This window comes from Coenobita brevimanus, chromosome 84 (assembly GCF_032717465.1).
Source record: "Coenobita brevimanus isolate Jiangsu-jjx chromosome 84, ASM3271746v2, whole genome shotgun sequence".
Lineage (NCBI taxonomy): Eukaryota > Metazoa > Arthropoda > Malacostraca > Decapoda > Coenobitidae > Coenobita > Coenobita brevimanus.
Window position 1 is genome coordinate 43,520,167 of NC_137037.1, and position 144,179 is coordinate 43,664,345.

The 144,179-nt window shown below is 41.5% G+C and overlaps 2 protein-coding genes across 2 annotated transcripts in view; both read right to left on the minus strand.

Annotated features, from left to right (window-relative positions):
* Nucleotides 1–5,850: 5,850 nt before the first annotated feature.
* fal (SAM and HD domain containing deoxynucleoside triphosphate triphosphohydrolase falten) lies at nt 5,851–103,464 on the minus strand. The gene is made up of 13 exons (XM_080280262.1): nt 103,440–103,464; nt 93,987–94,122; nt 77,846–77,920; nt 73,252–73,326; nt 65,684–65,867; nt 53,075–53,266; nt 32,326–32,406; nt 30,730–30,908; nt 30,349–30,405; nt 23,969–24,164; nt 16,764–16,972; nt 12,091–12,205; nt 5,851–6,613 (listed from the first exon to the last, which is right to left on the minus strand). Exons 2-13 carry the CDS (start codon nt 94,100–94,102, stop codon nt 6,485–6,487), a joined length of 1,608 nt encoding a protein of 535 aa, XP_080136388.1. The 5' UTR covers nt 94,103–94,122; nt 103,440–103,464; the 3' UTR covers nt 5,851–6,484.
* A 34,087-nt stretch (nt 103,465–137,551) lies between these two features.
* The window catches only part of LOC145410038 (uncharacterized), a 20,871-nt gene continuing 14,243 nt past the window's right edge, over nt 137,552–144,179 (minus strand). Inside the window, exon 4 of the mRNA XM_080280254.1 lies at nt 137,552–138,714. Within this exon, the coding sequence (XP_080136380.1) occupies nt 138,600–138,714 (115 nt within the window). The 3' untranslated portion in view covers nt 137,552–138,599. The remainder of the gene's footprint in view (nt 138,715–144,179) is intronic.

Below are 144,179 nucleotides of genomic sequence, written 5' to 3' on the forward strand. Positions count from 1 at the left end.
TTTTTTTGTCATTTTCATGTCAATCCTTTATTTCATATGTGATTATGCAATGAAAATCAAATCAATCAAACCATGACTAACTACATACCGGTAATATAAAATCTCTCTCTCTCTCTCTCTCTCTCTATAAGGAAGGGGGGGTTGAAATTTGCACTTTCATTTTCCTGTCTGGTAAAAACCCAAACTTGACTGGATGGCTAATTCACACTCTCATAATATTCTTTTATGTCAGAACATGAAATAGTTCAGTGTTATGTTTCATAATTTCGTAATGGAGAGTGAGAGGCTGGCGAAGAGTGTATGTGAGTGAAGTGGAGGGGGAGAGAGGGAAGGGAAGGCCAAGGGTGAGATGGAGGGATGGAGTGGAGAGGTAAATAAGAGAGGAGGATGTGAGCTGAGGGAGGGCAATGAAATGGCAGGGGACAGGGCAACATGGAGGTGATTTGTTTGTGGCCACCCCTGACGAGATTAAGACGAGTGGCAAGACAAATAGACAGGAATTCTGTTATCTCTCATCTCCACCCCAAATGCTGAGCTCAGAAACAAAGAAACAGTTGCTACTATGAACCAATTTACCATGGCATTAGCACCTGAGGAAGGCTCAAACTTGTCTTGACAAACCAGTTCTTGATGTTAAAATTGAATGCAGGGCTGACAGTGGCTAAAGGAAGAAAGGGAAATATATCACTGAAAGCAGCAAGTCATGGTCAGCTTAAGGTTTACTGAACTAACTGGCAACTCACTCTGACTCTGATAGGTATGAATCCTGCTTCTAGTTGCTGGCTTCCCACCAACTGGGAAATTTCTTACCACAATAACTCTAACTATGGTGATCTAAGCAAAAATATTTTATGGGTAGATGCTGATTTCTGCTTACTCAGGAATCAGAATAGGAGTTGAAGATTTTGACTTAGTATCACAGTAATTTGCCGAGAAGTTAAGTACAACTTCTGCCCATCACAGTTCTTTTATTTCCCGAAACTGCATCTCTCTGGAACTCACCTCCCCAAAGTTGTTCCCCCCAAACTTCAGCCTACAGCTGTTCAAGTCCAACTGTTACAGATATTCTATGAATGGAGAATGCCAGTAATCTAGTGTATGGATTATTATTTTTTTTTATTCATTTATTTTTCCTTCCTCTGTTATTAAAAAAAAAAAAAAAAAAAAAAAAAAAATCACCATATTCACTAAGAAAGCCCCTCTGTGGTTGAAAATTCCTTAGTTGGTGTATGCAGAGGTCCACTGTTGATGTTTATACCATCGCTTACTCTCCTCTTGTGAACGTTTCCCTACTCCTTAAAAAAATCCAAGACCATAAGCAGATTATTTACACGGTTGTGATGAATTCAGTGTTAGGAGCAGTTAACAAACTTCTTCAGTAACTCTAACCTTCGTTCACAAATTTGTAAATGGTTCACTCCTTGCGATCTCACAAAGCCCCTTGTGAATAGTCACAACTAATGATAATTATGGGCCCAGAGCAGATCAATTACCAATTTGTGTGTCCCTAAAGGGGATCCAAATGTGGTGGTGCTGTACACACTCGATGGAACAGCTATGCCATCCACCTGGGAGCCAAACCTCTCCATATTTCCCTCCACCTCACCATGGGAAGGATCATAGTCCAACCCTGGTGAAGCACTGTCCACTACACAGGGGTGTGGCAGACTGCCTAGGGAACAACTACTACTACTACTACACAGGGGTGTCAGACCCTAACATCATGTATGTACAGCAAGCTTTCATTTTACAATGAGGATGCATCTGAAACTCCAAGGCATAATGATTTATCATATATCACATGGCATCTGGCAATAGACAGATAGACAGACAGATAGATCAATTATAACATGGGTTCAATGGGGATAAAATTTGATCATGGGTCACCCACCCAACAAAGTCTAAAAAGTTTCCAGCTCACCTAAACTGGTAGTTCTTTCACTTTACTGCATCTCAATTGCTGCTCACCATCAAAAATTATCCAAAAAACAAGTTTCCAACTCACCTAAACTACGGTAGTAGTTATTTCTCTTCCGTGACCTTCATTCACTGCCTGAACTTTAATACCACACTACTTTTCCATCACTGATACAAAAACACCCAACAGAGATGAGTGCAAATGTTATCTTGGAACAAACAAATAACAAATGACTACAGACTTGCATGAGAGCGATCATTTATCAACCAGTGAGGCTCCACGTGAGATTATAATCATCGTATATGTGAAAATTCTATCATAAATCGAAAAAAAGGTCCTAACATTTTCACCATTATATAAGCAATTCATTGTATAACGGGAGTCTGCAGTACCATACTGTATCTGTAGGGCAGCTGCACAAAACCAGTCGCTTACCTGTCAATGGGTTTGCTTGGCCAGACAGACCGAGGTTAATCACCAGCAATAACAACTGCATGAAGACATGTTTTCACTGCTGTTATTTAACCCACACAAAGCTGGGCAAAAAAAGAAAGACTGATATCTCTCTATGCTGGCCAATTTGGGGTTTTCTTTTTTCTGGCTACATGGGCTTAATAAATCAATATAAGATTTCTGGCACTAACAAAAGTAATCACTAAAGTCAGATAGCTGGCTGAATTGAGTCAGGTTGGTGCCACTCTACCTCTAAAATTTTTGAGGTTACTGAGGGAACAGAGAAGCTGAGAGCTTGTGAACCAATTTTGGATATTTTTTTTCTGGCTAAATTGGCTTAATACATCAATATAAGATCCCAGGCACTAATAAAAGTAATCGCCAAAGCCAGAAAGTTGGTTGAATCGAGTCAAGTTGGTGACACTCACCTCTGAAATCTTCGAGGTTACTGAGACAGAAGAGCAATTGTGAGCTTGTGAACTGATTTTGGATTTTTTTTAAAGGGTAAATGGGCTTAATACATCAATATAAGATCCCTGGTACTAATATAAGTAATCACCAAAGCCAGAAAGTAAGCCGAATCGAGTCAAGTTGGTGCCACTCAACCTCTGATAACTTCAAGGTTACAGACACTGCAGAGCTGCTGTGAGCCTGCTAAGACTCACTCACCTCCAGTGATCCTAAATCAGTGTTGTAAGCGTAGCGGAGAAATGTTTGAAGTTAGCGAGATACGATGTTACCTTCCATTTTACTTTGGTTGCTTGCAATGACTTCTCAATGCTCCAGGACGTACAGTAGGGCCCTGCAACTAACGTTTTTTTGACTAGCGATTTCAAGTCTAGCAATAGGATAGAAACTGTCTTCAGCTTCATAGCTAGCCACAAAAACCTCAAAACTAGCGACTCTGTGACAAACATCATCTAGCGAGCGAGCTGCGGGGCACATTTTGACTCGTTTTCCTAGTGAGTGAGTCTCTTCTAGCGAGTGAGCTGCACCTAGCGAGCGAGTCATATGGCGTGTTTCGATTCACTGTCGTCCTGCCCATCGCTACGCTAGTGTGACCTTGCCCTTTTTTTGTACCTGGCTACCCCCATTGTTCACTGTTTTTGCTAGCCTCTTGGCTTCTGTGGCTGGTGGTGGAAATGGTGGTGAACCTAACGACTATGAAGGGTTTGAAAGTGATAAGATACTACAGAAGATGCAGAGAAAGGCTTGTGCTTGAAAGGGTGGCACTGGTGGAGAGGAGGGTGGCGATGGTGGTGGTGGCACTTACTCCCAGTATGCATGTGCACTCCCAACTCCAAACTTTTTCTTTCAATAAACTGCATTCTGAGCATTTAATGGTGAATTTTCGTTGCTTTGTTCTATATATTATAATAAATATATTAAAATGTGACTATTTAGTGCATAAAAGTAGACAAAAATGGAAAAATATTCGAACTGTCTAAATGTTTCAGTCTATTCTTATTTTTTGCTATACAGTATAAAGTTTGCCTCCAAACAAGTGGTTTCACAACTAGCGAGGTTTCATCAGTCTCTTAAGGTTGCTAGTTGCGAGGCCCTACTGTGTATCTACATCACCGGCGTTTTTGAAAGGGATGTAGATCTATGTCGTTAGCATGGTACAGGTTAAAACTTAACCTGGTGTGCTTACTGCTTGAGTGGAAGAACTATAGAATTGTGTTATGGAAAATCATTTTCACATTAATGACTAGTGTGTCATATTCTTTTTTTATTCGTAACTCAAGCTACCAGAAGCAGATACGATACTACTGTGCTGGTAGAATTAGGTTAGTGGTTTACTGGACATCTGGAGATGCGAGGAACAACCTAGAAATTAAGTTGTGCCACTGGACTAGGTTAGTGATTTATATCTGGAGATATGATGAACATACTAGAAATTAAAAGTTATGCCACAGGATTAGGTTAATGTTTTATATCTGAAAATGCAAGGTACATCCTAGAAATGCCAACAGGTTTGTCTGATTTTCTTTTTCTCTTATCTTAGGAAATTGTTCTTGTCATTCTTGTTATTGTGTACTGTTAATTTAAGTGCATTACTGTGTGGGAATATGTGAGCTCTCTCCTAGGCTCTAGAATCTTCTGGGCTGCACTGGTGGAAGAGTGTTGAAGGGGGGATTTAAAGGGACCATTCCACATCCAAGACAGTTTTAGTTAGTAACAGGCAGTCAAACAGTGCGAGTCAGTGAGCCAGTGGCAGCTAGTTTGTGTGCGGCAGCCAGTCAGAGAGGAGTGAGCGACAGTCAGTCTGTCAGTGAACGGACACTGAGTAAAGGACGGAGGTAAAGTGCCTAGAAGGAACAAAATCCCAAAGTGTTTAGCGACCTTTGATTAGAATCCTGGCTTGTCCACACGTTGTTCTTGATCTATCAATGAACCCTATGGTGTAACAATATCATGTGACTCAGTAAAGACACACGAACACCAAAAAAGGAGTTACAATGTAGCTTTGACACCTTGAATCCACGTAACGTCCTCTATAGTTTGCTGTTACCATGCAATTCTATTCAACTTAGTTACAGCCACTCATATTCAAACGTTTATCGTAAGCTGAATAAAAGCATCACATGATGGCAAGAGTAAAATAAAGCAGACATCCCCAGGCTCAATGGGATCACTCTCAAACATTAACTAGAGTAACAAAAATACACTAGTTATCGATGGTAAGTACATTTACCTGAAGAACATAAAAATATAAGTAAAATTAGGTAGGAAGAGAGAGAGAGAGAGAGAGAGAGAGAGAGAGAGAGAGAGAGACTGATTTAATCACCTTCAATTCCATGACATATTTTCTGTATCTATTCTTACTACCTCCAGCTGATTTTATCAATTTACAACAGACCTCTACTATGCTCTTTTTAATTTAACTTGGCCCAGATTTTAATCTTTTAGAGAAATTTCATGCAGGTCAGTGACAAAAACACAGTGCTAAGGCTCTTCATCCTTTCTGTAGCTCTTCTTCATGACTAGCATCATATTCTAGTGTTCATCTTTTGCAACAGCTCGGCATTCAAAATGATGAGAAAGCAGTTTTTGATCAAGTTAGCATAGAATGAGTAAAGTGACGGGAATAGTGGAAACTATATTTAGCCCCTCCCATTAAAGAAGAGTCCCCTGTGCTAAAAGGTCATCTGGAGGTAGCAATAACAGAACAAAAACAGATCCACTGGAATAATAAGGGTTCCAAAAATTATGCATAACAACTCTTCACAAATCATATAGTGCATTAAAATACTGGCAAGTTGCATCCGTTAACCCCTAAAGGTCTGTCCTTCTTCTGGAACATGTCTCTGTTCCAGAACATTTAGCACTGCACACCATAAATATAAACACAAGCACCATTGTATGAATCATGACGTTGACTAGGGAATCTGCCATGTCATTCTGAAGCTAAAGGTTAGCACTTTCTTATATGTCAACATTATTTTGACAGATCTAACAGTTTTTAAATAATGGTTTTTGAAAATGGCCTATTTTCAGCATCCGAGAGTGGGGGAAAAAAAAGCCTCTCCTCAAATACTATTATGTTCTCAGCCACTGCTCTACAATAAATAATCATAGGACATTGGAACACCACTCACTTTAAAGCTAAAATGTTGGACTTTGCTGGGTAAAAAGATTTCTATGACAGATTTAATAGTTTTCATGGGAGCGATTTTTACATCACCTATTTTTGGCGAAAAATGCCCGCTCCTAACAGTCAATTCTATGAACAATGCCAGACCCCAAGAGGTTAAAATACTGACAATAGCACATCTGTTCTAACCTGATAAAGATCCCTAATCCCTTTACCACAGATGATGCATGGACTCAGATTCCCAGGTCGATTTGACAAGTAACAAAGGAGACTTATTCTTACCCAAAATCTAAGGCTGAATGAATTTCATGCAACCAAGATTCAAAATTACAGTAGTGGTTGTGGTCCAGTCCTATTAGGTTAAAACAAACTGTTCCAGTAATCAAATACAGTACTCATTCCTACCTCATAACTAAGGCTCATCAAATCTGATGCAATCATGACTTAGCATTAAAGATGTGGATGCACTCTAGTACCATTAGACAGAAATAGTCGAGACTAATTAATGCTTGTTTTCAGGTTGAAAGACAATCGAAGTTGAGCTTTTGAGCTGCTGTCAAGGTAGGCTGAGTGGAACTGGGGCACAATGAGGAAACGGAAGAATTGTGCTTCACTGGTGTAAGGATGCTCGGCCAGGAGTCAATCTGTTAACCAAGGTATATAACTGTAATTATTTACTAAAAGTTCATATGTTAACCAGGACAAACATCTATAATTCTTGTTTATATGTTGATCTGCTAACCTAGGCCAACATCCATACAGGTTATACAGGTAATAAATGTATTACAAGTACAGTATAAGTAAATCTGTAAACTATGGCAAACATCCATAAAACATCTTAATTATCTGTGAAATGTTAAGGTGGATATCTATAACACTCGTATATCTTCAGTAAAAGTACAATCAGAGCTTGTTGTATATTATACAACTAATATTGTAAATTAGACAAAACATGTGTGTGTGTGTGTGTGTGTGTGTGTGTGTGGATAAAACACTGCCTGAAGTGAAGCAGTTTTAAATCAGACATGGTTTTTGGTCTATGATCAAGGGGCTAAAAGTACACACACACACACACACACACACACACACACACACACACACAGCAGACCAGCCAGATCAAACGGACGTGTCTCAACCACCTCTGCAAACCATGAGTAGTTTTCAGGAATTATGTTTGTCCTGTCTTCTATAGTCTTGTCTGAAGTTTACAGTACTGTATGTTAATACAGTCTGCCAGAAATATAATAAGCTAGTGTCAGTGAGTATACATGAATGTTCACAGGAATTTTGGTAACAAATGTTAGTACTGTAACCAACCATCAAACATGGCAGACAACATAAACATCAAGGGACCCGAATATCCAGGATTTGACAGTGAAACAAGTGTGATGGATTTAGTTAAAACATTGATTATGAGAATTAGCAAACTAGTAAAGAAAGTAGAGGATCTAGTAGCAACAAACATGCCTGAAAATACTGAAAACACTAAACAGAGTCTGATACAGGCCATTGAGACGGCGAACCAAAAGATCGAGAATTTGAAACGAGAAAATATCAAAATATAGAGAAAATTAGAAGAATGCAGTAACAAAACAGTAAAGGTGAGTAGTGTGTTAGAAGAGCAAAAGGCAAAGTGAGCACATGTGGAAGAAGAACTGAAAGAAGTGGTCAGCTTAAGGGAAATCATTCAGGAAGAATGGGAAATGGACAAGAAAGAAATGGAAGAAAATGTAGTGAATATATTGAAGAAAGAAAAATAACGAGAGAAACAATGGAAAGGAATAGATGTGTGGTAATATTTGGAAACAGGGAGGAGGCAGAAAAGGTTAGATCTGTGAGACTCGAGAAAGACTCGAATCATATGAGAAAAATATTGGGGAAGATCGATCCTGAAGGAAACAAGTGGGGAAAAGAAACTGAGGAAGTAAGGAGGATAGGGACGCATAAGAAAGGGGAAGACCAACAAGGGTTAAGCTGTCATCAAAAAGCGTAGTAAACGACATACTTCAAGTGACCTGGAAACAAAGTAAAAAGGAAGGGATGGAAAATCTTATTGTAAGAAAAGATCTGAATGAAGAAGAAAGAGACATTCTGGAGGAACAAGTAATGGAAAAAAATGACAGGAGGACAGAGGAAGAATGTAAAACTTTTGTTTGGAGAGTGATGGATATGAATGTAAGGAAGTGGTATGTGAGGAACTAGAAGTGAAGGAAACAAGGGGGATGGTAATGAATATGAAAAAGGGAAGAATGAGTAAAGATATTACTAGGGCAGTAAGTCTAAGTATCATGTATAGTAATGTAGATGGATTAATATCTAAGAAAGGGGAAACTGGAGACTACATAAATTAAAAGAAACCTGAAATTGTTTGCTTGGTGGAGACTAAATTGCCCCAAGATGTTGATACAAAATTATTTGGATGGAACAGTTATAATATTTGGAGGAAGGATAGAGAAAGTATGTTTGCAGGATGTGTAATGATTTTATCCCATACCAACTTGGACAAAAAAAAAAAATAAATTAAAAAAAAACTGAAAATACCACGGCTGAACTTTTGCGAATGGAAATAGAGGACTGTTATGGAGAAAAAATTGATGTAGTAGTATTTTATATGCCCCCCCCCAAACTATGGCATGGACAAAAGATTATGAGCAGTTAATAAGAGAATCCATTATTAAGGTAAAGATGGTAACTTAACAAAGAAACAGAATAATAATTATGGGGGATTCTAATTGTAGAGAAGTTGACTGGGAATGCAGGGATGCTGGGAAGAATGAGGAAGTATGGGGAAATAAATTAATGGAAAAATAGATGTAATAGTATTTTTTACGCCCCCTCAAACTAGGGCATGGACAAAAAAATATTATGAGCAGTAAATTAGAGAATCCATTATCAGGATTTAAATTGTAGAGAAGTTGACTGGGAAAGTAGGGATGCTGGGAACAATGAGGAATCATGGGGAAATAAATTAATGGAAAAATAGATGTAATGGTATTTTATATGCCCCCTCAAACTAGGGCATGGACTAAAAAAGATTATGAGCAATTAATAAAAGAATCCATTAAAAAATAGATGTAATAGTATTTTATATGCCCCCTCAAACTAGGGCATGGACTAAAAAAGATTATGAGCAATTAATAAAAGAATCCATTATTATGCTAAAGATGGTAACTTACAAAGAAATAGAATAATAAATATGGGGAATCTTAATTGTAGAGAAGTTGATTGGGAAAGTGTGGATGCTGGGAACAATGAGGAATCATGGGGAAATAAATTAATGGAACTGGTGATGGAAAACATATTAACTCAATTAATTAAAGAAAATACAAGAATTAGAGATAACGAACCATCAAGGCTGGACTTGGTATTAACAAAGGACCAAAATGATGTGAAGAACATAACCTACCAATGCCCCTTTGATAAAAGTGATCATCTGGTTATTGAGATGGAAGTGGTGGGAGTTACAGAAGGAGAGAGAGAGATGAAAAACACAGAGGGAACAGATACAATTATTGGAAGGCAGACTTTGCTTCCCTGAGGAACTTTTTCCAAAATGTAGATTGGGGAAAAATGAATGCGATCACAAATGTTGAGGAGAAATATGAGTTTCTGACAGAAGCACTTAAAACAGGAGCTAGTATGTCCCAAAATTCTCTGCAGCAGTGGAAAGGAAGAAAGAATGGTTTAACAACAGGTGTAGAATGGCACGTGAGGCAAGGAAAAGAGCACTGAATAAAGTGAGAAGGTATAGTGAAAGGGCTTGGAAGGAGTATAAGAAGGTAAGAAATGAATACGTAAGGGTGCAGAGGGAGCAGGAAAGGAAATATGAAAAAGATATTGTAACTAAATGTAAGAAAGAGCTTAAACTATTTTATAGGTTTGTAAATGGTAAAATGAAAGTTAAGGAAAGTATAATATGACTGAGGGACGGGTGTAACTTATGAAAGAGAAGAAGAATTGTGCAAAATAATGAACAACAAGCTGCAGTCAGTCTGTATGTTGGAGGAGGAGTTTAGAGAACCTGAAATGGAACCCAGGATGATGGGAATGACAGAAACTGCAGTTGACATAAATGAGGTGGTACAACTGATGCGGGACTTGGATGTGTGAAAAGCAATGGGACCAGATGGTGTGGCTGGATGGATCGGAATGTGCAGACCAATTAGTGTGGCCGGTTTATGTGATCATCAAGAGCTCTCTGGAAAACGGAGTTACCTAAAGACTGGAAAAGAGCAAATATTGTGCCAATCTTCAAGGGAGAAGATAGGGAAGATCCACTAAACTATACTGTAGACCTGTATCATTTACTAGTGCTGTATGCAAGATTAAACTGTGAAAATTATTAGAAAAAGATGAACAAAGTATTTAGAAGAAAATGAAGTGATAACACCAAGACAATTTGGTTTTAGGGAAGGAAGATCTTGCTTTACCAACCTATTAAGTTTCTATAGTAGGGTAACAGATGTTATACAAGAAAGAGTGGGATGGGTGGATTGTGTCTATCTTGATCTCAAGAAAGCATTTGACAGGGTGCCCTATAAGAGACTGCTGTGGAAGTTGAAGACCTTTGCAGGAGTGCATGGAAACCTATTGAAGTGAATGGGAGATTATCTGATAGGAAGGCAGATGAGAACAGTTAAAAGAGACAAGTTTGCATAATGGAGAAATGTGACTAGTGGAGTGCCCCAGGGCTCCGTCTTAGCTCCAGTAATATTTTTGATATATATAAATGATCTGCCAGAAGGTCTGAATAGTTACATGAGTATGTTCACAGATGATGCTAAAATCATGAAACATATTAAATGTATTGACAGTTGTAAAAAACTGCAGGCCTTGGATTAACTCCACAGCTGGAGCCAGACTTGGAGAATGGATTTTAATGCCAAACAATGTCATGTATTACGCATGAAAAAAAAATAAAAAAGACTGCACTGGACATATTAAAATGGGCAATGAGATAATTAGTAATGAAAAGATGAGAAGAGCTTGGGAGTGATTATTCAGGATGACTTGTCACCAAAAAAGCATATAAACAGAATCATTGGAGACACTTATGGATTACTGACCAACATGAGTGGCTTTTAATTATATGAACGAGGAAATGCCGAGGAGGTTGATAGTGACCACGATAAGACCAAGAGCAGAGTCTGCAGCTGTGGTATGATCACCTCATTTGGAGAAGCATATTGATAAACTGGAGAGGGCTCAACAGATGGCAACAAGGATGATACCATGCCTAAGGGAACTGACCTACGAGGAGATTGGAAAAACTGAAGTTACCAACACACAAGAGAGAAGGGAAAGAGGTGACTTGATCACGATGTTTAGAAATGTAAGAGAACTGGAAAGGGTCGACAGAGGATCTTTTTTGTTGGATGATGGAAGAACAAGAGGTCATGACTTCAAGTCAAGGAAAAGTAGATGTCTTAATGATCTTAAAAGGTTCACTTTCCCTTAGAGAAGCATAGGAATTTGGAATGACTTAGATGAAGAGGTGGTGCAGGCATAAAACATTCATGTATTTAAAACTAGACTGGATAAATGTAGATATGAAGACAGGACAACACAAGCTTAGCTCAATTCCTGTATACTACAAATAGGTAAAATACTGTACACACACACACACACAAACTAACTTCTGACATCAAAACAACTTTATGGTGAACTATGGGCAACTTTAAGTGAAAGAGCAGATACTGATTCATCAGTAACCTCTCATTTCTCTTACCTCACTGCCACCACTCTGTATTAATTTCTTCTTTCAACCAAGTTTTTCATTACAACAAATGGTCATAAACCAACATGGCTAAAATTACGGGGTGTGAAATGGTCTGCTAATACTTGATCAGCTCCTATTTCCCCCCCCCCCTGCCATTTACCACCAACATGTTAGTGGCAGGGTGGCGACCATCATCCACTCACTTGGTGCAGTGTTGCCTACTTATTTTCCCTTTCTCATTCTCTCTCTCTCTCTCTCTTTGTATCTGCCCTCCTCTCTTCCAACCTTTCCCTTTCCCCTTCGGTCATCTTCACTACTCTTTCTTCTTCAGGTGGCTCTACACTGAGTGACAAGCCTACAGGTTTCCTGAAACCCGGTACACAAAGCATTTAAGATTCTAACCGCTGGATCCTTTAGCTTAAGTTCCTTGCAGGCTGCAGCAAAAGTAATGCGAGCATCTTTAAAGGCCTGTTCCTCATCAGTCTTGCACACTAGTCGGAACACAATCTCTTGGAACCTGAGAAACAGGATAAAAAGAAATTATTCACTTAGACAAATCAGGAGTTAACACTGCAAGATATCAAACTCTAAACTTGCAAAGAGTTATCAAACTTCCCCAGGTTACTGAAGTAAATAGTGCCATCTTAACCCAAGGCGTTCCGTCGATGTATGGGTATGTTGCAACATTTTGCATTTGCAAGTCCCGTCGACGTACTGGTACAATGCGCAACTGCAAGGAGCAACGTTGGGTCTGGTTAGTACTTGGATGGGTGACCGCCTGGGAACACCAGATGCTGTTGGCATCCCTACGTGTCAAGTGGGGTTGGTGGAGGATTAGTGCCCCTTCCTGTAAAACAATGGGGTGCTTTGTGGGTGGAAGACAATTGACAATCGTCATGGTCGAGCCTGCCACAAACGTCGTAGGACACGCATGCTCATGAATCATATGCTGCATTTGTTTGTGTGCACTTGTGATAGGATTAATGCCATTCCTACTTACAAAACCACTTACACTCTCCAATGAATACACACAACAAGAGCTTATTCATTTGTATGAGTCATACAAAAAGGTAAAAATATTCTAATCTGGCAAGTCTAGCAACTAGTCAGCTCATTCATCCCTTATAATTTAATGTTTTCTATGTTAATTCTTTAGAAATGAGTAGATTTGTATCTCTTAATATATGATTTCAATGAGGAAAGTCATATTTTCCTCCTCTGAGACGATTTACTAACTTAAATTTATTAATGCCTAAATTCGCCTTCAGTCAACGATTTCGACAAACCGTCCCAAATCCAGGAACGGTCAACAGTCATTTTTTGCCTGCTCGTGAGAGAGGTCGGAAGGCTGGACTGAAGTCGAGAGGACGCACGCTGAGAATCAGGATCGTACTGTTGTGTTCCCCTGTGCATTAATAGGGGTGGCCATCAATTTCCTCAGATTATGAATGATGAAATTACAAAATAAACAATTTGGATAATATAGTGTCATACAGTATGTATATATTTCTCAAAGTGGCTAATCAATCCAGAATAGAATATATTCTCTATAATAAGTATATATAGAAAACTATATGTATATATATATATATATATATATATATATATATATAAATGTGCTTTTCACTTTCACTCACAAAGTACACACTGTTTCCTACCCAGATGACTTAACACTCCCACACACACTTCATGACTGGTGTACTACAAAAAGACTCAGAATGGCCTCTTTTATGGTAGAACACAGTCATAACTCACACCTCACTATCAACAACATCCCTCTTCTCCCACATGCACACAAAATCTTTGGTGAAATGAAGGCACAGTAACAGAAGAATTTGGTAATATCTTGCAGGTGAAATGAAAGCACAGTAACAGAAGAATTTGGTAATATCTTGCAGCATAGAGCAGTTAGTTAGAAGCTGATCTGTAAAAATATTTATCTAAGACAGCCTTTCTGAAATTATATTGATGTCCTCAAATGTGAATATTACAAAATCTTGGGTGCCGCAATATTAGTAAACAAAAGCAGAGTCTATCTTGTCCCTGAGACTGTACCTTCAATGCGCATGCGCCACTTGGATATTAGGGATGTTACGAGCGTCGTACCGATTTTTTACTTATATTGGCTTGTAATCGACTTGAAGAGGGCAATTACAAAGTATTTCGTTCCAGCCAATAGTGAGTAATGTAACTCCACCTCTTTCAGTACAATAAAAGACTACTAATGCAAAATAAATGAGGATCTTGGAGTTCATTTGATGCTAATCTAGCTGGATAAATATTTTTTACGTATTACTATGAAAATAATAAGTAGTTTCCCTTCATTTCTTCTCAATTATTTGAGAAAAAAATAATTCCTCTACACATTACAAACATTAATTTGAATCATAAGTCCACACAAAGATATATTATTAATGATTCATGAGAGTGCGACTGTTCACTGTCAGTGGCAGGCTCGACCACTTCAATGGCGGCCCCAAAGCACCCCATTAACTCTAAGCCCTTGGCCACCCCGTTTGGGATACATGGCATCTGGCAATGAATGAATGAATAATTTGCACAATTTTCAGTTTTCATGCTTGATTTTTCATACGTATACACAGGACACCTTCCTCTATTCCTCTACAAAATGCCAAGCAGGGACAATGCCTTACACCGCATAACCTCCCCCCCCCTGCACACCATTGTCTCTGCAATTCACCTGTTACCAGTGACCTGGACAATAAAGACATTCAGGGCCAGAGTGATTCCCTAATCGATGACAATGTGGAGGACAAAGTTTACATGGCATTAGAGGAAGAAACAGTCAGAAATGATGATCAGGTAATGTGGCAAAAAAAGGTCAGGTATGGTGATGAGTAAGTGAGTGAAACAATGCTTATAATGCCTATATTACTGTTTGAAAACCAATATACTCTCGTACTACATATAAATTCGTACCAAGTAAATAAATAAATACTGTTTATGAGTGGTGTGAAATAGTTACCCTCCCAAAGAACTCGTTTTCTTTGGTGCCAGCCTGTTAGAAAACCCAGTAAGGTAAGGAGGTACTGCTACCTGGATCGAGTATTTTAAACCTCAGGTGAGCGATTTCTCTATGAATTTTCGATGTTTCTCACAAAAAGCGGAGGTTTTAGCCAAAAAAAATTTTTTTCGAAAATACCTCGGGATTGGGGGGTGTCGGAGGTGCGAAATTGCTCGGGAAGTGACGGGTTAAAGTAAACAATACCATCTGCTGGGAAAAGCTATCAGCATGAGAAAAGGCACTGTGCTGAGAATAATCTCCTGACAGAAATCAATAAAAACTCAATCAAATCTGTATCTTGATTAACTTTGCATAACATATCAGACTTATCACTTCTACCCCTTTAATCCAATTATGCATTTTTTATTTTATCCAAGCTAACTTTAATAAATACAGCATATGATTTACCCCAGGAGAGACTTTTGGAACTGAAGAAGTCAATAACAGAGTGCTTTCAACCCTTCAGTACAAAAGGTCTGTTCTAAGTTGGAAAACCATGAACAGACTAAAAATATGGTACTTCACTGAACTGAAGGAATAAAATTTGTCCACTGTAAATGTTAAGATGATGATAGCTGTACTGTACATGTACACTGTATATATGCTCTAACCTTATTCTCCAAAACTTTGCCGTACGTTCCAAGGAATCAAATAATACATCGTAACATTTACATACATCACAATAACTATCCCAATATCCCAATCCTCAACCCCAGCTTTCTCACTACTCAATTTAATACTTCCATGAGGACTCTGCCAATACAATATTAATCAATGAAATACTGTATTTTATTAGTAGAATCAGCCACTTCAATACCTCCTTCCTTCAAACTGTAGAAGCTCAAGACTAGGCAGTGCACAATGTTTAACTCCTTGAATCTGGATAAATTATTTCTTGTTTTATTGTTGTTACTTCCAATGTCATGTACCTTAAAAGAGATTTTTCAAATTGGAGGGCAGTCCTTCATAATATGAATAAAATTTCTTAGTGGTAGCAAGAAATGAAAAGATTTCCTCATACTGAGGTGTTAAGGGTAAGAGACTGACCTATATACCTGGTGGCAATACATGATACTGTACACTGCGCTGAAATTTTCTTGCATAATTTTTTTTTATTTAAGTAGGCCATTCTTGGCACTTTTCATCTCACAATATATGTTCTTACATGAATAAGATAATTTTGCAGTACCAAGAAAATAAACGAAATGTTATCCTCATTATGGTGGTAGGTGGGGGTGCTCACCATCCACTCACTCAATGTAGTGCTGCTTTGGGTGTCTGCCCTGTTCTCCCTTCCTTCCTCTTCTGTCTTTCTTTCCTTCATCCTTTCCTCTTCCTTCTGCCTATGGGTAACTTTACACTTCCTCCTCTGTCTTTCTTTCCTTTGCTCAATCCTCTTCCTTCTGCCTATGGATGACTCAACACTGAGTGACAAGCCAAATGGTTTCCTGTACACCAGGAAACCATTTACTACGCTGGGTGATAACCATATAACCAAATTATGGCGTCTGGTGGTTTAGTGGGAAATTGAGGCACTCTAACTGGATTGAACCAGTGCAGGTTTATATCTAAGGGGTGGTTGGGGTTCACTGCTCACGTAATGCCACTCAGGGATGAGTGAGGCTGGTCACTCTCATCTTAAATGTCAGGACCAACTTGCCTAGTCCTGGGCTCCTATGCTCCTCATGGGGTGGCATAGGATTGGATGATGGATGGATGGATGGATACAGTACTCAGGAATTAACAAAACTTGTCTCTACAGTAACTCCTTCAGTGTACGAGGTCTCCTTTCAGTTACGTAAAAAAAAAAAAATAATAAGTGACCATAAAAAAGAGCAAATAAAGAGATGATCTCATACTGAGGATGCTAAGGAAGAAGCCACTAATCCAATGTTGCAATCAGCATATTTTACCCAGAACTATACTGACTGGTAGAGAATTATAAAACAACGCAAGAAACATCACTTCACTTAAACTGGCAATGATTGAATTACAGTAATACTTAAAAAATTATAGGCTATCAGTAACAACAATGACAAACTTTACATACCTCTGAGGCAGCATGGTGGATACCTCTTCTTTGCGAATGAATTTTAACTGGTTTGGTCTGGTTTTGCTGAAGAATCTAACTCTTTCTATGGGATCTTCATTCCCCATGCCATAGCTTAGGTGTACAACTTGTATTCCCAGTTTTTCTTCATTAAGTTTACTTTCTGGAGGAATATTCTTTACCATGGCTTTCATCAGATCTTCTGGTTCCTGCAAAAAATTGTTTGGTGTTATAACATTTTTACTCTAACTTGGCCTAAAATTCCCATCTCTCCATCTTGAGTGCTCAGCTGTATGAACAGATTAACATTAGATTAAGAAGCCAGTCACAAACCAGTGCTATGGAAGATATGCAGAGCAGCAGCAATGTCTCTTCCTTCCACAAAGCTATGTGAAATAAGCTATAAAAAGACAAAAATCTGAGCCAAGATAGAGCAAAAACAGTATAGTGCTGTACTGTACACCCACACAAAAATTATTCAGCACTCTTACTGCACATATTATTCTGAAACATGGATGAAGCATTGTGATATATGGGGCATCCTGCAAGTATAGGTGCAAATATTATCTTTGGTCATTATCAGAACTCAAAATTGCAAAAAGATTCACTTTTGGGTGGTATAAGTTTTGACGCACCACATTTACAGACTCGTGTGTCTGCAAAAGTTGCTCATTTTCACAACCATCTTACCCAAAGGTGCTGATACTTTTTTGGGAAGGTGTCCATACTAAGCACAGTGACACTAGTCTTAATTTACCCTCTGACTGCTAGGATTTCTCCTCAGAACAAACCTGCCTGGTGCTACCCTTAAAAACAGTTTATTGTCCTATAATTGCTTACATTTCTTTAAAAAATAAAAATAAATAAAATAAATAAAAAGCTGGGGTTAGTAAAGTATACTGTAACCTGTCTATCTATTGCCAGATGTCTCAATCCCATTTGGGGTGGCCACAAACAAATCGCCTCCACGTCGTCCTGTCCCCTGCCATTTCACTGCCCTGCTCTCAACTCACACCCCCCTCTCTCATATACCTCACTGTAATGATATACAATAAAAGGGTTAATGGTGACAGTACTAACATTCTCAGCCTTCTATGACTCACTCAGCTGAATTAAATCACCTGGCATTTGATAGATTAGACTATGAAAGTTATTTGAACCAAAAGAGTGTTCATGGTGGCGGTATTAACATCCTATGACTCTTATGACACTCTCTCAACTAAATCAAATTATCTGGAATAGAATACTAGAGTTGTCCAACCATGAGAAGGGGCAATGGTGACAGAGTTAACACTCTCAGGCTCCTACCACATAAACTCTCAGCTGAATAAAATTATCTGGCAAGAGCTGGAATTATTAGACGGTTAATGGTGACAGGATTAACATTCTCAAACTGCAAGGATTCAGTTGAATTAATCACTCAGTGCTTGCCAGATGACAGGTTGATGATGACAGTATTAACACTCTTAGGCTCCCAAGACTCACTTTCACCTGAATAAAATTGTCTGGTGTTAGCCACAAGAGAAAGTTATTGCCCTAACCATGCGAAGGTTAAGAGCAATGAAGTTTTTGAACACCTACTATTTTTTCAGTACAGTGTACTGAGTGTAGCCAATAAAGAGGCTGTACTTGTTAATTAACTCTGGTCTGTCTGGCTAAGCAGAACTATCAACCAAAGAAAGGCAACTGCCTCTGCAGATCCATTCCATGCAGTGAGCTGATGTTCCCTTGAGTTTGACAGCACCTTCTGACAGCAGGGTGGAAGGAAAAGTGTGGACGTTTGGTCCTGGATGGTTGTCACATTTGTTTATCTCCAACCAGTTAACAAGGGCGCAAGTCATTCACTTCACCCCGTTATCTGGTTACATGGTTACCGCTCAGCATTGTATCAGATTTCTTGGATTACAAGAAACATCAGGCTTGCCACTCTGAGTACAGCCTCGTCAAGTTAAAAAGGTAATAAACAGTGACAGGAAGGAAAGGGAGAAGTAGGAAGGAGATGATGGCAGACATAGATGTTGAAAGACAGAGGTGAAGACAAAAGGAGAAGGCACTTCCTTAAATGAATGGATGATGGTCACCACCACCTACCAGTAACAAAGAGGTAAAGATGAATGAAATCTTCAGGTGGCAACAAAAATAATGCAACAAAATATAATAGATACTGAAGAATATAATTAGCTATACAGAGGAATTATATGCTATTTTACAAAAGGAGTTAGCCCCCTGAATCTTGTGACATGCTTTTCAGTTTCTATCTATCTATTGCCAGACACCTTAATCCCATACAGGGTGGCCACAAACAAATCGCCCCCATGTCACCCTGTCCTCCGCCATTTCACTGCCCTGCTCCCAACTCACATCCCCCTCTCTCATATACCTCTCCACTCCATCCCTCCACCTCATCCTCGGCCTCCCCCTCCCTCTCCCCCCCTCCACCTCACTCACATACATTCTCCTCGTCAATCTCTCACCCTCCATCCTCTCCACATGGCCAAACCACCTCAGTGTGTTTCTCTTATCGCTTCCTATCACATCCACATCCACACCACAAAGCTCCTTGATATCCTCATTTGTCAGCCTGTCTCTCAATGTGACTCCACTGCCTCCTCTTAAATAAATCATTTCCACTGCTCTCGCTCTTGACTTGTGTCCTTTCAACAACGTCCAAGCTTCACTTCCATACGTCAGAGTTGGTATAACAATACTGTCATGTAGTAACTTTTTCACTTCCATGCTCACTTCCCTGTTTCGTATCATTGCTTTCAAGGAACCAGCAACCTTTCTTCCTTGTTGTACCCTTTCAAGCACTTCACCCTCAGTTTTTCAGTTTATTCTTGCTATTTCATATAATTTAAATACACTCAGGAAAGGCCTCACATACTGAATGGATTATGAAGGCACTATCTAACACCTACAGATTGAAAACTATTTCCAAAGCTGAATAAAGTTGTGTACAAAAATACATCAAAGATATCTAATTCCTCCAGTTGGAAAAGTATCACCTAAGGTGAATAAAACTGTTCAGAGATACCAAGAATAAATCAGTACACATATTTATTGTCTTGTCATTGCAGAGCTTGCATGTGGCCAACAAGGAGGTAAAACTCAAATAAATCAATAAAATAGTCACAATTCGCTATGAGACACAGTCGCATCAAGTGAAAACCTATCACACAATGATTTAACATACAGTGAAGTCGATATAACATGGGCTCAACGGAGTTACGGAGGGTGCCCTTGACCACAAAACCTAAAATGCCCCTAAAACCTCCGCCACCCACCTTCAGTTTGTCCTAGGCTGGTCCAAGTCATTACCAAGGGTACCCCCCACGGCTGGGGAACTTCAGGAGGGCCTGAACGATCGCTCCAGATCCTCAGAAGGTGAAGAGGTATGGGGAGAGTGATGCTGTGAGGCCAAGGGAGAGTTATGTAGTGGAACTGATGGAGAGCAATGCAGTGAGGCCAAGGGAGAGTTATGCATTCTGGCTGATACAGCATGATGCAGTAAGGCTGATGGAGAGCAGAATTGTGAGGGTAAGGGAGAGTGTAGCTGTGCGGTGTACAGGTGTCCCAGGAGGCGATAAAGACAAGGCAGATAAGACTGAGGCAGGCAATCCAGATGTTGCATCTGCGTACCACTTGTTCAAGGCCTTGGGTCTTACTTGGTGCTGCCAGCAGGGGAGAGGGAGGAGGTGATGGTGATTTGCCATACTGCTTTTTTCCTAGTTGCCAGATGCTCCCTGTATGCCTTTAAGTGTTGTTTGATGCAATGTGTGGATTAGTTATGCCTCTCCAGGTTTGGGTCCTTGTCCCAGATGAATGAAATGCCCTAGTAAATTACAGCTTCAAGGTCTTTATATCACAAACATGAAGGTGCCTGTCCTTGTTGCCTTCCTGTATCTCCTCCATCAATCCCCTGAGCTCAACGAGTTCCTCTGTGGACAGCTGCTTTGTGTGCTGTCCATGACCTCTTGCACATCTTCCTCATCAACCTCCTCAAATCCTGCCTCGTGCAAGTGGTCAAGGATGTCTCAATGGATGTTCTCCAAAACTAGGAACCCCATTAAGAAATACACACACTCCAGCCACACTTTGTGCCAGATGGCATTCAGTGTGCTTGGCGACACCTCCTTCCACATCACTGTTATACTGTTGGTGGCGTGCTTGATGTTGTACTCCCTCCAAAACTGCTGCACCCTGCTAATCATCCCAGAGTCACCTGCCCTCACCACCTGCTCCACCTTGTGGCAGAGGTAGCATGCACTGAAGGTTGCAATGACACCCTGATCCATGAGCTGGAGCAGCAATGTTGTGTCAGGCGAGCAGATGCACCACTTTGATACTATCTACCCAGTCCTCCATGCCCTCAGGGTGGTTCAGGGCATTGTCAACCAGCAAGAGCAAACAGATGGCAAGGTTGCTCCTGATGGTATAGTCACGCAGGAGGGGGAACAGGTATCCTGCAAAATACGACCTACAGAGTGCGGATATCAGCCAGGCCTTGGGGTTATCCTTGCAAATAACCCCAAGGTTCTCTTTTACAAACCATGCCAGGGGTTGGGGGGTTCTCCCACTAGGTGCAGCTTGAGCTTCAGGTCCCCCTCTGCACTGGCACGAAGGTGGAGGATGCAGCAGCCCTTGATTGCCTTGCACCCTGATGTACACTACACTGTTCTTCCTTGATATCTGATTCCAAAATAGGCCCATCTCATCAAAGTTTAAGACCTGTTTTGGCGAGTACCCCCCCCGTCCTCTATAACTGCCTTTAGCTGTGCACGGAAGGCCTCAGCCACCATGCGATCTTCATTAGCAACCTCACCATGCATGGTCATATGTTTAAGGACAGCACAGGCCTTAAACTGCTGAAACAATCCATGCTGGCCTTGAACTCCTCCTTGGCCTTCATACTTGCTTATCACTGAGATCCATCCACAGACTGAAAGCCTTAATGCAGATGAATGTGCGGTGAAAAGGCTGCTTTGCTCGGTTCAGGTCATTAACCCACAGCGCTAGGAGACGCTCCATCTCCTCCAGGACTGGCTCCCTTGCTCTGGTTAAATGTTCTACTGTCAGAGAAAGTACATTCTGTGACACTGCAATTACAGCATCTGATTTCTTTATCATCGTCGAGACCATGGACTAAGTAGCTTTATGGCATCAGCAGTCTTACTTGGTCCCTGCCCCTTCTTATGGCAATTACCGGTAATAATGTTCAATTTCAAGTCAAGGGAAAGGCTACACCTTGCCCTTGGCAGCATCAGTTGAACCACGCTTTCCATAGGGGGTAGTACCACACATGATTTTCATGTTCAGAATTTCACTTACTTCACACACTAAAAGTTCTCTTTTGACTTACCTTTGCATGCAGCAGTATTCAAAGCGTACTTGCACTGCTACTTGGTGATAATGATAGTGTTGCAATGGTCTTAGGCAAGTGAGATGGTCAGGTAACTCGGAGAACACAAGAGAGACAATAACAGGCATGAGACATGTGAGTGAGTGGGTGAACGAGACTCAAAGGGTTCGTGCAATGGTGCCTGTGCAGACCAGATGGGGGTTCTGTACATATAAACAATGGGCAGCCATGCTGGCTCAGGTACTGGTAATCTTCTCACCTACCTTTCAGACTCCTGGCCATCCTCCTTTCGGGACTTTGGCAAAAGCTTTGCCATTGCACTTGACATCTCAAAGGCTTTCGATCAAGTCTGGCAAAAATCTTTAATATCCAAACTGCCCTCTTATGGTTTCTATCCCTCTATGTGTGCCATCATCTACAGCTTCCTTTCTGGTCGTTCTATAGCTGCTGCTGTAGACAGCCAATGTTCTTCTCCTAGATCTATCAACACTGGTGTTCCTCAGGGCTCTGTCCTTTCACCAACTCTCTTCCTTTTTGTTCATCAATGACCTTCTAAGCTGTACACCTAACCCTATCCACTCATACACTGATGACTCTATCCTTCACCTTTCCATTTGGTTCCTGCAACGTCCATCTCAGCCATTCCTTCAACAAACACGGGATGAGGCTATGGCACACCTAATGTCTGACTTGACTCATATCTCTGACTGGGGTAAAAGTAATCTTGTTGTTTTTAATGCATCAAAGACTCAGTTCTTACACCTATCAACCTGACAAAATCCTCCACAGGAGTATCCACTAATGTTTAATAATATCCAGCTCAATCATGCATCCTCCTTAAACATACTTGGGGTTCCATTCTCTTGGGGTTTATCCTGGAAAGATCGTATTACAACTCTTGTAAAATCTGCTTCCATGAGATTAAGTGCTAAGCCGACTCTGTACCTTCTTTACCCCCGCACAGTTGTTGACTTGTTACATGGGTTTTATTCGTCCCTGTGTGGAATACAATTCTCATGTGTGGGGAGGCTCCCCACATACAGTCCTTCTCAATAGGGTGGAGTCAAAGGCTTTTCGTCTCATTAACTCCTCTTATTGGCTCCCCTCAACCTCTGTCTCTTCGCCAATGTTGCACCTTTATCTCTTTTCTATCGCTACTTCTATGGTCACTGCTCCACTAAACTGTCTGCTTTCATCCCTCCACCTCTAAGATGGGCGTGTAGCACCTGTCTAGCAACTAACTCTTATCCCTTTTCTGTCCAACTCTCTAAGGCAAGAGATAAACATTACTCCCAGTCCTTCATCTACGCAACAGGCCAATTCTGGAACTGTCTCCCTCTGCCTGTATTACCTACTTCCTATGATCTTCAGTCATTCAAACGCAGTGTGTCTAGGCATCTCGATATGAACGAATCTTGAATTTGGCTCTCTTTTGTACTATTTTTGTTTTTTCTTGAAAGGAATGGTTTGTGGGCTCCTGGCCTTTGGTTCCTTCTTCCTTGCTTTAAAAAAAAAAAAAAAAAAAAAAAAAAAAAAAAAATACACACGAGTCTCGGGGGCAGCCGTCGCAATGATCTTTGTAGTGGAATAGTAACCAATTTTTTTTATCATTATTCCAAAAACAGGTATAACTTTTGAATTATCTTCACTGTGATTTATCACTTAGTGAACAGTCATGTAATGAAACGACTGTTATATATAAAATTATCCAGAAGTAGCACATACAAATCAACAAAACACACCTGAACACCTACTATTTTATCACTGATGGGTGATGTATGGAAATGGTGAAGCTGAATATATTTGTCCAGAGGTAGCAATAGTATACCAATAAAATAACACTTACTATCTTCTCATTAGTGGGCTGAGTGTGGCCAACGTAGAGGTAGAGTCTGCGGGCCAAAATATTCTTCAGGATCTCTTTTGCCCTGATGATGTCCGGGTGGTTTTCCTCAGCTAAGAGTATTCGCTGGAAGACTTCATCAGTAAAATATGTGTAGGCAACCATGTCTTCGCAAGTATCACCCAATGCCAGCTTATTTCTGAATGGAAACAATAAATCAAGTCCTTACTGTCAGGAATGTGGTACAAAAAATTGCTATCAAAGTTTTTTTCATAAACTGGTACCGAACTATTAATTGGGAGAAATTAGTGTCATAGACCAGACAAGTGCTCGTGGGCCCTTCAGGCCCCTCGCACTTGCTCCTGCGGAGGGCTCTTGCGCTGCTATAATATAATTTTAGTTATAGTTGTGGGCAAAAAATTCTACGGACATCCTTTGCCGGGTGCCGGGAGCAGAGTTTTCTTGTCAAAATGTGATTGCTCATTAACCCCTAAAACGCAGGTCGTCGCGTTTGTGACGCTCGCCAAAAAGGACATAACGGCGGATCGTCGCGTTTGCGATTCAAGTTAATTTTGAATAAACGCGGGCAAGGATGTTCCAGCTAGTATTGTCTATCAGTACCACCACCCTTTAGCTACAATTAGCATACTTTACTTTTGTACTACTGACCTCCGTTGTTGCCAAGTATCGCATTTTTCCCCCCTCCCCCCCCCACTACGGCCTGGCCAGCCTGGCTGCGATACATGGCAGCGCTCTGACTGCTCAGAACTGTAAATCTGCGCTCTCCTCTCACAAGTAGTTTATGCTAATAGAAAACGCTTGTTTCCCCAGTTGTCACACTAGCTTTTTTTCGCACGGTTTGCCCCTGTTTAGCGTCAGTTTACCGCAGGATTTCAAAGTGACATTATGGCGAGTTCTAGCTCTTCCGAGTCAGTGTGAGCGGCTGACAGGAACGAGAATAAAGTGATGGGCGTAAGGCAGAATAAAAAGCGCGCCGCGGTGATCTTTTGGGAAGTAATATGATTGAAAATAATGTAGTATACACGTTTTTAGCTGTGAAAATGGAAATGTTTGTTGAGTGACGGGAAGACCGCCGCCGCACTGCATGTCGGCCATATGTTTCATTGATTTTAGCCTTATTTTCAGTGCTTATTGTACAAATACGGATTCTAAACTACCTGTACGTTGTAGTATAAAGTTTACTGTGACAGAATGAGGCTGTGGTAGAGGGGAAACCGGGTTGCTGGAGATGTGAAAGTGAAGATTTTGTTACCCAACTTTGCAAGTCTCCACAAGTCCTTGGGTAGTCCACGAAGGCTCAACACCTGTCTCTGGAGAAAGCTGAATGTAAGTACTATCTGCCATACCAAGTATAATGTTCTAGGGTTAATCTCTGATTTTTGGCTAATATTTTCCTACAGGTACTCAGACGGCGATACAACCCCGTCACCCAGGGGGGGTCGGCTGTCCATTGGCCGCGCTTTAGGTGTTAAATATAGTAAAAGTTTTTCAATCATGATGGGACCAAGTTTTTTCACATCAGCGAATTTTTTGCGATTTTTGTGCCAATTTTGGTGCGATTTGAATGTGTAGTTTCGGCTGCCTAAAATACACACCCACACCCAGACACACGGCTAGTGCTATAGTATATTAGATAAACAGATCAACAATACAATATCAATCGGCAGCCAATACACACACCCACACCCACACCCAGACACACGGCTAGTGCTATAGTATACAGGTAACTCGCACGGAACACGATCTCACGGAAGGTGCTCGCAATTATACACGGTAAGGGCTGGGATACATATAAGACAACGTAAGATTAAAGAACCATTATGAAAACTACAAATTAACGCAGGAGAGGCCTTTGAAAGATCAAATCCTCGAACATCACCGCAGCGCGCGGTTTGTTTTGATTACGTGACGATCTAGGCGCGAAATTATTCAGTGAGTGAGACATTCCCGAGTACAGTAGCACAATATTTGTAAGTTAAATATTTACAGTACTGTACTGTTCTGGTAAGTTTATGTGCAACTTAAAGTACTGTACTATTAAATAATGTTAAAGCAAGAAATAAAGTCTTACAACCAGTTTACCTGATAGGCGTCAGAATATTGCCTTTTTTATTTGTTCGTTTTTTCCACAGGACTGTACAGTATTTGTAAGTTAAATATTTACTGTTCTCGTATGTACTGTACTTGTAAGCACTTAAATAAAGTTAAATCATTAAATAAAGCCTTGTAACCAGTTAACCCGAATTATATGATTACCCATGATCGGCGTCGGAATATTGCCTTTTTTGTTTGTTCGTTAAACTCTTACTGTACTGCTTTTCTACAGTACTGTATTTGTAAGTTAAATATTTACTGTTCTGGTATGTACTTGTAAGCAATTAAAGCATTAAATAAAGCCTTGTAACCAGTTAACCTGATTTATATGATTACCCATGATCGGCGTCGGAATATTGCCTTTTTTGTTTGTTCGTTAAAGACTTGCTGTACAGCTTTTCCACAGCACTGCAAATCTAAGTTAAATACGTACTGTTCTGGTATGTACTTGTAAGTTAAAGCACTCAAAAAAGATAAAGCATTAAATAAAGCCCTGGTACCAGTTAACCTGATTTATATGATTACCTATGATCGGCGTCGGAATGTTTCCTTGTGTTTACGTACAGTATTTGTGTGTTAAAGTTTTGCTGTGGAGTACTGTATTTGTGAGTTATATCATTAAATAAACCTTCTAACCACTTAAAGTGCTTTCTAGTGATTACCAGTGACAGATAACAGCAAAACAACACATTTGGGGGGTCTAGGGACCAAAATACGGAGTAGTTTAAATATACGAGATTTCACACCTAACACGGCACGGTAGGAACGAAACCCACATGTTCCGTGCGAGTTTCCTGTATTAGATAAACAGATCAACAATACAATATCAATCAGCAGCCTTTTTGTAATTTACTGGGCACTTAACTGCAGAGAAAATGATACCATATAATCAAACCACCCTAATGAAGACTGTCTCTAAATAAAAAGTGTGTTCTTACCTACCTACCTAATTGTAGGTAGGTAAGAACACACTGTGTGTGTGTGTGTGTGTGTGTGTGTGTGTGTGTGTGTGTGTGTGTGTGTGTGTGTGTGTGTGTGTGTGTGTGTACTACATATTTTTATACAGTATTTCAATTTATCATCAAAATCTTCATCATCCTGTCTTTTTGCCACCCAGAAGTGTGATGAGGTAAAATCCAGAAAGTAAGAAAATAATAATGGGAGAACTAATCAAAAGCATGAAATGGTCCAGACACTCATTCACTCACTATTCACACCTCTGGAATACTGATTCTACCTTACAGGCACACCTTTCCACACATGCATTTCACAATTACTAAACAGGCAGCATCAATGTGATAACTATAAAGTTAAAAACGGGATGCCAAATCCTTGTCATGCACTCCAAATTCATTCCACCAGCTTGATCCCTAGTCTGTTCCCTGGCCTCATCTTTTACCAAATCCAGTGCTGGGCAGGTGCGCAAACACTTGTGCAAAGCACAATTGCACACCCTTGCGCTCCGGTGATATCGTTTGTGCATTGCACTCTGCACGAGACCATGCGCAATTTTGTGCTTGCGCACATGAAAAGGCAGGTGTGCAAGCGCAAACTTAGTTGCGCTTGCACAACTAAATTTGTGCTTGCGCACCAGCCTTGCGCACCTGCCCTGTGGATTGCGCACTGCGCAATCCAAGGGACATGTGGTCTTGGGAGCTTCCCGCATGGCTGGACTATGGATGGGGAAGGCTGGGGCAGGTCGCGAGAGTGGGTTGGTTGGTGGGGGGAGGCGGGAGGGAAGGGAGTAGTAGCATTTCTTAATATGCTTCAACAGAGATAATGTATTTTTAATATTTTTTAAACTATTATTATTAGTAAATAATAATGAATATAAATTATTTATTAATATTAGCATATGCAATTCCTTACATAAACAATTAAAACATTATTTAAATCTAATATCCACAGCCTATTGATTTAAATATTCTGTTTTCATGATTTTTTATTTTTTGTAACAAATTACATATGCTATTGTATATCTATACTGAATTGTTAAATAAACAGTCTTGGCAAGACCAAAGAGAGAGAGAGAGAGATGAAGAGCATTATTCTGAGAGAGAGAGAGAGAATATATACGGGAATGGCAAAGGAGCGTCCCTTTGAGTGAGGAGATAAGGCATAAACTTCGTCCCTCTTCTCTCTCTTATTCTCCATTCCTTCCCTCCTCTGTCTCTTAGTCTCCATTCCCTCCCTCCCTCTGTCGGAGAGAGAGAGAGAGAGTTGATGATACTGTAATCATGTGATCTTTGCCAATGCCTTGGTAAATGTAGGCTGTTTTTCCAGGATAATGACCTACTGTACCTCAGTCACTGCGGGTAGTGGGCAGGTTGCTAATTTAGTAATTTATTTAATTATACCAATATATATTTTACAGTAATTCCCAAAAATATATGCAAATGACTTGCGCTAGCGCTTTGCGACGTTGCACAAGCTAAATATTAGATTGCGCACTTGCGCAAATTACAAATAATAGAAAATCTATCTATCTATCTATTGCCAGACGCATCAATCCCGTTCGGGGTGGCCACAAACAAATCGCCTCCATGTCCCCCTGTCCCCCGCCATTTCACTGCCCTCCCTCCAATTGGCACCCCCGTCTCATATACCTCTCCACCCCATCCCTCCATCTCATCCTCGGCCTCCCCCTCCCTCTTCCCCCCTCCACCTCATTCACATACACTCTCTTCATCAGTCTTTCATCCTCCATCCTCTCCACATGGCCAAACCACCTCAGTGTATTCCTCCTAACGCTTCCTATCACATCCACATCCACACCACAATGCTCCTTTATATCCTCATTTGTCAGCCTGTCTCTCCATATGACTCCATAGGCTCCTCTTAAATAACTCATTTCCACTGCTCTCACTCTTGACTTGTGTCCTTCCAGCAACGTCCAAGCTTCACTTCCATACGTTAGAGTTGGTATCACAATACTGTCATGTATATATGCAAATGGTTTGCGCTTGTGCTTTGCGACATTGTGCAAGCTAAATATTTGTCCGATTGAGCATTTGCGCTTACGCAAGGTAGTGAACTGTGGATTGCGCTTTGCGTTTGCGCAAGGTCCTTCTTCATTTGCGCTGCCCACCGCTGACCAAATCTCACTTTCTCACATATGTACCTACCTACCCTATCTGTCCACCTTCTAGGTCTAAATGACTCCTCCCACTTTCAAATTAACTCTCTCTCTCTCACACACACACACACACACACACACATTTTCACTGATCAATTTATACCAATCTCTCCACCTAATAGTCCCATTTAAGTATGCTCTCTTCATCTCCCACTGTTCAAGGATTTCCTTACTCATCTTTCACAAATCACATTAAATAAACTGAGTTAATAAAGAGCATTAAACAAATATAAACAATGAGCCCATATTTTATGTCAGGGGTGGTCTTTAAAAGGCTGAGGCAGGTGGTCATGTCTGTATGAACAAAAAAAGCTGAAAAACTAGTCTAATTAGTCTAAACATTTAAGGTAAGAGTGACCAGTCATTTGCCTCAGAGTGGCATCATGTGAGCAATCATTTGATACCCCAACTACCCCTCGTACTTTGTGGTAAGTGGTGGCACCCATTATCTACTTACGATGTACTGCAGTCTACTTCTTCCTTCCCCTTCATCATTCTGTGTTTGTACTTCTGTCTTCCTATGTCTCCCTTTCCTTCCTGTCATTTATTACTCTTCTTTCCACTTCAGGTGGCTCTATGCCGAGTGACAAGCCTAATGGTTTCATGTAATCCTGGACACCATTTACAATGCAGTGTGGTAACCATATAACCCAATTACATGGTGAAGTGGAGATGCCTACAGTGTCCCTGCTAACAGGGTGGAGAGCTGCAAATGTGGCATCCACCCAGAAACCAAACCTAAACACTTTTCCCTTCAAGGCACTGTCAGCCACAAGGGAACACTGATTCACTGCACTGGATGACCCTGCAAGGGCAATTGTCTGCCAGTGGTTGATGGGTCTACTTCACTAGACAAACTGGGGCTGATCAACAACAACAACCATCCCTCATACTTATACCCCTATGGGCCACACCCAACTAGAGTGACATAACCCACTAAAGCACACAGCATCCATCTGTTGTCTATATGGTTACCACCTACCACATTAATTGGTTTCTTTAGCTGAATGAAACCATTTGGCTATCACTCAAAATAAAGTCACTTAAAGGCAGCACTAAACTCAGCATATAGATGGTGGGTGCCCCCTCCTACCCTAATATGTGTAACCCCCAGACAATAATAAGTTCTTACCCATCTGTTCCTGGATAAAGGATATGTTTGTCTGCATAAAGGAAGGCATCAACCAACCTGAAAATGAAGCAAATTTAAAGTGAAGTAAACAGACATTAAATATACTAAATAAAATTGCACTAAAAGCCCCCCCCCCTCCCTTTTTTAAGGCAAGTTAATCCAAGTCTGAATTTTAAATACATCAGCACAATTTTTTAATTCCGTATAAAGTGGATGGAATCTCCAAACAAGACAATCAAGGCCAGCTGTTCACCGAATCAAAAGTGGAGGACGGGAAATAGTGTTTCAAGGTTTTTGATATTTGTGCCAGTTATCCCCAAAGCATTATATACATACATACACAGTACATAAAAATATACATAAATAATTCACTGTGCTCACATGGAATCGATGGTTTTGACAACGCGGTGCTGGTAAGCAGTGCGGTGGAGAACACGGCGGGCGTGGAACATATCATATAGATTGTCGCATTCTTTATCACGCACACACAATTGGGCACCCTCCCCTTCCACCTCAAGTACCCGAGAGAACTGCACTAGGCGTCTGTAGTCAAATGTCACCTATGAAAAGACCCGGTTGTTAGATTTAAAGTGTAAACATTTTAAATGATATTTAACTGACGTACATAAAGTGAAATAAGCTGTATATACAAGTATCCCTGTCTCATCTGTTTTCCATGACAGTGGGAGCCTGTGGAATCAAGAACTTTATATAATAAATGGTAATGAAAATCAAAACAGCTGTCAACAGACTAAGGGGTCCTAGATTCATTCATCACCAGTCAACCTCTCAAAATTTTCTCCACCTCACGCCCTTTGATATGCTATGCACAACAAACTGCTTTACACCATCTGTAAACTACATTTCACAGTCATACCAAGTTACAGTGAGTCACAAAAATCATGTCCATGATCCTTACCTACTGTGAACCCAATCAATGTAAAACTATTAACCTCTTCAATATGGTGGCATACTTTATATTTTTTCTTGCTACTAACATATTATTTTCAACTTGGGCATTATGGTAATATAACAGATGGTTGGGTGTTAAGTCTTGTGATGATGGGATAATTGGAGGCTATATGTAACACCTTCAGTTTGAAAAATTTCTCCTAAGTTAAATAAAATGACACAGAGTGTAAGAATAAAGATATCTCAAGCTGAAAGGTTTAATCCAGAAAAGCATTTCTCTAGTATAAGTGTAAGTAGGAGGATGGGATAGTGAGGGCTCGACAATGAGAAGGGACAGGTGTTGATTCTTTCATTCTGACGATGTTATTTAATTTTAGCCATCACCACATAATTTATTCTCTTTGCAAGATATTTTTCAAACTGATGAGGTAAAATGCAGCCTTCATTGACCTATACTGTACACTATTCTTAAGTTGAATGAAACCATCTGGTAGAGGTCTATTTATATCAGCCACTTACTTACGAACTTTAAGTAATGAATCTTCAGAGAAACAAACTTTTTGAGATGCATTTATTAATCTATTATTCAATGAAATCTACAAGATACTACATTACAGTACATTACTAAATCTTCTACAATTAACATAAGAATTTATTTGAATTAGTAAAACAATGACTTTACTGTTTCTACCTCACCTGCTTCCACGTTCAAAAATGATTTGGAGAAACTGCATTCGGCCTTAAGCATTAGTGAATTTTGACTTACAAATTTTTTTGAGTAATAAACTAACTCTTGGAACCAAATAAGTTCATCTGTAGGGGAGCTGTTTACTGAAACACTATCATAATCATAAAAGGGCTAAGTGCTGGAGGTGTGACCCATTATTAACAATACAACTTCATGGTTGTCAAGAGGTTAATAATAGCTGTCTTTTACCCTTCCAATTCAGAAACTCTACTCGAAGCTCAGTTAAACCATCTGTAGACTGCAAGAATGCAATATCAAAGATGTCCTTGGACTAAAAGGGTTATGGTATAAAGGTTAAAACATACAACAGGACTGACCTTAATGCCAAGACTGTGGGTATCTCGCAGGATGTAGTCCCACTTGTCAACATCAACCCCTGTACGCTTGTTAGCCACCACCTAAAAAAAATGTACAGCACATGTGTAACCAATGCTAAGAATGATGATAATGAAGAAAGGATGGAGGGAGGGTGGGGCATGATAGGAAAGAAAGAAGGAAGGAAGGAAGGAAAAATAATACGTCATACCAACATTTGCATGAATATTATCTGAGATGTCTTGGTCTGGTGGTAAAGCAGTGTACTAGTGATTTCATTAACCAAAATCTGAAGTTATACATCAATTTTCCATCATCAGATGGTCCGGCACCTCTTTTAATCTGGACAAAATTGTGTGGGGACACCTGAATTTCTTGCGCCCACCAGACTAGGTTACTGGACGGCCACAGATACTGTTGAGTGTAGTGCATGATCAATGATTGCTCACACTGAATGTCTTGGTGGTGATCCCTGTACTTTGTCCGATTCTTACAATGGGTAACTTATATTTAACCCAAGCTATGGATTCTAAGAAAGATGCAAGTGTCAGTGGTAGTGTCAGTCATAAACTGACACTACTGTACATTAAAACCTCCTTGACTGCCAGACTACCGCAATGATGAAACCCTACACTAATCAATTGTGAGAAATGGTTAAACTATGAATGTTAACTGGTTCATGGCCCACAATTTTACACCCACTTTTTTGCCCAATACCCAAATAATAACAGCCCCCCAAAAGACTAGAGGGTCTGGATCAGCAATGTTTACACTGACTCTGGTACTCTCAATTGTGAACCAGACAACCCTTTTCTCTCATATTTCTCCTAACCCTGTAAACCAGCACTGTTAACAATGTACAGTACTGTGTCTGTGAATTTGAAATTCTTGCAATTGACCATTCCTAACCATCAATTTCTGTTCTTGTAAATATGACACTTCTCATCAAATTTCTCTTGCTTTTGGTTAGGTTTACCCTTAAATACCATATCACTATTTTAGCTTATTCCTAATTACTAACACAGTCAAATCAAACTGTTATTTTCATCAATGGTATCTACCGGGACACTTTATGAGCAAGTGTGTGGTGCATAATGCACTATTACATTTGGGGGTTTTTTGCTTGTGGAAGCCAGTCGCCACAAGGGATGCCATTACCACAGTAACTGAAAATATCTTGTCACTTGCCATACTGGCCACCCATATCTTCATGTACATTTTCACCCATTGTCTGATCACAATGGAGTATTAACAGCTATTTAGGGGGATTTAATGCAGTAAGACATTTTTATTATGCTAAAAACAAAAATAATAAAGCAGGATAAGGTAGAACTGTTGAAAAAACTGGACCATGGTGTTCCTTGCAGAGGCTGAGTGACACGCTATTGGGTCATCAACTGCTTATTATGTAATAAAGCAAATGGAAAAAATACAGAAATTCTAAGCAGACTGATTTGAAGCAAATGTACATTGGAGAAACTATGAAAGATTGTAAGAGTACTGAGTATGATTCGATTTAGTGATAATGGAATGGTTTCAACAGCGTCAGATGAAATGGACTTGTCATATGCCTTGATAACAAACCAGGCTCAGTTGCTCCATAAAGAACTTATATTAGAATATAAGTGTGACTGCACTGAAAGATAGTAGGTCAGAGGTGTACTGCTAAATTATTAGTATGTCACCTCTGTTGGTCCCAGTTCAATCAATATGTGACATATATGTGATCACTTAGCCTGGCAAAACAGTGAAACTGGCAAGGCTCTGGAACCAAGGGTACTGGAAAATTCGAGTTGCATCTGTACATTTTTTTTTTTCTTTAATGTAAGGAAGAAGGCACCAAAGGCCAGGAGCCTGCAAACCATTGCTTCCAAGAAAAAAACAAAAACAATACAAAAGAAAGCCAAATTCAAGATCCAATCATTTCGAGATGCCTGAAAACTGAATTTGAAAGACTGAAGATCAAGAAGTAGGAAATACAGACAGAGGGAGACAGTTCCAGAGCTGACCTGTTGCATAAATGAAGGACTGGAAGTAATGGTTAACTCTTGCTTCAGAGAGCTGGACAGAAAAGGGATGAGAGTTTGTTGTTAGACTTAACTTATAATCCCTGGGATATGATAGATCTACTTATACCTTCACCATTTGTCCCACCTGAGGATGGGGAAAGGCAGGGCCCTGAAGGCAAGAAAAAAGGGAGAATAATCAAAAGCATGCCTGTCCAGAGAAATGGACACTTGCTCAGTTACCATTCAAGCCCACAGAATCTTGGCTCTTCCTGACAGGCCTAACCTCGAACAAAAACTTTTTGAATGCATATTTCTTTATAAATATGCCTCACATTACCTCTTCAACGTTAAAGCTCATAGCTCATATGAGATGGGGTGAGTTATGGTTCATAGTCAGTGAATACGATAGAATAAAAATAGGGGAACAGTCAAAATGGGCCACACAATCATTCAAGCCTTTAATATTCTGGTACCATCCAATATGCAACACCATTTGTACATATTTTTTTCCCTTTACATATGCACTTCCCAGACACCTGCAGGACAGTCATTCTGTTCACTACCAAATTATAAGAGGTGCCAACCCTTGTCCAGTTTATCTTCAAAGGCTACATATCTCATTTATACATTTTGGTTCTTATCAGTGTCTTAGATACTTCAACTCCCATATCCTTCTGTATCACATACGATACTTAAACCGGGTGGCCCATATATCTCTCTCCACTACCACTCCATTAGGCAATTTCTCATGTGCTGTGGGGACAGATCAATGTTACCAATATCTGCCCTGAATCATTCATTCATATCCTACTCCCACTGTCACAACCATACACATACTGACTGACTGAACTGTTCCTGCAACACATAAGGCACTCCCAAATGAGTTTCATGTGGAGCACTATTTATGGGCCACATTGTTTTTTATATCTATCCACCATGTTCTTATCCTACCATGCCTCCTCGTACCATCAAACTCACTCAAGTACAACCTTTACCAATCTGTCTACAGTAAAATACCCAGTCTATGAAATGGTTTGGGACCACAGTCTTTTCGTTAACATGATTTTTTCAGAGAAACGAAAATACAGTACTATCCTTGACGTATTGTTATATTCTAGAATAAAAAATACTATTTTTATTATCCTAATTGTTTAAGTTTAACACTTTAACCTGAGCTGCCTAGCCCTGGACAACCAGTCTACAGCAGTTATCCTCTTCACTGTAAAACTGGGACATTCATAAACTTTACTGAAGCATGTTTTGCTGTAAATCTGGCATGAAGAAAAATAAGGAAACAGTTTTGATATTTACTGAACAAATACATGCATTGCCACACAAAAAGCGATTCTGCATGACATGAACTTTTGAGTACAGTACTGTACTGTATTGTGCAGTACCAAAAAATACAGTACTGAACTGTATTTAAATGTGGTAATTTTTCATCACTTCTTTTGGGAAAGTACTCTCCAAAGATCTTGGCAAAGTCCTACGATAAATCACTCTCCACATGAGTTACAGTAATTACTGTCAGAAATATTTTTATTTGTCGAGTATTTCCGTTATCATTCACTCTGGGTTGATATCAAAGTGTTTGGTAGCATTAATGAGCAAGATGAAAGCATAAATAAGCAATTTATGAATAGAGCGTCTGATGTAATAACAGCTGATTCCTGTTCAAAACTAATGATCATCCACTTTATTTTTAATATTTTACAAATACTAAAGTACTATATATCACTGATGTTGACCTGATATTAACTAACAGCAAATAATTACAGTACTGGGCAATAAATCATCAAATACTGCAAAATACATCACACTGTTTACATAAACAATGACTGTTACCAACATGTCACAACCATTACATTGAGCCACCCTCATCTCACCTACACCTGTTTTAGTGGTTGTGAATTTTCCACTTTCATGTTATATACTGAATTCAAGTAACTGTCTATCTTGAAAGACATATGGTGAATCTTCAGCTTATTTTTCTGGGAGGAACCCCTATGCATAAAGCGTCCAAATAAACACACTTGAATTAATGGTGAAACAGCTTGTCTTCTGAAGCAGATTAACCCCAGGGATATTTCACGTGAACTCACTTGGCTTAATTCACTGACCCAAAGTGACCTCTGGGATGCATTATCAACCAAGTAGTGCACCTATGTTAGCAGGAGTAACAGCGAACTTGCCAAGCAAACTGCCAAATACCCATGATTTATTTACAGTTTTAATTACTGTTTATATATTTTGCATTAATTTTGAAGAATCAGTATTTTCATAAAATTGCATATCCATAAAATCAGGATTTTTCCTGTACACCAGACCCATTTTATATGATGAACTGGTATATGATGAACCCCTTGCCAGTAAACTATGACAAAAAGTTCAGAACCTTTTTTTGACAAAGTATATGATAGAATTTTTGCTTATAGGATGTTTATGATCCAACATAAAGCCTCAATGATCGATACGCAATCACCCTAACACAAGTATAGCCATTTATTTGTTCCAAGATGGTCTTTGCACTTGTCACTACTGTACTGGGTGTGTTAGTGCCAGTGATGGAACAACAGTCTGGTGTTGGAGTTCAAGTAGCAAGTGATGTGCTGTGATGTGAAATAACAACTACAGTAGTTTAGCCAGGTTGGAAATTTGTTTTCAAACTTTGTTGGGTGGGAAACCCTTGGCCAAAAATGTTATCTCCACTGAACCCACATTATAAGGGGTCATTCCATGCAAAGGTCCACCTTTAGTATCAACCTCTGAATTAATTAAATATGTATAAATTATACATCATTTTAAAGCTTAATTCATCATCATCTGGACCTCCTTTCCCATCCTAGGGTAGGGTGAGGAGTAGCAACTTCCAAACAGTCCAAGTTTGCCCAGTCCACTGGGCCACGCTTCCATTCACCTATCATTCAAGCCCCCGGAATTCTGGCTTATCTGATACATCAACATTAACCACATTCTGTAGCTTCACATATACATATCCGATTGAGTCAAGCCGGACACTGTCACATTAAATAGGGGTGCCAAATCCCGGATCATGCACTTCTTCCCACAACATTCATCCAGCTAGCTCAATCTCTTGTCAGTTCCCTAGCCTCACCGACTTCCATACCTCTCTTCCTCACACACTATCTATCTATCTATCTATAGCCCGACGCCCTAATCCCGCAAAGGGTGGCCGCAGACAAAACGCCTCCAAGTCACTCTGTCACCCACCATTTGACTCCCCTCCCCCCAACTCACCCCCCCCTCCCTCATATACCTCTCAACTCCATCCCTCCACCTCATCCTCGGTCTACCCCTCCCTCTCCCTCCCTCCACCTCACCTACATACACCCTCTTAGTCAGTCTTTCATTCTCCATCCTCTCCACATGTCCAAACCACCTCAGTGTATTTCTCCTAATCTTTTCAACCACATCCACATCTACCCCACAGCGTTCCTTCACTTCTTCATTCGTCAACCTGTCCCTCCATGTCACTCCACATGCTCCTCTCAAGTAACTCATTTCCACTGCTCTCACTCTTGACTTGTTCCCCTCTTGCAAGGTCCACGCCTCGCTTCCATACGTCAGGGTAGGGATCACAATACCATCATGCAGTGACTTCTTAACTTCCATACTCACCTCCCTATTTCTCATCACTGCTTTCAGTGTGCCAACAACCTTCCTTCCCTGCTGTACCCTTTCACGTACTTCATCCCCCAAAGTTCCATCCTTACTCATCACACTACCCAAGTACTTGAATGCACTCACATTCTCCATATCCTCACCATCCAACCTCACTTCACACTCTGTGACTTCATTCCTCTCAAACACCATAACTTTACTTTTGTTTACATTAACTTTCAGCTTCCTCCTCCTACACACTGTCCCAAATTCATTCACCAAACCTTGCAACTCCCATTCATCTTCACTCAACAATACTGTATCATCAGCAAACAGCAACACCGGAAGCTTCCAAATCTCACCCTCATTCATTAGGGCCACCCCCACATCCACTGCCCTACCTTGTACCTCCTTTACGACCCCATCCATATATATATATTAAACAGCCATGGAGACATTACACACCCCTGTTTCAGTCCCACATTGAGATCAAAGAACTCACTCAGCTCACCATCCACTCGCACCGTAGCCCTAGCTCCCTCGTACATACTCTTCACAGCACTCAACAATTTCCCCTCCACTCCATATATTCTTAATACCTTCCACATACCTTTCCTATCTATTCTGTCATAAGCTTTCTCCAAGTCCATGAAGGCAGCGTACACTTTCCTTCCCTTCTCTAGATACTTCTCCACTAAGCATCTTAGAACAAATATCTGATCTACACACCCTTTTCCCTTCCTAAATCCCCCTTGTTCTTCTCCAACTAGCTCCTCTGTCATATGCCTAACCCTATCAATGAGTATTCTACCATATATTTTACCAGTCACACTAAGAAGGCAAATACCCCTATGGTTACCACATACTTCTCTCTCCCCTTTTCCTTTGTACAGAGGAACAATTATACCTGATTTCCAGTCCTCTGGAACCCTTCCCTCTTCCCAAGCCAATCTACACAACTTCCATATCCACTCCACAACAATCTCACCCCCATACCTAAGCATTTCACCACACACTCCATCAATTCCTGGGGCCTTTCCCAGCTTAATCTTCTTCATCGCTTCCACTACTTCCGACCTACTGATTTCTTCCTCCCTCCTCTCATCTCTTCTTCTCCCAGCCATTCCCCAACCACTTATACTCACACTGCTCTCACTCTCTACATTCAACAAATCCTCAAAGTGCTCCTTCCATCTCCTCAATTTCTCTCTTTTCTCCACCAACAATCTATTATTCCTATCTTTCACTCCCCTACTATTTCCCCTTCCACACTGCCTTACTTTCTTTACCTCCTTCCAAAACAATTTTTTACTCTCCCTCCATTTCACACTCAGATTCCTCCCAAACTCTTCATCCACTTTCTTCTTACTCTCCTTCACCAGTCTCTTAACCTCCCTTCTCCTGCTCACATATACCTCTCTCTTCTCTCTCTCATCTTCTCCCCTACCTCTACTCGCCAACCATTCACCATATGCCTTCTTCTTTTGTTCCACAGCTCGTTTCACCTCATCATTCCACCATGCTGTCCCTTGCACACCCTTGCATCTCCTCCTCACTCCACAAACCGCCTCACACGCTGCGCTTATCTCTTCCGTGAATATCTTACATACGTCTTCCACCCCTTCCATCTGCTCTAGCTCATACCTTCTCAATCTTTCTTCCACTATGCTCTTATACTCTGTCCTCTTCTCACTATCTTGCAATTTCTCCACTCTTCTCACAGGAGCTGCTTCCTCCTGTCTTCCCCTTCGCCTCCTCAACCACTTTCTTTGCAGCTCTACCTTGGCCATCACTAAGTGATGGTCCGAGACTCCATTCCCCCACCCTCTCCACACCCTTGCATCCAACACTTGTCTTCTCATTCACTCATCCACACACACATAGTCTATCATTGCCTTTCGTTCAACAAGTTCACCATCCATCCTCCTCATTACTCTCCATGTATACCGGTGGATCATCTTATGACGAAAGTAGGTATTGGCTATTGCCAACCCCTTACCAGCACAGATGTCCACCAAAGCACTACCATTCCCATCTACTTCCGCTGGCACACCCCACTGACCAACCACTCCATCCACTCGTACATTCCCGACTTTGCCATTCATGTCTCCAATCAACAGCACTCTCTCGCTCCTCTCAAACTTGTCCATACATGCTTCTACTCTCGCCCAAAACTCATCTTTCACTCTTGCCGCTCGATCCTCAGTTGGAGCATACACACATACAATCGCCCATGCTTGTATACCTACTTTCATCCTCACCCATACAATCCTTGCACCCACTGTTCCATACTCTCTTATATTCTCCTTCCACTTCTTGCTTATCATCAGACATACTCCCTCTCTTGCCCTCTCATTCTCACTGACTCCCGCACATATACCTACACCGTATTCCCATTCTCTCATCCTTTCACCTTTCCATTTAGTTTCAGTCAATCCACATATATCCACTTTTGCATCCTCAAGCACCTGGACAATCTCTCTCTCTTTCACTTCATCATTCACTCCTCTCACATTCCACGTTCCTACTCTCAGAATGTCCTTTGTCCGTTCCTTAGTCGTCAACGTATGGTCCGTCCGGGTCCGAGGCGCTTTATTTGCTTTTTTAGTTAGTTCTTTTTACGGGGTGGGGCACTAACCCACCACCAACCCTTTTAGTCGCCTCGTACGACAAGCAGGGATACTGGGGGAGTATTCTTGAAACCCCCTTACCCCCAGATATACCTTTTCACCAATCTATTGTCATCCATTCTCTCCACATGACCATACCATCTCAGTACACTCTCTTCAATTCTGGTGTCCACAGACTTCCTCACTCCACATCTTTCATTAACCCCTACACCGCGGGCATGTTTACCGATGTTTTGCGTGTGCCGCGGGGTTATTTGGGCTCCGACAGACTCTCAAAAAATATTTGCCAAAAATCAGTTATTAGTCCTAGAATATTAAAATTATATATGCTTATGGCACATACCTTCAGCTTTCTCCTGGAATGTTTGTTGAGCCTTCGTCAGTTACCGTAGGACTTGTGGAGACCTCTGAAGTTGGGTAACGAAGTCTCCACTTTACACTTCCCGACAACCCGTAATATGATTACCACAGCCAGATATTAACACTATAAACACTACTCTATGATTTTCAAGTAGTTTGGGATCCATACTCCAAAAAAAAAAAAAAACTGTGAAACCAATGAAAATTATGAGTGCGTCTGACCGCCGCACTTGCGCTAGTTCGCTCTTGGTACTCTGTCATTTATTATTCATAAAACCCCTCACACTTTATATTTCTATTACTATATAACACTTATATATATCTACAGTCTTTATCCATAAGTTTCCTTCAGTAGTATTAGTTTATTGTCACTGTAGGGATTCAATTTCTTTCAGTAAAATACGTAGCATTCACTTTCTCGTCCTGTATACTGGCATTGAGAGTGAATGTCACTTTCATCTTCACTCTCATAACTCATGGTATTCAGACATGCTATAGTGAAACTTCCAATTTCATTACTCCTAGGGTATATACTCGTATTCTTATAATACTACTCATTTACATTTCTATTTACGTTCTCTATTTTATTTACGTTATTTACATTTCTATTTTATTTACACTGTGTTATGCACTGTCACTTGAAGTAACTTATAAAACTATTTTCCAATTGTTCACGTATATTTACATTCATTACTTTCACTTGCTGTTTACACATTATTTACAATTCCACTTGCACTGTTTTAATCAATAGAAAGATCGTAGTCACTCTTTTATCAATTGTCAGCCCTTTACCTCTTTCCACACGAGGTTTAGTAGGGGGTAAAGGTCACAGGGCCCTTTGCATGGGGGTGAAAAAAGGCCCTGAAGTCAGCAAGAGGATGAGCCGTACCTCCTCTTCGGAAGATGAGAGAGAACTGATAAAGGAAGGCCGGCCCGGGTTGAGGCCTACTTGGGGGTTATTCAGTGCTACCAATGTAGCTCTTGAAACAGCTATGTAATTCACTGAAATGATTGGCAGGAAATCTAGACAATACATTATAAATTAGGTAGTTCCAGGTGAATGTAAATATCACTTAGGCTTCTCCCTTCCCTCCTTATATGTATATTTATTACGAAAATAGATTATATGGCATATTTCAAGGGGAAAAAAACTGCAAAAATTAGCGAACGAGTGCACGTGAGGTGTTGTCAGGTGATAATTAGCCAATTCCAGGTGTATGGCACTCTCACTTACCTTATTTCTTTCTTGTATATATTATTTGGTATAAGAATAGGGCATAGGGCTTATTTCAATGGATGAAATCAGTGAAAAATTCCAGGGAAGATTTACTTAGCGTAGCACGGCCGGGCAGGCGAGAGGATAGTGTAAAGGAGGGGGGGCAGGGAGGGGAGTCAAGAACGGGGAGAAATGGCTAAATTGTCAACAATGGATGGGAGTACAGATGAGATTAGGAGTGCTGACTAGTGTTGGACATTGGCAGTACTGATAGATGATACAAGCCCCCACTTGGAAGCCCGGGTGAATTCAAAATAACACAGAATCACAAAAGCGACGCCCCGCGGTATGATCCCTTGCTCCCAAGCATCACGAAAGTGACGCCCCGCGGTTAAGGGGTTAATCATATTATTTTGTATCCTATCCACACACTGTACTTCACATACATTCCTCAGCAGTCCCATCTCCACCATTCTCAGTCTTGACTTTTCATTTTCATACCACACCATAGTCTCATATCCATATGTGAAAGCTGGCACTAACACTCCTTCATGTAAGCCTCGCACAGCTGCAACACTCAAACTTCTGTTTCTTATCAAGGCCTTCATAGCACCAGCGACTTTCCTTCCTTGTGTTGCTCTACTTTCCACTTCTTTTGCCCATTTTCCTCTCTTTTCTATCACTGTACCCAGGTATGTGAACTCTCTCACCAATTCCAGTCTCTCTCCATTCACTGTAACATCACACTAAAAGTCACCTTCTCTCTCAAGTACCATCACTTTACTCCTTTCTACATTTATTCTCAAGGCATGACACTCACAGACATCAGCAAAAATCTGCACTAGTCTACCAAACTCTTATCCAGTATCTGCAAGTAGTACTGCATCATCAGCATAATTTGAGATATTCCATCCATCACCATTCATTACCAACGCCATCCCTCTCTCCATTACTCGTGTTTTTACTTCTTTCACCACCCAATCCATATACTACAGTATATATTGAACAACTTTGGGGACATCACACAACCTTGTCACATGCCCACACTGATCATGAACCATTCACTTAGATGCCTATTTACCCTTACAAATACCTCACTTCCATCATAAAAACCCTTAATGGCACCTAGCAGTGTACCGTCTACACCATACATCCCCAGAACTTTCCACAATCCTTCTCTGTCTACTTTGTCGTATGATTTTTCCAGATCCACAAATGCCATAAACACCTGAAACAGCCCTAGCATGTATTCAATATGGACGGAGGGAGTTAAAGAAGGAGTGGTGACATGTAGAGGTGTATTGTATGTAGGAGGACTACTGGGCCTTGGGAGCAGGCTGTAAAGCCTATGCCCATAGCTGTCAAAAAAAAAAAAAAAAAAAAAAAAAAAAAATCTACCTCCAGGCGGTCAGGCCTATACACCCATGCACTCCCCCCTCATGCTCGCTCAGCCTCACTCTGCTTGTGTCTATCATACAGTGCACTGATTGCAGTATGTCTCCGCAGTCTCTCAGACGAGGAGATTCAGGAGTTCCTGAAGGTCCCTTACACTGGGGAAAGTGACGTGGACGATGACGTGGAGGATAAAGACTACGTCCAGCCTGATGAGGAGAGTACCAGTGATGAGGAAATTCCCTCACCACGAAAATCAAGGTATGTGGGGTATGCTAGGGCAACATGTGGAAGGAGGCCACCTGCACGTCGTCGTCTTGCACATCATGACGACGAGGAGGAAGACAAGGAGGAAGGTAGTTCTGCTGTTCAGGAGTGGTTGGGTAAGCTTAGGATTTCCCTAAGTGGGGAGGAAAGTGTGAGGAGGAACAGTGGATGATTTGGGAAAATTCCATTGTTGGGGGAGAGTGAGCCATCTCGCCCGTGCTCTCCCTCACCCCCACGTGACCCAGTTCAGCCTAGCACCTCACGACAAAGTTTTAGCGCTTTCCCCACACTGAGCACCTCACGTGAAACTCTTCCTCATTCTCCATGCTTCCCCACGGCCGAGGATGACAGAGGTGATGATGATGATGATGAGGAAACGATGTGGGAGTGGGAGGACGGGAGTGACTCTGTCCCCCACATTCATCCATTCACCCACGAGTATGAGGCCGGGTGTACTGTTCCAGAGCTCACCCCTAGCTCAAGTAGGCTGGACTTTATTAGAAACTACTTCCCAGTGGATTTCGTGTTGAAAATTGTTGCCCTTACAAACGCATTTGCAGCATTTGAGCATGAGGGAATGACACTGACACCACACAGCCAATTGTTTGAACCGGATGTGACACTGAGTGAAATGTATGTGTTCCTAGCACTTGTGCTTTTGATGGGGATATTGAAAAAAAAAATCAGCTTCCTTCCTATTGGACTGTGGATCCAGTAATGGCGACACCATTTTTTGGCAAGGTGATGAGGAGGAAAAGATTTCCTACCCTGAGCCATCTACATTTTTTGACACCCTTGACCCAGCTAATGCTAACAACACGGACAGGATGAGGAGGATACATCTAGTTTTTGATCACCAGCAAGAGAAATTCCGTACCTTGTCACAGACAAGAGTCTTGTACTATGGAGAGGTAATACCGCATTCCGACAGTATATCCCCAGCAAAAGACACAGGTTTGGCTTCAAAATATTTGTGATGTGCGACTGTAGGACTGGGTATGTGCAGGACACAGTCCTTTTCACCTGCAGGAAACTGGTCTGTGCATAACCGTAAAGAAGAACCATCGGCACATGGTGAAGGTAGGGAGGAAGCTTCAGAAAAACGAGGATGTTTTTTACAAGGCAAATAAAATCCCCGCCATAGCATGGCACCACAACTGCAAAGTCTTCCTCCTCTTGTCTGTTCATCAGCCCCTTGTACACCATACAGACAGCATAGATTACAGGGCAGAAGGGCAGTGCCACGTCTGGAAACCAGAACCTGTCTTGGCCTACAATGTGAATATGTGACAGGTGGATCAATCAGACGCCATTATTTCCAGCATGGACTGTGCCAGGTCCACGATGAAATGGTATAAGAAATTATTCTTCCACCTCCTCAACATCACCGTCCTCAATGCTCACCATCTCCATACACATACCACTGGCATCTAGGAGACCTTCCAGGGATATATTCATAAGCTGGTGTGGGGGAATATGGGAGTGATGCTCGCCACTGCCACCACACCTGTCCGCCCCACCGCTAGACACATCCCCAGGATCATCCCTCCAAGTGCAACGTGTCAAAATCCCCAGCGGAGGTGTCACGTGTGTGCAAACAGCACTGTAAGGCCACAAACTTAGCAGAAGGACTCAAGGTAAATGTGTGCAGAGTGTGACATAGGATTGTGTATATTCCTATGCTTCGAGGAGTACCACACTCTCACTAACTATTGAGTAACAGTAGTGTGGTAATCAAGAGCGATAAAAAGATGCTCAAAAAGTGTTGCAAGTACAGAAAAAGACGCTCAGAAAGTGCTATAAGTACTGCACACAGTGAAGGCATGTTGTAAATATTTTCTCGTAAGTGTAAGGACTGAACGTAGTGAAGTCAAGTTTTACATATGTTCTCGTAAATGTAAGACGATGAATTCACAGTGAGACGCTCAAAAATACTCTTATAATGTCTGTGTATATTGAAGGCATGTTGTAAATAATTTATCGTGAATGAAAGGGCTGTCCATTGTGAAGTCTATCTCTCTATCTATCTATTGCCAGATGCCTTAATCCCTTATATGGGGTGGCCATACACAAAGCGCCTCCACGTCACCCTGTCCCTTGCCATTTCATTGCCCTGCTCCCAATTCACACCCCCCTCCCTCACTGTGAAGTCAAGTTGTGCATATTTTCTTGTACCTGTACGACAATGCATTCACAGTGATATGTATAGTGTTGCAGTAAGTGATTTATTTGCAAAAAAAAGACGCTTTCTTTATGAAATCCTATGAAAAAAAATTTTGTGAGTGTGAAGTGGACAGAAAAGTGTAAAGACCATTCCTATACCTTCCCTACTTCACATTGGCGAGAATACCTGAGTTTACCTTGCATAGAAAACGGGCTTTCTCTCACCTCTGCTGGGGATTTCCCCGCACACACACACACCTGAAGGCTGGTGGCGGGACAACAGAAAATGCACTTCTGACCTCCGGTGAGTTTCTTCATGGTGATATTCGTTTTTTTCACATAAAAATCTATCATTTTAGCCCAAAAAAAATAATAATAATAATAAAATAAAAAATTGGCCGGCATGGGGGTGACACATAGGGCTAAAAGTGTCTGGCACGTGACGGGTTAGAGAGGCAAAGGAAAGTCTGTTTGAAGGATGTATAATCCTCCAGACAGAATTTACAAAGAATTATGTCATAAAACACCAGCATGAGGTAATGGCTGTCCACTGGACCTCAACCAGAGGTGCATCTGTGACTATTTATACTGCAGTTGTTCACTATCTTAAGGATGGAGAGACTGCTACAAAGGCTTTAGCGATAATGTCAACTACTGCACAATGTCATATTCAAGTCTTGAGGTTCGGGTGTTTAATAGTGCCATTATTTGAATTCTTCAGGCATTCATTTTCCACATGTATCATTGTGGACTGATGGGGTAGCAGCACACTTCAAGAACAGGTACTCAATGGCAGCTCTAACCTGTTACAAAGATATACACAACTGCACTGCTGAATGGAGCTTTCAAGAAAGTTTCCATGGCAAAGGTCCTCATGATGGGATTGGTGCCCTATTAAAATGGAATGCCTACAGATGTGTTTTGCAAGGTCGCTGTACAGTAAGGTCAGGTAGGGACTTTTATGATGAGGCAAAGCAAATAACATATAAAACTGAGCTACTATATGTGTCTACTGATGATATAAACACCCAGAAATCAAAGTATGTAGAGATATGGCAAGACTGTAAGAAGCAAAATCCATTCAGCAAAGCAGGTCAGTTAAACCCTTGGCCATTATAGAGCTGCACTGTATCATATGACTGCAAACCAAACACCATTTAAACAATGTTATCTTCAGCAAACTATGACACACAAGCTGATTCCAGTGATTGAAGCGATAAAGAAAGTACACCATCTCTTACAGAAATTTCAGAGTCATTCATGATATAAAGCCAACACCAAAACTAGTCCCAAGTAATTATGTCTAACTATCTACTGCCAGATGCCTTAATCCCTTATACGGGGTGGCCACAAACAAATCGCCTCCATGTCACCCTGTCCCCCGCCCTTTCACTGCCCTGCTCCCAATTCACACCCCCCTCTCTCATATGCCTCTCCACTCCATCCCTCCATCTCATCCTTGGCCTTCCACTCCCTTTCCCCCCCTTCCACCTCACTCACATACAATCTCCTCGTCAGTCTCTCACTCTCCATCCTCTCCACATGGCCAAACCACCTCAATATGTTTCTTCTAACACTTCCTATCACATCCACATCTACAACACAACGCTCCTTCACATCCTCATTTGTTAGTCTGTCTCTCCATGACTCCACAGGCTCCTCTCAAATAACTCATTTCCACTGCTCTCACTCTTGACTTGAGTGTGAACCAGTAATTATGTACTGGTTCATTATACAACCAAGAAGTTGTTTAAATATTATGCTGCAGTCATGGAGTCAGTGCCATACATTCACAGGGGTGATTTATCCCTCCTTGATCAACTAGTCTATACTGATGTCATGTTGTTGATGTCACTTGAATATGCTGATGTCATTTAAAGAATTGTCTTCTGGTTAGTTTATTATGTAAATTTCATCAGTATACATTCTGTTTATGTTTGTGATACTCATAATTATGGTAACCATAATAAGAGTTGACTGTGTAATCATATTTCAATAAAAGCTGCACAAGTAACATTTCTCACTTTTCTGGTAACGCGTGTGACAGTCACATTTTCCTTAACAGCACAACAGTTATTAGGGATAAAAATGCTGGGTATGGTTATGATCCTTCCCTATTGACACAGTATTGATATGAAGCATTCTTTGACTGAACCAGTAAAATCGCAGACTTATTGAAATTACTTATGCAAAGTACAAGCGGGGGTAGAATCGCAGTAACATTCCTCAAGCAGCTTTTGAAAATCTATATAACATCAAGTTTATAACATAGACAATCTGACTGGTATGATGTGGCGTGAAGTGTTGGTAATATAGCCTTCAAAAGCCTTTTGTTTATACTGAATACTTTGCAAATATAACTCAGAGTGGTTCAATAGCTTGTCCCCAAATGTAACATTCCTCACGATGGAATGACCCTAAATAACTCTATACAGTATATGATAAATCACAGTGTAATGGATTTTTCCAAAAGCATCCTCATCGTAAAACAAGAGTGTGCTGTACGGTATATACATTCTCTTTGTATGACCATACCATTGGTTCACTCTCCTCTATGAAGCCATCAACAGAACTCAGTGATTGCATATGCTATCTTTAACAAACCTCTACATATCTTATCCTATCCAATCTATGCAACCTACACACAATCTTTAATCCTTTCTGACAATATGATGTAAACTGCATTACCATGTAGCATTCTGTTTTTGTGAAGTGACTGGAGGGACTAAATGAGTCAAAATACGGGTACCCGTAATTACCCCAGAGTGGTAAGTGGTCGAGTCTAGTGGAAAACAGAAACGAATTACTTGATGTGTAGTCTGGCACTGAAATGACAAGTATTGGGAACTTAATCTTCTGGAAATGGCATTTCTCTCATATTAACAAAACTGTCATATACTTGCCTCTCTAAGTTATTTCAAAATACAGTAGACCCTTTTATCTGTGGAATTTGCATCCATGGATTTAAGTTTTCGCGGATCAAACTTATTTTAATGTTGTACTATATAAAGGAGCGTTGTGGTGTGGATGTGGATGTGATAGGAAGCGTTATGAGGAACACACTGAGGTGGTTTGGCCATGTGGAGAGGATGGAGGGTGAAAGACTGACGAAGAGAGTGTATGTGAGCGAGGTGGAGGGGGGAAGAGGGAGGGGGAGGCCGAGGATGAGATGGAGGGATGGGGTGGAGAGGTATATGAGAGAGGGGGGTGTGAGTTGGGAGCAGGGCAGTGAAATGGCGGGGGACAGGGCGACTTGGAGGCGATTTGTTTGTGGCCACCCCAAACGGGATTGAGGCGTCTGGCAATAGATAGATAGACTATACACTGTAACTTAATTTGAAATTGTAACGCAACATGCACTTCTTTTGTTGCTACAGTTAGCATACCCACACCCACAGGCATTCCCGTCACTCCGCCAGTCTTAGTGTAAACACCAGTCAGTTCCCTACGTACATCGTTGTCGCCCTTCTCGTGTTTACAACTCTACTGTACTTTCATTGTGTATGTGAAAAATGGCTCCCAAGAAACAAGTAAAGGACAAATGCAATCCTTCTAAGCCAAAGAGAAAGCATAAGGTGTTATCATTTGCAGAGAAAAAGGTCAGACTAGACTCACAGCGTACCTACAGCACCGCCACACATCTCATCACCTCACCATTGGCACCGTAGGAACTGCACTACAATCATTGATGTCATCATACAGCAATCATCATCATCTATACACCACAATCATCATCGTCATCATACAGCAATCATCGTCATCTATACAGCAAACATCATCATCATACAGCAATTGTCATCATTGTATGATGGTTATGAAGAGAACACACAATCTTTTGGTGAATGATAATACAGCAGAACCTCTTTGGTCCAGACCCCTTTGATCCGGATTTCTGTTAATTCGGACAAAATTTAAAAATAATAAGCTCCAAAAATATGTTGAAAGTAATTCTAAAGTCATTTTCAGTATCGGCGCGGAAAGCAATCATCATTCGTTTAGTCTCGGATCATGCTAGGTCGCAACATGGGCGTCTGTTTAAACACATGCTAGCATTCGTTCCATCAACTAGTTCACCAGCCATCTATATTTTTATGCTGTATTTCGAAAGTTAATCCTCCTTACCATGACCCTTAATGCAAGTGTAGCTTCTGCAATGAATAAAGATGTTAAAAGGAGGAGTTTGCTTACACAAACATGGGTCAGAATATTCTGCAGTGTTTAATGCTTACTGTAGGTTATTTTTTGTACTTAAATGTGCTTTACTTGTACATCAAACATTAGCTTCTTGCCCATATGGGCATTAGCAATATGCCAAAGATGACAATGTATTTTTTGCCTACATAAGTTTTATTTTTATTCCAAATATTACAGTTAATCAATTAATTTATTTTTTTACCTACACAGGCCTTAGTCACTTACTACAATTTAAAATGTAGGCTAGTTTCTTGTCATGGCCTTACCTGTAAATTATGCAATACAAAACTATCGTACATGATTAGTTTGGTTATTTTAGTATCCTTTCATCTTTTGCAGTTACGTAGGGTTGACATATGCCACATATGTTAATAATTAACAAACATACCATATGTAGATAGTTTTTGGTATGAACTGGAGACTACCCTGATGGTCCGGACAATCTGCTAATTCGGACAACCCTTCCCCCCATATAGTCCGAATCAGAGAGGTTCTACTGTATTTGTAATATTGTACTTTAAAGTATGTTTTTATTTTTTCAGGGATGTGCTTAGCTTATGTGGAAATAATATGCCATTGTGCGATCATGACTTCAGTATCCGTGGAATTTGCCTTCCGCAGGGCTCTCTGGAACCTAATCCTCGCTGACATCAAGGGTCTACTGTACAGTGCTCATCAGAAGTATCGAGCGCCCTGCGTCCCTCCTACGAAACAAACCTTTCAACATTGAAGAAACATATAAATAATGCATTTTATTTACTTTTAGTGCCTTGTAGGGCATCCTTTACGCTTCTTCACGGACCTGAGATGTCTTGGAAGTGAAAGGGCGAGGTTCCTGAGGTGCTGGAGGGGTATTTTGTCCCAGGAGTCACGAATGGCGGCTTCCAGCTTAGGCAGAGAGCTCACGTCCTTCCCTTGGAGATTCTTCCTTACGAGGTACCAAAGGTTTTCTATCGGGTTGAGGTCTGGGCTATTGCCTGGCCAGTCGTTCATGAATGATACCTCGTAGTCATGAAGCCAATTGGTGACCGATTTGGCCTTATGAGCAGGTGTACCGTCCTGCTGAAAAACTGAAACACTCGTGCACCTGTGAGCTCGAAGGACTCTGGTAAATTATCACAAAGAAGCTCCGGATAAACGTCCTGATTTACTCTGCAGGTCTTGGGAAGCACAACAAGCTTCCCCAAACCTTTACTAGAAAAACAACCCCATACCATGAGTGAATCAGGGTGTTTAACTGTGCTTTCCACATGTGTGTCAAGCGGGTCACTACCTTTGCGCTGGTACACACGTGCTCCTTGATTACAGGTAACACTAAACGTTGCCTCATCAGACCACAACACTGACAACCATTGCTCCTCACCCCAGTTAAGGTATCTGTTAGCAAAGGCAAGCCTACGAAGTTGCTGATGTGTGAGAAGAGGCTTTCTCACAGGCCTGTGACTTGTGTAACCAAGTTTATGGACTCTTCGAGACACTGTGAGCACAGAAACCTCACTAAACACTTCCGAGTTGCTCTCCTTTATTTTCCTTGCACTCACACAAGGATTAGACTCCACTGCACGTTTTAAAACATTAACAGACCTCAGGGAAGTTTTCCTGGGCCTACCAGACCGCAGTTTCTTTGTGGGAAAGTCACCGCTGTTTTCCACTCGAAAACATGCGCACCACCTATGCACTGTCGATCAAGCCACACTAATCAATTCACTAATTTCCTTCATTTGGTGGCCTGCCTCCTTTAGAGCAATGATCTGGGATATGATTTCACTTGATAGTTCACTGGTAGGTGCCATAACAAAGTGGTGAAAGCCAAAACACTGCGGGACACTTTGTAAAAAATGGGACAATAAGAGAGGGAGAAGCGGCGGAGTTTCTCTCTCTCAGGCAGCCCGCAGGTAACTGAGGCGGGAACCAACCAGCGCGCAGTAAGGCCTCAGGTTCCCGTGACGTCATGCTAGCACCCCAAACATCTGGCTCAATTTTTAGTACCAAAAACAGGTGATTCTTTTTTGGCCATAAGTATTGCGCGCCCTGCCATACGGTAGGCGCTCAATACTTCTGACGAGCACTGTACTGTATCCAATTGTCCAACAAGAGAAAATAGTTATAACTTTAATCCCATGAACTTTGTGTTGTTCATTTTAGCTTCCCATTGTTTGGAGGGAAACTATGGACTTGAATTGTGAGTGAATGGGAGTGTGACTTGTTCAACTGGCCAAAATTTGGTTGGCATCTCACTCTCATCTTAAATGTCAGGATCAACTTGCCTAGCCCCGGGCTCCTACGCTCCTCATGGGGCGACATAGGATTGGAAGATGGATGGATCTCATACTATGTAGTTTTCACTTCGTTCTCTGGAAGTCTGGATGTTGATGATGATGATGATGATGATGATGATGATGATGATGATGATGATGATGATGATGATGAAGATGAAGATGAAGATGATGACTATGATGCTAATGATGATGATGATGAATGATGATGACAGATGATGATGACTATGACAATGACGACAACAACGACGATGGCAATATTTTGGTTTCATCATATTACCATCAGACAATTTTATCCAGCTTTGGGGTGTAATTTTTGCAATGCAAGTGGTTGCTGAGGGCTATTTTTAACACCAATTTCAAAGGGTCTGTCTAGAAGTATAAAAAATTCAAAAGGGTGAAAGTATTCAAAGCAATGAAAGGGTTGAGTTTTGTAGAGTTCCTGATGAATATATCATAATCTACCCATCAGTATCATCACTCATCCATCTTTCACCATCAGCTTCATCATCCATCATCATCATCTATCTACAACATCATCCATCATTCATGACCAACATAACTGCATCATCATCATCATCATTATTATCAAATATCCTATAAAACACTAGAAATCTTCTCACCTCATACAAGAAAGCCTTTTGCTTTGGTCTGCCTTCATATGGCCACTCCCCTCCATCAGTCTTTGGTCCTCCTATTAGTTCTCTGATGAAAGTGACATCCTTCTTGCCAAGCTTTTTCCTTTCAAATTCACTCCTCACATGGGGATTTTCCTCCAGCAAGTGATCAAACATCTTGATAGATGCATTTTCATGCTGGTAAAGAAAGATAGCTTGATGCACATCATTCATAACTTGACAGTGTCACATATAAAATACATATTTATACCAATATACATAACCATCCACTTACTCAATGTAGTGCTGCTCTCGGGTGACTCCTCTTTCCTATTCTGTTTTTCTTTCCTTCTTTCTTTCTCTTCCTATTGTCTAGGGGTGACTCTATACTGAATGATAAGCCAAATGGTTTCCTGTACATCAGGAAACCATTTACTACGCTGGGTGGCAACTATATAACCAAACTATGGTGCCTGGTGGTTTAGTGGGAAATTAACCCCTAAACTGCGGGATTGTTTTTGCCTGACTTGCGTGTCTCGCGGGCATATTCGCACTCCGACAGACTCTCTAAAAATATTTGCCAAAAATCAGTTATTAGCTCTAGAATACTATAATTAAATATGCATATGGCACATACCTTCAGCTTTCTCCTGGGATGTTTGTTGAGCCTTTGTCGAGTACCGTAGGACTTGTGGAGACCTCTGAAGTTGGGTAATGAAGTCACCACTTTACACTTCCCGACAACCCGTAACATGATTACCACAGCCTGATATTATCACTAGAAACACTATTCTATAATTCTCAAATAGTTTGAAATCCATACTCCAGAAAAAAAAAAAAAAAAACACTGCGAAAGCAATGAAAATTACAAGCGCGTATGACCTTCCCACTGGCAATCGTTCGCCGCTGGTATTCTGTCATTTTGTTATTCATAAAAACACTCACACTTTATATTTCAATTACTATATAACACTTATATATATGTATATCTACAGTCTTTATCCATAAGTTTCCTTCAGTAATAGTATTTTATTGTCACTGTAGGCATTCAATTTCCCTTTCAGTAAAATACGTAGCATTCACTTTCTCGTCCTGTATACTAGTGTTGAGAGTGAATCTGTCACTTTCATAACTCATAGTATTCATATATGCTGGAGTGAAACTTTCACTTTCATTACTCATAGTACAGTATATATACTCGTATTCTTATATTACTACTCATTTACATTTATATTTACATTCTCTATTTTATTTACATTATTTACATTTCTATTTTATTTACACTGTGTTATGCAGTCACTTTCAGTAACTTATAAAACTATTTTCCACTGTTCACTTATATTTACATTCACTGCTTTCACTTGCTGTTTACACATTATTTACATTTCCACTTGCACTGTTTTACTCACCAGATAGATCGTAGTTACTGTCTATCATTTTCATTGACAAATTAGCCAGTTCACGTTCCACAGCAGTCACTTAGCCCTTTACCTCTTTCCACACGAGGTTTAGTAAGGGGTAGAGGTCACAGGGTCCTTTGCATGGGGCTAAAAAGCAGCGGAATTGGACAGGCTCGAATCCGACGTGCTTTCACCTTGAAAGACAACAGTAAACTGAATACAGTGTGGTGGCCTGCCTAGGGGGAGTGCAATGCTGTCAATGTCGGTGGGGTGACAGCTGCTAATAAATACACTATGAAATGATTGGCAGGAAATCTAGACAATACATAATAAATTAGGTAGTTCCAGGTGAATGTAAATATCACTTAGGCTCCTCCCTTCCTTTCTTATATACAGTAACCCCTCCAATATCCGGATCAATAGAGCCATCGGTAGGTTCGGTTATTGGTTTCGTCCGGATATTGGGCCCCAGCTTATGGACTTGTACTTATGGACCCTAACTCAGAGAAACACCTATACAACTCCCTCTGGACATGCATAGCACCTATTTAACACCCAAATCACACCAATAAGGCACATAAATGACTGAAATAAATGCAAAAGAAACATAAAATGAGGGTTTAGAAGTATGTTCATACATTAATAAACATTCTGGTACTTATGGACCCTAACCTAGCCTAACTCTGAAAAACACATTCCTACTACACATGCATGAGGTAAGTATAGTATGGAAAAAAGTACAGTATGAAACATTCTGGTAAGTATAGTATGGAAAAAAGTACACTATGAAACATTCTGGCTACTTACAGCAAGTCCCTGGCCACCTCGATGAATAACCGCCTCCTCTCGGACTCTGACAGTAAGAACGATTTCCTGAAGCACTTGCAGTACACTCTTCCTGAAGTCTTGCACTGAACTTAGTCAATAACACACAGAAGTCCGTTCTCTTCACAGTGTTCACTTTAGTCCAAATAATGTTCCATTTAAATTTAGTGTTGCACATTAACTTTTCCCAATCTTTTCAAAATTTCTAAAGCCAAAACAAAGAAGGTTAGTTACGTTAAATTTTGTTTCCACTGAGTCTTTTCTCTCATTTCGAAAACCTTAACACAACACACCGTTTTTTTTCACTGCACAACACTCAAAATTCCCGTGTGGTCTAGTGGAGAAGTTCTTGCTGTTTATTCACTGTCAGAGTCCGAGAGTATCACTGGCAGGCGACCAAGGGGTGCATCGCTGGGTCGTGGTGATGGCGTACCGACTACAGAAGACTCTGAGGAAAGCCGCAAACTCACATTGAGCGGTGACTCCACTGTAGCTGATGTGCTGGGCTGTGGCTCGGAGCATGAGGGCCTGTCTTGGGGAGGCAACGGAGTGGAGCCAGGGCTTGGCACAGCAGGGGTCACGGGCCTGAAAAAACTGTCAATCGTTGACTGACGCAAGGACCGACGATTCTGGCGATTGATGATGCGCTGCCGGAAAGCACACACTTCCTCCACGAGTCCCAAGGGCTCCATCTCCCTGTCGCAGTCCGGATGTTCCAGGTAGTCTAGGACGAACTCTAGATGTTCCCGGAGTGCGCTCAGCTTGGGGATGGCTGGAGTAGTGTCCTGCTGAGAGGAGTCCGCATCATCATCGCCTTCGTCGTCGGAATCTTCAAGTTCGGGACTGACACCAGCAACCGAAGACACAATCTCGATATCAGACAACGTCTGATACCCAGGATCGCCCTCGTCGTCGTCCAACCACTCACGAACATCATCCACATCAACATCGTCGCCATGTGTACGTAGCCGTGCATGGAAGTCATCCACGTCAAACCCTAGAAAATCGTACTCCACATCTGTTCCGAGAAGCAGACGAGACCAACCATTTTCAAGAGTTTTCACAGGGACTTCCTTCCATGCACTAGCCCAGTTGTACAGCGCAGACTTGATGTTGTAGCGGCGAAGGTTTTCCAAAGTCCGCTTGCCTCGAGTGTCACGTCCTTCCCTGCGCTCGTCCTTGTCCTCGAGAACAACCATCACCTCGTCCAGGAACTTCCGACGGTACAGGCGCTTTGTTGCCACGATCACTCCTTGGTCCACGGGTTAAATGAGAGCAGTCGTATTAGGTGGCAGAAACATGCACCTAATACGGCCATTCTCAGCAACCAAGTCCTTGTTGCACGGGTGGGCAGGTGCATTGTCGAGGAGAAGGAGAGCCTTTACCTGGTCGCGAAGGATTCCCAGTGTCTTCGTCTGGTACTGGATGACCTCCTTGACGAAGTGACGGTGAAACCAGTCTTTGAAAATCACAGCTGTGAACCATGCTTTCAAAGAATGGTACCATACGACAGGAAGGACATCCATCACCCCACGAAGGCACCGAGGCTGCTTTGCACGGCCAGCAACAACGGGCTTAAGCCGGTGCATGCCGTTAGCACTGGCACAACACAAAGCAGATATCCGTTCCTTAGAAAGCTTGCGGCCAGGTACACGCTTCTCCGTCTCATCGGCTAGAGTGTTCGTTGGCACCGAGCAATAGAATAGGCCAGTTTCGTCTGCGTTATAGACTTGACCGAGAGTGAGGCCCTCCCTGTCAATCAAGCCTTTCACCTTGTGCCGAAACTCGTCAACTCCATCCTCGTTAGCGTCCAATGCTTCGCCATGTGCTTTACGGTTAGTAAGGCCATGTCGCAACTTGAACGCGAAGAGCCAACCCTCGGATGCCTTGAAGTCTAGGGCGTCGTGAAGCCATGCAAACTTCTCAGCAGCAGCCTTCAGCTCCGTTCCACGTACCATCACATCAGCTGCACGTTGCTGTCGGTACCAAATCAACGTGGATCGGTCGATTTCTCCAAACTTGGGGGTAAACATAACCTTCCTTTCCACGCTGCGTTTGCTTCTCGATGAGAAGTCAGCCGTGTACTGCATGAGTTTGTCTCGGGAACATTTGATATCGAACAAAGTCGACCGGGCCAGGTTAAACTCGCGGAGAATGCATGAAGAAGACCAACCCGCATCAACTTTCTCCAATATCTCCCTCTTCTTTTCCAGAGTCAACACCACTCTCTTCCTTTTCTCAGGTGGCGGGGCCATCATCACACACACTAAGAGGAGGGCAGAGAGCAGCAGGAGGCCTTGCAGCAAGTACGGCACCACCACAAAAGCGAGCACGTGGGCAGCCATTGCGAAGAGCGTAGGTCCAGTCGCGGTGAGAGACAGGCGGGAAGTGGGGAGGATGCAGCGGCGCTCTATCGGACGTCGGAGGAATGACGAACCAAAACAATGCTCTCACGCGGCGCAAGCGGCAAGTTCAAATTACGGACGGCAAAAAATCGATTTTTTTTTTTTTTTTTTTTTTTTTAATTTTTTTGGGTTTTCGGACCATTTTGGGAATGTTTGATCCCAGGATGATAAGGTTCGGTTAGTGGGGATGTTCGGTTATTGGACGTCCGGATATTAGAGTGATTACTGTATATTTTTATTACGAGATCAGATTATACGGCATATTTCACGGGGAAATAAACAGCGAAAATTAGCGAACGAGTGCACGTGAGGTGTTGTCAGGTGATAATTAGCCAATTCCAGGTGTATGGCCCTATCATTTACCTTATTTCTTTCTTGTGTATATTATTTGGTATAAGAATAGGGCATAGGGCTTATTTCAATGGATGAAATCAGTGGAAACTTCCAGGGAAGATTTACTTAGCATAGCACGGCCAGGCAGGCGAGAGGAGAGGGTAATGGAGGGGAGGTAGGGAGGGGAGTCAAGAACGGGGAGAAATGGCTAAATTGTCAACAATGGATGGGAGTACAGATGAGATTAGGAGTGCTGACTAGTACTGGATATTGGCAGTATTGATAGATTATACAAGCCACCACTTGAAAGCCCGGGCGAATTCAAAATAACACAGAATCACAAAAGTGACGCCCTGCGGTATGATCCCTTGCTCCCAAGCGTCACAAAAGTGACGCCCTGCGGTTAAGGCACTCCAGCCAAACTGAGCCCGTGTAGGTTTATATCCAAGGGATGGTTGGGGTTTATTGCTCACATAACGCTACTCATGGATGAATGAATCTGGTCACTCTCATCTTAAATGTCAGGACCAACTTGCCCAGCCCTAGGCACCTAAGCTCCTCATGGGACAACACAGAATTAGATGATGTATGTATGTATGTGCATAAAATATACATATATCTGCTAACTTTTGACTAAAAACTGCCACTGATCATCATCATCCCTGGTGCTTCACTCTCTCCTAGCCATGAAAGAAGTGCTAAGGCTAGTCTGCCCTTACATATTTCACCTAATTTTTCTGTGTTCCCCTGAATGTTGGGATGGTCACTGGATAGTAAGAAAGAAGCATAACAGAGAAATTGTACATACTTCTGGAAGATGGGGTCTCGGGACATAAAAGAGTGTACAGTGTGCTATCAGTCTCATCAGCACTAATTTAAATTTTCATTGTGATAACTCCAATCATTTTATTCCTCCTACCACCATATAATTATATTCATTACTGGATGGACCTGTTATAAAGAATGGATTAGAGAGGATTGCATTTACGGTATTTACCACTCACTTGATGTAGGGCTGCCTACTTCTTCCTTCCCCTTTCTCATTCTATCTCCTCTCTCCCTACTTCTCCATTTCCTTCCTGTCATTTTTTATTACCTTTTCTCCACTTCAGGTGGCTTTACACTGGGTGACAGCCTAATGGTTTCACGTAACTCAGGAAACCCCTTACAATGCTGAGTAGTAACCATACAACCAACTCACGGGGTAAAATGGAACCTGCTAAGTTTGTGGCGAGGCACTCTCAGCTGCAGGGCAACACTTGTTCACTGCACAGGATGGTCCTGCAGGGATGGCTACTTACCTGCAGTTGATGAGCCTGCCTGACCAGACAGACTGGGGTTGAATAATAACAGCAACAACAAAAACAATAACAAAAGCAGCAACAACAATAACCTAATTTCTCAGTCATTATTTTACCTGCACTCTCTCCCTTCTTGATATACAGTACTGTACTGGGCCATATTCTAGAGGCCTCTTCTATTTGTGAGGATCTGTTTCAGATCACATATCACACCACAGATCCACAGTCAGACGATATTCTATTTGGCCCACTAAATCCAGATCCTGGGATCTGTCAGCCATGACTCAGCAAGAGTCCATGATCTGCTGTGAACCCACCTCTAGAGGAACGTTGAACTGGATCATCAACAATCATTCTTGTGGCTCCTACAAAAATTATTTTTACTTTACTGGCCACTATGACCTCCTATTATTTATACAATGGTGTCAGGTGAAGATATAGCAAGGACTCAAATATGGCTTAATTAGATCAGTGGTAGTTTGATAAAAATGTGGTGACTGTGAAACATGATCAGGTGATCGGGGCAATACAACTGCATGGGAATGCCATTACACAAAGGGTAAACTTTCAGAACTACAACCAACTACAGTATCAGACAATGAAATTAATAAGCTCATTACTTAATTTAAGCAATTATGAACACTTTCTCTTCTGTACGCATCTGTTGCAAATGCTTTTCATAATGTATGTACTAAATAAGGTGGGGGGGGGGGAGTGTCTCTAGCTCCATCTCCACCTTCTATTTCATCTACTGTAGGTTAGAATATACAGTACTAACCCAACAATGGATTCATCTTTCAATGTAATATTGGTCAATAGTGGTCACAGTTATGTATTATAGCTATTCCCCTCTGGTGGTATACTTCAAGGATGTGGGACCACCAATTATTTAAAAGAAAAAAAGTTGATTCAAGAACTTCATGAATGTACAGAAGTGCATTTTCAGTACAAGGAGATTCTGTCACTAAACTAGAAAATGAGATTTTTATAGGGGATGATGGAACCCTCTTACACCACATGATGATGGCATCACAACTTATAAATGCCGAAACCAGCAAGTTATGATTAGGTTAGGTTAGATTATGGAAAATTAGGTTAGGTTAGAATTAACTTGGTTAGGTAATGTTAAGTTCAATTTGGGATAAATTAAGTTACAAAATTGTTTAGCGTAGTGTTACTAAAGTAAGTTAACCCCTTAAGTCCTAATTGCATCAACTGATGCGATTTGAGTTTTATGCCAAAATGCCTAATCGCATCAATTGAACGCAGCCTGTAAAAAACTGCGGAGCGCTTGCTCCACCCTGATTATGACGTACATGGCTTCAGGCCAATGAGAACTCGCCCCTGATGTGGCATGAGGGGGAATTGGACCAACCCGGGTGGTGGGGGGGCACCCCCCTCTCGGCCACCTCCATGCCACCCTCCACTCCACTCCCTCATGCCCTCCTTGTCCCCCATCACTCTCCCACCCCTCCACGCAACTGCATCTCTCCTCCCACAACAAGCTGCGTCCCTTCCCACCCTCTCTTGCCCCTCCTCCCTCCCTGCTAGCCTCGTCCCCCCCCCCAAACCCCACCCAATCTCTCCCTCCTTGTCCCTCACTACCCTTCCAACCACCAACAGGCCCCCAGAGTGTCAAGTCTGATGTACGTACCTGTTTCATATTTCTACTTCTTCCCAAATTTTTACACCTCACTCTGTTCATTTCTCACTTCATACCTACCAGTTTCTGTACGTATGTAATTGGAGAATGCTGTATGTTTTACTACATACAACGCATTCCCCCCCCCCCCACCTGCCCAGATTAGCACCTCTAAGTAGTGTCCGTCTGTGTTAGTTTTCGAAAGACTATGAGGCCTTGTAGGGCTACTCCCGGCACCTGTTCATCTCCCCACACATACAAACACACCTGTTTTCATGGCTGGTGTGATAAATTCCAATGAAATGGAGAGCTTCCACGAGAGAATTTGGTTGTTGCCAAAACTGTAATGATAAGTGTGATGAAGTGTAATGATAATGTGATAACTGTAATGGTGTGATAAATGCGTAACAAGAAGTTGGGACAGTAAAAAGAGAAATCGGAAACAAATTTTTGCTTTTTTTTTTTTCCTTTCTTATGCATGCATTTATAGCATTATTCAACTTTATTTTGATGTCCTTGATGGTTATAAACATTTATATGCATCTGTGTTAGTTGTGGAATGACTATAAGGCCTTGTAGGGCTACTCCTCACACCTGTTTTATCTCCCCACACCTACATACACGCCTGTTTTTATGGCTGGTATGACTAATCCCATTGAAATGGAGGGTTTCCACAAGAGAATTTGGTTGTTGCCAAAATTTTTCTCCTCATGTACCACGAAGGCCTTGAAGGCCTACTCCCCACACTAATTATCTCCCCACACCTACATACACACCTGTTTTCATGGTAGATGTTACAGAACACAATGACGTGCTTTCTTTTAATGCGAAAAACTGGTTATTTCCAACCCCTGTACCTATAGCCCTACTCTCCACAGGCTACTTTATCTCCCCACAGTCTAGTAATCTCCTCACACCTACATACACTTGTTTCCATGGTTGGTGTGACAAAACACTTTGAAATGACTTGTTTCAATAAGAAAAATAGGTAGTTATCAAAATTTTCATGTTTTCAATTGTTTTCAAGGGGTAACTATCATAAACTTTTTTTGAACTTTGATGGGCGATTGTGCAGTAACCATTAGGCCTGCGGGGGTACAGACTGCATTGTCAGGTGTGTAAATTCTTCCTCTTTTGCCAGAACACAGTCAATTTGCCTTTGGTGAAAGTCGCCAAAACACCCCCAAATTGCGGTTGTGGGAGGTACCCTGCCTGAAACAATTGCGGTCTTAGGGGGTTAAGTATCAGTAGGCTTGAATAAATGAAGTTATGATCATTCGGATTTAGTTTATATAAAGCAGCACTGATGAGGGAAGAACTGTACCAAAACGGTGCTCTAAGATGGCGTCCGTCTGTCTTCAGCCCCCAAAAAACTTGAAAATACACTATTATACTGTATATATATAATATATATATATATATATATATATATATATATATATATATATATATATATAATAAAACATAAAGGACTTCGGAAAAAATAAATAAAAAGATAAAAGGAAGTGGCAAAATACAGTGGTCTCATATCTTTTTGAAGATTACCCCTCCAATATTCCATGCACTCATATGTTACCTCACATCTGCCATAAAATTGACCTCATCATAAATCATTATAGATGCACAATTTTGGGGTCACTCACCGTCCACTCACTCAATGTAGTGCTGCACTCAGGTGCCTGCCCTTTCCTCTCTTCCTTCCTTCTTTCCTGCTTTCCTCCTCTGTCTTTCTTCCCTTCATTCTTTCCTTTTCCATCTGTTTATGGGTGATTATATACTGAGTAACAAACCAAATGGTTTCTTGTACATCAGGAAACCATTTACTACACTGAGTGGTAACCATATAACCAAATTATGGCACCTGGTGGTTTAGTGGGCAATGAAGGCACTCCCATCGGATTGAACCTATGCAAGTTTATACCCAAGGGGTGGTTGGGGTTTATTGCTCACATAATGCTACTCAGGGATGAGTGAGGCTGGTCACTCTCATCTTAAATCAGGACCAACTTGCCTAGCCCCAGGCTCCTATGCTCCTCATGGGACTACACAGGATTAGAGGATGATGATGATGATGATGATGATTTAACCCTTTTACTACTTATCGTGTGTAAAGTCGAACTAGGCAAATATTGCTAGTGGTTCCTTACTTGACTTTAATCCACAGCTTGGGAAACATTTTTGGACCACACTACTTAACACAACAGTCATCGAGGAGGTCTGAACAGGCGCTCATGCTCATCAGACTTTATGTGATGAGCCCCTCCCACGGCACCACGCCATGGGGCACTACCCTTGCTTCACCTCGGGATCCACCTTTAGAGCTAAGTTACGTACATAATACTATTACTGATGAACAGCAAACAACTATTCAACAATGTGATGTATGAAATAATGCGCCAGTTTGTCGCACAGCAAGAGAAAAGTGCATGTGTTTATGACCCTCACAATCTGCTGATTACCTCTGTGGCATACTTGGAGGTAATCTTACACTGAAATCAGGTTCAAGCAGCTCAGTAATAAGTGCAGGGCGGCAAATAACTTTTAATGGAATGCACAAAGATATGTGTGCATAAGTAGGCTGATAAATGAAAGCTATTAAAATTTGCTGTATCAAAATTCACATTTGCCTGGAGCCTCAGTTGCTGTCACCCATTGTTGCTACAGAAGAAGGCTGCACCCTATTCACCTCAAAATCTATCTTTATTGGTCAGTTACGTAGTATGTAACTGTTAGAGCAAGAGTCCTACAGTAATAAATGTGCAACTTAATGATATAATTACAATAATGACCTGCAGTAGCTGGTAAATTATTTTTTCAGTTTTATATTCCTGTTATACCACATATTCTTACATTCACATATTTTTGGAGTTTATATGATACCATACAAATATTATGTGTTTTTCATTACTGTCTAATATTTCCTGCAATTATTATATGCATTCTGTGACAAGAATTTGCAACACATTTCCAGTCACTATTGTATTTGATTTCTGTATTTTCACCAATGTTTTTATTATGCTTCCAGGTGTCAAAAACACAACAATTGTAAACATTTGATTTTTATGGAACTTTATAATTAACATTTGTACTTCTGGCAAACTCTGAATATCATTTAAACATGTTCGTAAAAAAAAAAAATCAGTAAGAAATAGTAAATTTTGAGCTTATTTACAGTTTCCAAGCATTTTTAGTGGTAGATATTGAAACTTCATGGTCAGGTCCATTTGGGAAATACAAAGAAAATATAAAACATGTACTGTACTTTCATTTTTTGGTGGAAAAATGGACCATCTCAGGAACCTAACGGAAATTGCGCGCAGTAGTCAAAAGGTGAACTAATCATCATCACCATTATCTGTGGCAAGTAGAGTCAAGCAAAGCTGTGGAAAAACATCACAGGTAAGATCAGCCTCATAACCAGCTGCTGTTATGATCCTTAACGGGTCATTCTGTTCTGTTATCACGAACTGGAGGGGCAAAATCTGGATTCAAATCTGAACCAGATCATGATCTACTCCATGATCTGTGAGTGCAAATAGATGAGGTTATAAGTGGCTTTGGATATCATGTAACACCACTTCCTTAGAGATATATTATGCATATTACACCTTGACACCCTCTAATTTTTTTAATGCAGATTATGTCAGTACTAAAATTATATTGCATAAACATCACAGAACAGAAGGTAAAGGTGGGTGCAAAACAAACGACCATGGGAAAGGTGTTTATGAACACTCCTATCCCATCCAAACTACAGCCCAATGTTCCACTCTTCTCTTTTACATTTCACAAACATTCCTCTTCGACAGTACCCTTAATCTCATTTTTTAAGGCTTTATTTAGGAATATATGTGTGCATTATTGGCTTATGTCCATACTACTCCATACCATGTCAACTACTTCATCCATTCAGCAATTTTCCATTTAACTTTTCAAACCTTCTCTTCCACTCTTCATTACAAGTTAAAGATGAATTAATACATATCAGAATACAGTATTTTCCATAAAGTTAAAATTAACCTAGGGGAAAATGGCAAATTAGCTGTACAGGTAGCCTTGGAACTTTAACAGGCAATTTTTCTATGTACAGTATTACTATTGATGTCAGCACACTAATACAGTATAAAAGGTAATTTATTAAAATTATTTTGTGTATAACTGTGTATCACACGTGGCAATGTAGTGGTTAGGACACAACAGTTGGAAAGACAGTCTTGCACAGGCTTCATTCCCTTAACCCGTACCATCCCAGGCATTTTTGCAATTTTATACCCGCCCAATCCCAGACACTTTTTCATGACATCCTGACGCTACAACAGACAGTGGCCAACTGATGTTACCCACCCACCCAGAACCAAACTCAGTGCTACAAGTGCTTCGGCACAGTGTTGCCAATACATTAAGGTACTCCTTAGCCAAAAATTAGCTAGACTGAAACAATCTGAGACGCTACAGGGCTCGAATTTTGCTGTCGGCACCATCATGTCGGTGGGATTAAGTGAGATTTTTTTTACTGTCGCCACCATGCCGACGGTGGAATTGTACGGGTTAAGACACAGTACCCGTAAATGGATTGTTTTCAATCATATAACGCCATCGTGGGAAAAAGACTGGTTTTATGGTAGCCTAGCCTTGGGCCCCTGCATCTCAAAAAGGGATTCGTAAGGGACTAGCCATTACCTTTACCTTGCAATCACTTTCATTCTAACCTTCCAAGTGGAGTTGGGCCGAGCCTTCTTGACAAAAGACTCCCACATGTGGCTGAAGGGCCCGTGGCCAAGGTCATGACAGAGACCCGCCAGCATGACACACAACACATCCTCATCTGTGATGTTTAGGTCTGGCTGTCTTGCCTGCAATGCTCGCACCAGCTGCCCAGCTAGATGGCAAACCCTGAAATTTACAGCAATGTACAGATATACAGTACTCAAGTCATAACATCACGATTAGCCCCTTCTGTACAAGAATGTAACATTTCTGCTACACGCACCTTTATATTCAATTGTGCGGGGAGGGGGTTAGTGATAGCCAATACCCTCTCTAGGCACAAAATGATCCACAGGTATACGTGGCGAATGATGAGAAGGGTGGGTGGTGAACTGACTGAACGGAAGGCAATGATTGATTATGTGTGTGTGGATGACAGAATGAGAAGGTATGTAAAGGATACAAGAGCATACAGAGGTTAAGGGAGTGGACTTCCTTACTACTACATGGTGGCGGTGAAAGTCAAGGTTCAAGTGCAATGGAGGAATAGGAGGAGGGAAGGACAGGAGGAGGTAGTCCATACAAGGATAAAGAAAGGTTGCAAGAGGTTGGAAACAAGGCAGAATATGAGAGAGTTGGATGAGCGATTAGGAACAAGTAAATATAATTTGAAGCTGATGGGGGAGATGGAAGGTGTGTGCATGATTTTCACAAAGCAAATCTATGCAGCATGTGAGATGGTACGTGGAGTGAAGAGAAGACAAAGGAGGATGCAAGCAACAACATGGTGGAATGGAGAGATGAGGCAAGCTGTAGCACAAAAGAAGAAAGCATATAGTGAGTGGACGGGAAGCAGAGGCATGGAGGAAGTTGAGAGATGTAGAGGGGAAGAGAGAGGTGAAAAGATTAATACTGTACAAGGGAGTAAGAAGAGTGGATGAGGATTTTGGAAAGAATTTGAGTGTAGAATGGAGGGAATGTAAGAAAATGTTCTGGAAGGAGGTGAAGAGAGTCAGACAGGGTGATAAAGAAGTTAGTAGGGAAGTGAAAGATAAAAATGGTAGATTGCTAGTGGAGAAAGGAGAAAAAGTAAGCAGATGGAGAGAACACTTTAAAAAAAACTGTTAAATATGGCTACACAATGAAAGTAATGTCAGTATACGTGGCTGGGGAATGGCTGGGAGGAGAGTGGTGAGAAGTGAGGAAGAGATCAATAAGATGGATGCAGTGAAGAAAGCCAAAATGGAGTGTGTGGTGAAATGATGAAGCATGAGAGAGAGATAGCAGTAGAACGGATATGGAGGAAGTGCAGATTGGCCTTGGAGGAAGGTAGAGTCCCAGAGGACTGGAAGTCAGGTATAATTATTCCCCTGTACAATGGAAAAGGGGGAAAAAGAAGTGTGTAGTAATCACAAGGGCATTTGTCTTCTTAGTGCAATAGGCAAAGTATATGGTAGGATATTTATTGAAAGAGTTAGGGAAATAATAAAGGAATTAGTCAGAGAAGAACAGGATTATTTTATGAAGGGAGGAGGTTGTGCAGATCAGATATTCAGTCTTAGGTCTTTTGTGGAAAAGTTACTAGAGAAAGAAAAAAAATTTGTATGCAGCCTTCATGGATTTACAGAAAGCATATGACAGAGTGGATAGACATGGAATGTTGAAAATACTATGAATATATGGAGTAAATGGGAAGTTGCTGAATGTCATGAAGAGTCTGTATGAGGATGCTATGGCTGCAGTGCATGTGGATAATGAACTGAGCGAATTTTTCTATCTGAATGTTGGACTGAAACTGGGATGTGTCATGTCTCCATGGTTGTTCAATCTGCATATGGATGAGGTTATAAAAAGAGATACAAGCTAGAGCAGAGGATGTTAGTGCTGCCCTAGTGAGAAAGGAGGAGCGGCCCTAATGACAGAGTACAGCATCTGGAAACTACCTGTACTGTTGTTTGCAGATGATACTGTATTGTTAAGTGAAGATGAAGGGGAACTGCAAGGCTTGGTGAATGAGTCTGGGAGAATGTGTAAAAAACAGAATCTAAAGGTGAATGCAGGTAAGAGTAAAGTTATGGTCTCTGAGAGAAATGAAGTCACTGAATTTACAGTTAGTCTGGATGGCAAAATTGAAAATGTGAGTGCATTTAAGTACTTGGGTACGGTGAAGAGTAAGGATGAAAGTCTGGAGGATGAAATGTTTGAAAGAGTACAACAAGGAGGAAAGGTTGCTGGTACTTTTAAAGCAGTGAAAAGAAACAGAGAAGTGAGCACGGAAGTAAAAAAGGCCGCTGCATGACAGCAAAGTATATATACACATACAAGTGCGCACAAATACTGTGCGTTAGTCTGCAAAAGCTGAAATAGGAAGTTCCTGGATCTCTTATAATCCCTCTTCAAAACATAACACATTATAAAAATCACCAAATTCATTGGGTTACTGTATCAAATCAATAGAAACGAATGGTAAAGGAAGAGGTGCTAAAGAACTTCCTAAACTAGATACATCACCATCATCATCACCATCTCCAACACCTTGCTCTATCCTGGGAACCTCCAGATGAGGGATGGCCATGACAGAAACACCTCCAGGCTACCTTATCCTCACACATCTTTCTGATTCTCTCAAACACTCATCTTCCTCGTCCTACTTTTTCTTCTATAGACTGTTCCACTCTCTTCTTCCACACCACATAGGTCTGCCACTATCAACACTGCCCTCTATATTATTTTTGTACACTTTCTTTGGCACTCAGTCCATCTGCATTCTTTGTATATGACTGTACCATCCCAGTATATTCCTCTTTATCTGCCCACCAATTCCACATCTCATTCCTATACTGTACCTCTTTCTTCCAATCCATAATGCCCATAAATGTCATTATTTCTTACACCCTCCATCCTCCCCATGACTGAAGCTGTTCTAAGAAAGGACATTTTAACAGTTCGTAACCTAGACAATTCTTGGTAACTTAATATCCAGGTTTTGCTCCCATGCGTGTTAGCAGTAAGACACTCTTGTGCAGGGTTCTCTCAACCTGCATGGTAACTCTCCTATCCTTCAAATACAGCTGAGCTCTCCAATTAGTCTTCTCCCCTGAAATGATCGCTCCTTAATTTCATCCTGCACGCTGCCATATTTGCACAACACAGCTCCCAGATATATAAAACTATCAACCTCCTCAAGCAGTTCAACTCCCATTTGTACCCTGCAATTCACTGTATTTCTTCCTTCTACTCTGCACTCCTAACCAAAATCTTTTATCATAATCTTTCCTTGCACATACAGTATCATCATCTTACTTTTTTCACATTCACTTTTAATTTTAATCTTATGCAGATTATCAAACTCACTCACTATCTTTTGTAAGCCTCACTCACTCTCTGCCATCAAACATCACATAACATCATCAGCACACAAGCAGGTACAAGACTCCATTCACTGTCACATAGCTTCAGTTTTGCTCCTATACCGGCTGTCTGCATATTCACTTACAGTATTTCACTACACCATTCATACTGTATACTGAACAACCAAGGTGACATAACACATCCCTGTCTTAAACCTACATTAATGTTAAAGCATCGCTGAGCTTCTTCCCCACTTTGACACATGCAGTATTACTTTTCATGAAAAAGATTTTGTTGCCCTCAGCAAACTCCCTCCTACACAGTGTATGCCTAACACACTCCATAATCCTTTCCAAGTCACCCTAGCATTAGCCTTCTCCAAGCCCATAAATGCAACAAACAGGATCTTATTCTTTGGAATGTATTTCTTCACTAAAGATGTCATTGTAAATGTCTAGTCTACACATCCCTACCCTTTCTAAATGCTCCCTGTTCCTCACCTATGTTAATGTACCTTCTGTTATGCTATGCACCCTCTCTATAAGCACCTTCATGCACCTTTCCTGATATACTCAGTACGGTAATTTCCCTGTGATTCTTTATCTCTTCCTTACTCACCTTTCCTTTATACAATGAAACTATTATCACTTCCCTCCAGTAATCTGGAACTTTCCCTCTTTCCCATGCCAATTTACACACACACACACTGTACATTACTCTAATAGCCTCATCATTATCACACTCCAATACTTCTCCACTACTACTATCCATTCCTGGTGCCTTTATGTAACTTCAACTCTAAGTACATCCCCTCTCCTAACTGGTCCCTGTTCCAGGGCTATATCGTCTTCCCTATCCACGCCCAACAAATAACAACTGCTTGTTTCTTATCTGCCACTGCCAGAGGGCTAAAATACTGTCTCCACCTCATCTTCTAGCACTCTGTCATCCTTACTCTGAAGTTTACCCCCACCCCTTCCTTCATCTTCAGTCCTCTAGTTTCCTTGCCTGTTTCATAGTATTTCTTTTTAGCATTCTTGTACACAGTTACTGACCACTTACCTTTTTTCATACTCATCATCCACTTGCTTTCTAGCTTCTATAACAATACAGTATGTTTCACTTTGTTTCAATCACCCATATTCTTGCTTCCTTCTTTCTCTGACATCTCTAAAGCATCTTCTTCCATGTTGTATTTTTCTCCTTCAAAGTTACACCTACATCATTATCAAACCAAGCAATACCCCTCTTCTTACCTTTTTTCACAATTTTGTTACCACATACTGCATCTATCATATCCCTATTCACAACTTTCCAAATTTGCTCTATTTCTCTGTCATCATTTAGTTTCACAAAGTCTCTTATATTTGTCTCAACTTGAACCAATCTTTTAGCATCTTCCTTTTTTTACAGGTTCTCTAACCTTATTCTCTTTGCCAGTACTGGTTCCTCATTCCTTTCATACCACCATTTCTTTCTATTCTGACCTTTGCCAGCACTACAGAGTGATCTGAACCTGCTGACAGTCCTATAACTGCTCTTGTATCTATACCTCTCCTTCTAAACCTTTTATCCACCATTATATAATCTACAACTGCCATCTACTCATTTTCATCTTCCCTTCTCTGCCAAGTATATCTATGAATCAACTTGTGCCCAAAATATGTACAGTGGAATCTCCTAAATCAAGCAATCTTAAAGAGCGGATTCATAATATGCGGCAACATCATGCAACAGTTCACAACATCAGTAACTCACAGAAATTACATGAAATTCGAGGATGTAACCTCACAAGTGATGCTTTTCCAATGCCTCGTGTAATACGCGCCACCCTTACGGTACTTCAAGTCCGCATGTCTAGTCAGGCGTAAACCAATTGTAGTCATGCATGTCAATTAATAAACTAGTCATATTCAAGTACAGCACTTACTACAAGCCAATCACAGCCTTTCCCTCCCACGCCAAGCATGAAGGACGCGCACATTTGACGTCCCAGCGCCAAGCTCTGTGCTTTGTCTCCTCTTCATTGTTAGTGTGTGGTTCCAGTATGGTTTACGAGAGGATTCCTCCCCCCTCCCCTGTGCTTCCTCTGCCTGCCCTGTGTTACTATGGCCAACGGTAACCCTCCTACGCTTACAACGTCTTTAAGGAAGGGGAAGTACAGTAGATGCCAACATTAGCTTACAGCCAAAAGTTAGATGTAATAAAGAGGACTGACAGCAATGAGGAGAAAGCCACAGTTAAAATCAAAGACGCCCACCATTAAAGACTCTACGGCTTAATTCTTTACCAAACCAGTACGGCACTTCCATCTATATTATTACAAACTCACGACCTCAAGTAATTTTGGTACTTATGCAACACCGATAGTTAGCTGTTGAACTGACTTCAAGAAGTGAGTGGAAAAAAGCAAAATATACCTACCTTGGGGTATTTAAGGAAGCAGGCAGGTCGCCCACGGCAGTGTTTGGCAACAATCTCTCCAACTGGCCATATTGTTTATCAACCACCCCTCCAACTGGAGATGTCAATGTATCCCATGCAAAGCTATGGGAAATTTAATGAATTAACCTAACCTAACCTTACCAAAAACAAACCAAACCTACTCCAACCTAACCTCACGTATTTGACAGCCAGCTTTCAAATTAAAACATGCGCACTGGGAACGTTAGATATGGCCATCTGCTGGTAGACATTGGCAGAATACTGTATTTAAGCATTCTAAATCCTCATTTATAACATTCAGAGGTAAGTTTATAAAAATAACCGGTAGCTGTGGTATTCCAGGAATAATAAGTAACCTGCAAAAGACTCATTTCAATAGGGAATATGGAAAGACCACGCCTGTTTGGAAAAGAATTAATCTCAACGAATAAACGACTCTCATGACAACACTGAGGCAGCTGAAGGCGACGATGACACCGCTTCTGTTGTCACTGCAGTTGACTTTGAGGGGTTGCTGAGGGGGGTTCACGATGAGGAAGTGACACAGAGCAGCACACTAGCCTCATGCTGAGTGGCCGTAGTCTGCCTCAAGCCTTGGAACCCCTCCCCCCTCCCCCGTCCATTCAAGCAATATTATCAGTCAGCATCAGGTAAGAATCTTACAATATTGTTCATTCCCATTACATATGCTTTACTGATTTCCTTTCCAGGTTGTCGGTGTTTGCTGGTGACCAGTCTGATGTAGGTTTGGGGGTAAGGGTGGCAACTTTCCTGAGATGACAGACCCATAAGTAATCTTCCCCTTAAGATTAATTATTTCTAACTCACGTAATTCTCAAATTGTGGTGTGTGCTCAGTACATAAGCCATGATTTAGGATATTCCACTGTATTAGCTAAAAACACTGATCTTTCTGTACACATCTTCTAATAAAAACTCATCATTCTTATTCCTTCCCTCCATACCTCCCTTTCCTACAATATTTTCTATTTCCTCATCCTCTTCCCTACCATTCATATCACCTAAAACAATTAATTCTGTACTTCCATCTCTCTTTTATACATTCGTTCAGCAGCTCCCAAAACTATAAAACTTTGTATTCCCTTTCATCCCCTTGCCTGTTTCTTTGTTTACAGGTATACAGACATAAAAATGTGTACTTGTCCATCCTTTTCTTGTACTCACACCAAACATGCCTTGTGTCAACACACTTACATGGTATCATACAATTTTTCATTCTCTCTGATAAAAGCAGAGAAACCACACCACACTCCACCAATTAATAAATGCATTCCACTCACTCCACACAAATCCAAAGTTGTCTCTCTCAATTATCTCAAAAAACCAACCCTCTTTTCTTTATAATTCATGCCATTTGCATTAAATGCTGCCACTCTATATTATATACATACTCTCCCATTCACATGGATGGTCCCTCTGTCACCTCTTAGCTTTTTTTTCACCTCCTTCCCTACAGGGGGTCTGGTTGGTGGTAAGGTGCAGTTGTTACTCAGGAGGTTTTGGGACCTGGACATAATCCTCCCAGGCAAGGTACTGGATTCAGAAATAATGAAATGAGGAGATGGTAGACAACGTCCTATATTTGATACAATATAACCTGAAAAGGACGACACTCCTAAGCTGTCACAAAATGAAATGCTGTAATTAGGTAAGGATGAGGTGTCAGAGAGCTCCCTAGGCTCGAAAGAATTAATCAAGATGGAAGAGGTGTTAGAGTGTCCTAACTTGAAAATAACAACTCACTGACACCTTACCCAAGAGAATGCTCAAAGCGATTGTGCGTTGCAGCAGGAAAGACAAAACAACAAGCGCCCGTCATCTTGATGAACCTGAGTAAGAGACAACAATACAGTGGTTGTCTCCAGTAGCACATTTAAATGACTCTGGAAAGTTGCCGTATTCCATAAAACCCTTCTATCATTATGGCCTAATTGTTTCTGGCCAGCAGGTTAAAGTCATCATATTTTCCCCTATACAGTACCTCTACCAAAAAGTATGTTACAAACCTAGTCAACACACAAATGATGCAAAAATCTACTAAATACAAAAAAAACACATACAGCACACATATTCACACATAAAACAGATGCAACCTGACTATGCCCGACTAGTGTGATGTTAAGCTCAGTTCAAACCGAGTGTGATGCAACATGGGAACACTCCACCCCTAAACTGACAGTGGCACTCGCAACAAGGGACATGATTTTACCTACTGCACTACTCAATGTCATCACAGAACAGTGCATTACAGCAGTTAAGTCACCACTGAACAGTAAATTTTCTGTACTAAGAATTACACTCTGCCCTAAAATTACCAGCTCTTCATCCTGAATGTTCAGTTGAAATAAACAATTAATGCAAGAATAAAGTGGTAGTCATGAAAAAAGTGTTATACTGTAGAAAGGTTGCAGAGCCAAAGTACACTGTAACAATTGGGGGAACAGCAGGCAGTTGGATCTGAAAGTTCATTAAGTTTGAAATTTGATGGTCATCTATCTACTGCCAGATGCCTTAATCCATTAGGGGTTGCAACAAACAAACTGTCTCTACGTGACCCTGTCCTTTGCCATTTGGTTGCTCTCCCTTCAACTCACACACTCCTCACACATGTATCTCTCCACTACATCCCTCCATCTCAGTTTTGGTCTCTCTCTCCTCCTCTACCCTTCCATGGGCCAACAGGCCTCCTGTTATCTGTACTTCCTCCACAGGGCCAATTCATCCCAAAGTATTTCTCTTACCACTTTCGATCATATCCACATCAACATCACAATGCTCCTTTACTTCCTTATTGTCTGTTTGTATCTCCAAGGAACTCCACATGCTCCTCTCAAATAAATCATTTCCACTACTCTCACTCAACCAGTGAGTTCTTCTAACAATGTCCAAGCTTCACTTCCATATGTAAGAGAGGTGATCACAATAGTGTACTGTCATGCAGAGACTTTTTTACTTTCATGCTTACTTCTCCATTCCACATCACTGTTTTCAATGAACCAGCAACTATTCTACCCTGCTGTATCCTTTCAAGCACTTCATCCTCTAAACTTCCACCCTTACTTGTCATGCTACTTATGTACTTGAATGTACTCACATTCTCCATTCCCTCATCATCCACCCTCAGTGTGCAAGCTGTGACTTCAACCTCTCTCAATGACCATAACTTTGCTCTTATCTACATTCACTTTTAGATCTCATTTCTTACACATACTTGCAGCTCACATTCATCTTGACTTATCAATACAACAGTACAAGAAGTTTCCACACCCTAACCTCTCTCAATAGAGACATTTCAACATCCACCGCTCTACCCAGTATCTCTTTTATAACTCCATCCACATACAAACATCATGGAGACATGACACCCCTGCTATAATCCAACACTCAGATCAGAGAAATCACTCAGCTCACTATCCTCAAGCAGTGCAGTCCTAGTGCCTTTATACATAAAGCAATGCAGTCCTAGTGCCTTTATACATACTTTTCACAGCATTTGCCAACTTCCCATCTGCTCCATATATTAATACCTTCCACATTCCCTGGCTATCCTCCTTGTTATATGCTTTCTTCAGATCTGTGATGGCAGCATACAACTTCTTTCCCTTCTTTATAGAGATTTTACCAACATCTTAAAATGAATATCTGATCTACCAGTCTTTCCTTCCTAAAGCCCCCTTGCTTTTCTCCAACTGATTCCTCAGTTATTACCCTAGCTATATTGATAAGTATCCTACCATCTATTTTTCCTGTAACACTGAGAAAACAAATACTCATTTGATTGCCACACACTTCTCTCCCTGTTCTGTTGTACAGGGGAACAATTATACCTGACTTCAAATCCTTCAGGACTCTACCTTCCTCCCAGGTCAGTCTGCACATCTTTCATATCCATTATATCACTACCACTCCCCTGTACAGTATGTCAACATTTTACCAAACACTTTATGAATTCCATGGACTTTTCCCCAGTCTGACTCAATACTTCTATTCTACTGATTTCTGCCTCCTAATTCACCTCTCTTCTGCTTCCAGCCATTCCCCAATCACTTATACCTGTGCTACTTTCATTTTCTATCTTCAATAATTCTTCACTGTTCTCCCCATCAACTTTTTAGCTCTTCTCCACTAATATTCTGTCAGTTTTACTGTTCACTCCTCTACAGTACTGCTTCCCTTATTGCTGTGTCTTACCTTCCTGACCTCCTTATACAACCGTTTCTTACATTCCCTCCACTTTACGCTCAGATTTCTTCTACACTCCTCAACCACTCTTAATGGTCTTTTCACCTCTCTCCTCTTCTCTACATTCAACTCTCTTTTCTGTTTATCCACATTGTCTATTTCTCTAATTCCCATCTCATCATTTTATGCTTCCTTCTCTGCCATGTCTTGTTTTGCCTCTTCATTCCACCATACTGTTCTCTGCACAACCTTACATCTCTTCATCCCACATACTACCTCACATGCTGCACGGATTTCTCTCTATCTATCTATGGCAGGATGCTATAATCCCATATGGGGTGGCCATTGTCTTTGAGTTGTTTTACGGAGAGGGGCACTAACCCTCCGCCTACTCATTTGTTGACACATAGGGAACACGTATGAGTTCGTTACAGGGTTACCACCCAGTGTTGTAAATGGTTTCCTGGCTTACAGGAAACCATTTGACTTGTCACTCAATGTAAAGCCACCTGAAACAGAAAGAAGAGTAATAAAAGTTTCATGAAAGATGGGAGAAATAGGAAGAGAAGAGAGCAGACACATAAAAAGAATGATAAAGGTGAAGGAAGAAGTAGGGGACACTACAACAAGTACCGGTAAGTGGATGATGGTCACCACCATCTACTACTAATTTCTTCATTGCACAGATTTCTTCTGTGAATATCTTACACATGCCTTCCACCTCTCCCATCTATTCAAAATCATATTTACCCAGTCGCTCCTCTACTCTCTTGTATTCTACCTTTTTTCATCTTCCTGCATCCTTTCTACTTTCCTTGCAGGAACTACTTCCTCTGGTCTTTCTCTTCTTCAGTTCACCCACTACTTTGTTGTGATTAGACTCTCCACTCCCCCAACCTCTATATATCTCATGTCCAACACAGACATTCTCATTTGCTCATCCACAATCAATCACTGCCTTTTGTTCATCCAACTCATGACTCATCCTCCTTATCAATCACCATGTATACCTGTGAATCAAATTGTGCCTAAGAAGGTACTGGATATTGCCAAGCCAAGCCCATTTTCTGTATATGAAGATATTGCTCACTTGGCTCAAGGACTTCATCAAAGCAATGACTCAGAATATCACGGATTATTAATACAAGGATTTACTGTTACATACTCATAGTCGGGCCTGGATTCTCACTGGTTAAAGATGCTTCTTTGCACCTATTTTTTAGCACTATAGATGGGACATCAAAATTTGATTATCTGTTACTTACATTAGGGTAAACATACAAATGCATAATAAAGTCAGTTTGTTTATAGAGGCTCCAACATGGTAGCATGTGTTAACATTGGTTACTTAAAAGCAGCTATCCATGCTGCTTGATTTCTTGCAGTCTCTCTATTCAGTCCCTTAACTCTAAGGTAACACTCCATCACCTTGTCCCCAAGTCTTTTTCACTCTACCACAACCCGCAACATTCAAACCTCTCACCCTCCGGACCCAGTTGTCATGATCCATCCTTTTCACGTGCCCAAACCATCTCAGTTTACCCCATCTCATCACAACTCTAATACATTCAAGTTCCATCATTCCCCTCAGTTCATCATTCGCAATCTTAATCCCCCCCCCCCCCGGGGCCTGTCATTCAAGGATGTACAGTACTACACATCCATGTAATCATTCTCATCTCTATATATCTGAGCCTACAAATACTATCTTTCTTTACTGCCCAAGTCTCACTGCCATACAGCATTATACTCCTAACACATGCTGCATACCAGACCCCCTTAGCAATGTGAAAAATCAGTCACTAAGGAAGAGGTATTAAAAAGTTTCCTAAGCTGACAAGAACATATCCCTTGAAATGCTGTGAACCATCGCCAAAGCCAGCCAAACAGAAGACGACATAAGACAAATACCTGCTGACAGCACAAGGGTCATTAAGGCAGACATATCTGTGACAACTGCTAACACAGGCTCCCATGAGCACCCATAGCAGCATGCAGTTAAAAGAGGTTAGGATCGGGCAGATAAAAAAATAGTTCTGCATGGCAAACAAGGTTAAGCACAGAAATCATATAAATGTCCAAACACAAAGACAGTACCTTAAACAACAAAATAGGCTGTTGCATAGCACCCTGCACATGACCTGCAAAAACACTATTAGAACTTACCCCAGACTGTGTTCAAAGCGAGTGTGAGCAGCTGATGGGTATACGTAGCATGTGGATCCCAACTGTTTAAGGAATCTGAGGAGCATTCGCATGTTATTTGGGAAAAACTACGCAATTTATGTACAGTATGTCCTTGTTATATGTCAGGATGTGTTCCAAAAAATTTTTTTTTTCACAATTAGTACTGCAAAGTGGGAAAAATTGGCAAATTGGTTTTTACAGGTAAAAAAAAGCTTTAATAAGCAATCTCTCCAAACCTTTTTGTGGATTTTACTGGACCAGAGGGTTTTTAAAAGGCAGCACATAATGAGGACTAACTGTACTGCAGTTTCACTACACCATCATTAGCAGCACAAAAAATACTGAAGGAAATACAGGCAAAATGCAAACACAAGGCAGTGACTAACATACTGAATGTACATGCAGACTGTAGTTGCTGCAAGAGGTCTTTTCAGAATGTATCTGATCTTAGGCTCTAAAAAAATAAATAGCTAACCTTTTGAGTTAGCACACTAATTCCACTCAAAATAGGCCCCTCCTGACTTGACACACATAGCCCAGCGTTCTTTCCACTGCCTGAAACATTTTTTAAAGTTGGGTTTTGGTATCTCCTGCAGGTACTTTGTCATATTTGTCATGATTTCTTCTGTCTCAAAGCAGGAATCCTTCTGCGGAGTTCTGAGCTTGGTGAATAACCAAAAGTCGCGTGGAGCCATGTCTGGTGAGTAGGGAATCTGCTGGACCTGTGTGATATTGTGCTTGGCCAAAAATTCCTGAACCAGTTAAGAAGAATCGACAGGGGAACTGTCAAGGTGCAGCTTCCAATCTGCCACACTCCAAAGGTCTGGGAGTGAAAGATAAAAATGGTATATTGCTAGTGGAGAAGGGAGAAAAAGTGACCAGATGGAGAGAACACTTTAAGGGACTGTTGAACAAAGAGAATGACAGCAGTGGAAGTATAAGTGGCTGGGGAATGGCTGCAAGGAGAAGGGAGGTGAGATGAGAGGAAGGAATCAGTAGGATGGAAGTAATGGCAGCAATGAAGCAAGTCAAAATTGGGAAAGTCCCAGGAACTGATGGAGTGTGTCGCAAAATGCTGAAGCATGGGGGAGAGATAGTAGTAGAATGGATGTGGAAGATGTGCAGATTGGCCTGGGAGGAACGTAGAGTCCCGGAGGATTGGAAGTCAGGCATAATTATTCCCCTGTACAAAGAAAAAGGGAAAAAAGAAGTGTGTCATAATCACTGGAGCATTTGTCTTCTTAGTGTAACAGGAAAAGTATATGGTAGGATACTTATTGACAGAGTTAGAGAAAGAACAGAGGAATTAATTGGAGAAGAACAGGGAGGTTTCAGGAAGGGAAGAGGTTCTGTAGATCAGATATTCATTCTTAGATCTTTAGTGGAAAAGTTTCTAGAGAAGGGAAAGAAGTTGTATGCGGCTTTCATGGATTTGGAGAAAGCATATGACAGGGTGGATAGACAAGGAATGTGGAAAGTATTAGGGATATATGGAGTAAATAGGAAGTTGTTGAATATCGTGAAAAGCATGTATGAAGATGCTAAGGCCGCAGTGCATGTGGATAATGAACCGAGTTAATTTTTCTATCTGAATGTTGGATTGAAACAGGAATGTGTGATGTTCCCATGGTTGTTCAATCTTCATATGGATGGGGTTATAAAAGAGATACAAAGTAGGGCAGTGGATGTTGGAGTGACCCTAACAAGAGGGGATATTCATTTCATTCATTCATCATCCAGTTCTACGTTGCCCCATGAGAAGCGTAGGAGCCCGGGACTAGGCGACTTGGTCCTGACATTTAAGATGAGAGTGACAAGCCTCACTCATTCCTGATTGGCATTACATGAGCAATAAACCCCAACCACCCCTTGGATATAGACCTACACAGGCTTAATCTGTCTGGAGCACCGTAAATACCCACTAAACCACCAGGTGACATAATTTGGTTATATGGTTATTATCCAGCGCCATAAATGGTTTCCTGGTGTACAGGAAACCATGTGGCTTGTCACTCAGTCTGGAGTCACCCACAGGGAGAAGGAAGAGGAAAGAATGAAGGAAAGAAAGGCGAAGAAGGAGTGTAGAAGTCACCCATGGGCAGAAGGATGAGGAAAGAACGAAGGAATAAAAGAAGAGGATGGAAGGAAAGAAGGATGGAGGAGAGGAAAGGGCAGGCACCTGAGAGCAGCACTACAATGAGTGAATGGATGGTGAGCACCCCCACCCACCACATATGAGAGAGGGCATTGTTTGGAAATTTCCTGTACTGTGGTTTGCAGATGATACTGTGTTGTTAACAGAAGATGAAAGGGGAACGCAAGGCTTGATGAATGAGTTTGGGAGTGTGTGTAAGAAATGGAATTTAAAGGTGAATGTAGGGAGGAGTAAAGTTAGGGTCTTTTGAGTGAAATGAAGTCACTGAATTTACTGCACGACTGGATGAGGAGGAAATGGAAAATGTGAGTGCATTTAGTGTGGCAGGTGGGGACGCTCACCATCCACTCACCCAATGTTGTGCTGCTCTCGGGTGTCTGCCCTGTCCTCTCCTCTATCCTTCTTTCCTTCTATCTTCTTCTGTCTGTCTTTCCTTCATTCTTTCCTTGTCTTTCTGCCTACGGGTGACTTTGCACTCCCTCTTCTGTCTTTCTTTCCTTCATTCTTTCCTCTTCCTTCTGCCTGTGGGTGACTCTACAGTACACTGCGTGACAAGCCAAATGGTTTCCTGTACACCAGGAAACCATTTACTACGCTGGGTGGTAACCATATAACCAAATTTTGGCACCTGGTGGTTTAGTGGGTAATTATTGTGCTCCAATCGGATTGAGCTGGTGAAGGTTTATATCCAAGGGATGGTTGGGGTTTACTGCTCACATAATGCCACTCAGGGATGAGTGAGGCTGGTCACTCTCATCTTAAATGTCAGGACCAACTGCCTAGCCCCGGGCTCCTACGCTCCTCATGGGGCAAAAGTAGGATTGGATGATGGATGGATGGATGGATGGATGGAGTGCATTTAAGTACTTGGGTAGTGTGATGAGTAAGAATGGAAGTTTAAAGAGTAAAGAGCTTGAAAGAGTACAACAGGAAAGAAAGGCTGCTAGTTTTTTGAAAGCAGCAGTAAGGAACACAGATGTGAGCATGGAAGTAAAAAAGTCACTGCATGACAGTATTGTGATATCAACCCTAATGTATGGAAGTGAAGCTTGGACCTTGTTGGAAGGACACAAGTCATGAGCTAGAGGAGTGGAAATGAGTTATTTGAAAGGAGCATGTGAAATTACATGGGGTGACAGACTGACAAATGAGGAAGTGGAGAAGCGCGTGGTGTGGATGTAGATGTGATAGAACGCGTAAGGAGAAATACACTGAGGTAGTTTGGCCGTGTGGAGAGGATGGAGAGCAAGAGACTAACAAGGGAAGTGCATGTGAGTGAGGTGGCAGGGGGGGGGGAAAGGGGGGAGAGGGAGGGGAAGGCCAAGGATGAGATGGAGGGATGGAGTGGAGAGGTATATGAGAGATGGCTGTGTGAGCTGGGCCATCCACCCAAGTCTCATCACCAGTGATAACAGTTATCAGAAAGTCTGGATTTGCACACTCCAGCATATCTTGAGCAACATTCATCTAAGAGATGAGATCATGACGAATGTGATGAAGTACCTGCAAGAGATACCGAAAACCGACACTGGAAAATGTTTCAGGCAATTGAAAGAATGCTGGGCTACATGTGTCAAGTCAGAATTAGGGGTTAGCTATTTATTTATTTTTTTTTTTTTAGAGCCTACGGTCAGACACTTTCTGAACAGGCCTCGTATAAGAGGAAAAAGGTCACAAATGTCTGACTCCCTCCTTGGAACCCCCTAACAGATGATGACCATGACAGTACCCCCTCATGGATACTTTGTCTTTATATAACTCTCTCCTTCTCTCAGACCTCTTCTCACTCACCACTGATCTCTTCTTTCAATAATATAAGGTCAGCCTCTTTGAATATTACACTCACTCTCACTTTCAAAGACTTCTCTAGCATCCTATCTGTGTGCATTCTTTGATAATGTCCATAAAAACAACGTATTTCCTTTCATCATTCAGCAATTCCACATCTCTCATCATGAAATTACTTCCATTCCAAAATACTTATAAATTTCCCTGTTAAGTAACACCATCCATCCTGTTAAAGCCGGTAGCAGTTCAGATAAGACTGTTTCCACAACCAGTAACTCTAATAATGTTCCCTGTTACTGCCCAAGTGAAACTTGGCAGACTATAGAATTACCCATGCCCTGAAGACAAAAACACAAAATTACACATGTGCTACAAGGGAAGTCTTGGTAAAAAAAGTGTAGTTAGTCATACACCCATCCTCCCTTGCAGTACTACCTTCTCATAAATGGATAAACATAAGGCTAAAATACAAGGTGACTGCACAATCACTACATGAAAGTAGAGTAAGACTTGTTTGCCTCATATAATATGGGACAAGTCAACCAAGGTTCTACATGAAACTTCATATGAAAACATTTCTCAGTCATGTACTGTACAGCACTCTGCACAGTGGCACCACATTACCCCATTGGTTATGGCATGTATGTATACCAGTATATATATATATATATATATATATATATATACACACACATAGGTAGGCAGTACCGAGGTACAAAAGTACCGAGTTACATTACTGAGTTATAACTTGAGTACCGGTAGCAGTAGTGAAACTACTTTTTTCATCTTGTACCAAAATTGGTACTGACGATACATTTTTAAGTATATTTTGTCGGTACCGGTACATTTTATTTATCTATATTCACGCATTGTGTGAGAAAAAAAAAAAAAAAAAAGGTGAGGAGAAGGCCTACATGGGAGTGCTGCTGCCGACCCTGGCCATATACCTCAAGAAATTAAATGGGGCAAAGGAGAGCGTCGATCTGATGGTGTGCCAGCCTCTAGTGAACACAGTGATTGGGGGTGTGGAAGGCAGGTTCAGCCATCACTTCGAGGACACTGACTGCCAGCTTGCTGCTGCCTTTCATCCCCAATTCAAGCTATCATGGTTGGAGTGGTTACCTGAGTCCACCTCCTACAACATAGAGAAAATGAGGAGGAGGGTGGCGAAGAAGATGGTGTCACTACTGGAACGCATGCTAGAGGACACAGAAAGCAGCACCACTGATGATAATGACAAGCAGGATGTCAAGGAGGAGTTTTTCGAACCCCTCTATGTAAAAGAAAGAAAAGAGAGACTGGGATAAAGCTAGTAAAGGAATTTTTGGAGAAACCCCAGAAACATAAAATCAGCAAGGACTGCTTTCCTTGCAAGGTTTTCAGAGACATATTTGTGACTTATAACATGCCAATACCATCCAGTGCTGCTGTGGACTGTCTGTTTTCATTGGGGAAGGACGTGCTCAAACCAAAATGGGCGGGACTCAGTGACTATCATTTTCAAGTGCCCATTTTCCTCAAGGGCAACACTGGAAAAGAAAACTGAAGTGCACTGTGTAATTATTAATCAGATTATTGCGCATGTAATGACATGATGTAGTCATAAAACTGTGTATATTTTGATAAACACTAAACTAGGTGTATAAGGATGAGAATTACAGTAGCCAGTTAAAGTTTAGCGAACTATGTATTGAAAGTAAAGGACTGAATGGTCGCAAAACCTTATGCTTTAGTCACCCCATAGTTAATGGGACTGTGACAATTGTTTGACAACATCTTTCATCTCTCCTCAGGTTTGGCTCTGCTAACAAGACTGGTCCCTGGGTCCTAAGTGTGGTAAAAAAAAAAAAATAAAATAAAATACTGAGCAACAGTATTTTATTCATATTCATGTACCAAGTACCGAGTCGGTACTCGGTACTTTTTTTTTTTGTTCCGGTAACGGCAGCGACATTACAATTTTAGGCAAGTACCGGTACCGTTACTGACGGTACTTTTTGTGTACCGGGTGCCCACCTTTGTGTATATATATATATATATATATGGTGGTGGCCAGAATTAGAATGCAAGTAAGATGGAGGAATAGAAGAAGGGAAAGACGAGAGGAAGGAGTAGTTGCAAGGAGAGTGGAAAGGTTACAAGAGGATGAGAAAAAGGCAGAGTATAAGAGAGAAGTGGAGGAACGATTGGGCAAATATGAATTGGAGCAGATGGGAGACGTGGAAGGTGTGTGTAAGATATTTACAGAAGAAATATGTGCAGCATGTGATGTGGTGTGTGGAAGGAAGAGAAGACGGAGGGGGGTGCAAGGAACAGCGTGGTGGACTGAAGAGGTGAAACAGGCTGTGGCACAAAAGAAGAAAGCATACAATGAATGGATGAGAAATAGGGGCGTGGAAGAAGTTGAGAGGCGGAAGAGAGAGTTATATGTGGAAAGAAAGAGAGAGGTGAAAAGATTAGTAAGAGAGAGTAAGAAGAGAGTGGATGAGGAATTTGGAAGGAATATGAATGTAAAGTGGAGGGACTGTAAGAAAATGTTCTGGAGAGAAGTGAAAAGAGTAAGACAGGGTGGAAGTGAAGTTAGCAGGGGAGTGAAAGATAAAAATGGTAGATTACTAGTGGAGAAGGGAGAAAAAGTGAGCAAATGGAGAGAACACTTTAAGGAATTGTTGAACGTAGAGTATGGAAGTAATGCGAGTATAAGTGGCTGGGGAATGGCTGGGAGAAGGAGGGAGGTGAGAAGACAGGAAGAAATAAGTAGGATAGAAGTTGTGGAAGCAATGAAGAAACTTAAATCGGGGAAAGCCCCAGGAATTGATGGAGTGTGTGTGGAAGATGTGCAGATTGGCCTGGGAGGAAGGTAGAGTCCCGGAGGATTGGAAGTCAGGTATAATTATTCCCTTGTACAAAGGAAAAGGGGAAAAAGAAGTGTTTGGTAATCATAGGGGCATTTGTTTTCTTAGTATAATAGGAAAAGTGTATGGTAGGATACTTATAGACAGAGTTAGAGGAAGAACAGAGAAATTAGTTGGAGAAGAACAGGGAGGCTTTAGGAAGGGAAGAGGTTGTGTAGATCAGATATTCGTTCTTACATCTTTAGTGGAAAAGTTTCTAGAGAAGGGAAAGAAGTTGTATGCGGCTTTCATGGATTTGGAGAAAGCATATGACAGGGTGGATAGACAAGGATTGTGGAAAGTGTTAAGAATATATGGAATAGATGGGAAGTTGTTGAATGCTGTGAAGAGTATGTACGATGGTGCGAAGGCTGCAGTGCGTGTGGATGGTGAACTAAGTGAATTTTTCTCTTTGAAAGTTGGGTTGAAACAGGGATGTGTCATGTCTCCATGGTTGTTCAATCTGTACATGGATGGGGTAATAAAAGAGGTACAAGGTAGGGTAGTGGATGTTGGAGTGGCCTTGGTGAGAGAGGATAGTGTTTGGAAACTCCCTGTACTGTTGTTTGCAGATGATACTGTGTTGTTGAGTGAAGACGAAGGGGAGCTGCAAGGCTTGGTGGATGAGTTTGAGAGAGTGTGTAAGAAACGGAATCTAAAAGTGAATGTAGGGAAGAGTAAAGTGATGGTCTTTGAGAGAGGTGAAGTTAGTGAATGTACAGCGAGGTTGGATGGCGAGGAATTGGAAAATGTGAGTACGTTTAAGTACTTGGGCAGTGTGATGAGTAAGGATGGAGGTTTGGAGGGTGAAGTGCTTGAAAGGGTACAGCAGGGAAGAAAGGTTGCTGGTTCTTTGAAAGCAGTGATAAGAAACAGGGAAGTGAGCATGGAAGTGAAAAAGTTACTACATGACAGTATTGTGATACCAACTCTAACGTACGGAAGTGAAGCTTGGACATTGTTGGAAGGACACAAGTCAAGAGTGAGAGCAGTGGAAATGAGTTATTTAAGAGGAGCCTGTGGAGTCACGTGGAGAGACAGGCTGACGAATGAGGATATAAAGAAGCGTTGTGGTGTGGATGTTGATGTGATAGGAAGCGTTATGAGGAACACACTGAGGTGGTTTGGCCATGTGGAGAGGATGGAGGGTGAAAGACTGACGAAGAGAGTGTATGTGAGTGAGGTGGAAGGGGGAAGAGGGAGGGGGAGGCCGAGGATGAGATGCAGGGATGGGGTGGAGAGGTATATGAGAGAGGGGGGTGTGAGTTGAGAGCAGGGCAGTGAAATGGGGGGGGACAGGGCGACTTGGAGGCGATTTGTTTGTGGCCACCCCAAACGGGATTGAGGCGTCTAGCAATAGATAGATAGATAGATATATATACACACCTGTACAGTGGTAGGTGGGGGCGCTCACCATCCACTCACTCGATGTTAGTGCTGCTGTCGAGTGTCTGCCCTTTCCTCTCCTCCATCCTTCTTTCCTTCATTCTTTCCTTGACCTTCTGCCTATGGGTAACTTTACACTCCCTCTTCTGTCTTTCTTTCCCTCACTCTTTCTTCTTCCTTCTGCCTGTGGGTGACTCTACACTGAGTGACAAGCCAAATGGTTTCCTGTACACCAGGAAACCATTTACTACGCTGGGTGGTAACCATATAACCAAATTTTGGCGCCTGGTGGTTTAGTGGGTAATTATTGCGCTCCAGTCGGATTGAGCCTGTGAAGGTTTATATCCAAGGGATGGTTGGGGTTTCTTGCTCATGTAATGCCACTCAGGGATGAGTGAGGCTGGTCACTCTCATCTTAAATGTCGGGACCAACTGCCTAGCCCTAGGCTCCTACGCTCCTTATGGGGCAATGTAGGATTGGATGATGGATGGATGGATGGATACACACCTGTATATATAAATGGTATGTTTACTGGTAGGTGGTGGCAACCATCACCCACTCACTTGATGTAGTGCTGCTTACTTCTTCCTTCACCTTTATCATTCTTTTTCATTCTCTGCCCTCCTCTTTTCCTATTTCCCCCAGCTTTCCTGTCACTTTTTATTACTCTTCTTTCCTTTTTTGGGTGGTTTTACATTGAGTGATGAGCCTAATGGTTTCCTGTAAGCCAGGAAACCATTTAAAACTATATAATCAACCCATAAGTGTTCCGTACATGTCAATAAATAGTTTGGCAGAGGATTAGTGCCCCTTCCTGGAAAACAACAAATTCAAAGACAAATGGCCACCTCTTACAAGACTGTGGTGTCTGGCTATAATATACTGCATATACACACATACATACATAGCCACCCCTTATGAGATTGTGGTGTCTGGCATACTGTATATACGGTACATACAAACATACAAATACCTGTATATATATATATATATATATATATATATATATATATATATATACTGTATATATAATTATATAACAAACGGCCACCTCTTACAAGATTGTGGTGTCTGGCTATATAATATACTGTACATACATACATACATATCCATACATATATAGATAGATAGATAGATAGACAGATAGATATAGATAGATAAATAGATAGACAGATAGATATAGATAGATAAATAGATAGACAGATAGATAGATGGATATATATATATATATATATATATATATATATATATATATATATATATATATATATATATATATATATTCCTTGTTTTATATTCAACTTCTGGTTAATATTCTAAAAACACTACACAGATCATGTACAGATACCAAAATGAAATTGCTTACATCTTAAGAAGGGTTGTCATTATTATCCAGTCATCAATATGAGTACCAGTGCACCATCAGACAACTCTGATGATTGCTAGACCTAAACTAAAGGTAAAAGAACCACCAAAACCTACCAGTACCCTACCAAACCTAAGCTAACCTAGACCTAACCAAACTGAAAGCCTCTAAATCTATCCTAACAAACCTATGTCACAGAGAGGAAATGCAAGTTTAAAGACCCTAAACTACCCCTTATGCTTAGGTAAGCTAGTCTGCATGTGGAGAGTACAGTAAAAGGGGGAATCCAAAACAGGTGGATCAGACAGAGTACGAGGGTGGATGTGTGTTGTGTGCATGAGATACAACAGAGGATGGGTCAACTAGGATGATTAATAAGAGATACAGGCTTTACTGAAAAGAAAGGGATGATATGGTTTAAGGAAATAGAGATCTTAGTACCTGATATGAGGGTTGAAAATGTGACAAAACCGCTGAGGTGTACGACAATAAGTTTTGAAACTTATGGTCAGCAAGAAAAGCACTGATAAAAGCCCCACATGATGGACATGATGGAGATATGAAAAATTCTTTTGGAATATCCCGATGCATGCTGTTGGTGTTATAGTTATAAATGAGACTGATGCTGAGCAGTGATTTGACCAGACTTAGTCTTGGAGATATGGCAGAGCAAAGGTCGGGTTATGAAACTAGGAATGCAAAGGGGGAGTGAATACTGAACTTGAGTTGAGGAAACAGAACATGGTAGTGTGTACTACTGTATGGTACTTCTTTCAAGAAAAGATAGAGCTGACTGATGAATCAGGGTATGTTCTTCACCAGACTGACTATTTTTTGGTCATAAAGATAGATGAGAAGCTTGTAAAGGATGTTAAAGTCATTACTGATGAAAATTATGCACAGCAACACAGATTACTTGTGTGAACAATTGTCAGGGGAAAATCTTACAGTGTGCCCAGGAGAAGAGCCTGGAAGTTGAAGACCCAGACCATGACAGATTTCTAAGCAGAAAGGTATATAGGGGTGACAAGATGAAATGTGGTAACCTTGGTGTACATACACAGCATGATGCTCTACGACTGTGTCCAAACTAAATGCTTGTTGCCATGAGCAGAGGTTTTGCATCGTTGTTGTTGTTGCTGCTACTTAGCCCCTGCTGGGCTGATTCTTTGTACAGTAAGGTAGTTTACCTGCTCTGAGTCATTGTTTTATAACCCACGTAAACTGTACTTCATATGAGGTTTACAGCTTGACTCATGTAAACCTTCATTATGCCTCATATGAGGTCTGCAGCTCGGCAAGGGTTAACCCTGGTCTGTCTGGCTGAGCAGACCCATCAACTACAGGTAAGCAACCGCATCTTTGGGGGAGTCCTACAAGTAGAGTACAGTGTGTCACGTAGGTAACCTGTGCCCTCTTGTGGTAAACAGCTTCTCACCAGGATCACACCAGAGTTTTTCCCTATGGGGACATGCAGAAAAATATGCAGCAGCTTGGCTCCTGAGTGGAGGCTACTGCTGCTCCACCCAGGGTGCACAGTGCTTCAACATGTAGGCTCCTCACCAGTGCCTTGCATTACTGTAACCCATTCAAAGGGCTTCACTACATACAGGTAGAACCAAACAAGAATTTCTATGGGTTATAGTGATACAAAACTCCTGCCCACACTATCAAGCATTTGGTTTGGAAATGGGCTAAAGATGGATCTCCTGAAAACCTGTGATTGGACCTTCAACAGGACAATGAGTTCACCACGACAAAAATAACTTGGTGGAGGAATGGTAAGGCTGATGCAGAAAAAAAAAAAAAAAAAAAAAAAAAAAAAAAAAAGGAGTCGGGATGAGGAGGAATATTTTGCAGCTAGAAGAGGTGCACTGAGCTATGACACTTATGGGAACCCTTATCAAACAAGCTAAAGAGTATCAATGACAGGAAAGAAGTACAGTATTTTGAATAACCAAACAAATGATGACTGAAAACAGGGATAATGTTGATGAACAGTGTGTACAGACTGATGGCTACAGGTAGGGAGATAGTCAGTGGTGAAGACATCAAGCATGCAGAGTGAAAACTATAGTTGCCAGCTGAATGTGGAATCAGACTGGAACAGAGATAATCTGCAGATAGATCAACCAGTGCTAGTCACTGGCTATTGACTGATCTTAGGACTGTAGTTAAGGCAAATGAACAACTGAAAACTGGTGAAGCTGCAGTTGTGTCTAGTGTGGTAGCAGTGAACTAAGCCAATTGATCTGATAAATCCTGCGATGAGTACTCTGTACCTATACGTAAGAACATTTATGAGGAAAAGGGCAATGATATTGACTGGGGTAATAATGAGGGCCTGAAATTGTTTGATCATAACAAAAGTAATGGAGAGAGGTCTGGAGTACAGTACATGCTTAAAGAGAAAGCAAGTATAGTGTACTGATAAGATACATTTGGTTTTCAGGCTTAGCAGAAAAACCAGTGATGCAATATTTACTGCCAGGCAACTACTGGAAGTCCATGAGCAAGAAAACAAGAGCCTTAACATACTTTACTTTTGCTGACGTAAAGAATTTTTTCAATAGGGCACCTAGAGAGGTGGTACTCTGGGCAAAAGAAGAGGTTGGATCATGAGATTCAGATTATCATAGTGATTATGATAATATATAAGAGTGCAAGTCCCCAAATGAGAGCAAATGAGACCCTGAGGTTTACAATTCTCAATAAATGTTTGAGTGCACCTGTACTGTTTTGAGTCCTCTGCTGGTTATTATGGGACTTGAAACAATGACAAATGACTTTTAGGACTGGCCTCCCTTCACAGCTGTTGTATGCCAATGGTTTAATTTTAACCACATAGAAAGGAAAGTCATGAGGAGGATGGACAGTGAACTTGCTGAATGAAAGGCAATGATAGATTACGTGTGTGTGGGATGAGAGAATGAGAAAAGTGTTTGATGCAAGAGTGTGGAAAGGGTGGGGGAATGGAATCTCAGACCATCACTTAGTGATGGCCAAGGCAAGGCTGCAAAGAAAATGGGTGAAGCGACGAAGGGGAAGACACGAGGAAACAGCTCTTGTGAGAAGAGTGGAGAAGTTGCAAGATAGTGAGAAAATGGCAGAGCATAAGATCATAGTGGAAGAAAGATTGGGAAGGTATGAGTTAGAGCAGATGGAAGGGGTGGAAGATGTACGTATGATATTCATGGAAGAGATAGGCGCAGCGTGTGAGGTGGTTTGTGGAGTGAGGAGGAGATGCAGGGGTGTGCAAGAGACAGCATGGTGGAATGATGAGGTGAAACAAGCTGTGGAACAAAAGATGAAGGCATATAGTGAATGGCTAGCGAGTAGAGGCACGGGAGAAGATGAGAGAGAGAAGAGTGAGGTATATGTAAGCAGGAGAAGAGAGGTGAAGGGATTGGTGAAGGAGAGTAAGAAGAAAGTGGATGAAGAGTTTGGGAGGAATCTGAGTGTAAAATGGAGTGAGAGTAAGAAACTGCTTTGGAAGGAGGTAAAGACAGTAAGACAGTGTGAAAGGGGAAATAGTAGGGGAGTGAAAGATGGGAATAATAGATTGTTGGTGGTGGAGAAGAGAGAGAAACTGAGGAGATGGAAGGAGCACTATGAGGATTTGTTGAATGCAGAGAGTGAAAGCAGTGTGAGTATAAGTGGTTGGGGAATGGCTGGGAGAAGAATTGAGAGGAAGGAGGAAGAGATCAGTAGGGTGGAAGTAGTGGAAGCAATGAAGAAGATCAAGATGGGAAAGGCCCAAGGAATTGATGGAGTGTGTGGTGAAATGCTGAAGTATGGGGGTGAGATTGTTGTGGAATGGATATGGAAGTTGTGTAGACTGGCTTGGGAAGAGGGAAGGATTCTGGAGAACTGGAAATCAGGTATAATAGTTCCTTCATACAAAGGAAAAGGGGAGAGAGAAGTATGTGGTAACCATGGGGGTATTTGCCTTCATAGTGTGACTGGAAAAATACATGGTAGAATACTCATTGATAGGGTTAGCCATATAACAGAGAAGCTAGCTGGAGAAGAACAAGAGGGATTTAGGAAGGGAAAAGGGTGTGTAGATCAGATATCTGTGTGAAGATATTTAGTGAAGTATCTAGACAAGGGAAAGAAAGTGTGTGCTGCCTTCATGGACTTGGAGAAAGCTTATGACAGAATAGACAGGCAAGGTATGTGGAAGGTATTAAGAATATATGGAGTGGAGGGGAAACTGTTGAGTGCTGTCAAGAGTATGTACGAAGGAGCTAGGGCTATGGTGTGAGTGGATGGTGAGCAGAGTAAGTTATTTGATCTAAATGTGGGACTGAAACAAGGATGTGTAACATCTCCATGGCTGTTTAATATATAGAAGGATGGGGTTGTAAAGGAGATGCACAGTAGGGCAGTGGATGTGGGGGTGGCTCTAATGAATGAGGGTGAGATGTGGAAGATTCCGGTGTTGCTGTTTGCTGATGATACAGTATTGCTTTGTGAAGATGAATTGGAGTTGCAAGGCTTGGTGAATGAATTTTTGACAGTGTGTAGGAAGAGGAACCTGAAAGTTAATGAAAACAAGAGTAAAGTTATGGTGTTTGAGAGGAATGATGTCAGAATGCACAGTGAGGTTGGATGGTGTCAAGGTGAGGATATGGAGTATAGCAAGGAAGGAAAGTTGTTGGTTCACTGAAAGCAGTGATGAGAAACAGGGAGGTGAGTATGGAAGATAAGAAGTCACTGCGTGACAGTATTGTGATCCCTACCCTGATGTATGGAAGCGAGGCATGGACCTTGCTAGAGCAGAATAAGTCAAGAGTGAGTGCAGTGGAAATGAGTTACTTAAGAGGAGCATGTTGAGCGACTTGGAGGGACAGGTTGACGAATGAAGAAGTGAAGGAACGTTGTGGGGTGGATGTGGACGTGGTTGAGAAAATTAGGAGAAATACACTGAGGTGGTTTGAGAGTGTGGAGAGAATGGAGAATGAAAGACTACTGTAAGAGGGTGTATGTAGGTGAAGTGGAGGGAGGGAAAGGGTGGGGAAGACCGAGGATGAGGTGGAGGGATAGAGTTGAGAGGTATATGAGGGAGGGGGGAGTGAGTTGGGGGGAGGGCAGTCAAATGGTGGGTGACAGAGTGACTTGGAGGCGTTTTGTCTGCGGCCACCCTTTCCAGGATTAGGGTGTCGAGCTATAGATAGAATGATCCAAAGGTTATTGGGAGACTTTTAACCACAAGAAAATGATCTAAAGGTTACAGAGAGACTTAGATGGAGAAAGGGAATGGAATAGAAGTGACAGTGACTGAGGACAAAATGAGAGACAGTTACTTGGGTGGACAACAGCACTGTGGTGGCAGAAGGTGTGTGGCTATGTGCTGTGAGTTGGAGGGTTGTTGGCACCAATGCAGCCCTACATATCAGTAATGTCTGCAACAAATGGGCACACAAGAGGTACAGCAGTGTAAAAAGTGGGCTATACTATGTGGTAGGTTTCAAACACACTGACTATAGAGGTAAACAAGAAGAATGGACTAGACATACCAAGACAGACATGGCAGATGTGTATCTCAACTGTGTAAAGGAGTTTTGTTATCTGAGTGATAAGATCTAAGCTGAAAGGATGCTGAAGCTAGATCCACTGCCAGGGATTGGAATGGATGGACAAAGTTTAGAGAACTGTTACCATTTCTTACATTAAGAGGACTTTCCTTTTACACTATGGAAAAATTGTATATATATACGCATGTATGAGAAGTGTAATACTATATGGCTGTGAAACTTAGTAGGCTGGAAAACACGTACAAGAAGATGAAGAGACAAATGTCTGGTACTTCACTTAACGACAGCCGCAAATGGCTGAAACGTGAATAAGCAGCCGAGAGATCAGATGAGAACTGAAGGCATTGGTTATGTGATGTGTAGGGGATGAATAAGCTGGTCTGGGCATGTGAAAAGAGGATTAAATTGGAGTGAAAACATCCACAAGTTTGAATGCAGGAATAAAAAGAAAAAAGCATACTTGGGATGAGGTCCTACAAAATGTTCCCAAAATTAAGGAAATGTACAGAGACACTGCCAGAGACTGTAAAATGGTCAGCCATCAACAGTTGAACGGGTAAGTACAAAGCCTTTCAACATGTAATACAACCTAACTTAAAGATTAAAGAGTTACCCAAATCTACCTTAGGAAACATAACTTATCCTAAAAATAAAAGAGCTACCCAAACTTATCCTAAAAACCCTAGCCTACCCAACCTGCCTTAAATCAAACCTAAAGATGAAACAGCTAGCAAATCTACTCTTAGCTAATCTAACCTAAAGGTGATAGGGCCACTTACGCTTACCTTAGCAATGCTACTCTAACTAAGCTAACCTAACCTAATGATGAGCCACCTGAAGCTAATCCAATCAAGTTTACTTTACCTAACCAAACCTTTGATTTTTGCGTAACCCAAAAAAGAAAACTGACCAATTCTATTCTAACGAATCATACCTAACCCTACCTAAAGAAGGCCATCCAAAATTAACGTAACAGTGGTGTGTTCTTACCTAAGTCGCTGAAACTGTGGGGTGTCAATAACAGCCACACACAGGGCTGGGAGGGAGAATGCACCATGAACAGCATCATGGAACACCTTCTCCCTATCTCCCTGGCACTCCAACATTGTGTATGTATACCCGGTACCTGTAATTTATGCAGGTATTAAAGGTTAAAGGTTTGTCTGCTGTTAAGCCATCAGGTAATGTCTTAAATATAATGGACAATGGTTTGCCAGCCTTGGGTGCCTACACTGCAAAGGAAGTTAGCTTTTTACAATGAATTTAAACGTGCTCATTACAGCTGCTAAAATGTCGCACATTAGAACAAATGTAATGGTGCAGATATGAACAACTGTAATTACAAATTTCAAGTTCCTTACTCTCCTCATAAAGCAACGTAGGACTGGATGATGGATGGATGGATATTTTTTCCTTTTTTGGCTGCTACAACCATATTATTACCTACAATGGGTGGGATGGGTGGACATGTAGGTAGGCAGAGTGGGTAGGCAGGGTTGAGTGAATGGGTGGGTATGGATGGACAGGGTGTGGGGTGGGTGGGCAGGATGGGTGAGTGTGAGGGTGGGTGGGTGAATGTTACTAGGTGGGTGAGTGTGACTAGGTGGGTGGTCGGATGGATAGGGTTGGTGAGCATGACGAGTGGGAAGGGTGGGTAGGGAGACTGCTGGGTCAGGTAGGTGGGCGGTACCGAAAAGTGGGAAAATAGGTCCTCAGGGAGTATATCCCTAGGGAAATGGGCCCAAGAAGAAGCACTGGTTCAATGGGACCCAAGGGGTCTTCCAAAGACATCAGGTACCCCTGCTTGTCTGATAAAATAGTCACTGGTACCGGTAACTATTATTTCTAACCTCCTTGGGTGGGTAAGTATTGCTAATTTGCATTTTGCCAAATACAGAACATGGGAAAAAAAAAATCCTACAAGGCATTAGATTATCTAATTATAAAATGCCCGAAATATTATGTCAAGCTTATGTCTTTTCGAATATACTATAAAACACATTAAGTTTAAAGGAAACAAATGATCAAAGACGTGTAGGCCTGATGTCAAATGCCATGCACTCTACTTCCCCTAAAATCTGGTGACGTGTTTCTTACAGCATTCTTACTGATTTCAAAAGGTTTCAATATAATTTGGGGGAAGAAAGGAATACTGAAGAACTAGCATCAAACCAGACATGGCCATGTGGCACTAAGGCAGAAGGTAGTGGGGGGAATAATTAAATATACAATGTGAAAGGCAGTAAGAAAAGTGATATTTTTGTTAACAGAAACAGTAGGAGTCACCTAGGAAGGTTGTGACGTAGTGCGAAAAAGGATGGGGAAAGCTGAGAGATGATATTGGAGTGTACACGAGCAATAAAGAAAAAGGTGATGGATAGTCATGGGACAGTTACAGGATGAACAGAAGGGCTGACAGGGCTCTTGCTAACTCTACGTGGTTGTGAGCCATTTGGCTCCTAAGGTTTCAGATTTACGAGCCAAATAAATTTTTAGTAGCCAAACTAACTACGAGCCGAAATAGTTTACAAGCAATAAATATATGTATTTCTTTATTTACACATTGTCTATTTTTAAACATTCACTATGGCAACAAGGAAAGCTTTAATAATCAGTCACTACGTGCTTTTTTTGTTCATTTAAGTGAGATTTACTTATTTTATAGTTTACTGGATTTTGAAGTGGATGTATTTTCTCCTCGCCAAAAGACGACTTGCATGTAAAATTTGTTCACCGAAGGGAAAAACTACTTGCATTTGCGAGAGAGTGTATATGAGTGAGGTGGAGGGGGGAAGAGGGAGGGGGAGGCAGAGGATGAGATGGAGGGATGGGGTGGAGAGGTATATGAGAGAGGGGGGTGTGAGTTGGGAGCAGGGCAGTGAAATGGCAGGGGACAGGGTGACGTGGAGGCGATTTGTTTGTGGCCACCCCAAAAGGGATTAAGGCGTCTGGCAATATATAGATAGATAGATTTGCGAGCTGTGGCTCGCCCAACAAGAGCCCTGGCTGAGGGTCATGGTTCATTAAATGACCATGAGCGAGGTGGATATGGTTATGACCCATGCGAAGACGAGCAAGGATGGTGACCATCAACGACTGGGATGAGTTGGGTATGCTAGGGAAGAAATCTGAGAAAGCTTTAAATTGAGTTAGATAATACTTTCAGCACAAGACCTTTCTAACTTGAATAATACCATCTGGATATAAAAACTAAATAAGATGTCATCAGACTGAAGGGATAACTGACACTGACAAGGCATGTTCTGTACGGAATGCGGGAAGGAGCAATATAATGACCAAAGAACGTTTTACGGGGTCAGGGTGGGGCTGGTGGGGGGGGGGGCTAATGCTGTGACTAAATATGAACACAATGCAACCCTGAACAAAAAGGGAGAACCCAAAGCCAAACCAGACACAATGTTTGGAGAATGTTTTATGGGGGGAGGGGGATACTGGATGCAGTGAGTGATTATGATCTGAATAGACTTGTATAGTGTACATACAGAGAAAAACTACACAAAGGAGAATAATTATGGCAAGGAAAAAAAATGAGGAGAGGTGGCGGGGGTAAACTAAAGAATTATCTCCCCCCTCCTCTTTTTTACTGCTCTCCCAATTTTATGTTCAACTTGTAATGCAAGGTGTTTTAGGGTCGGCTTCCCGTCCCTCTAATGCCTAGTGTGTAGCTGGGTTCTCTTTCTAGACCAGAGCTTAGACAAATAAGAGAGAGGCAGGACACAAAAACTCAGGGCAACAACCTTACACGTGTATTGTCAAATTCTACAAGTGGAACGGGCGGATGTCACAAGAGTAATTATTCTGAGCGATTATAAACCTTATGTCTAGATTGTGGGGACTTTGGCGAAAGCTTTGCCATTGCACTTGACATCTCAAAGGCTTTCGATCGAGTCTGGCATAAATCTTTAATTTCCAAACTGCCCTCCTACGGTTTCTATCCTTCTATCTGTGCCTTCATCGCTAGCTTCCTTTCTGGTCGTTCTATAGCCGCTGTTGTAGACGGCCATCGTTCTTCTCCTAGATCTATCAACAGTGGTGTTCCTCAGGGCTCTGTCCTATCACCAACTCTTTTCCTTTTATTCATCAATGATCTTCTAAGCTGTACATCTAACCCTATCCACTCATACGCTGATGACTCCACCCTTCACCTTTCCATTCGGTTCCCGCAACGCCCATCTCAACAGTTACTTCAAGAAACAAGGGATGAGGCTATGGCACACCTAATGTCTGACATGGCTCGTATCGCTGACTGGGGTAAAAATAATATGGTTGTCTTTAATGCATCTAAGACTCAGTTCTTACACCTATCAACCCGACAGAATCTTCCACAGGTATACCCATTAATGTTTAATAATATTCAGCTTAATCCTGCATCATCCTTGAACATGCTTGGGGTTTCATTTACTCGGGACTTATCTTGGAAAGACCATATTACATCTCTTGTAAAATCTGCTTCCAAGAGATTGGGTGTGCTAAGCCGACTCCGCTCTTTTTTACCCCTGCACAAATGTTGACTCTATACAGAGGTTTTATCCGCCCCTGTGTGGAGTACAACTCTCATGTGTGGGGAGGCTCCCCACATACAGCTCTTCTCAATAGGGTGGAGTCAAAGGCTTTTCGTCTCATTAACTCTCCTCCTCTTACTGACTCCCTTCAACCTCTGTCTCTTCGCCGCACTGTTGCATCTTTATCTCTTTTCTATCGCTACTTTAATGGTCACTGCTCCTCTGAACTGTCTGCTTGCATTCCTCCACCTCTACGACGGGCGCGTAGCACCCGTCTGGCAGCAAACTCTCATCCCTTTTCTGTCCAACTCTCTAATGCAAGAGTTAACCGTTACTCCCAGTCTTTCATTTATACAACAGGTCAGCTCTGGAACTGTCTCCCTCTATCTGTATTTCCTGCTGCCTATGATCTCCAGTCTTTCAAACGCAGTGTATCCAGGCATCTCAAAATGATCGGATCTTGAATTTGGCTCTCTATTGTATTTTGTTTTTCTCTTGGAGGGAACTGTTACTGCGGGCCATGGCCTTTGGTTCCTTCTTCCTCGCATAAAAAAAAAAAAAAAAAAGTATCACACAGGATACTATTCAGGACAAGATCAGGCACAAAGTGATTAGAACGTTAGTTAATACCTGGTGTCCTAGGGCTGAGAAATCAATAACTGTCTCGCTGTTAGGATGTCTAGACTTTAATCTGTTTAAGCAAAGTTCACTTTCACTGGGGCCGAGGCACTGTTATCACTGTTGGGCTGTCTACTTGAGTTCACTGTTACACTGTTAATCATTACTTTGGTTCTGGGAGCCCCGATTGGTCTTAACACGAAGCTACGTCACTGTGATGGAATTATGTTCACTCAGACAGACACTTTATTCATTGTTCGGCCACTTTCCCTGTCTCGCTGTTACCTTTCATTTACATTAACACTGACAGGTGTTATTTTTGACTTCCCGTATTTCTAGTAACTCACTGCTCAGCCCTCGGTTCACTGTATCACTATTACTGTACTTTCACTGTCATTCATTATTGTGACTGTGCATGGTAGTAGCCAGGAAAAGGGCGGCGGGGAACAGCTCAGCCTGGCTACTGATGGGGCTGAGTTCCGCCAGGGGCCTCCGTATTCAGGGGCCACAGAATCACTCGTAGGGGCGTCCTCTCTTGTCCGGGGCTGAGTGCGGCGAAGGGCCCTGTGCTCTCAAGGTTCGGGGCTGGAGTCTGGCCCTCTGGACTGGGACCAAACAGCTGCCTGAATCATTCACTCAGGCGCCTGACGGAGGACGAGGGTCTCTGGTGTCGAGGTGTGCGGATGTCCCGTCCAGGGGTCCTGGGGGCAGTCTCAAGGTCCTGCGGGCTGCAGTCTCTGGTGGTCGGTGACGCTGTCAGGAGCTGGCTGCGGCATCAGCCTCCATTGGAGTCTGTCAGGCGAGGCCCCTCAGGGACCGGCTGTAGAGAGAGGGGCCTGGTGGGGGTCACAGGGCCTCTCCAGCAGTCCTCAATGCTGGGACCTCCCTCTTGGTACAAGTCTCGTGGAGGGGAGGCAGCACCTGACAGAGGAAAGGCTACCGGTCGTCTCCTCTTGTGGGGCTCGGCTACTGCCTGTGGCCTTCTCAGGACGCGGCTACCGGCCATCGCAACGGCCCGGCTACTGGCCGTGGCTTTCTCAGGACGCGGCTACCAGCCATCGCAACAGCCTGGCTACTGGCCGTGGCCTGTGTGGGGGAACAGCTGCAGGCAGACTCAAGGGCACCTTTGGAGCAGCCACCAGCCGTCTCCTGATGAAGGGGGGAGCGGCTACCGGCAGTCTCCTGATTACCTCCCAAGGGGCTACCGGTCGTCTCTATGGCACCTTCAGAGCAGCTACCGGCCGTCTCCTGATTACCTCCGGAGCGGCTACCGGCCGTCTCCTGATTACCTCCGGAGCAGCTACCGGCCGTCTCCTGCAGCAGGGTCGAGTGGCTACCGGCCGTCTCTTGTAGGGCACCTTCAGAGCAGCTACCGGCCATCTCCTGACGAAGGCAGAAGAGGCTACCGGCCGTCTCCTGATTACCTCCAGAGTGGCTACCGGCCGTCTCCTGCAGGACGGTTGAGCGGCTACCGGCCGTCTCAGGGGTGCTGCCTGGAGCTAGAGTAATAGTTCCACCCCGATCCTGTCGGTGGTCAGCTCGCCTGGAAGGTAGTCTCTTTTTCCTGCTATGATGGTGGCAGGCGAGTTCCGGGTCATAGGGGCGTGCGGCCCAGGCGGACTTATGTCCCTGTCACCCGGAGTCAGGTCGCGCTGTTTGCCCCTCTGTAGGCTCCTTCTGGGGGTGTTAAGATGCCCTCAGCAAAACTATTCGGCATTTTACAACTTAGTGGGCTCACGGTGAACAGTAATGGTGGGGTTTATCTAAGCCTCCTCCAGTCTGAATAAAATAATCTATATTAACACAAATAACTTGGAAAAATCGTTAAATAAGACAAAAGTGAAAGGGAGAACTAACGACAATTCACACAAGAAATAAAAGATAATCATGACAACACTCCTGCTTCAGAATTACTCGTGCGTTTATAAGTACAAAGAAATTTTACGTCCGGAAGTTTTCAAAGAAGACAAAATGCATAGGGCATGAGGAGGAAAGGATATATTTAAATCATTTCATATACTGTCCCTAACACCAAAAGACAATCTGTTTCGAAAATGTACTGATAACAGAAAGCTTCAGGAGAATTAAATGGGCGAACTTCTTTGGAAAATAAAACCCTGATTGTGAAGAAATTATCTCAAAGAATTTATGACTTTAGAAAACAGGGGGGGGGGGGAATCTGAATTGAAGACAAGTGATGAAAAAATAATGGAGGTGGATCTGAGACGATAGCCTTATCACAAAGCTCAAGAGCCATATTCATCAGCTCAACCAATATTTTCGACAGTCTTGCCATCTATTAACCATATCAACATATTTTCTTAATGCCATTGGGGTTATCCTGGTGGAATGGCGCATAATTACCGGGTTGATCGTGCAGGTTATGTTGCTATGTATAAAGGGCACTTAGCCAAAGTTTTTATTTTCATTCTCACTCTAGTTGACTGTGAAGCTTTTGGTGGCATCTGGGTGAAGATAAAAGTATATAACAAACAATATGAAAGAAAACCTGAAATGGAGGTTTTGGATTATTATGTTGATTGTCGTAGTAATTGTTCAGATTAGCTACCTATGACATTCATGTGCTATTTGACGATCCATTTGTCTCTCTCTCTCTTTCTCTGTATATATATATATATATATATATATATATATATATATATATATATATATATATATACTGTATATATATATATATATATATATATATATATATATATATATTTTACAGGTGTACATGCATAAATGGATCGTCAAATGAGCAGATAGATGTCCCAGATAAATAATCAGAACTACGACTTTGAACATTATTAATCTAATGCTGTTTAAGTGGCACCTCCATTTGCGTTTTTTTTTTTTTTTTTTTTAACTTTTCAACCAGAACACATACATCACTCATCTGCTTTTCGCCCTCCGGCGGAAGCAGATGCTGACGAACTGGGCGTGCAAAACCCGCTAATGTGAAGACATGCTTTCATGACAAGCTTCAGAAAAAAAAAAAAAAAAAAATCGTTCAACACGCCTTCTTGACAAACTCCCGTGCGGAGTTTTTTCCGAGACAAAAAAAAAAAAAAAAAAAAAAAAAAAAAAGTGAATCTAGCCAAAGAGCGGTGAACGTTTTCTTTCCCTTGAATTCTCGCCCCACCCCGACAAATGCATACCCGTCATGGACAAGAGCAAGCGATCTGGCGAAGTTTTTAAAGTCCTAATCTCAAATTATAAATCGAATTGCTTCACTTCTTTTGTTGTATAAGCACTCTGGATCTTTTGCATCAATAATTATTTCAATTCATTGGCTTGTACGAGGATTTACATGTCTTCAGTCATGCAACTACCATATACCTCACAACGAAACCACTGGGAATATTTCATTGATGAAATACAACACAAAATAACCAGTTTAACACCTGATCTTTATTTATAGTAAAGTATGGTTAAGGTCGTTTTAAACACGGCCCCTGCATGATAGTTGGTCACAAAGTCGGCCGCCAGTTTTGACTGGTTTTATCTATTGGTTCATATTATATCAATATGACGAGTAGTTAAAAGATCCTCCCCCCCGACCTTTACTTATTTATTATTATTATTTTATTTTTATTATTATTTTTTTTTTTTTTGAGGCACAGTCCCAGCAAACTCTATTCCTGGCAATAATTTTATACACAATTTATAGGCTACTTACATTGCAACTGGGGATTGGGGTGGGTACGTAGCCTAGTTTTAATACTCAAACACCTATAACAGACTACCCACAGTTTTCAAGATAAAGAATGAAATTTCGTATGTTTCCTCGCCCAAGTGTCATGGAAACCACAAGAACTACAGTATACATTGATGTTACATGAGGGCACTAACTCAGACACCGTAACTTGACTAAATGTGATAGTACTGCTTGCCACTAATTACCATATCTACAGATTTACAACTTGCTGCTTTATATGTTAGACAATAAATTAAGGCGTAACTGATAAGGGAAGCACAGGAACGTTCTATATTGGGAAACTGTCTACTTCCTACTTTTAACATTGCCCGGTCTCACTGAACATTTTGGGTATACTGTATAGTGTATTATAATACCAGTTTAAGAGATGCCACAGAGTACACACTCCAGAAACAGTGCCACACGATATTGAAGAATACAGTATAATTATTTTCACAAAGTTGTACAGGTTTTTAAAATGTACAAGGTTAACCATAGTAAATCGGATCGATCCGATGACTCGGCAATGTTGCCACTATTATAAAATCTGAGTCAGTTCCAAATGCACAACTATGAAGTACAACGATCAAAGCTGGCTGTAGTTCCAACAGTCACAGACCGTACTACACTTACCAAGTCAGGGAAGACCTCGACCGAACTGACGTTCAAGCATCCCCCATAACCTTGGCCGACTGGTGAGTGGATAATCGTTTGGCAGGAGCGTCAATTTGTATTTGCCAAGTAGTCAATTTTTCAAATGTATTTTATAAGTTTTCACATTACCCTACTGCCAGGCACTTAATGTATGAAGAAGTATGTACATGGATCAATCTAACTGTAACAAAGATCATCCCTAAGTCACCAAGATCTTGAATGAAAAAAACACGAATCAATGCAGATGGGGCAATTTGCAACTATTACGAAGCCGAAATGTCTTACGGCATTTGTTGACAAGTATTGCATATTACAGTTAACTAAGTAAATTTCAATATTTAGTTGTATAATATACTGTACATTGTTCATGTGTTATGAGACTGATTAAAGAACAGATTAAGCTTCCAGCTGCCATTTTAAGATTGCTATGAACAGTTGTAAATATTTTCTTAGAGTAACGTTCCAAAGAAAACCAATTTCTGGGGCAACATTACTAAAGCCAAAGGATTATTCTGTTGAGAAGCTGAGAACAGCCAATGTAGTCGCCAAGGAAGGGAAGCTTGGTGGGTTTGTCCTCAAAATTCTCTGTCCTCCCCCCCCCCTTAGCCCCCCATTACTTTTGAAGCAAATTATGGTTCCTTGCGGCGCTCGGGTCACCTCGCCCTCCACCCCCGCCCCCCTGAATGTCCCGTTATAAAATCAGAATCTCGTAAAAGCTGGGTTAAATCTAACTGTTCTTTTCTAGACACTAGTATTGCATGTCAAGTGTTGATGCTGGAAAAAGAATAAATTAAAGGCTCCTCTTTCGCCGCTTCCCATCTGCCTCAATGTGGTCATTATTGCACATGAGAAATTTCTTTCGATTTTTTATCTATGATTCTAATGATCACCGTTTCAGACGATGAGATGTCAAGATCACCGTTTCAGCAGGACAGACTTATAACCTACCTTCGTTTTTTATAAGGCTCCGTGTTTTATTGCCTCCACTTAATGCTTTGTTTACATCAATCAGCTGCCACCACCAGACCCCGCACATTTTGGACGATTTGTTTCCGATACGGTATTACTTTTCTGTACATTTTTTACCTTTTCCACTCATTTTATTAATTTTATGGCGTTTCCCTACTCCCTTACACCGTTCTTAATTTTCTACATCCGGATTTTCATCAATAACTCTCGGTTACCTCATAAACTGCTGCAACATGGTAGTCACAGTCGCCGCCAAAATGAAATGCGCCGCCAAGACCGCGTGGACTGGGAAAAGTTGCCAGAAAAACTGCTAATTTGAAACCATATTAACACAGTGAACTAGCTGTAATCCAGAGAACAGTTTTGGGAACATCAGGGTCTGTATTTATAAAAGATATCACATTTCCTAAATAAGCTAGCCTTCATAGCTCTTTACTGTCGTCAGATTTTTTTTTTTCGTATTTTCACTTTAATATTAATTCTAGTTTTTGAAGTGATTGATGGCTGTATGATGGATGATCAAAGAGGAAACAAACAATCTTAAACAAATTAAGCTCAAGAAAGTTGGTAAAATGAGAGAGGGGAGAGCTAGAGGGTCGAGCAGAATGGTACGGGAACGAGGGAGGGGAGAGGGAAAAGGAGGGAAAGGGGAAGCTGGAGAGAGAAAGCAAGAGGAGAGGTAAAGGGAGATGGAGGGCAAGGGGAAAATCCAGGGGATAGAGAGGGCAATGGGAGGCAGGAGAAGAGAAAGGAAGGAAAAGTGAGTTACATAATACCGTAGGGCGAGGTATAACCCACGTCGAACTAGCAGGTGGTAAGGGGGAAATCAGTCACATAACCAGACAGGTAAGCTGCTGAATCCATTACCACAAATACCGCTAAGCTTGCTGTCGAAAATCGGCACAATGACGTGTACAAAACTCTCAAGAAAATCACCTGAAAGAAGTCTGGCATCATTGGAATATCGCCAGAACTGTACAACTTCCAAGAATATAGCTATATTTGTTGTCATTAAGCGTTAAAAAATTACAACAATAAATTTTTCAATTCAATTCAATTCAAAATTGTCGCTGAATTGAAGCGAAAATCTCTATATCTAACTGAAAAAATGCTAAATTGGCAACACTAGAGGCGCGCATAGGTGTGGTGGTGGAGGTACTGTTAATACTGTACGTGAGGAGGGAGGTTGCAGAGGAACATGATGTGAGGTGGCGGTGGGGGGAGGGGGTGCTGAAGTAGTGTTGCCACCGAAGAATCTATGTAATACTTCACAGTCTATCTTTCTGCTACATACGACCAATTTTCACTATAGTGTTGAATATTTGCAAATGTAGCCCGTAGGGATTTCCTGGTGGAAGGGCCCGGGAAATATATTGGCTGTGTGAGATTTGTGAGAGGAGTTACGAGAGGGATTTTTTTTTTTTTTTTTTCGATTTCTGTACGTGTATATTATTTTTGACCAAGTGAACATGACGGATAGTACTTACTCTTTACTTCGTCTCCTAGAGCTGGTATTCGTAGTTACTGACAATTTTTTTTTTTATATATAATTTGCTAATACGGCATTTATTATAAAAGATATCACATTTCCTAAATAAGCTAGCCTTCATAGCTCTTTACTGTCGTCAGATTTTTTTTTTTTTTCGTATTTTCACTTTAATATTAATTCTAGTTTTTGAAGTGATTGATGGCTGTATGATGGATGACGAGATAATCAGATACCGTATCTAATCAAACAAACCTCTTGGTCAAAGACCAAACATCTAGTGAGGAAGAAAAAAATAATAAATAAATAAACAAACGTACACATACGCAGGTGTAGCAAACCGTGGATGGTGTAGTGTGGTGTGGTATTGAGCATCTAGCGATCTCTCTCTCTCTCTCTCTCTCTCTCTCTCTCTCTCTCTCTCTCTATATATATATATATATATATATATATATATATATACGCTCACACACACACACACACACACACACACACACGCGCGGCCTTCTCTGGAAATGATGTGGTGTGGTGTAGTGTGATATACATTTTTTTTTTTGTGTCCGACTCTGAGCATAGGCTTCACAGCCTGCTTTCAAGGCCCAGTAGTCCTCCTACGTACCGCACATCTCTACATGTCATCACTTCGGCGCTAACACCCACCGTCCATACTGAATACATGCTAGGGCTGTCTCATACAGGACTGGTGTATTGGTATTAGTGTTTTATGACCCGGGTCCTTCCATCCCTGCACACCACAACACACCGCACCACACACCCCACCCCGACCACACCACACCACGCACCCTACCCCGACCACACCACATCACACACCCCATCCTAACCACACCACACCATGCACCCCACCCTGACCACACCACACACCCCACCCTGACCACACCACACACCCCACCCTGACCACACCACATCACACACACCACTCTGACCACCACACCTTACACTCCACCCTGACCACACCACACCATTGTTACACACATACTAATAATAATAACTTGATTGCAGAAATATATCTCCATCATTGTAGCAACATTTATTATGTATACGTCCTGGCCTATTTTACTTCCGCCAAAAGATAAACAAAACAAGATGAACCCCAAGGCAAAACTGCTGCTGCTCTCTCTCTCTCTCTCTCTCTCTCTCTCTCTCTCTCTGGACCATATTTTCGTTGCGTGGGAGCAGGGTTGGCACTGATTAAATCAAACTGATTTAATTATGTGATTAAATCATTTCTTTGCTGAAAAAATCATGATTTTTTGTTTTCTATCTAAAAGTTAACAAAAATAAAATCTGAAAGTTTATAAAACTTGTGTACAACTTTGTGTTGGCATTCATTTATTCAGATATTAAAGCATTAAGTTAGCAGATTTTGGAGAATGGTGCCATTAGAAACTGCAACATTGTATGACAGAAAAAATATTTTTACATTTGTGTAACTAAGTATTGAAATAATTTGTTCATCTGAAATAATGAGCCATAAATCAAAAACCAAAGCCTTAAGACTAGGTAGGCTATGCTTGGTCACGTAAGGCCATATCATTATAATATCAGCTCAAGATTTTTCTGTGTGGTAATATAATCAGCTTTGGAATATGCTCTCTTGATTACCACTGGCAGCTCAGCCTTAACCAGTAGTGTACAGACAAGACTTGAACAGGTATGTATCTGGATTCTGGGCAGTGGTTTTCAGCCTGAACCATCAGTGGATAGATAAGACATGAAGTTAACAGTATTCAGTATACTGATTTTGAAATATTAGCTGTATGAGAAACAGAAAAATCAGATAAATAAAACAAATAAAATAAATCGAATAAGTTAAGAAGAACATTGATTTTTTATTTTTTAATAAAAAAAATCACCAACCCTGCGTGGGAGGCTTCGTAGCATTTCTTCCTTAACGATTCATTTTTGCATATTACATATAAATGTTCTTTACATTGTTGTTTATGACTTTGTACTTTAAGTTTGCATCAGTACCATACTAGATAATATTAAGGGGTATATGCAAAATAAACCGCTTAGGAGGGAGTGTTAAACACAGCGTGTCTCCACATCAAGCTTCACAACGCACCGCTTCACTTCGCATCACACCACACCACCATACCACACCACATCACATATCATACACAACTCCACTGGGCATAACATCACACCATACACATTATCATCTCATAACGCACGACCTACCCCACCACACTTCACCTCACCACACCACACCATTTTGTGGGGCTCAATTTTGTTCTTCAGGGTTTTAAAGATATTTTTTAATAATGCCACTTTTATGCGAGGCAAAATGGTGATATTGTGAAGGTATTTCAAATTTAATGGTAATGTGGGCAAGAAGAACTGATGAAGGCAACAGTATATATATATATATATATATATATATATATATATATATATATATATATATATATATATAAGTAATGTTTGAATACTACAAGTTACTGTTATACAGTATTAGCTGAAAAACTGTCTTGAGAAAAATAAATTAATATTTTTTTCTGTATAACAATTTTATAATGCAATTACTTCTTCACCCACACAGTATACTGATTCTATTGTGTTGCCGACAAATGTCCATTATTCTTAATGAACATGAACATCTCAGATGTTTTATCACTGAGTCTACATCGTTCACCCCTGCATATCTTCCCTTCAGCACTAAATGTGCGCTCCACTGGAGCAGAGGAGGTTGGAACATTTAAATAGTGCATATGGGTAATCAGTCTCATGAGTTTTCCAGAACTGCAGTAAGTTGCTGCCTTCCGAGATGCAGGGGCTGTCTAAGTAGTTTTTCAGTTCAGCTTCCACAGGTGATGAAGTGAGCAGAACTGGTTAACTAGGTGTGGCCTTAAAGCCATGCAGTTAATTATTAGTTTTGTTTTGTTTTTCACTTGGGACTCGGGAAGAGTGCATCTTTTTTTTTTTTCTTTCTTTTTTTTCGTGTGTGTGTGTGTGTGAATTTACTGTGACAGACACGTAATTTGTTGCAGCTTTTCAGTTTCTTGCCTCTTTTGCATGCGTGTAAAGTCACATATGTGCCTTGATTAATAATGCGCCAATTAACTTTGAACCTTAAAAATCTAAGGCAGCAACTAAACAGAAGAAAGAATGCTGTTCGTACAGAGTCAGTCGAGTTTGGACTGACCGTTCAAGTTTCAGTACAAAATTACTGTTGTACCTTGACTGATGTTACTGAACTCAGATTTCTGCCGGTATGACATAGCTAGATGTGACAATGTTCTGACCTTGTATGAGGTTTGTTGCTTCGGCAAAAGGTGCCAAGATTGCAACCAGTTCAGTACACACAGACTGATCGTGATAAGGAGGCTTAAATATGGTAGCCTCTAGTTTGGCTAACTTTTATTTCAGGAATCTTCAGTATGGCTTTAATCATATCAACTTCTGAATTCCATCGTGTTGGTGTTGTTGTCTGAAGTCTGGCCTCTCCCTCTAGCAAATCTTTTGCATGAGTAGATTTTCTAACATTTGCTACCAGGGCAGACACCTTTGATACAAACTTACGCAGCGATCCAGCTTCCCCCATTCCATCTTTTACAAAATGCAGAATTTGTGAAAAGCAGGGGTCAAGTTCAGGAAGAAAACTCCATAAAGCACTTGAAGAGTTCTGCGCATTCTGAGATTCACTATCTGATTCTGAGTCATTCTCTGAACTACTGTCAGACCTATCTACTTGTAGAATATGATGTTCTTGTTTTGGGGCCTGCGATCCAACTAAAGAGAAAGTTTTAATCATGTATGATTTGTGAAAAGCAGGGGTCAAGTTCAGGAAGAAAACTCCATAAAGCACTTGAAGAGTTCTGCGCATTCTGAGATTCACTATCTGATTCTGAGTCATTCTCTGAACTACTGTCAGACCTATCTACTTGTAGAATATGATGTTCTTGTTTTGGGGCCTGCGATCCAACTAAAGAGAAAGTTTTAATCATGTATGATGCATTCTTTGATAACATAAGGCACTTTGTTGATGATCTTAAAGAAATTAACCAAATCCTCAAAGTGAGCATGAATATTATGAGGTGGGACAGCCTGTAAATCTCCGACAAGATTACATTACTGAGTGTAGCTTCCAGCGATGTATGAAGTGGACAGTACCTAGAGAGCTACTTATTTGTCTGTTACTCCAAAAATCTACAGTAATATTTAATGTCTGGGGCAAGTTTCATTGACATTTCAGTATGGTGCTAGTTAAAAAGTCCCAGGGAAAGGATGTCGAACCGTAGCATTATCCTGTTCTGCCATTGAAATTAACGGTAAAAGGACGAACATCTCCACCTACACGTCATTCACTTAATTGGATGAAGATTTTCGTCCTTTTGCAGATTATTTTCAGTTGCTTAATGGCAAAATAAGACAATACGGTACTGTGGCTCTATATCCTTTCCATAGCACTTCTTCCTGACTAGCATCATAATCTAGTGTTAATGCCTTACAATAGCTCAGCGTTGAAAAAAAGAGGGACTGCAGTTTTATGCCAAGTTAAAGTGAACAGAGTATAATTGATAAGAATAGTATGTTAGCTATATGAATGAAGAGAAAGGCATTAACAACCAAGCTTATATACAGTAGAGTTTTAAGTTCGAGGAGGTTTGTAAATATGTATCTATGTCAATGTCAACAAAAGGATATTAAGTGATAAAACCAATTTGCATTATCTAGCCTTATCAGCTGCATATATTAGATATGGATTTAAGAGGGAGACTACTGCTTATCTGTTTGACCTTGTTTGTGTGCGTGGCAAAGAGAGAGAGAGAGAGAGAGAGAGAGAGAGAGAGAGAGAGAGAGAGAGAGAGAGAGAGAGAATCGTTGCTGTTGTTGTTGCTTGGGCCTTGTTTGTCTGGCTGAGCAAACCCGTCGTCCACAGGCAAGTAGCTGCTTCTGTGGGGCTATCCTACAGTTACATTACAGTACATACACCGTGTAGGGATCCGACACCCCTTTGTTCTGGAGAGCGCCTACCCAGGTTTGGATCAAGGTCCTTCCCACGGCGGGGTACAAGGAAATATGAAGAGGCTTGGCTCTCAGATGGACACCGCACCAGCTGCATCCACGGTACACAGTGCCACCACGCGTAGACTTCTTGTCAGCGCCCGCGTGTGTACGTTAATGGAGTGTGTGTGTGTGTGTGTGTGTGTGTGATCTCTTACTCATGTGGGTCTGTCACACACACACACACACACACACACTATTACGTTCACTTTATAAAATCTTTGGGGAGAAAACAGTGAAATTAGATATGGAACGCGTTACTAAAGAAACTTGTTGTTATAGCCTTTGAGAAAGAGAGAGAGAGAGAGAGAGGGGCAGCAGAATGACCTCACGTAACCTCTCCCTCCACCTCCTCTCACCTTCCCTCCCCCATCACCACTACAGACCGCTACTTCAATTTATTCCCTGCCTTAAAAATCCTTGTGCATTAGACAGGCATTCACACAAGCCTTCTTCTTCTCCTCCCCCTCTTCTCTTCTTCTTTTTCTTCTTCTACTTCTTCTTCTCCTCCTCCTTCTCCTCTTCTCTTCTTCTTTCTCTTCTACTTCTATGTCTTATCTTTCTCCTCCTCCTCATCCTTTCTTCTTCGTCTTCTCCTCTTTCTCCTCCTCCTCTACCTTTCTCCTTTCTCTTCTTCTTCTACTTCTTTTCTTCTTCTCCTCTTCTTCCTCCTCCTCCTCCTCCCTTCTTCTTCTTCTTCGTCTTCTCTTCCTCCTCCACCTCCTTCTCCTCCTCCTCCTCCTCCTCCTCCTCCTCCTCCTCCTCCATCTTCTCCTCCTCCTTCTTTCTTCATTTTCTTCTTCCTAGTCGTCTCTTCCTCCTCTTCCTCCACCTCCTTATTTTTCTTCTCCTCATCCTCCTTCTTTCTTCTTTTTTTTCTTCTTCGTCTTCTCTTCCTCCTTCTCCTCCTCCATCTCTTCTTCTCCTCCTCCTCCTTCTTTATTTCTCACCAACCCCTTCAGTACGGTTCCTTGCTTTATATTTCATTCTTGCTGCCACCAGACGATTTTATTTACCTGTATCGGACTTCTTGTAGTGAAAGGGTTAATTCCCTCGGGTCCCTACGAGTCACTATCAGCTGAATAAAATCGTCTGGAGTTAACTTGAATAGAATGCTAGATTTGTCCTCACCAGGAGAGGGTTAATGGTGACAGAATTAAAGCTGATGAAGATGGGAAAATCTCTCTCTCTCTCTCTCTCTCTCTCTCTCTCTCTCTCTCTCTCTCTCTCTCTCTCACTACGTCATCGGAAACGGAAGCGAGTTTTAGCCTTTCGTACAGTTTTACCAATCGTTTAGGCTGTTTCCGAAATGACTAACATACCAGGAAAAGCACAGAAGATAATGCAGTGAAGGAAAATATACTAATCTAATGCAATAATGGGGTTTGGCCACACATAAGCCTGGACATCGCTTTTCAATGGTTACTAAAAACTGTGGTCTGGCCATGTGGAGAGGATGGATAATGAGAGACTGATTAGCTGAGTGGAAGACAGTGAGGTGGAGGGGGAGACCGACGGTGAGATGGAGGGATGGGGTAGAGGGGTATATGCCAGCGGGGCGTGTAAGTTGGAGACAGGGAAGCCTTATGGCAGAGAACAGGGTGTTATGGCGGCGATTTGTTTGTGGCCTCCCATTCCGGGATTAAAGCGTCTGGCTATAGAAGGATAGACTGACTGACAGACAGACAGACGTGAGAATCGGGGCTACGAGGATGCTGAAAATAACTACATCGATATTTTTCTCACTGTTAACAAAAATCACGTTTAGAACAGAAAAACACCGTGTGAAAATACCCATAACGTAACATCACATACATTCTGAGCAATGTTAGGTTTCGATTTAGTTGTAAATGAGGAAAATAATAAACAATCTCAAACGCTGTGAAATAATGGACGGTCTTTTATATCGTACTTTCCTTATTTAAGGGAAAATGGAAGCATAAAATTGTTCAGCAAGGTCTTGGTATAATGTAAGAGTTATTCTCACACGATATTTCTTTCAGACGTGATTTGTGCTATTAATATAAAAATAATCAATGTCCATAATTTTTACTTCCTTCTAGCCCCAAAACTCGCAGGTGTAATCAGTGTCCATAATTTTTACTTCCTTGTAACTCCAAACCTCACAAGTTTTATCAGTGTCCATAATTTTTACTTTCTTGTAGCTCCAAATCTCTCAAGTTTAATCTATGCCCATAATTTTCACTTCTTTGTAGTTCCAAAACCCTCAAGTGGTCATTTAGCACTCACTGCAGTTTCCTCTTACACTCGACTGAATAAAAAGGGTACTAGTGTTTACCCGGGAATAGATGGCAAGTGGTGGCAATATTAACACTCTCAGGCTCCTATGACTCACTCTCAGCTGAATAAAATCGCCTGGCATTAGTTGGAATGAAGCATTAGACTCTTGAGAATCCCAAAGAAGCTAATGGTGACTTATTAATGGCGACAGCATTAATAATCTTAGTCACACACACACACACACACACACACACACACACACGCACGCACTGTCAGCTGAATAAAAAAAAAAATCGTCTGGCAATAACTGGAATAAACCACCAGACTTGTCCCGACCATGAGAGGGCTAGGGTGGCAAGAGTAGGAGCACTCGCTATCACAGGACATCCGCGACCGCCAGGAAAACGTATCATTCTTTATGGCTAGTATATCACCCCTTCACTATCACGACGCTCTTTCGCATTTTATCGCTGATGTCTCCAGACGATTTGCATTTTGATTACGCTAGCCCTTCTTAGTAGCAGAAAGTATATTTTGTAACCCCTCTATTTCAAAAAGTTTCCTCTAATTGCAACAATATCTTATGGGACTTGCTAAAAAAAAAATAAATAAATAAATAAATAAGTTACCGGATGGACAGGGTTACGCCATGTTAAACAGTCGGGGACAAGAATTCGCCTAATATTATCCCTCCTACTGCTCACTTTCCTTTGCTGGCTACTATTCCTGAGAAAGAAATTTACAGTCCTTCTCTGCCTGTAGAATATTCCCTTTGTTATGATACGATTGGAAAAAACGGTAATGAAAATGCCTAAGGTGTGAAGTAGACGTAGTGGACTAGTAAGCAAACTTTTATTCTGACTGTACGGGACGATAAAGTGAATGGCGCATTAGGCTTTTTCACATATTTATTGTAGCTTAATTGGTGTGAATTTTTGTCAGTAATTATCAGTCATTACGGAAATATGTAGACTCAGTTATTACAATGAGTTATTCCTGATCGTAAGAACATATTCAAATTAACTACATCGCTACAAAAGGAGTACACAAAATAACACTCCCTATCCCTCCCCCCCCCCACTCTCCCCAACACATTTCCTCTCTCTCCCTTCTCCCCCACAAACGCATTTCCTCTCTCTTCCTCTGCCACTCCTGCCCTGGGCGTTGGCTGCAATGGATTTATCAGATTAGTGTACACCATAGTTCACACACCGTAATACAAGTAAGTGGTTAGGCTCTGTTAGGTTCTACTAGGTTAGGTTCCGTTTTCACCAGGCTCTAAAAATACACCATTACGCGCCAGCCATCCCATCCGTTTTTTGTTTTGTTTTTTAATAGATTCACTTTTTTCTTCTGACAGTCGCTTCTACTTGGCTATGGTCAGTTCTTCCTAAAGGTAAAATGGTGACCTGTGGGAGAAAGTATGATCATATTTATTGCTTTCACACTAACTTTGGATGGTGGCTGAGAGGGTGGGGCTCTTAGACCAAACTGGTTGTCCTCATCTGTGTTACGTAAGTCCTTCCAATATCGCCATACAAAGCACAAATAACATATATAAAGGATATTAACCTACCATATCCAAAAATAAGGCGCTAAGGAAGAGGTGTTAGGGGGCTTCCTTAACCGACAAGAATACGAGCCTTGTTCCTCCTTCAAAAATAATTTCAACTTACGCCAGAGAATCAGTCGTAAATACACCCGAGTAGATGACTTCGCTGCACTTCTCCATGGGCGATTTATTCCTCACAGTACACGTCAGTTCCTTTTGTATGTTATTAATGCACATCTTGAGATCTTAAAACGATATGAATTTTTTGGCCAGTCTATCTCTCTCTCTCTCTCTATCTATCTATCCATGTATATACTGAAATAAATATAAAAAATAATTAAAGAAAACTGGAGATACACGCACTCAAATAAGGAAACATATTAACAGGAAAAACTTATACTTAATTCTCAGGCTCCTATGACTCACTCTCAGCGGAATTAAAACCCTCTGGCGTTCTTGAGTTGTCCCGACCATTAAAGGGTTCCAGTATTAACACTCTCAGGTTCGTAGGCCAATTTAAAGTGAAAAGAGTAGAGCGTCATTCCAATTTCTTGTTACACCTCAGCGTTCAAAATGGAGAGGAAGTAATTTTAGGCCAAGTTCTAGTGTTAATCTTACTGTAGGTGGTGGAGAGCGACGCCTACACGTGCTGGCATCGATATGATCAGGCGGTGGAGCTGCCTGGTTATACAATCGTCCCTCAGTCCCCTCCCTGTCCCTACTACTACAACTTTACTACTACTACTACTACCACAACTATTCTACAACAACAATAACAACTACTACTACCACTACTGTTCTACTACTACTATTACTACTGCTACTACTATTACTGCTACTTTTTATAGTCACTTCCACCTATTTGGGAATTATAGCATGAAGATCAACACCAATCTTCGTTTTACAGTTCACCATTTGGAGTTGTAATGTGAAAGTTAAAACCAACGTTCATATTACTACTACTATTACTACTACTACTACAACTCAGTTACTAAAATTACTACTACTACTACTACCACTACTACTACTACTACTAATCTCCTTATAGTAGAGTATTTAAGATGGAAAGATGGTAATTTTAGGCCACGTGAAAGTGGTCAGATATTGTGCATCTAATCTATACTGAATTCTGCAGTAGGTAGCACTAGAGGTTCGTAACACATTTTTCAGTGCAAATTGTTATGCATATTTTACACCGATATTCTCATTTATTTATTCATTTATTTATTTATCATCATAATTATCATTATTATTAGTATCATTATTATAAGTAGTAGTAGCAGTAATAGTAGTACCGACATCGCTGGTCTCAGGAACGTATGAGAGGATAAGGTGTAATAAGCAACATAAGTCGCCGAGGAAAAGGTGCTACGAAGTCTCCAATGCCACCTATAATACGACTTTATTTTTACAGACCGAAAGAGAAGCACATCTCCATGTCCATCACGCGAAATCTCCAGAAATAAGAAGAGAGGAGGCGAGACAGGTGGAAAAGAGGCATAGTAAAGGAGGAAACGACGGACGAGAGGAGGAAGAGACGGGAGAGAGGAGAAAGAGAAGGTAGAGAGGAGGAAGAGACGGACGAGAGTAGGAAGAGACGGGAGAGAGGAGGAAGAGACGGGAGAGAAGAGGAAGCGACGGGAGAGGAGGAGGAGGAGAAAGGAGAAAGGAAGAAGACAAACGGGAGGGAGATAAGGAGAAAGGCGGGAGGAGCAGGATAGACGTGAAAGAGAAGGAGACGAAAGAGAGTGGGAAGAGTGTCAGAAGACAGGAGTAAGAGACGGGAGAGAGGAGGAAAAGAGATGGCAGAGGGACATCATTGACAAAAGCGAGGAGGAAGCAGAGAAGAAAGGGAGACGGAGGGAAGACAAAGAGAGACGAGGGAAAGAAGAAGCAGGAGATAAAGGAAGAGAGGAGGAAGAGAAAGACAGCAGATAGATAGAAGAGACGAAAAAGCGGCAGCAAAGAAGAAAGCAACCAGGAAGAGAGAAGGAAAAGACAGGAAGACGTGAAGTGGTAGTAAAGATGGCATTTGTGTTGCTGTTGTTGTTGCTCTGGACCGGCTCTTGTCCTGTCCTCGCCGACAAACCTAAACGTCAGTACAAGTAAATCCAGCAGTGATTTCGTACCATGTGTTCCTTAGCGATTTACTATGCATATTATTCCCTGCTATTATATTTTATGTTATATATCTTTAATACTCTCATAATCTGCCTCAGTAACATACAAGGAGATACGAGTACTGTGAGCTGTAATTTTCACAAGCAATCGCTAAGGATGATGTTACGAAATCTCCAAAGTCACTTATAATACATCTCATTGTTTTTCATTGTGGATGTGGGCAGAATAATTTCATTTGGACAACCGGCCTCTTCAATCCGATGACGTAGTTTTGTTCATTCTTGCTGCCTCCAGACGAGTTTGTTCAGCTTGGAGGAGACTATTCGAAACTGAGGGGTTAGATGTGGCCTTCATTACCTGCATCAACATAAAAAAGTTCTCCGAAGATGAAGAAAATCGTCCGAAAATAGCAAGAATGAAACAGGAAATACGTCGATCGAGCTGAGATTAACAAGACCGTGAAATCAAAACTCGTATTTTCGTTCTTTTTGAAGATTTCTTTACGCCTCTTCCTCAGCGATTTACTTTGCATCTTAACCTTCTCTTGTATGTACTGATGCAAAGTCACTAACAAATTTATATCGATATCATATGAGACAGTATTTAGGTGTAACGTGCAAAATAAATCGCATAGGAAGAGCTGCGATGAAGTCTCCTATGCCAACGAGAATAAGGTTCCACAGCCTCATAGCTGTAAGTAATTTTAGGTCCGATTGAAGTGGACAAACTATAACATATTCATTCATCCCTAATTCCAATCTCTAACTCCGCCCCCCCCCCCCCCCATCTCCTATAGAGAGGACCGGGCCCTTTTTTGACCCAGTCAGGGTTGTGTGGCTTTTAGCCAGGGGTGTCCCCTGGTGGGCAGCTCTGCTACCCAGCAGGGTCCCCTGGCAGGCAACCCGGCTGCTAACCAATGTCACGCTGGGAGCGGCATGCATGTCTCTGACGTGATTCACAAATAAATTTATAATCAGTTCTCTCACGTAACTTTGATTTACAGGAAGATTATATGGAAAATTTCTTGTTTCCCCCTTCGTTTTCCTTGTAGCAAGTAAATAAATACATAGATAAATGAAACTAAAATAATGGTAACTTCCCGCTCAGCCATTTATTTTTTTCGCCGAAAGAAAAAAAAAAAAAAAAGGCACTATAAGATTCTACGGTGTCCTTACGATTTCCGCAAATCAAACTCTTTAGATCTTAAAATATGTCTGACACTCTCACCCTAGATTACTGTATGTGTTCCGTATTAAGGTGCCAAGGCCTGTCTCAGGCTTTATGCATCACTGCCTTTCAGGACTCGTAAAACACAGCTTGAACGTGTATAGTACAGTCGCCCCTCATTGTCACACACTTGCAAGACGGCTGTTACAGTGCATGCATACATACCTTACCTACCTACGTACCTACCTACCTACCTACATACATACATACATACATAACTTACCTACCAACCTACCTACATACATACATTCATACATCTTCCCTGCCTACCTACCTATATTTATATACGTACTGGACATAACTTACCTACCTGCCTACATATATACAGACAGACACACAGGTACATAATTTACCTACATGTCTAGATACAAACATACATACATAAATTAGCTCCCTACCTATCTACTTACCTATATACATACGCACATAAACTGTTTTCTGTCCACAGCATGTCACCTGTACACGGTATATAGAGATGAGCCGCGCCAGTGGGACCTGCCCGACGACAAAGTTTTGCTCACTCTGGCCCCCGTGTTTATTCAAGGTAACGAGGATCCTAATTCTAAAGTCTTCAGCTCTACTATCTCTCAGCTCAATCTGAAGGACGGTCCCTGTCTCGTTAAGATCAACCACAGGACACAAACACAAGAGGATACGCCGTGTCTTCTCAACGTTAACAATGAAGAGGGTGAGTGCCGTGCCAGATTTAGCTATACCGGTGTTAACTTTGGTTTGCCATCATTCCACCACTACCCTATCATCGCCAGCGTTCCACCATCGTCAAAACACCACTAACACCGCCATTACTTTACACTACCACCGCCATCACCACCACACCCACCACAACCACTATCACCCCCAACACCACTACCCCCATCCCCCACCTCCACCATCTCTATTCTCCGCCACCATCACAACTCCAGACACAGCTTACAATAAAACAGCTATAGCATGCATTCAATATAGATGGTACAGTGTTTGCGCCTATATGGTGGTATATGAAGGTACGTACGCCATCTGTTGCGCGTAAGCCAGAGGGATTCCGGAAAGAGACTTTGGATGCGTTCTAACCTGCACTGAAAATTTAGTAACACCTCTTCCTTTGCGATTTATTCTGCAAATTTACACCGGACTAAAGCAAACCATGGCGATAATAAAACCAAATAAGTAGCAAACATATGAATGTTTATGAGTTATATACAAAATAATTCTCTATGGAAAAGGTGCCACGAAGCCTCCTTGCCACGTAGAATATGGTCCTATGCATTGTTTCCACATTCTGATACATAAAAATAGTAATATTTTGTTTACTGTAAAAAAAAAAAAATGGTCACCCTTACCTTAAATATGTGGACTGAATAACCCTGCCCCGGCCTCCTGCACTCCTGATGAAGAAAAAAAGGATGATATGAGTAGAAAAAAAAAAAAAAAAGATATTAACACATCAGTATTATCCGTTATTTTCTTGTTCCAAAACACAAACGGTACAAGCGCATCTACTTTCACTAGAACCAATTCATTACGATGGATATTTTTTCTAGCTCCTTAATGGCTATTTTCTTAAGCTTAGGAAAGATTATGCAAATAGAGGATATAACATAGCTTTCACTAACCACTTCACTACTAACTGAGTCTTTGCTTTCAATGACCAGTAGAAAATGCAGCTTTAGCTTCGCCTCTACCTGTAAGATGGCGATACTGTAAAATATAAGCTTTTGTTTCATGTCCAAGGAAGTCTGATGCTTCTCGTGATGAAAAGAAACGCTCATACATTGACATACATACACTTTTTGGAGGGGAGGGAGATAATTGTATACCTCTAATATAAAATTTATCTCATACAAATCGAGTTAGCCACTTTTTTTTTTTTTCTCGAAATGGCCACATGTAGCCATTGGCCAGTGGGTGCCCTATCGAATTCACAGGTACCATACTCTTCATATAATTCTGTTCCCATGCAGCTGCCGTGTTCTCTATGAAGATTATTATGCTTTCCGTGATAGTGTGTCAGTCCTTTCCACACTGCGGATGCTGATTCCTTACTTACATCAACCCAGACTTAACTACTCACTTATCTTGGTTGATTTTATTTCCTATTTCATATCACTCGCCTAATTTCCTTTGATGTTACTGTCACATTTATGCTTCCACTGTCCCTTTTTTCAGACACTTTCTCAACGCAGTGGTTCACGAATTAGTGGTAAATTACACCACCTGGTTTACTGACCTATATTCAGTGGTGGTTATGTGGTACTTGAGTTTACTGGGGAAGTGCAAACGGGGAAGATACCTTTGTAAGAAGAGGAATGCATATGAAAATCGATGTATTGTATGTTGCTGTGTTTGTGTTACAGTCTGTTTATGTTACTAGCAGAAATGACAGTGTGCGAACATATCGGCATATTACCGTCACCCCCTTTAGGCTAAATGACTACCAAGATTTGGAATCTAACCTTTGTTTCGCAGCACACCCAGTGGGAGCCGAGTACGTTACCGATCGAATCACCACAGCTCCCGGTACCAGATACTCTGTGGGAAAAAAAAAGAAAAAAGAAAAAAAGTTAATACACCGGTAAGACTGACAGCCAATTGGTTTTGTGCATGCATGCATGAGGCACACTCGATTTAAAAAGATTATGCATCGATCGACACCACAGATGATGGTGATCACTGCAAAACACTCTGTTCAACCTTATGTTTGGGTAGACCTTCTCTCATGAGGATACCATTCATCGCCTGCATGTCACATATATTAACTGGCTTTATTATCATTTATAAATTCAGATGATAATATTAATCTTGGAATATACTTAAACTATAGTAATAAGGCATCATCGATCCCCTCCTGTGCGACATTTTATGATCGTGTGCACAGGTTCGGTGTGAGGGTGATGATGATTTTGCCTTACATGTTCCCTTTTCTCGGAATAGTCTTCCCTGGTTTAACATGATTGTATCTGAGTATTATATAAATCAATACATATATTCAGGAGTAAATATGTTTTTTGCAGCTCTGAAGGCATACCTAAGTGAATTGTTAAATTTGCTTTTGCACAACACATGATCCCATAAGTGGCCTGTTGTTTGAAAGGAAGTAAATTCGGTCACAGACTGGAGCAGGAAACAATCTGATGATCTCAATTTAAAATAGACTTTACTTATCCTCCACAAGACCCACCGAGACATCATAACAACACCTCCATAAGTATCATCACACCAGTCCTGAATGAGACAGCCCTAGTACGTATTCAGTACGGACATTAATGCCTAATTGGTGCCATGTGAAGGTGTGTGACAAGCAGAACAGCTGGGCCTTAGGGAACGACCCAGAGTCGGACACACACACACACACACACAATTAGGTAAGGTAGGAACACACACACACACACACACACACACACACACACACACACACACACACACACACACACACACACACAAAGGATCCGGGCCGTCATTTTCTTTGATCATGAGAGACAGGCCATTAGGTGGCCATAGAACAAAGAGTAGGCTAAAAAAAACTCTGGGAAGCACTGAGTAACGTGACGCGCTTTAACTGCAAGTGCCGGGCCAACGCAGATTTCAGTCCCGCTGCGGGCAGGGATTTTTCAACTCTCACATCCACACCTTATCAGCTCTCTGCTACTTCCTAAATCTCTCTACTCGGCCACCAGTGACCATGTTCTCCTGGATGTTGGCGTGGTCCGTGGGTAGAGAAAAAAACATTTTAATGTCACGATATAAATAACCCAACTTTACCCAAACCATGCAATATGAAGGAAACTTTGAACCTAACCTCATCTAGACTATCCTAACCATGTTGTTCTTGTGTCCCCAGGCTCATTTAAATGTGAACCGAAAGGACTGCAGACTGAAGCTGCCCTTCTCTTACAGTTCACAATCCTCCTATTGGAGGACTGGGAGTTGGGGAACGTTTGTATAGTTGGATATCTTCAAAGACAACTTGTATCTGTGGCACCGTGAGAAGGCGTCTCACAATAGCACCACATTAATCATAACACTAAAGCAACTGTAACTAACCAAATTTATTCTGCCCTAGCCATGCAGCACGTGAGCATCTGTAACTTTCTCTTGATATTGATGGTCAGAGCTGGTGGGTGTGGTGGTGTGGGTGACAAATGACCGGGTGTGGGTGTCAATTGAGGGAGCAGGAGAGTGGAAGAACGCGACCAACTCAGCCAACACCCGCACCATCACCGTCGCCACAGATGGCACAGTCAACGTTGCCTTCGCATGCCCCGAAGGTGAGTGAAGGTGGAGAGAAAGGTGGGTCCACGCGTTATGAGGCGCTTAGCCGCGATGCTTACAGTATGTCACTGAGCCCGTAACGGGTTATTTAACCACTATCTTGGGATATAATGTCACTGCATCATCCAGACAACTATTGTTGCCTTCTCTAGGTGTAATCCCAGGCATTTATTTTACCGGCCGACCCACAATTGGTGGATGGACTGCCGAGTAAAGGTGGCGTCAACTGCCCGCACCATGCAAGCTTGAAACCCTGGCGCTATCAAGCCGACAACTTGCAACACTACCCAGTCAGCTGAAATGACTAGAATCTCACTGAAATTTGCCTGAATCTCCCCAAAATTATTACAATAACGCTAAAATTACTAGAGAAGGCATGGGCAGCCTTTTCGAGTAGGCGAGCTGAATTATTATTTTGGTATCGATCTGCGGGCCATTTCTCTCTGAAATGATTCTAAAGATATTTTTACTCCCAACCAGATGCATGTAATATGAATTAATTGTCCTCTATATAAGTAACTATTATAACAATATAACATGGTTACAAATGATAGTAGGTGATGGTCAATGTTTTGTATTACTGATCATTTGCATTGTGATGCACTACAAACAAAATCCTGCACTGCTTTGGGAAATGAATATCCTCGCTATGTGATTAACTTATTAAAAAGTACACGATTAATTAACAATGATTTATCCATGATTCATACTAAATGTTAAAAAAATATATTCCTCTTGTCAGTGCAACATTTTTTATGAGACACTTGAATTTGGATGCCTCTCAGAAGCCAGTCATATTACCTGAACAATAATGCACTAAAAATACGGACCATACATATGCACATCAAAACATTTCTGGTATTATCAATAATTTTAAGAATATTAGCACCGATCCAGTGCCAGATTTAGAGGATGTTGTACAAACTGTACTTATGGTAGCTGAACGCACCATAATGGTACGTTAGTCCACATTTTATTTGAGCTACGAGAGAAAATTTTATGTACTTATTATAAAACTGTTAGGCGGGACGCAAAGTGGGTACACCCGGGCCGTAGACTCCCCATGGCTGTACTAGAGTATCACTAAAAATGCAAGTACAGTATGTGAATACAGTAGGTAGAAAACTTACTGCCATTTGCTACAGGACCCTGGGAGCTCTTTGCCCAAAAACGGCCTTTAAAAAAAAAAAAAAAAAAAAAAAGGAAGAAACCACTTTGTACACCTAACTTCGTACTAACAGATTTCTGAGATTTTAAAGTAGCTTAATCTGTGGATATACCTCAAGTTCCTGGGAATCATCTATGGGACTCCTAGGAAGGCACCTGTACTCGTAACATCCCAGAGGCTGTAGGTGGGCTGTGCTTAGTTCATTTCAAATCAGTCCCTCGGCGACTCAGCAAATAAATAATTCACTGACATTGGCAATTATGCCGGCACTTCGGAGAGTCCGGCAAATACTCGAGTAACATTAAAATTAACAGACTACCATTAAAGTACGCAGAGTATAACTAAAATTACCAAATATAAATACAATTACGATATCTCTAAAACCACCTGAGTACCAATAAGGCTGCTAGAATGTCACTAAAATTACTGAAATCAATTATGTACCGTAGAATGTAACTAAAAGGAGTTTACTTGAATGGCCTTGAAATTAACTGAACGCCACTAAAGTATAACAGACTAAAATTACTATAAACTATCACTAAAATTACTCAAATATTAGTATAATTAATAGAATATAGTTAAAAATTACCGTTGTTCATCTACATCAACTAGGCGGAGACTTGTGTCCTTTTGCACTCTATTTCCCATAGTTCAGCGCCAGGATATGACGTTACTGTGGCTCTGTATCCTTTTGGCTCTATATCCTTTCCATAATACTTCTCCGTAATTATCACCATAGTCTAGTGTCAATCTTTTTGTTGCAGTTCAACATTCAAGATGGAGAAATGGCAATTTTGCGACCAGTTAAAGTGAACAGAGCAGAGGGATATTGGCAAAAATGGGTTAAAATTTCTTAGAATGAAATAAAATGGGCATCATCGCAGTGAAGGGGTTAACCTAGTTCTTCATTGCTGTGACATTTTTCCATATTATATTCACGCTACCTTTCAGACGCTTAAATTTATCTTAGGAAAGTTTTATTTATATTTATTTTATGCTTACAAAAAGATAAATGTCACCTTCACTGGCCCCTTCTTGAGTAAACTTGTCTGATCAGCAGGAATGCGGTGAAGAGAGTCAAGCCCTTCAGCCAGAGCGCGTCAGTTTTGCCTAATTCTTGCTACTTCCAGGTGATTTAATTCAGCTGAGGGTGGCGAGGTTTGAGATGATAAATAAAGAAGAGAGAGAGAGAGAGAGAGAGAGAGAGAGAGATTCTTCCTTAACACCTGCAGTAGTAGTGTATTGTCTTTAAGTTAGATAAAACTGTCAAAGGGCTGCAAGAATTAATAAAAAAAGTAACTGGAGTAAAGCAACTGAAGTAATGTCGAGACAATGCTAGTAACCTATTCCCATTAATGTCTGACGATTTTATTCAGCTGGATGTGGGCCACGGTATCCTCAGTGGTTAACCCTTGAATCCGATGAGATCTATTCTGTTTTATTATTGCTACTTTTGGATGATTTATAATGCCTGAGTGAGGATTTCTGAATTGGAGGGGTCAGGTACCATATTTCGTCAACCTTTCCAATCCAAGAGGTGTTTCTTATCTTGAATAAAATCGTCTGGAGTCAACAAGAACAAAACCTACAGTACGTCATCTGACTGAAGAGGTCAATACAAATCCCATTAACTTTCTCATGGTTAGATCACATGTTCTGTTCCAGCTAACACCAGACGATTTTATTCAGTTGAGAGGGAGTTAAAGGGGATTAAAATGTCAGTACTGTCACCATTTAGCCCTCCCATGGTCGGAGCTCTTAACATGCCTTATCCTCCCCTATCGTGGTCAGGGTGTTTCCAGTTTAGTGACGCCACCATCGCCAAGAACGTGATTGATCCAGGCAGCGGCTCCCTCATCTTTTACGGCAGACCCACCGCCACAAACACCCAGTTTGGAAAAATTATTCTCCTTCGTGGGGAGAGAGGCTGGACACATCAGTTGCAGTTGGTATTAGAAAAATATCAGCCGGACAACAATAGCTGGACAAAATTCAGCGTTACTGGAAACTTTACTAAGAAAAGAAATGGACCTTGCGATGATGGGTACGAAATGGAGTATATTTTCTTTATCGGAAGCAACGTTGCAAGAGATGGTTCCGGAAAATCGTCCAGATGTGTTCCTGGGCCAAGCTTAATCATGCAGTTCAGTTACACAGCTAACATGGAGTGGGCGCTGTGTAAGCCACCTGAGGCTGAAGGCAGCACACACACCCCATCAGAAGGCAGGGGCATCACCACCTCCGCACCCATGCCGTTGACACCCAGCGCAGGAAGGACGACCCAGAGTTGGTGGTATTTGGCTGGAGGAGGCGCGGTGGTGTGTGTGCTGGTGGTGGCGCTGGTGGTGACATGTGCGATGCTACACCGTGCCAGGAAGCAAGACACCACCACCCTTGTGAAAGGTCAGTACAAAGGGACACGTTCTTGTAGGTCTGGGGTGTGATTCTCGAATATAATTACGTTCTCTGTTCTCTCTCTCTCTCTTTTAAGCGACAACTAGCGACTATGGAAGATCCAGCTCTTTCCCTTCCTTTTTCGTCCGGGAGTAAACAAACATAGGCTACCCTACGAAAACTTTCCTCGCGTAACTGATTTTTAATTTAATTATTCATTCATCTATTGGAGGAATAGGAGATATGAGGAGTTTTCTCCATCCTCCTTTTCGTGTCCTTCCCGCGACAGTTACGAAAGAAAATCGATCGTAAATAAGTTTGGAAATTCCATCTCCGTGTAGCACTTCCAAATCTGAACTTGACCCATCCCTAAATCCAGTCAATTCAGTCCGGGAGAGATGAGCGATCAGTAAGAAAGGATGTATTCACGTCAACTTCGAAGCTTCCTAACGCTTGAAAATTCGATGTGTCCGTGACATAGTTTAGGGGAAAGACTTGTACATGCAACTGATGCATCTTGAAATGGGGGAGATGAGGTTGGAACTTAGAATGATATTGTCTGCTTGATCACCGATTACCTATTCTTTCATTTCGTTCCTTCTGTCCCCAGACGATTTTTTATACCTTACAGGATGGGCTTCTCTACTTGGAGGTGTTACTTAGTCTATAACCTCTTCGCTACTAGAGCTGTTTCCGCAACTGAATATAATTGTCAGGAGGCAGCAAGAACCTGCAAATGAAAGACGTCGCCAGATTCATTAAGTTCAGAGCCCTCGTGTAGTCGACAAGCAATTTTTTCTGGGCCTTCTTCTTTATCGATAATACATTTAGTTCAGAAATTCTGCTGTTTCTTGTAAATGTCTTTTCCTTGTTTACCCATTCATGGTCGGAAACTCTAGTATGCTACTTTAGTCCAGCTCGCGCCAAATAATGTTATACAGCCGAGTGGGTCATAGAAGCCTTAGTGTTAATACTGTCACCTTGAACTCTCTCATGGTCGGTAAAAGTCTAGCATTGTTCTACAAATAACGCCAGTTGGTATTACTTAGATGAGGGTGAGTCAAAAGAACCTGAGTGTTAATATTGTCACCATTAGTCAAAAGAACCTGAGTGTTAATATTGTCACCATTAACACTGTCATGAAGAACTCTTGTATTCTATTTCAGTTAACGTCGGACGATTTTATTCAGCTGAAAGTGAGTCATTGGAGCTTTGATACTAATACTGACACAGACTGCATAAATACCACACAAGTGAACACTAATTCGTTCTGGCCGAGGACGTCACTTATTTCATTCTCGCTATCACCAGACAATTTTATTCACTTAGGGTTGACTGTAGGACTTGGTAAATTTGCCGATGACACAAAAATAGTACTGATGACGGTGTTAGCCATCAAAAGACCTCGATTTTTGTCCAAATGGTCTAAAGATTGACACACCAAATTCAACGTGGAAACATGTAAAGTGCTTAACGTGGGCAAGACAATCGGAGATACTAGATAAAATCTATCTACTACTATCTACTGCCAGACGCCATAAACCCGTAAGGGGTGGCCATTTGACTTTGAGTTAGTTGTTTTACGAGGAGGGACACTAATTCTCCACCAACCCACTTGTTGACACGTAGGGAGCACGTATGGTTTGGTTATATGGTTACCACCCAGCGTTGTAAATGGTTTCTTGGCTTACAGGAAACCATTAGGCTTGTCACTCAATGTAAAGCCACCTGTAAAGGAAAGAAAAGCAATAAGAAGTGACAGGAAAGATGGGAGAAATAGGAAGAGAGGAGGACAGGCACAGAAAAAGAATGATACAGGCTACGGAAGAAGTAGGCAGCACTACATCAAGTGAGTGGATGATGGTCGCCACCACCTACCACAAACTAGATAAAATGCAGATAATAAATTTTAATAAATCAGAACGCGAGAGAGACCTTGCAGCCATGGTTAGTAAAGATCGTAAGCCATGGCAACTGAGTATCAATGTAAGAAATGATGCAAAAATGGTCCAAGAATTTATTTCCCGTAGCGTGTGTAATAAGATACCTAAAGCAATACTGCAAGTTTATCTTCCATTAGTAAGGACATATTTAGACTATGCCGTTTAATTTTGGTGTTCGTACTATAGAATGGAAATAAATTGGTTAGAAAATGTACAGAGAAGTATGACAAAAATGATATAAGATATTTGGAACCTTTCATAATTATCAAGACACTGAGAAGACTACATTTGCACTCACCAGAAAGGCGTAGTGTAAGGGGAGACTTAACTGAGGTGTTTAAGTGGATGCAGGGAGCAGGGGAGATATTAGCAAGGTACTTGAAGTGGGCATACAGGACAATTCGAACTAATGGTTTCAAACTCGCTAAATTTTTTCCTTTTCAGGTTGCACTGGGACAATATCTTTTCTCCTTTCGCCCTTCCCTATAAAATTTCCACGCCAGTTTTTCTATAGTATGTGGTGTTCCTTCTCACTTCTTCCTGCCGGTTTCGGCTGGAGATTTTGGTGTGCGAGGGATACCTTCTTTGTTATCCTTGTCTTATTCTAGTAGTTTAGTCACACTCTTGTAGGAGCTGCTTAGCGTGGGCCAACTGCATTTATCCTCTCTTACAGTTATATATATATATATATATATATATATATATATATATATATATATATATATATATATATATATATATATATATATATATTATGTAGAAGTTAGATGAAACCATAGTGAATCATTCATTTGCAAGAGGTGTCCTCTAAGCTGTATGAAATTGCTTAAGGTAGTAAGAATAAACCAAAGAAAATGCACTATCTGAGTGACACCGTTATATGCAAAATAAAATTTTAAGGAAGTGCTAGAACGAGCTCCCTTATGCAAACGAGAATACTATAAGAACCGAATTATATCTACAACTGGGGACGCGAAAGTGTGTACAAGTCCCCCCCCCCTTTTTTTTTTCTACTATAATTTCTGAACCATGTGAAGATGGCAGTGTCAGTTCTTTCTCTACCGTTGCTGAATACACTCTGCAACGTGGGATGCAGGCTAACCACAAATAAGGGGGTTCCAGATATGACCGTCAAATATTAGGTGGCTTATTTACACCTTCGCGCACTCTCTTTTGATGATATGGATGTTTTAGCTGTGTGTGATGCCCAGAAAGTGTCCACTAATAAAAGGGGAACCTTACTCATTAACATCATCCTATTAAGTACTTGCTAATAACCCCCACCCTCCATTAACCTCCACCAATCATTGTCCCATAAATCCCAACCCATTAACCCCCACCACCCATTTACCCCATTAAACCTACCACCCATTACACTATTAACTCTCACCAAATATTGTCCCACTAAACACCACCCTCACATTACCTTCCTCTACCCATTGCCCCGATAACCTACACCACCCTAACCCCATTAACCTACACCCTAATCCCATCAACCTACACCACCCTAACCCCATTAACCTACACCACCCTAACCCCATTAACCTACACCACCCTAACCCCATTAACCTATACCACCCTAACCCCATTAACCTACACCACCCTAACCCCATTAACCTACACCACCCTAACCCCATTAACCTACACCACCCTAACGCCATTAACCTACACCACCCTAACGCCATTAACCTACACCACCCTAACCCCATTAACCTACACCACCCTAACCCCATTAACCTACACCACCCTAACCCCATTAACCTACACCCTAATCCCATCAACCTACACCACCCTAACCCCATTAACCTACACCATCCTAACCCCATTAACCTACACCACCCTAACCCCATTAACCTAAACCATCCTAACCCCATTAACCTATACAACCCTAACCCCATTAACCTATACAACCCTAACCCAATTAACCTAAACTACTCATAACCCCATTAACCTACGCCACCCTAACCCCATTAGCCTAAACTACCCCTAACCCCATTAACCTACGCCACCCTAACCCCATTAACTTACACCACCCTAACCCCATTAACCTAAACCACCCATAACCCCATTAATCTAAACCATCCAATTACCCATTAACCAACACCACCCATTACCTCATTAACTCCATCACCCACTGCTCCATTAACCCCATTACCCATTAGCTTCTACTATCCTTTTAACCCCACCACCCATTACCCCATTAATCACAACCTACCATCCCATTAACATCCACTTCACATTAATCTTCACTACTCATTAACCAAACAAGCCTTCATCGCCCGCCAATCCTCAGCCCAATCCCCATCAAACTTACCATCCATCATTCCATTAACTACCCATTAATCCAACGTCCATTAACCCCTTCACACATTACCCTATTAATTCCCAACACTCATCAACCCCACCTCCCATTACCCCACTAAGCCATCATCCATTAACTACTCTCGCTTCATTAAACCATCATCCATTACTCATCCTAGCCCCATTAACCCTACCACCCATTAGTGACGTTACCCCATTAAGCCTTACCACCCATTAATGACGTTACCCAATTAACTCCTAACACCCATTAATGACGTTACCCCATTAAGTTCCACCACCCATTAGTGACGTTACCCCATTAAGCCTTATCACCCATTAATGGCATTACCCAATTAACCCCTAACACCCATTAATGACATTACCCCATTAAGCTTAATTCCACCACCCATTAATGACATTACCCCATTAAGATCCACCACCCATTAATGACGTTACCCCATTAACCCAACCACCCATTATTGACGTTACCCCATTAACCCCACTACCCATTAATGACGTTACCCCATTAAGCCCCCCCACCAGTTCAAGACCGTCACCCTATTCTTTTCAGACACCGATGATCCAGACAACCACGTGTATGACTACGTGGACTTGTCCCAGGTGCGAGGGAATCCAACCAGGGTAACCAGCGAAAATAGCCTCTACGGGTGCGTCATTCAGGGCCTTGAATAGCTACACACACACACACACACACACACACACACACACACACACACACACACACACACACACACACACACCTGCTAATAGTCATTAACATACACGTATGGCATTGATCAAATGCATCTGGTACTAGTTTCTCTCTCTCTCTCTCTCTCTCACATACACACACACAATGTGCACACATGTATGCACAAACAGTTGCAAACACATGCACACACAACCTTGTAGCCATACACATATGCGTGCTAGCCATTTATACACCTAATTGCCCCACTCCGCAGAACAGTACCCTCACTCCACCTGCCACTAGCCCCACCCCTCCTATTACCTGTACACAACCCACCACTGACCTCATCCCATCAAGTACTAGCCTCACTCAACCTACTACTGGACTAGATTGATCCTGTCTACTATCTGCCTCACCTCACTTCCTAGTGGCCTCATCCCCACCTTCTTCTACCTTCATTTTCACCTTCTCCCAGCCTTACTCCCCCTACTGGCCTCACCTCACCCACACCCACTACTAGCCTCACCCATGCCAACTACTAGCTTCACCCCACTTACTGCTAGCCTCACCCATGCCAACTACTAGCTTCACCCCACTTACTGCTAGCCTCATCCTCACCTTCTACTAGTTTCATCTTCATCCTCTAGCCTCACCTCATCTATTTCTAGCCTCATCCCCATAATCTACTACTCTCACCCCACCTACTAGGAGCCACACCCCATCTAGAAACTACAAGCCTTACTCTTGCCTACAACCTGCTTTCCCCCATCTACTGCTAGCCTCATCCCACTTACTACTAGCTATACCTCACCTACAATGTGAGAGACTCAAGGCAAACATGGTCAGCATGACAAATGCAGGAGGTGATTTTGAAGAAAACAATGATCTGAAGATGTTTAAGAAGACTACGGTAATTGGTAAGCATAAATGTCAAGGAAAATATCCAGCACAACATTCCTCTACAACACAGCATGCAACCATCACTTTACAAATCCAGGTAATGTCAAGGAAAATATCCAGCAAACATTCCTCCACACCACAGCATGCAACCAACACTCTACAAATCCAGGTCCCTATTTCAGTTAGAGGTGTTAACTGGTTGGGATAAATGAAACCCTGCCTAAAGATCTCATGGTCAGCTCAGGAAACCTGGGACCTCTCGGTTTTGAGTTCGTGGTACTTCCTGTTATACCATCACCACCCCCCACCTGGTAACCCCACACTAAAGGGGCATATACTCGTATACCATACCCAAGGTAAGACATCCTTGAGAGACATGTCCTTGAGTTACTTAGAGACGTATCCTGAAGGTACTTGTGGATAGTTACTCTTACAGACGTCTTATTTGCAAAATGTCTTTCAACTACTTGCACCGACGTCCTTGACTTGTGCACAGATGTCTTACTTCAAGAAATGTACTTTAGTTGCTTGCAGATATGTCCTAGATTTACTTACAAAGACATCCTTGAATTACTGCATATAGATTTCTTACCTACAGAGATGTCCTTGAGTTATTTACAAAGACATCCTTAAGTTACCTGCATAGGATCCATCATCTCTAGATCAGGCCAATCTGTATATTTACGTTGACATTTAGAGTAAGGTAATTTTGTATTACATTTAATCACATTCAAGGCCTTTGGAGTAAGAAGAGCAAATCAACGTAGTGTGGGTGTTGAAATAAGTAAGATTAAAATTTGTTGTATGGGGGTGGGGGGTGCCCATCATTCGTTTACTCAATGTAGTGCTACCTTTAAGTGACTAATCTGACAAGCCAACTGATTTCCTGTGACCTAAAAAACAATTTGGTACATTTGGTGGTAATCATAAAACCAACATATGCATAGTTTTTAGCGGTAAATTTGAAGGATGAGTGGCATTTATGACTCACACCATGCCACTCGGATGAGCAATAGTCAGTCTTGCCTTTCATGTCTGAAATGAGTACCTCAGTCCCCTACATCCTGATAGGGTGCTAAAGATTAGATTTTGAATGGATGAAGATTTGAGTGTAAAGTGGAGGGAATGTATGAAAATGTTCTGGAAAGAGGTAAAGAGAGATAGACAGGGTGCCAAAGAAGTTGGTCAGGGAGTGAAAGATAAAAATGGTAGATTACTAATGGAGAAGGGAGAAAAAGTGTGCAGATGGAGAGAACACTTCAAGGAACTGTTGAACATAGAGAATGAAAGTAATGTGAGTATAAATGGCGGGGAGAAAGAGGGATGTGAGAAGAAAGGAAGAAATCAGTGGGATGGAAGTTGTGGAAACAATGAAGATAGTTAAAATGGGGAAAGCTCCAAGAACTGATGGAGTGTGTGGTGAAATGCTGAAGCATGGGGCAGAGATAGTGGTAGAATGGATGTGGAAGATGTGCAGATTGGCCTAGAAGGAAGATAGAGTCCCGGGGGGTTGGAAGCCAGGTATAATCTTCCCTTGTACAAAGGAAAAGGGGAAAAAGAAGTGTGTATAATCATAGGGGCATTTGTCTTCTTAGTGTAATAGGAAAATATATGGTAGGATAATTATTGACAGGGTTAGGGAAATAACAGAGGAATTAGTTGGAGAAGAAAAGGAAGGTTTTAGGAAGGGAAGAGGCTGTGTAGATCAGATACTCATTCTTAGTTCTTTGGTGGAAAAGTTTCTAGAGAAGGGAAAGAAGTTGTATGCGGCCTTCATGGATCTGAAGAAAGCATATGACAAGGTAGATAGACAAGGATTGTGGAAAGCAGTAAGAATATATGGAGTAGATGGGAGGTTATTGAAGGCCATGAAGAGTATGTATGAGGGTGCTAAGGCTGCAATGCATGTAGATAGTGAACTGAGTGAATTTTTCTATCTGAAGGTTAGATTGAAGCAAGGATGTGTCATGTCTCTGTGGTTGTACAATCTATATATGGATGGGGTTATACATGAGAAACAAGGTAGGGGAGTGAATGTTGGAGTGGCCCTAGTGAGGGAGGGCAATGTTTGGAAACTCCCTGTACTGTTGTTTGCAAAGGATACTGTGTTGTTAAGTGAAGACAAAGGGGAGTTGCAAGGCATGGTGGATGAGTTTGGCAAAGTGTGTAAGAAACGGAATCTAAAGGTAAATGTAGGGAAGAGTAAAGTTATGATCTTTGAAAGAAGTGAAGTCAGTGAATGTTCTGTGAGGTTGGATGAGTTGGAAATGGAAAATGTAACTGCATTTAAGTACTTGGGTAGTGTGATGAGTAAGGATGGAAGTTTAGAGAGTTAAGTGCTTGAAAGGGTACAAGAAGAAGAACGGTTGCTGGTTCCTTGAAAGCTGTGTTAAGAAACAGGGAAGTGAACATGGAAGTGAAAAAGTTACTGCATGACAGTATTGTGATACCAACTCTAACATATGGAAGTGAAGCTTGGACCTTGTTGGAGGGACAGAGGTCAGAAGTGAGAGCAGTGGAAATGAGTTATTTGAGAGGAGCCTGTGGAGTCACATGAAGAGACAGACTGACAAATGAGGAAGTGAAGAAGCATTGAGGTGTGGATGTGGATGTGAAAGGAAGCGTTAGGAGAAACACATTGAGGTGGTTTGGCCATGTGGAAAGGATGGAGAGTGAGTGACTGATGAAGAGTGTATGTGAGTGAGATGGAGGGGTAGAGAGGGAAGGGGAGGCCAAGGATGAGATGGAGGGATGGAGTGGAGAGGTATATGAGAAAGGGAGGTGTGAGCTGGGAGCAGGGCAATGAAATGGCAGGAGACAGGACAACATGGAGACGATTTATTTGTGGCCATCCCTTATGGGATTAAGGCGTCTGGCAATAGATAGACAGATAGAAGATTTGAGTTCATGACATGTGCAATTCATTAGTCAACCGTATTATTTACTGATGGACTTGCTCTTGAAAGATGGGAAATTTAGTCCCCCAGATATTCAACATAATTCCTGGCCACACCGTCACAGGATGAAATTCACTAACTAATAGTGGTTTGATTAGTCTTTTTAACTCCACGGGTTTTAATTCTCCAACTTTTATATAATTATCTGAGTGGCTGTGGTAGGTGGGGGTGCTCACCACCCACTAACTTGATGTAGTGTTGCTCTCAGGTGACTGCCCTTTCTTCTCTTCCTTCCTTCTTTGCTTCCTTCCTCTTCCGTTTTTCCTCTTCCTTCTGTCTGCGTGTGATTCTACACTGCATGACAAGCCATATGGTTTCCTGTACACCAGGAAACCATTTACTCTGCTGGGTGGTAACCATAAAACCAAATTATAGTGCCTAGTGGTTTAGTGGGTAATTAAGGTGCTTCAATCAGACTGAGCCAGTGCAAGATTATATCCAAGGGATCTATTGCCAGATGCCTTGATCCCGTACGGGGTGGCCACAAACAAATCGCCTCCACTCGCCCTGTCCCCTGCCATTTTACTGCCCTGCTCCCAACTCTCACCCCCCTCTCTCATATACCTCTCCACTCCATCCCTCCATCTCATCCTCAGACTCCCCTTCCCTCTCCCCCCCTCCACCTCACTCACATACACTCTCCTCATCAGTCTCTCACATGGCTGGAGTTTTTTGCTCATGCAATGTCACTCAGGGATGAGTGAAGCTGGTCACTCTCATCTTTAATGTCAGAACCAACTTGCCTAGCCCCAGGCTCCTAAGCTACTCATGGGGCAACAAAGGATTAGATGATGAATGAATATCACTTGTACAATTCTTAGTGATCTATGGTCTAGTCAACAATCTGATTCAGTTGACCTCATATAATAATGTCTGTATTGTATTCCAGAATCCCCTCCACTTATCCACTTCCACCTACAATAGTATAACTGTTACACACCTCCATCCATTATCACCCACCTACCACCTGTTATACAGCAGACCCTCGTTATGCAATGAACCGGTATGCACTGAATTGCTTATATGATTGACAAAAAAGTTAGGGTCTTTTATTAATACTATATATGATAGCGTTTTCACTTATATGATTATTATGATCCTATGAGAAACTCACTGGTCGATGTATTATTGCTATTTTTGCTTATACATTTAATAACACAGAAGCTTAGTCATTTTTTTTGTTTTAAGGTGACCTCTGAAATTGTCACTGTTTGGTGTGTTAGTGTCTGTGATGGAACGATAGTGTGGACATGGAATTCGAACAGCAAATAAAGTGCAGTTAAGTAAAATAACTACCTGTTTATTTGAATTCCAAACTAATTTTTAGACATTTGTGGTAGTAAGCAGTAAGTTAAATGCAGTCAAGTGAAAGAACTACCACTTTAAGTGAGCTGGAAACTTGTTTTTAGACTCTGTTGAACCAGTGACCCTTAGTTTGTCTAAAAATGTATCCTCATAGAACCCATGTTATAATTAACGATATACGATAAACTGTAAAGTGATTTTTTTTTTTTTTTTTTTTTCAAACGTATCTTCATCACAGAATAAGGGTATGCTTTACTCATTTCACTCTAACTTGGCCTGAAACTACCATCTCTCCATCTTCAATGCTCAGCTGTAACAACAGATTAAAAGAAGAACATGATGCTAGGTAGGAAGTTTTCGTTTTCGTTTTTAAAGGCTCCAACATGCTTGCATGTGTCGGCCTTGGTCACCTAATGGCGGCTCTCCATGCTGCACGATCCATTGCAGCCTCCCTGTTCAGTCCCTTAACCCTAAGGTCACACTTAATGACCTCGTCCCATGTCTTTCTCGGTCTACCCCTCATAACCCCACCCCCAATATTAACACTTCTCACCTTCCTCACCCAACTATCATCCCCCATCCTCTCCACATGTCCAAACCACCTCAATCTACCTCTCCTCATCACAACACCAATACACTCCAGGAAGTGCTATGGAAAGTATACAGAGCTGCAGCACATCTTTTTCTGCCATTCATCCACATGAAATATGATACATAAGGACAAAAATCTGGGCCAAGTTAAAGTAAAAAGAGTACAGCCATCCCCATCTACTCCTACATACTAAACACCCAATCCCACTTTTATCAACACTCACTTGCCACCTAACAGGCACCTCCAACTACTGCAGAACATTTATTAGCCACTCCCACCTAGTATCATCACTCACCTACCACCAACTGATCACCACTACCTACTAGCCTCACTCAACTACTGACACTACAAACTGGTTATTTTCTGCTTTTGTAATATAACTTTCACAAATTTATCTTTTAGCACTCTGTATTGTAATTTTCTGTGCCTGAAAACAATGTACTAGGCTAACTGGCTAAACTAGTCTAAAAGAATTGCTTATAAGCCCTCAACATCCCTTAGCATTGTAGTGTTGTACTGTGCTTGTGTGGTGGTAGGTGGTGGCAACCATCATCCACTCACTTGATGTAGTACTGTCAACTTCTTCCTTTCCCTTTCTCATTCCATCTCTGTGTCAGTCCTCCTTTCTTCCTACTTCTCCCTTCCCTCCTGTCGCTTTTACTGTTCTTCTTTCCACTTCAGCTGGCTCTACACTGAGTGACAAGCCTAATGGTTTTCTGTAACCCAGGAAACCATTTACAACATACCCATATATACAAATTACCAGGTGAAGCAGAGCCTATGTTGCCCCATTAACCAAACCTCCACACTCTTTCCCATGCCTTGCTGTGGTGAGGCACTGTCAACCATAAGGGAACATCGGTTCATTGCATGTGATGGCCCTGTAGGGATGGTTGCTTGGCTGCAGTTGATGGGTGTGCTTGGCCAAACAGACTGGGGTTTATCAACAATTGACTTTGTGTTATAATCTGCAAATCTGACCACACTGCCTTGGTCTGCAACTGCCATATCCCCATCACTGTGAAGCTTCACCACATGATTAACACCAGATTATGATGCTAGTCAAGTCAACTGTTATGGAAAGAATTAGGAGCTGCAGTACTGTTTCATTCTGACAGCTATGGGAAATACGCGGCAAAGGACGAAAATCTCTTATGCAGTTTAGATGGATGAAGTATTTTAAGGTCCTGTGTTGGGCACTGTAAGGACGGTTTGGAAACAGATAATAATCTGTCTCAAGTAAGCTGTACAGAATCATGAATGAAATGTGTATTTTAACTTTCCTTTGAAAATTTTTTGTCATCAGATCAAGTGTTTCTGAGCTTGAACTCTTCATCACCCTCGTCTTTTTGTAATTTGCGCCTGGTGTGTTGGTGTGAATTGGCGAGTCGCCAGCACTGCAGGAGGTAGACAGGCGTGAGTCTGCCATTGCTAGGCTACAAACGAGAACTGAATTACTGTACTAAATATGCAGTATTTGGCAGGGCTTGGCAACTGCTCTGACGGCATAGAGGGAGACTCAGTGTTCCCAAGGAAACCACTGATGCTTCCTCATGCTTAAAATTATGGCACAGAGATCCATCGCCTCATATGAGGTGATCGACGCAGCCAGGGGTGGCCTACATATCGCCTCATATGAGGCAACAAGCGAGGCGGGGGTTAAATAGGTACTGTATACTGAAAAACTGATTTTCAGCTTAAACCTTTTTTATTTTATTTTTTATTATTATTATTATTATTATTATTTTTTTTTTCTTTTTAAGCATTCCATGCCTAAAGAACTTATAAACACTGGTTTACTGACACTTCCATGCCTAAAGGAATTCATCTACATGTTTGTCCTTACATAAAGAGTAATACAGTATGCTCATCCCAGGAATATATTTCACTGTTGTTCAAGCAACAAGGGATATGGTAGGAAATCTTCACCAGAGAATTAGCTCGCAATCATAAGGTAACAATTACTATCATTATTTGTGACAAGAAGTGTATGAAGTTTACATTATAGAAGCTTGGTTCTGCTACCAGAGAGATGGAGCTTTGTGGATGCTTCGTACCGAAACAAGTCTATACCTTAACCCTTTCACTTTGGGTGTTTTTTATTGGCTGGATGTCCCACACATGGGGGTTTTGAGATATATAAAGGTAAGTGTTTTGATAAAATATTCCACACCAAAAAATAGACCACAATTTCCAGAGTAAAATAATATCTAACATAATGTAAAAAAATAATAATTACTTGTGTGGTGAGCTGTCAAAACCTGTGGTGTTGGAGCTCCTCCACTGCCAGATGTATGCCATTCGGTATAATGGTAAACTCAAAGTTGTCCTTTTTTTTTTTTCTTTCTTTCTTTCTTTTATAATAGCACTTTCATTTTCACTCTCACGTGACAACGTAATCTAAGCGATCAGACATCACTTCCATCAGATCCAAGAAAGCCACCACGGCAGCAAAACATATCGTACCACACACCTCGATGTGCTTTTGGTATGTGATGAAAATAACAGACAATAAAATAGTCCTCCCATGATGGCAACTCCTCAGTCTTGCCACCTCCTGATACTGAATCACTATTGGGCCCCCAGTACTGGCACGCAAATATAAAAAGTTCACAACGCGTAGACATACCATCCAAAGGTTACAGATATTTTCTTAGCGGCACGTCGACATGCCATCCGATGTGAAAGGGATAAGTCTGCCAAACCAAACTGATGTACAAAATCTATAATATACAACAAAACATCCCTGGCTATCAGTATCTAAATACTGGATCAACACTCAACACTGAGTACCTCTGATACAATGCATCTTCCACATCTGAACTGTAAATTACATTTCATGTCATATAGGGATATCTAGCATAAGTGCTTAAAATATAAACAATTACAGGAATTAATTCAATCATCATAAAGGTACAATATAATTAAGGCACTATGATTTACCCTGAGCAAGAATTGTCCAACTTATGCATCTCTAGCTGTCACTGCATCAGTAAACATATAGGAGAATCCACTCCTTTGAAATTTGCCAGAGAGTTCTGCAAAATCATTGATGGTTGCCAGTCGCTTCTGAATTTCTCTGAAAATAAAAATTATTATTAAATAATAATAATAATAATAATAATAATAATAATAATAATAATAATAATACATAGCTATTCATTTGATCTTCACTGAGGCATATTTTGGAGTAAAAGCATCCATGAGGGTGAATGGAGTATTAAGTAAGTTCTGTAAATGTTTTAACTTCTACTTCAGGTCTCACAGCAGAGATGATAAAGTGCTTTTTAGGCCTTCTTCATTACTATAGGTAAAAATAAAACTTGGAGATGGCCTCTAATTGAATACCAGATATTTCAACACAGTATACAGAAACAGGCATCTTCAAGAGTCAGTCACAACCTTTTAAAACTCTGGAGGCTTCATAAACCAAAATTACTCCGAGTCTATTGTACTTAAGAGACATTCTACTTTATAAAGAATTTACACCTTAAATCTTTACTCTTGCTGCTAGCAGATGATTTTATTCTACTTGAGAAAGGCTTCTCATATTAGTGGGATTTAGTCAGGCAATACAATATCCAACCTCTACAGTTCATAAAATCTATTTCAAGCTAAATAAATTCAAAGGGTAAAATCTATTTCATATCCAAGATTAAAGGAAACAGAACTCTTCCCAACCATTCTCATGCAGAGGCAGGATTGGGAAGTTGGATACCTCTCCTCCTCACACAATGAGCCCTGTTATATGCTCGGACTCAGTTCCTCTCCCGCATGGAGTCCCCCGAGGAACTGTTTTTGGTACAATTCTACTTACAGTTTATGCATGCAGTTTATCATCTCTACTTGACCCACATGATGTGTCCTATCATTTTTATGCTGATGACATGCAGCTTTATGTTTAGATGACTGATATTAAAGGTACTTTGAATACACTGGAATCCCCAGTGTCTGATATTAAGATCCAGATGGCTAAGAAAAGACAAACTGAATGATGGTAAAGAAGTAATCATTACTATTTGAGGAAACAGAAGGGATGGTGGCACTGATAGTGCCCTGACTCTGAACACTGGCAATTTATGACTTTGTCCAGGCTGTTCTATTTGAAATCTGCTGGTACATTTCAATTTAAAACTAAATTACAAAGAACATATTAATTAGGCTGTCAGAAGTTGTAACCTGCACATCAAAAACCTGTACAGTATTCTGGAAAACAGTTTCTAAATAGACAATGCCTCTTAACACTGTCCCATACAATGGTTCTCTCTCATGTTTATTACTGCAACTCATTATAAATTGGTCTTCCAATTAATCTATTAAAGAATGTTTGGTCTGTGTTAAATAAGGCAGCAAAGGTTACCTCTGGCCTTCCCCCAAGAACCCCAACTACTTTATCTCAGCATTAAGGTGGTTGTCAGTAAAGGCTAGAATAGAATTTATACTGTGTCTCATTACTTTAAACATTCTTCACTTTGATGAAACAAAGTATAGTATCTTGCTGAATTGCTGAAATTTTCACCAGCGCATCCATGTGTGTTGTTACAAAGTGAAGATGAACCCTTACACTTTGATGAGCCTATAGCTGTTCACTAGCCATCTTTCTCTGATTGACCATCCACTCACTCGATGTAGTGCTACTTTCGAGTATCTGCTCTTTCCTCTCCTCCATCCTTCTTTCCTTCCATCCTCTTCTGTCTTGCTGTCCTTCATTCTTTCCTCATCCTTCTGCCTATGAGTGACTTTACACTCCCTCTTCTGTCTTGCTTTCCTTCATTCTTTCCTCTTCCTTTTGCCTGTGGGTGACTCCACACTGAGTGACAAGCCAAATGGTTTCCTGTGCACCAGGAAACCACTTACCATGCTGGGTGGTAACCATATAACCAAATTATGCTGCCTGGTGGTTTAGTGAGTAATTAAGGAGCTCCAATCGGATTAAGCTGATGAAGGTTTATATCCAAGGGATGGTTGGGGTTTATTGTTCACGTAATGCCTCTCAGGGATAAATGAGGCTGGTCACTCTCATATTAAATGTCAGGACCAACTTGCTCAGCCTCGGGATCCTACGCTCCTCATGGGACAACGTAGGATTGGATGATGGATAGATGGTTGGATGGATCTACAATACAGTATTTTACTGTAAAATAATGGCTAAGTTCAGTGGCTATGGTACTCACTTATTTTCAAGGTAATACACAGTATATCTAACTACTGTACTACCTGCCAGCCATTTCAAAGTTTGCTACAATTTTTTCAGTAACTGTTCCATCCATCTATCATCCAATCCTGTGTTGCCCCATGAGGAGTGTAAAAGCACGGGGCTAGGCATGTTGGTCCTGAGATTTAAGATGAAAGTGACCAGCCTCACTCATCCCTGAGTGGCACTACATGAGGAATAAACCCCAACCACCCCTTGGATACAAATCTGCACTGGCTCAATCCGACTGGAGCGCTGAAATTACTCACTAAACCACCAGGCGCCATAATTTGGTTATATGGTTACCACCGAGTGTAGTAAATGGTTTCCTAGTGTACAGGAAACCATTTGGCTTGCCACTCAGTGCAGAGTCATCCATAGGCAGGAGGAGGAGAAAATAAAGGAAAGAAAGATGGAAGAGGGAGTGTAAAGTCACCCATAGGTTGAAGAAAGAGGAAAGAATGAAAGAAAGACAGAAGGGGACGGAAGGAAGAGAGGAGAAGGCAGACACCTAAAGCAGCACTACAATGAGTGAGTGGATTGTGAGTGCCCCCATCTACCACAAGCAGTACAAAATGTTACCACTTGGATTCGTTTATATGATTTTTAGTTTATTCTCATTCTGGTTATATATTTCTATTCCACTTGGGGAACTTACTGATGTGAAAGGGTAGCCAACACAATACAGTAAAAGCTCGATTAACCGGAATGCATGGGGATTCTTCCATTCCGGATATGGAATTTTCTGGATGTTACTCTTAGAAATTCTCTGGGAGGTCAAACAAATGAAACAGTACCAAACTTGGGACTTTATGTAAAGTGCATTATTCAGTATTAGATACAGTACAGGTACACTCACGCTCACTAATATTTGCCCAGGGATGCCCCCCTCCTACCTCAGAATACCCAGGGAAAAGGGGAGTGGGGAGGCGAAACGAGCTCCACCAGCCACTACCCCAGCACTCGACCATCCCCCATACCCCTACCCAACCCCCCACCCCATGCGTCATTTTTAACTAGCAGTTACATCTCAAGCTGATATTATGCTTAACACTCTTGGTCCCACTACTAATATAAACAAAGAACATTAGGATATGTTAAAAGAATATAACTATCAACATGTTGCAGCAAGAAATTAATGCATCATGACGTTGACAGTAAAACAAAAACGTTAACAATGGCCACCTCAGGCCTCCTGTTGTGAGTGGCTGGTTTGCAAGCTGGTAGGAGGAGGCCGTAGCACGGGCCGAACAGGGTAGTACTCCCGAGGGGAATGGGAATGCTGGTGATAGGGAGAGCTGGAGCTCCTGTTTCACTAGCTATCTAACCATCCCCCTTTGCTGACCTTTTCAGTGTGACAGTAACATGGAGAGTAGACCAGCATAGTCTCCCAAACATTACCTCTAACTATCTATGCACTACACCACATGCACTTTACATTTCACACAACGTATCCCACTACGTTACAGGGGTTGGCGCCAGCAAGGGCATGCGGCCAGAAAACTTTGCCCCCGCTACCTAGTGGCAGACTTCTGGGGGGAGGCGTGGCGGGGGTTCCGCCGGCATAGATCATGGGTCCAGGGCGAGATGGGGCTCGGGCCTGTGCTAGAGGGTACAGGGCATTGCGGTTCCCAGGCTGCCGCTTCCGCCCAATAGAGAGGGGCCCGAACCTGGGAGTAGCGTCCCAGGAGGCTGCCCTATCAGTGGGTGTATAATGGCGGGATAGTTGCAGTGCCAAGACGCGCTTGGAGGGTGTCCCTGCAGCTGTCCTGGCAGGGTGCCCCGAGGCCACTACCACAGCCACTGGTAAGCTGGTGGGCTAGGGGTCCCGGATCCATTGCCTGGACCTGGGATTGTGCGGTGAGTGGGACCTGTGCTGTGTCTGTCCCCATTTATTAATACTGAAGATGACAAAACAAAAAGGTTTCAAAGCAAGCCTGAGGACAGTAAATCACCCATGGGGATGAGGGTGGGTTCATGGAATGTGGGAAGTTTGAGGGGAAGAGCAGGGGAAGTCGTTGAGGCATTCAGTAGGAGGTGGGTGGACGTGGCGTGTTTGCAGGAAGTCCGGTACAGGGGTGGATCAGCCAGAAAGATTGTTGGGAAGGACTGTTGCTATAAGTTGTTTTGGCAGGGGAGGACAGATGGATATGGAGGTGTTGGTGTGATGGTTGCGGAGAAATGGGTGGAATATGTTATGAATGTTTTGAGAGTAAGCGATAGGATATTGGTTGTGAAAATTCTGTTGGGAAGAAAGATAGCTGTGATTATATCGGCATATGCTCCACAGGCAGGATTGGATGAATCAGAGAAAGATAGATTTTGGGATGATTTAATACGTGTAGTGGGTGGTATGCGGGATGATGAGATAGTGATTTTGGGAGGGGACTTAAATGGTCATGTAGGTGAAGCAGCCCAAGGTTATGAAGGAGTGCATGGGGGCTGTGCATATGGTCTAAGGAATGCAGAAGGGGAAAGGATACTCGAGTTTGGGGAGGCAACGGACATGATTGTGTGCAACACATATTTTAGGAAAAGAGACAGTAGGTTAATTACGTATGAGTCTGGGGGAAATAGCAGTCAGATAGATTATTTTCTGGTTAGGAGGGCCGATAGGAGGTTAGTGAGGGATGTTAAAGTTATAGGAAGTGAGGAGTGTGTGCAGCAGCACAAACTACCGATTTGTGATATGGTGCTTAAAGAACAAATGATGAAAAAGAGGACTTATGTACCTAGGAGGAAAATATGGAAGCTGAAAAACCAAGTAGTAAGGGATGCCTTCTATAGCGAGTTGAGGAGAGTGGTGGCTGAACAGGGAGCTGTAGACAGAGGCGTTAATGAACAGTACAGAGCCCTCAAGAACAATTTCTTGAGAGTTACTGATGTAACATGCGGCTGGACAAGAGGACCACCAAGACATAAAGTAACTTCATGGTGGGATGAGGGTGTAGAAGCTGCAATTAAGGAGAAAAGAAGGCTTTTCCGGGAATGGAAGAAGGGTGGTAGCAAAGAGGAATATTTGGCTGCCAAGCGTAGGGCTAGGAGAGAGAGCGGTATACAGGGCAAAGTCTGAGTCACAGAGACAATTACTTGATAACCTAAATCATGGGGAAAGGAAAAATATATTTAGGGTGGCAGGTCAGGTGAAGAGGGATAATCGGGATATCATAGGTGAGCAGTGTGTGAAGAATGATGAAGGAAGGGTAGTGGTGAACAGTGAGGATATTAAAGATGCATGGAGAGAGCATTATAACCGGTTGTTGAATGAGGAGTTTGACTGGGACAGGGAAGGTTTGGAGCCAGCAGATCCAGTGTCTGGCCCTTGGCCTTTGATTGATACTGCTACTGTG

Coding starts and splice junctions, on each gene's coding strand:
- fal (XM_080280262.1), bottom strand. CDS start 94,102: ATGTTGGAGTGCCAGGGAGATAGGGAGAAGGTGTTCCATGATGCTGTT. Junction 53,267..65,683: donor GGCCCAACTCCACTTGGAAG/GTTAGAATGAAA, acceptor TTTCTTTACCAG/CATGAAAATGCATCTATCAA. Junction 16,973..23,968: donor AGCCCACTAATGAGAAGATA/GTAAGTGTTATT, acceptor AATTTTTTGCAG/GAACCAGAAGATCTGATGAA.